This window comes from Bombina bombina, chromosome 7 (genome assembly GCF_027579735.1).
Source record: "Bombina bombina isolate aBomBom1 chromosome 7, aBomBom1.pri, whole genome shotgun sequence".
Classification (NCBI taxonomy): domain Eukaryota; kingdom Metazoa; phylum Chordata; class Amphibia; order Anura; family Bombinatoridae; genus Bombina; species Bombina bombina.
This window is the reverse complement of record NC_069505.1, coordinates 441,407,689-441,551,867: the sequence shown is the minus strand read 5'-3', so window position 1 is coordinate 441,551,867 and position 144,179 is coordinate 441,407,689. Positions and strand designations below refer to the sequence as shown.

At 42.3% G+C, this 144,179-nt stretch overlaps 1 protein-coding gene across 1 annotated transcript; it reads left to right on the top strand.

Annotated features, from left to right (window-relative positions):
* Positions 1 to 63,483: 63,483 nt before the first annotated feature.
* On the top strand, positions 63,484 to 138,608 carry MYH9 (myosin heavy chain 9). The gene is made up of 41 exons (XM_053721373.1): positions 63,484 to 63,565; positions 80,304 to 80,653; positions 84,010 to 84,166; positions 90,066 to 90,093; positions 90,336 to 90,429; positions 95,069 to 95,161; positions 95,865 to 95,928; positions 97,342 to 97,440; positions 97,565 to 97,708; positions 98,157 to 98,252; positions 98,528 to 98,646; positions 98,740 to 98,892; positions 99,171 to 99,344; positions 99,440 to 99,613; positions 100,269 to 100,383; positions 101,260 to 101,453; positions 101,529 to 101,650; positions 101,729 to 101,798; positions 101,909 to 102,069; positions 102,279 to 102,387; positions 102,475 to 102,606; positions 102,907 to 103,113; positions 103,239 to 103,376; positions 103,578 to 103,701; positions 104,017 to 104,188; positions 104,295 to 104,507; positions 106,953 to 107,097; positions 107,271 to 107,477; positions 107,559 to 107,663; positions 125,763 to 125,915; positions 126,163 to 126,411; positions 126,609 to 126,821; positions 127,040 to 127,252; positions 127,412 to 127,573; positions 127,803 to 127,931; positions 128,120 to 128,208; positions 128,278 to 128,401; positions 128,487 to 128,695; positions 129,036 to 129,144; positions 129,238 to 129,410; positions 137,526 to 138,608. The coding sequence occupies exons 2-41, from the start codon at positions 80,324 to 80,326 to the stop codon at positions 137,638 to 137,640; spliced, it is 5,877 nt and encodes a 1,958-aa protein (XP_053577348.1). The 5' UTR covers positions 63,484 to 63,565; positions 80,304 to 80,323; the 3' UTR covers positions 137,641 to 138,608.
* The last annotated feature ends 5,571 nt before the right edge of the window (positions 138,609 to 144,179 follow it).

Below are 144,179 nucleotides of genomic sequence, written 5' to 3'. Positions count from 1 at the left end.
TTGATTGAGTTTCTTCAGATTCCTGAACTTCTCATACACTTGCCTGAGTAAGCACATTCCGCTTACTTGTGATATCCTTCCTTGAAGTATTTCTCTGCTGGAATCCACCTCTCCTGCTCGCTAGCAGGGAAATCCGAGCTCCGTGACCAAAGTCCCTTTCTGCATGCTAATTGCTGAGACCACAGATTCCTAGAGCGGTTACGTCATCAGCTATCGCCCGCCGCATCCTGCAGTGTCTCAGTGGCTCCTGCTTGCATCCTAACAGACGCCGGATTCAAACGAATAAGGTTTGATTTACCTTTTACTTAAGTCTCCGGTACTTCTAACTTAACTCTGCTTCTGAACTGCACATTTACTATGATACCTAAATGAACTGTTAACTTTAACTCTTACTCCTGAATGATACCATCTCCTAAGCGTATTTTCCGTATAGGTCTGTGTGTATACATACTACACATGAGATTAAGCTTATGTTACCTATATTTGCTAAACATATTGCCAGCTGTGATATATTATGATACTACTTCTCATGCATAATCACAATAGGCATATAATAACCTCACAGGGGTAACCTTTTGTACAGGCGCTGGTTCCCCTTGTGAGACATTAACATATTTAGTCTAAGGAAAAGATTCATATGTAAGGATCTTGACAGGAGGGGATCATGCTCTGCTTCAGTATGTCACAGTACATGCTGGCATTCATGGTTCCCTCAATGAACTGTAGCTTCCCAGTGCCAGCAGCATTCATGCAGGCCCAGACCATGACACTCCCCACACCATGCTTGACTGTAGGCAAGACACACTTGTCTTTGTACTCCTCACCTGGTTGCTGCCACACACGCTTGACACCATCTGAACCAAATAAGTTTATATCGGTCTCATCGGACCACAGGACATGGTTCCAGTAATTCATGCCCTTAGTCTGCTTGTCTTCAGCAAACTGTTTGCGGGCTTTCTTGTGCATCATCTTTAGAAGAGACTTCCTTCTGGGACGACAGCCATGCAGACCAATTTGATGCAGTGTGCGGTGTATGGTCTGAGCACTGACAGTCTTACCCCCGACCCCTTCAACCTCCGCAGCAATGCTACCAGCACTCATACGTCTATTTCCCAAAGACAACCTCTGCATATGACACTAAGCAAGTGCACTCAACTTATTTGGTCGACCATGGCGAGGCCTTTTCTGAGTGGAACCTGTCCTGTGAAACCGCTGTATGGTCTTGCCCACCGTGTTGCAGCTCAGTTTCAGGGTCTTGGCAATCTTCTTATAGACTAGGCCATCTTTATGTAGAGCAACAATTCTTTTTTCAGATCCTCAGAGAGTTCTTTGCCATGAGGTGCCATGTTGAACTTCCAGTGACCAGTATGAGAGAGCGTGAGAGCGATAACACATCAAATTTAACACACATGCTCCCCATTCACACCAGAGACCTTGTAACACTAACGAGTCACATGACACCGGGAAGGAGAATGGCTAATTAGGCCCAATTTGGACATTTCCACTTAGGTGTGTACTCACTTTTGTTGCCAACGGTTTAGACATTAATGGCTGTGTGTTGGGTTATTTTGAGGGGACAGCAAATTTACACTGTTATATAGGCTGTACACTGAGTACTTTAAATTGTAGCAAAGTGTCATTTCATTTGTGAGATTGTATGTATATATATATATATATATATATATAAATAATATATATATATATATATATATATATATATATATATATATATATATATATATATATATATATATATATATATATATATATATATATATATATATATATATATATATATATATATATATATATATATATATATAGTTCCAATAAATATTGCACTCTCAGGATTTGCATGAAAAAGTCAGATTTAATGGATGACGTTTTAGGGAGCTAAAGTCCCTTTCATCAGATCAAAAAAACATAATTTATGCTTACCTGATAAATTTATTTCTCTTGTAGTGTATCCAGTCCACGGATCATCCATTACTTATGGGATATTAACTCCTCCCCAACAGGAAGTGCAAGAGGATTCACCCAGCAGAGCTGCTATATAGCTCCTCCCCTAACTGCCATTACCAGTCATTCGACCGAAAACATGCAGAGAAAGGAAAACCATAGGGTGCAGTGGTGACTGTAGTTTAATGGAAAAATTACCTGCCTTAAAGTGACAGGGCGGGCCGTGGACTGGATACACTACAAGAGAAATAAATTTATCAGGTAAGCATAAATTATGTTTTCTCTTGTTAAGTGTATCCAGTCCACGGATCATCCATTACTTATGGGATACCAATACCAAAGCTAAAGTACACGGATGACGGGAGGGACAGGCAGGCTCTTTATACGGAAGGAACCACTGCCTGAAGAACCTTTCTCCCAAAAACAGCCTCCGAAGAAGCAAAAGTGTCAAATTTGTAAAATTTGGAAAAAGTATGAAGAGAAGACCAAGTTGCAGCCTTGCAAATCTGTTCAACAGAAGCCTCATTCTTAAAGGTCCAAGTGGAAGCCACAGCTCTAGTAGAATGTGCTGTAATTCTTTCAGGAGGCTGCTATCCAGCAGTCTCATAGGCTAACCGTATTATGCTACGAAGCCAAAATGAGAGAGAGGTAGCCGAAGCTTTTTGACCTCTCCTCTGACCAGAATAAACGACAAACAGGGAAGACGTTTGTCGAAAATCCTTAGTTGCCTGTAGATAAAATTTCAGGGCACGGACTACATCTAGATTGTGTAGCAGACGTTCCTTTTTCGAAGAAGGATTAGGACACAAAGATGGAACCACAATCTCTTGATTGATATTCCTGTTAGTGACCACCTTAGGTAGGAACCCAGGTTTAGTACGCAGAACTACCTTGTCTGAATGAAAAATCAGATAAGGAGAATCACAATGTAAGGCAGATAACTCAGAGACTCTTCGAGCCGAGGAAATCGCCATTAAAAACAGAACTTTCCAAGATAACAACTTGATATCAATGGAATGAAGGGGTTCAAACGGAACCCCCTGTAAAACATTAAGAACTAAGTTCAAACTCCATGGTGGAGCAACAGTTTTAAACACAGGCTTGATCCTAGCTAAAGCCTGACAAAAAGCTTGAACGTCCGGAACTTCTGACAGACGTTTGTGTAAAAGAATGGACAGAGCTGAAATCTGTCCCTTTAAGGAACTAGCGGATAAACCCTTTTCTAAACCTTCTTGTAGAAAAGACAATATCCTCGGAATCCTAACCTTACTCCATGAGTAACTCTTGGATTCGCACCAATATAAGTATTTGCGCCATATCTTATGGTAAATCTTTCTGGTAACAGGCTTCCTAGCCTGTATTAAGGTATCAATAACTGACTCAGAAAAACCACGTTTTGATAAAATCAAGCGTTCAATTTCCAAGCAGTCAGCTTCAGAGAAATTAGATTTTGATGTTTGAAGGGACCCTGGATCAGAAGGTCCTGTTTCAGAGGTAGCGACCAAGGTGGACAGGATGACATGTCCACTAGATCTGCATACCAAGTCCTGCGTGGCCATGCAGGCGCTATTAGAATCACTGATGCTCTCTCCTGTTTGATTCTGGCAATCAAACGAGGAAGCATCGGGAAGGGTGGAAACACATAAGCCATCCCGAAGGTCCAAGGTGCTGTCAAAGCATCTATCAGAACCGCTCCCGGATCCCTGGATCTGGACCCGTAACGAGGAAGCTTGGCGTTCTGTCGAGACGCCATGAGATCTATCTCTGGTTTGCCCCAACATCGAAGTATTTGGGCAAAGACCTCCGGATGAAGTTCCCACTCCCCCGGATGAAAAGTCTGACGACTTAAGAAATCCGCCTCCCAGTTCTCCACTCCCGGGATGTGGATTGCTGACAGGTGGCAAGAGTGAGACTCTGCCCAGCGAATTATCTTTGATACTTCCATCATTGCTAGGGAGCTTCTTGTCCCTCCCTGATGGTTGATGTAAGCTACAGTCGTGATGTTGTCCGACTGAAACCTGATGAACCCCTGAGTTGTTAACTGGGGCCAAGCCAGAAGGGCATTGAGAACTGCTCTCAATTCCAGAATGTTTATTGGTAGGAGACTCTCCTCCTGATTCCATTGTCCCTGAGCCTTCAGAGAATTCCAGACAGCGCCCCAACCTAGTAGGCTGGCGTCTGTTGTTACAATTGTCCAGTCCGGCCTGCTGAATGGCATCCCCCTGGACAGATGTGGCCGAGAAAGCCACCATAGAAGAGAATTTCTGGTCTCTTGATCCAGATTCAGAGTAGGGGACAAGTCTGAGTAATCCCCATTCCACTGACTTAGCATGCACAAATGCAGCGGTCTGAGATGTAGGCGTGCAAAGGGTACTATGTCCATTGCTGCTACCATTAAGCCGATCACCTCCATGCATTGAGCTACTGACGGGTGTTGAATGGAATGAAGGACACGGCATGCATTTTGAAGCTTTGTTAACCTGTCTTCTGTCAGGTAAATCTTCATTTCTACATAATCTATAAGAGTCCCCAAGAAGGGAACTCTTGTGAGTGGAAAGAGAGAACTCTTCTTTTCGTTCACCTTCCATCCATGCGACCTTAGAAATGCCAGTACTAACTCTGTATGAGACTTGGCAGTTTGAAAGCTTGAAGCTTGTATCAGAATGTCGTCTAGGTACGGAGCTACCGCAATTCCTCGCGGTCTTAGTACCGCCAGAAGAGCACCCAGAACCTTTGTGAAGATTCTCGGAGCCGTAGCCAATCCGAATGGAAGAGCTACAAACTGGTAATGCCTGTCTAGAAAGGCAAACCTTAGATACCGGTAATGATCTTTGTGAATCGGTATGTGAAGGTAAGCATCCTTTAAATCCACTGTGGTCATGTACTGACCCTTTTGGATCATGGGTAAAATTGTCCGAATAGTTTCCATTTTGAACGATGGAACTCTTAGGAATTTGTTTAGGATCTTTAAATCCAAGATTGGCCTGAAAGTTCCCTCTTTTTTGGGAACCACAAACAGATTTGAGTAAAACCCTTGTCCTTGTTCCGACCGCGGAACCGGATGGATCACTCCCATTAATAAAAGATCTTGTACGCAGCGTAGAAACGCCTCTTTCTTTATTTGGTTTGTTGACAACCTTGACAGATGAAATCTCCCTCTTGGGGGAGAGAATTTGAAGTCTAGAAGGTATCCCTGAGATATGATCTCTAACGCCCAGGGATCCTGGACATCTCTTGCCCAAGCCTGGGCGAAGAGAGAAAGTCTGCCCCCCACTAGATCCGTTCCTGGATCGGGGGCCCTCGATTCATGCTGTCTTAGGGGCAGCAGCAGGTTTCCTGGCCTGCTTGCCCTTGTTCCAGGACTGGTTAGGTCTCCAGCCTTGTCTGTAGCGAGCAACAGCTCCTTCCTGTTTTGGTGCAGAGGAAGTTGATGCTGCTCCTGCTTTGAAATTACGAAAGGAACGAAAATTAGACTGTCTAGCCTTAGGTTTGGCTCTGTCTTGAGGCAGGGCATGGCCTTTACCTCCTGTAATGTCAGCGATAATTTCTTTCAACCCGGGCCCGAATAAGGTCTGCCCTTTGAAAGGTATATTAAGCAATTTAGATTTAGAAGTAACGTCAGCTGACCAGGATTTTAGCCACAGTGCTCTGCGTGCCTGAATGGCGAATCCGGAATTCTTAGCCGTAAGTTTAGTTAAATGTACTACGGCATCTGAAATAAATGAGTTAGCTAACTTAAGGGCTTTAAGCTTGTGTGTAATCTCATCTAATGGAGCTGATTCAAGTGTCTCTTCCAGAGACTCAAACCAAAATGCTGCTGCAGCCGTGACAGGCGCAATGCATGCAAGAGGTTGCAATATAAAACCTTGTTGAACAAACATTTTCTTAAGGTAACCCTCTAACTTTTTATCCATTGGATCTGAAAAGGCACAGCTATCCTCCACCGGGATAGTGGTACGCTTAGCTAAAGTAGAAACTGCTCCCTCCACCTTAGGGACCGTTTGCCATAAGTCCCGTGTGGTGGCGTCTATTGTAAACATCTTTCTAAATATCGGAGGGGGTGAGAACGGCACACCGGGTCTATCCCACTCCTTAGTAACAATTTCAGTAAGTCTCTTAGGTATAGGAAAAACGTCAGTACTCGCCGGTACCGCAAAATATTTATCCAACCTACACATTTTCTCTGGTATTGCAACTGTGTTACAATCATTCAGAGCCGCTAACACCTCCCCTAGTAATACACTGAGGTTTTCCAGCTTAAATTTAAAATTTGAAATATCTGAATCCAGTTTGTTTGGATCAGAACCGTCACCAGCAGAATGAAGCTCTCCGTCCTCATGTTCTGCAAATTGTGACGCAGTGTCTGACATGGCCCTAATATTATCAGCGCACTCTGTTCTCACCCCAGAGTGATCACGCTTACCTCTTAGTTCTGGTAATTTAGCCAAAACTTCAGTCATAACAGTAGCCATATCCTGTAATGTGATTTGTGATGGCCGCCCAGATGTACTCGGCGCTACTATATCACGCACCTCCCGAGCGGGAGATGCAGGTACTGACACGTGAGGCGAGTTAGTCGGCATAACTCTCCCCTCGTTGTTTGGTGAAATATGTTCAATTTGTACAGATTGACTTTTATTTAAAGTAGCATCAATACAGTTAGTACATAAATTTCTATTGGGCTCCACTTTGGCTTTAGCACAGATATCTTCCTCTGAATCAGACATGTTTAACACACTAGCAAATAAACTAGCAACTTGGAAATACTTTTCAAGTAATTTACTATAATATGAAAACGTACTGTGCCTATAAGAAGCACAGAAAAAGTTATGACAGTTGAAAATTAATAAACTGAAAAGTTATAGCATCAAATCTTTGTAAAAAAAAACACAATTTTAGCAAAGGATTGCTCCCATTAGCAAAGGATAACTAACCCTGATAGCAGAAAAAAAAAAAAAAAATACAGAAATAAACGTTTTTTTTTATCACAGTCAACTACAATCTCACAGCTCTGCTGTGAGTGATTACCTCCCTCAAAACAAGTTTTGAAGACCCCTGAGTTCTGTAGAGATGAACCGGATCATGCAGGGAAGACAATAAACTTCTGACTGAATTTTTAGATGCGTAGCAAAAGCGCCAAAAAAGGCCCCTCCCCCTCACACATAACAGTGAGAGAGATCAGTAAACTGTCATAAATTAAATAAAACGACTGCCAAGTGGAAAAAAATAGTGCCCAAAACATTTTTTCACCCAGTACCTCAGAAAATTAAACGATTTTACATGCCAGCAAAAAACGTTTAACATTAATAAATTGAGTGTTATTAAAAAGCCTGTTGCTAGTCCCTGCAAATTAGGCTAAAGTTTTATGCATACAGTATAATTCCAGTGAAGTGCCATTCCCCAGAATACTGAAGTGTAAAATATACATACATGACAGCCTGATACCAGTTGCTGCTACTGCATTTAAGGCTGAGTTTACATTATATCGGTATGGCAGAATTTTCTCATCAATTCCATTGTCAGAAAATAATAAGCTGCTACATACCTCTTTGCAGATTAATCTGCCCGCTGTCCCCTGATCTGAAGTTTACCTCTCCTCAGATGGCCGAGAAACAGCAATATGATCTTAACTACTCCGGCTAAAATCATAGAAAGACTCAGGTAGATTCTTCTTCAAATTCTACCAGAGAAGGAATAACACACTCCGGTGCTATTATAAAATAACAAACTTTTGATTGAAGGTATGAAACTAAGTATAATCACCACAGTCCTCTCACACATCCTATCTATTCGTTGGGTGCAAGAGAATGACTGGTAATGGCAGTTAGGGGAGGAGCTATATAGCAGCTCTGCTGGGTGAATCCTCTTGCACTTCCTGTTGGGGAGGAGTTAATATCCCATAAGTAATGGATGATCCGTGGACTGGATACACTTAACAAGAGAAACACCTGTTTTTTGATCTGATGAAAGGGACTTGAGCTCCCTGAAACGTCATCCATTAAAGCTGACTTTTTCATGCAAATCCTGAGTGCAATATTTATTGGAACTATTATTGGCTATATTTGCACCCAGGTAGCTGCACCTGGTGGGAGGATTCGTTCTAGCTGAATTTTATATATATATATATATATATATATATATATATATATATATATACACATACACACAAATACTCACACATATACAATATATGAGCTATAGAGAGAGATATATAGAGCTTGTAAGTGAGTGCTGGACTTTCTCTGTGTGTTGTATTAACTTGTTTTGTAATTTTCCCTATGGTTCTTGCACCCATACCTGTCTGGGGTTAACTGCCTGTGACTCTGGGGACAGCGCAGTTTCCTAAGTGCCAGTGAGCACCCAGGGCTAACCATGTTGCAGGGTAATGGGATGTGTACCCAGTCCGGTGTGAGTGTGGATTACATAAGCCTGTGGACCCTTCACTTATTCCCAGTTTGTTGGATTGAGAGCTTGCATTGTGTGGCTGTTTTAGGGTCCCAGGTTTCTGGAAGGGACCTTGACGTGGTACCTGGGCTTGTCCCATTTGGCCAAATGCGGTAACTAACCCTTCCATTTTTGCATTTAATCTTAGCTGAGAGCTTGTAAGTGAGTGCTGGACTTTCTCTGTGTGTTGTATTAATTTGTTTTGTAATTTTCCCTATGGTTCTTGCACCCAGACCTGTCTGGGGTTAACTGCCTGTGACTCTGGGTACAGCGCAGCTTCCTGTGAGTGCCAGTGAGCACCCAGGAATGAGTATGTTGCAGGGTCATGGGATGTGTACCCAGTCCGGTCTGAGAGTGCAGTCCCCTTCCATGTTTTATATATATATATATATATATATATATATATATATATATATATACACACACACACACACACATATATAGATACACACATATAGAAGCACATTTTTACATTACAACATTTTAACAACCCTCTCACACACACCTCTACATGTGCATAGCTAGAAACAAATAATCTTTGCTTTTTATGGTGTGGGTTTAATCTGTATGTGATGTCTTTGGTTGATAAGAGAGATCATCTTTCCTTTTCTGGGCGTGTCTATTTGTCTGGAAGAGAAAACGTGTAAGACTGGGCAGATCAGTCACTTTCCCTCGACTGGTGACCTTCAGTAATACTCTTTAGCTCTGAATTATGGGAAAGTGTTGTTTGTGTGCACAGGAAATGTGAAAAATCACAAAGAGTTTAAGTATGCCACAGACAGTACAAAACTGCGTGTTTACTTTCATTCTTCTATATGCATTGCATTTATGTATAAACACTATTAATAAAAAACACAGCACTGAAAAGGCAACCAGGAATCAAACAGTATAGGATAAATATAATGCTTAATATATAAGAAGAAGCACAAATGGATATTAGTAGATACCACTATTAGCCTTTAAAAATGTGTGTATAAAAATATATATGTATTAGAAAATGTCCATGAATTAGAATAGGACAAACAGAGTCATAGTCACCAATGTGGTATAAATTCTGAGAGAATGATATCCAAAAGGAACTTGCTAGCAGGGCCGCCACTAGAAATTTTGGGGCCCCTGACTTAACCATTGATCAGGGCCCCCCCCCTCCTCCTTTGACATGTGCAATTTTTGACCAAGTGACTAAAACGTATATGCACCTTATTCTTAGAGGGACATTATACACTCATTTTTTCTTTGCATAAATGTTTTGTAGATGATCTATTTATATAGCCCATAAAGTTTTTTTTTTTAAATAAATGTATAGTTTTGCTTATTTTTAAATAACATTGCTCTGATTTTCAGACTCCTAACCAAGCCCCAAAGTTTTATGTGAATACCGTCAGCTACCTTCTACAGCTTGCTCCTGTTTGTGTAAAGGGTCTTTTCATATGCAAGAGAAGGGGGAGGGGGGAGTGTCTTATTTGCCACTTGCAGTGGGCTTTCTAGCTACCTTTTCAACAGAGCCAAACTGACAGCTTCTAAGTACGTTTTTAAACAGTTTTATACTGGATTTTTATATCAGTATCTGTGCATCTTATTCTTTATAGTAGTGTCTATAACATGCAGTTATATAAAAATGAGTGTATACTGTCCCTTTAAGTGTCTATTTAAACTTGGAAATGTTGTAAAGGTAGTAACATACACAAACACAGACACACTCATACACTGAAACACACAAACACACTCACACATAAGGATTCACATATAGACACTCTAGCAGACACGCAAAGAAACACACTCAGACACAGACACCCAAACAGACACTCAGCACTTGTTTATATTGACCTGACAAGTAATGAGGTAAACTACAGTTTTGTAAAAAAACAGAATTTATGCTTACCTGATAAATTACTTTCTCCAACGGTGTGTCCGGTCCACGGCGTCATCCATAACTTGTGGGGAATATTCTCCTCCCCAACAGGAAATGGCAAAGAGCACAGCAAAAGCTGTCCATATAGTCCCTCCCAGGCTCCGCCCCCCCAGTCATTCAACCGACTGACAGGAGAAAAAAAGGAGAAACTATAGGGTGCCGTGGTGACTGTAGTTAAAGAAAGAAATTTATCAAATCTGATTAAAAAAACCAGGGCGGGCCGTGGACCGGACACACCGTTGGAGAAAGTAATTTATCAGGTAAGCATAAATTCTGTTTTCTCCAACATTGGTGTGTCCGGTCCACGGCGTCATCCATAACTTGTGGGAACCAATACCAAAGCTTTAGGACACGGATGAAGGGAGGGAGCCAATCAGGTTACCTAAACAGAAGGCACCACGGCTTGCAAAACCTTTCTCCCAAAAATAGCCTCCGAAGAAGCAAAAGTATAAAATTTGTAGAATTTGGCAAAAGTGTGCAGAGAAGACCAAGTCGCTGCCTTACATATCTGATCAACAGAAGCCTCGTTGTTGAAGGCCCATGAGGAAGCCACAGCCCTAGTAGAGTGAGCTGTGATTCGTTCAGGATGCTGCTGTCCGGCAGTCTCGTAAGCCAATCGGATGATGCTTTTCAGCCAAAAGGAAAGAGAGGTAGCAGTAGCTTTTTGACCTCTCCTCTTGCCAGAATAAACGACAAACAGTGAAGACGTTTGTCTGAAATCCTTTGTTGCTTCTAAATAGAACTTTAAAGCACGGACTACATCTAAATTGTGTAACAAACGTTCCTTCTTTGAAACTGGATTCGGGCACAAAGAAGGCACAACTATTTCCTGGTTAATATTTTTGTTGGAAACAACTTTTGGAAGGAAACCAGGTTTAGTACGCAAAACAACCTTATCTGAATGGAACACCAGATAGGGTGGATTACACTGCAGAGCAGATAATTCAGAAACTCTTCTAGCAGAAGAAATAGCAACCAAAAACAGAACTTTCCAAGATAACAACTTGATATCTATGGAATGCAAGGGTTCAAACGGAACCCCTTGAAGAACTGAAAGAACTAAATTTAGACTCCAAGGAGGAGTCAAAGGTCTGTAAACAGGCTTGATCCTGACCAAAGCCTGTACAAAAGCTTGAACATCTGGCACAGCTGCCAGTCGTTTGTGTAACAAGACAGATAGAGCAGAAATCTGTCCTTTTAGAGAACTCGCTGACAATCCCTTATCCAAACCTTCTTGTAGAAAGGAAAGGATCCTGGGAATTTTAATCTTACTCCATGAGAATCCCTTGGATTCACACCAACAGATATATCTTTTCCATATTTTATGGTAAATCTTTCTAGTCACAGGTTTTCTGGCTTGTACCAGAGTATCTATCACAGAATCTGAAAACCCACGCTTAGATAAAATCAAGCGTTCAATTTCCAAGCAGTCAGCTGGAGAGAAACTAGGTTTGGATGTTCGAATGGACCTTGTACTAGAAGATCCTGTCTCAAAGGTAGCTTCCATGGTGGAGCCGATGACATATTCACCAGGTCTGCATACCAAGTCCTGCGTGGCCACACAGGAGCTATCAAAATCACTGAGGCCTTCTCCTGTTTGATCCTGGCTACCAGCCTGGGAATGAGAGGGAACGGTGGAAACGAATAAGCTAGGTTGAAGGCCCAAGGCGCCACTAATGCATCCACTAGAGTCGCCTTGGGATCCCTGGATCTGGACCCGTAGCAAGGAACCTTGAAGTTCTGACGAGACGCCATCAGATCCATGTCTGGAATGCCCCATAATTGGGTCAACTGGGCAAACACCTCCGGGTGAAGTTCCCACTCCCCCGGATGGAAAGTCTGACGACTCAGATAATCCGCCTCCCAGTTGTCTACTCCTGGGATGTGGATCGCAGATAGGTGGCAGGAGTGATCCTCCGCCCATTTGATGATTTTGGACACCTCTCTCATCGCCAGGGAACTCCTTGTTCCCCCTTGATGATTGATGTAAGCAACAGTCGTCATGTTGTCTGATTGGAATCTTATGAATCTGGCCTTTGCTAGTTGAGGCCAAGCCTGGAGAGCATTGAATATCGCTCTCAGTTCCAGAATGTTTATCGGGAGAAGAGACTCTTCCCGAGACCATAGACCCTGAGCTTTCAGGGAATCCCAGACCGCGCCCCAGCCTGATAGACTGGCGTCGGTCGTGACGATGACCCACTCTGGTCTGCGGAAGCTCATTCACTGGGACAGGTGATCCTGGGTCAGCCACCAACGGAGTGAGTCTCTGGTCTTCTGATCTACTTGAATCACTGGGGACAAGTCTGTATAGTCCCCATTCCACTGTTTGAGCATGCACAGTTGTAATGGTCTTAGATGAATTCGAGCAAAAGGAACTATGTCCATTGCTGCAACCATCAACCCTACTACTTCCATGCACTGAGCTATGGAAGGCCGTAGAATAGAGTGAAGAACTGGACAAGCGTTTAGAAGCTTTGACTTTCTGACATCTGTCAGGAAAATCTTCATTTCTAAAGAATCTATTATTGTCCCCAAGAAAGGGACTCTTGTCGACGGAGACGGGGAACTTTTTTCTATGTTCACCTTCCACCCGTGAGATCTGAGAAAGGCTAGAACAATGTCTGTGTGAGCCTTTGCTTTGGAAAGAGACGACGCTTGAATTAGGATGTCGTCCAAGTAAGGTGCCACTGCAATGCCCCTTGGTCTTAGGACCGCTAGAAGGGACCCGAGCACCTTTGTGAAAATCCTTGGAGCAGTGGCTAGCCCGAATGGGAGAGCCACGAACTGGTAATGTTTGTCCAGAAAGGCGAACCTTAGGAACTGATGATGATCTTTGTGGATAGGAATATGTAGATACGCATCCTTTAAATCCACGGTAGTCATAAATTGACCCTCCTGGATTGTAGGCAAAATCGTTCGAATAGTTTCCATTTTGAACGATGGCACTCTGAGAAATTTGTTTAGAATTTTTAAATCCAGAATTGGTCTGAAAGTTCCCTCTTTTTTGGGAACTACAAACAGATTTGAGTAAAACCCCAGACCTTGTTCCACAGTTGGAACTGGGTGTATCACTCCCATTTTTAACAGGTTTTCTACACAATGTAAGAATGCCTGTCTCTTTATTTGGTTTGAAGATAAGCGAGATATGTGGAACCTTCCCCTTGGGGGTAGTTCCTTGAATTCTAGAAGATAACCCTGAGAGACTATTTCTAGTGCCCAGGGATCCTGAACATCTCTTGCCCAAGCCTGAGCAAAGAGAGAGAGTCTGCCCCCTACTAGATCCGGTCCCGGATCGGGGGCTACCCCTTCATGCTGTCTTGGTAGCAGCAGCAGGTTTCTTGGCCTGCTTACCCTTGTTCCAGCCTTGCATCGGTTTCCAAGCTGGTTTAGTCTGGGAAGCGTTACCCTCTTGTCTAGAGGTTGCAGAGTTGGAGGACGGTCCGTTCCTGAAATTGTGAAAGGATCGAAAATTGGACTTATTCTTAGCCTTGAAAGGCCTATCTTGTGGGAGGGCATGGCCCTTACCCCCAGTGATGTCTGAAATAATCTCTTTCAATTCTGGCCCAAAGAGGGTCTTACCTTTGAAAGGGATATTAAGCAATTTTGTCTTGGAAGATACCTCAGCCGACCAAGACTTTAGCCAGAGCGCTCTGCGCGCCACAATTGCAAACCCTGAATTTTTCGCCGCTAATCTCGCTAACTGCAAAGCGGCATCTAAAATAAAGGAATTAGCTAACTTAAAGGGCCACTGTAAGTAAATATTTTCTATGCCTGTTACTAACTAACTACCCTAAATACGCTTTTTATCAATAGCATTTCATTAACATATATCTACCGTATATCAGAAATCTTGTCTGCAAATTTAATTGTTTTCCAAACCCACTCCATGGTTATCCTTTGCTCTGTTCCAATCCGTTTACAATACCTAGGTTTCAAAATGGCGCTTTAAACACAAAGTTATTGGTTTAAGTATTTTGAACATGCAGTGCTGAAAATAGTGGGCAGGATAACGTGACATCGGCGAATAAAAGATATAACTTTTAGAACGTTATGAAACTTCATTTTGGAGAAAATATAGGTCAGTAGGTTTTAATTAATGTTTATTAACTTTAATATGTTACTTGTTTAGCTTAAAAATTATAATAGAAAGTAATCCTTTAAGTGCGTGAATTCTGTCCATAACCTCCTCATACGGAGTCTCTCTACTGAGTGATTTTTCTAGTTCTTCGAACCAGAACCACGCTGCTGTAGTGACAGGAATAATACACGAAATAGGTTGAAGGAGGTAACCTTGCTGTACAAAAATCTTTTTAAGCAAACCCTCCAATTTTTTATCCATAGGATCTTTGAAAGCACAATTGTCCTCAATAGGAATGGTCGTGCGTTTGGCTAGTGTAGAAACTGCCCCCTCGACCTTAGGGACTGTTTGCCATAAGTCCTTTCTGGGGTCGACCATAGGAAATAATTTCTTAAATATAGGAGGGACAAAAGGTTCAGAGCGGCAAAGAGAATGACTGGGGGCCGGAGCCTGGGAGGGACTATATGGACAGCTTTTGCTGTGCTCTTTGCCATTTCCTGTTGGGGAGGAGAATATTCCCCACAAGTTATGGATGACGCCGTGGACCGGACACACCAATGTTGGAGAAAAGGAGATTTAGAAAACAAAATATGGAGTTCTGATTATCTTTTTGTAAAGGAAGATGCCAACTAAATGATGACAACAGCATGCAGTGGCTGAAAGGAAGGGCCCTGAACTGCCCAAACAATAATTTAAAGATTAAATGATGGAGTGGTTACTTCCGGAAAAGGTCTCAGTCTCAAAGTCTGTAGAAAGATGTGAATAATCAGTAGTAAGGTCAAAATGTCCTAAAAAGGAACAGACAATGGACACACACACACACAAATTTGTACATACACCCAAGGAAACACCGACAGAGACAGCCTCAGAAAACACACAAAGACATACACACACACACATACACAGAGAGAGAGACACCCACAGAAAACACACAAAGACATACACACACACACACATACACAGAGAGAGAGAGACACCCACAGAAAACACACAAAGACATATACACACATACACAGAGAGAGAGAGACACCCACAGAAAACACACACCCTCACAGAGACATCCACAGAAAACAGACATACACACCCACCCTCACAGAGGCATCCAGAGAAAATGCACAAAGACAAACATACACACACCCTCACAGAGACACTCATAGAAAAAGCTCAAAGACATATGCACACACCCTCACAGACATTCACAAAAAATGCACAAAGACATACACACCCACCCTCACAGAGAGACCCACAGAAAAAAAATACATACACACTCATAGACACACAAACCAAAGCACAAAGACATAAACACAGACACCCACAGAAACACTCACAGGAGGAAATATTTATGCACCTTGTATCCCCTAAATCAACAGTGTGTGACATGCATGATAAAAAAAATTGCAGAAATTAAAAGATCACTTTTTAAAGAATCATATTTGTAAATGTGCAAACAAAAATAATTCTGTGAATTTAAAATTGACTCAGGCACACACTGTACAAACAAAGTGCCAAATCTGTGCATAGTGGTTTAGTGCACACTCAGAAATCCTATCAAATGCTAATACTTTACTCCTTGTAATAACATTTCCCATGCTCAATTAGCACTCTGCTGTAGTACCCACTGGTGGCTGCCAAAATTTGTAAAAAAAAATAAAATTTTTTTTTTTTTTAGTTCTTGCCTCATGGGGCCCCCCTGGCCCATTGGGCCCCTGACAGGAGTCACCCCGGTCACCCCCTGATGGCGGCCCTGCTTGCTAGTAGATATGTCTGATCAATTGCAGTATTTTCCAATAACAATATTATCCAATGGACTTATCCCTGGGTGCTGCTTGAATTAGGAAACAAGTTGCTGCTGTTTCATCAAATGAAATAAACTTTGGGAAAAAACACAAACGCAACTCAGATTCAAGGAAGTAAAACAACATTTATTAAATATTATTATTAATAATTACTTAGATGTCTGAACCAATGTAACTAATAATTCCATTGTCACATTTTCTAGCAAAAAACTACAAAAATAATTTGGCTTCAGATTCTGTAGTAGGTATTTTGGTTATAGAACAAGAGGTACTGTATTAGCCACAGCCATATAAACAGAAGCTCACATAAGTATTTTGTATTTACTGATTTTATACAGGATAATGCAGTGTTAGGAACTAAAGTAAAACCTTCTGGAGTCACAGTTTTGGGATTTGGCAAGCTTAGTATTTATAACTTAGAGGGAAGAAATGATAGAAACCGAGGTGTCTAATATGGGATTTATTAAAGTACAGCAGGAAAAGGATATTTAGAGAAAGAAAAAAAAAAGGAAGAAGAGGTTATGATCTGAAAGTGTAAAAAGTATTTTGCAGATACAAGATATGATTTTCTAACAGAAGCAGTTGTGATAAGGGCGGCATGGGATCTACAGAAAGCATGGAATATAAGAAGGCTACTCTGAGAAATCGTATAAGATATTTATTTATTTTACCCAAGAGGATGAAGCAAAAGAAAGAACAAGGAATTAAATAAATGGCACATCCTCTATACCGGTGAGTTTGGGAATATGTTCTTGGCATGCAGAGTGGAAGAGCAGCATCAAATCTCTGGATGATGTCCAGAGGTTACCAGAAAAGGCACCAACCCTGCATGCTCACACCAAGGGAAGCTGTGTTGTGACCATGATATATATATAGATATATATATATATATATATATATATATATCATAGCTTATGTCTATAGGCGTGATTTCATTTTCCTTTGTAGCAAAAAGTAGGGTCCACAAACAGCCAGGCTACCTCTTGCCATTTGATTTGTAATAAAGACATAGTCTGCCAGCGGCTATTCTCAGAAAATAACCACTACACACGAGAACTATGATTTAGCCCTTCAAAGTAGGTACACTGTAGTCACCACTGATTGCCACACAAACACAACTTGTGGATTTGTAGTATAAAAATGATAAATAATCTCCCTCTAAATGAATAATTACCCAACATGACCATGTAGCTAAAACACTTACAGATTTTTATTGGCTCTTTTAGAGCATAAAACTGAAAGAAACAAACACATAACTTAATTTTGGTGCACTTCTTACTAAATTACAATCTCTACCAACATTTCTGTTTTTACAAACATAATACCTAATTGTCACAAATGAAAAAGGAATTCTATGGACGGATCAAATGTGCCCCCATAGTTCTATACTGACATATTTGTTCTTCCTGTGAATGAGTGTGTCCACACCTCAATGCTAGGTGGCTACACTCAACCAGTATAAGAGGGAGAAAATAGAGTAGACCAGAGATGTCAAAACGGTAGACAGTCTAATAAAAGTGGTCTAATCATTTAAACAAAATGTAAACTTTAGACAAGCAGACTTGCTTGTGCTAGTCAATCTACAAATACACACATTCCTAGCAACATATATATCAGTGAGTAAGGCCAGTAGAGTGCTTGGTTGTATAGGTAGTGGTATCTGCAGTTGGAATAGTAAGCACTGCAGTGAGTAAGGCAAGTAGAGTGATTGGTTGTATAGGTAACGGTATCTGCAGCAGGAATAGTAAGTACTTCAGTGAGTAAGGCCAGTAGAGTGCTTGGTTGTATAGGTAGCGGTATCTGCAGTTGGAATAGTAAGTAATGCAGCAAGTAAGGCCAGTAGAGTCATTGGTTGTATAGGTAACGCTATCTGCAGCAGGAATAGTACATACTGCAGTGAGTAAGGCCAGTAGAGTGCTTGGTTGTATAGGTAGCGGTATCTGCAGCAGGAATAGTAAGTATTGCAGTGAGTAAGGCCAGTAGAGTGCTTGGTTGTATAGGTAGCGGTATCTGCAGCAGGAATAGTAAGTATTGCAGTGAGTAAGGCTAGTATAGTGCTTGGTTGTATAGGTAGCGGTATCTGCAGCAGGAATAGTAAGTATTACAGTGAGTAAGGCCAGTAGAGTGCTTGGTTGTATAGGTAGCGGTATCTGCAGCAGGAATAGTAAGTATTGCAGCGAGTAAGACCAGTAGAGTGCTTGGTTGTAAAGGTAACAGTATCTGCAGCAGGAATAGTAAGTATTGCAGTGAGTAAGGCCAGTAGAGTGCTTCGTTGTATAGGTAGCAGTATCTGCAGCAGGAATAGTGAGTATTGCAGTGAGTAAGGCCAGTAGAGTGCTTGGTTGTATATGTATCAGTATCTGCATTAGGAATAGTAAGTATTGCAGTGAGTAAGGCCAGTAGAGTACTTGGTTGTATAGGTAGAGGTATCTGCAGCAGGAATAGTGAGTATTGCAGTGAGTAAGGCCAGTAGAGTGCTTGGTTGTATATGTATCAGTATCTGCATTAGGAATAGTAAGTATTGCAGTGAGTAAGGCCAGTAGAGTACTTGGTTGTATAGGTAGAGGTATCTGCAGCAGGAATAGTGAGTATTGCAGTGAGTAAGGCCAGTAGAGTGCTTGGTTGTATATGTATCAGTATCTGCATTAGGAATAGTAAGTATTGCAGTGAGTAAGGCCAGTAGAGTACTTGGTTGTATAGGTAGAGGTATCTGCAGCAGGAATAGTGAGTATTGCAGTGAATAAGGCCAGTAGAGTGCTTGGTTGTATAGGTAGCAGTATCTGCAGCAGGAATAGTAAGTATTACAGTGAGTAAGGCCAGTAGAGTTATTGGTTATATAGGTAGAGGTATCTGCAACAGGAATAGTGAGTATTGCAGCGAGTAAGACCAGTAGAGTGCTTGGTTGTATAAGTAGCAGTATCTGCAGCAGGAATAGTGAGTATTGCAGTAAGTAAGCACAGTAGAGTGCTTGGTTGTATAAGTAGCAGTATCTGCAGCAGGAATAGTAAGTATTACAGTGAGTAAGGCAAGTAGAGTGCTTAATTGTATAGGTAGCAGTATCTGCAGCAGGAATATTAAGTATCACAGTGAGTAAGGCCAGTAGAGTGCTTGGTTGTATAAGTAGCAGTATCTGCAGCAGGAATAGTAAGTATTGCAGTGAGTAGGGCCAGTAGAGTGCTGGTTGTATAGGTAGCAGTATTTGCAGCAGGAATAGTAAATATTGCAGCAAGGCCAGTAGAGTGCTTGGTTGTATAGGTCGCAGTATCTGCAGTAGGAATAGTAAGTATTGCAGTGAGTAAGGCCAGTAGAGTGCTTTCTTGTATAGGTAGTGGTATCAGCAGCATGAATAGTAAGTATTGCAGTTAGTAAGGCCAGTAGAGTGCTTGCTTGTATAGGTAGAGGTATCTGCAGCAGAAATAGTAAGTATTGCAGTGAGTAAGGCCAATAGAGTGCTTGGTTGTAGAGGTAGAGGTATCTGCAGCAGGAATAGTAAGTATTGCAGGGAGTAAGGCCAGTAGAATGCTTGGTTGTATAGGTAGTGGTTTCTGCAGCAGGAATAGTAAGTATTGCAGTGAATAAGGCTAGTAGAGTGCTTGGTTGTATAGGTAGAGGTATCTGCAGCAGAAATAGTAAGTATTGCAGTGAGTAAGGTCAGTAGAATGCTTGGTTGTATAGGCAGAGGTATCTGCAGCAAGAAAAGTAAGTATTGCAGTGAGTAAGGCCAGTAGAGGGCTTGGTTGTATAAGTAGCAGTATCTGCAGCAGGAATAGTAAGTATCACAGTGAGTAAGGCCAGTAGAGTGCTTGGTTGTATAAGTAGCAGTATCTGCAGCAGGAATAGTAAATATGGCAGCATGGCCAGTAGAGTGCTTGGTTGTATAGGTTGCGGTATCTGCAGTAGGAATAGTAAGTATTACAGTGAGTAAGGCCAGTACAGTGCTTGCTTGTATAGGTAGAGGTATCTGCAGCAGGAATAGTAAGTATTGCAGTGAGTAAGGCCAGTAGAATGCTTTCTTGTATAGGTAGTGGTATCAGCAGCAGGAATAGTAAGTATTGCAGTGAGTATGGCCAGTAGAATGCTTGGTTGTATAGGTAGAGGTATCTGCAGCAGGAATAGTAAGTATTGCAGTGAGTAAGGCCAGTAGAATGCTTGGTTGTATAGGTAGTGGTATCTGCAGCAGAAATAGTAAGTATTGCAGTGAGTATGGCCAGTAGAATGCTTGGTTGTATAGGTAGTGGTATCTGCAGCAGGAATAGTAAGTATTGCAGTGAGTAAGGCCAGTAGAATGCTTGGTTGTATAGGTAGAGGTATCTGCAGCAGGAATAGTAAGTATTGCAGTGAGTAAGGCCAGTAGAATGCTTGGTTGTATAGGTAGTGGTATCTGCAGCAGAAATAGTAAGTATTGCAGTGAGTATGGCCAGTAGAATGTTTGGTTGTATAGGTAGAGGTATCTGCAGCAGGAATAGTAAGTACTGCAGTGAGTAAGGCCAGTAGAATGCTTGGTTGTATAGGAAGTGGTATCTGCAGCAGGAATAGTAAGTATTGCAGTGAGTAAGGCCAGTAGAGTGCTTAATTGTATAGGTAGCAGTATCTGCAGCAGGAATAGTAAGTATCACAGTGAGTAAGGCCAGTAGAGTGCTTGGTTGTATAAGTAGCAGTATCTGCAGCAGGAATAGTAAGTATTACAGTGAGTAGGGCCAGTAGAGTGCTTGGTTGTATAGGTAGTGGTATCTGCAGCAGGAATAGTAAGCACTGCAGTGAGAAAGGCCAGTAGAGTGCTTGGTTGTATAGGTAGAGGTACCTGCAGCAGGAATAGTAAGTATTGCAGCAAGGCCAGTAGAGTGCTTGGTTGTATAGGTCACGGTATCTGCAGTAGGAATAGTAAGTATTGCAGTAAGGCCAATAGAGTGCTTGCTTGTATAGGTAGCGGTATCTGCAGCAGAAATAGTAAGTATTGCAGTGAGTAAGGCCAGCAGAATGCTTGGTTGTATAGGTAGCGGTATCTGCAGCAGGAATAGTAAGTATTGCAGTGAGTAAGGCCAGTAGAATGCTTGGTTGTATAGGTAGCTGTATCTGCAGCAGGAATAGTAAGTATTGCAGTGAGTAAGGCCAGTAGAGTGCTTGGTTGCATGGGTAGCAGTAACTCACTGCAGCAGGAATAGTAAATATTACAGTGAGTAAGGCCAGTACAGTGCTTGGTTGTATAGTTAGCAGTATTTGCAGCTAGAACAGTAAGTATTGCAGTTAAGCAAGTATAGTGCTTTGTTGTATAGGTAGCGGTATCTGCAGCAGGAATAGTAAGTATTGCAGCGAGTAAGACCAGTAGAGTGCTTGGTTGTATAGGTAGCGGTATCTGCAGCAGGAATAGTAAGTATTGCAGTGAGTAAGGCCAGTAGAGTGCTTGGTTGTATAGGTAGCAGTATCTGCAGCAGGAATAGTAAGCACTGCAGTGAGTAAGTCCAGTAGAGTGCTTGGTTGTATAGGTAGCAGTATCTGCAGCAGGAATAGTAAATATTGCAGTGAGTAAGGCCAGTAGAGTGCTTGGTTGTATAGGTAGCGGTATCTGCAGCAGGAATAGTAAGTATTGAAGTGAGTAAGTCCAGTAGAGTGCTTGGTTGTATAGGTAGCGGTATCTGCAGCAGGAATAGTAAGTATTGCAGTGAGTAAGGCCAGTAGAGTGCTTGGTTGTATAGGTAGCGGTATCTGCAGCAGGAATAGTAAGTATTGCAGTGAGTAAAGCCAGTAGAGTGCTTGGTTGTATAGGTAGCGGTATCTGCAGCAGGAATAGTAAGTATTGCAGTGAGTAAGGCCAGTAGAGTGCTTGGTTGTATAGGTAGCGGTATCTGCAGCAGGAATAGTAAGTATTGCAATGAGTAAGGCTAGTATAGTGCTTGGTTGTATAGGTAGCGGTATCTGCAGCAGGAATAGTAAGTATTGCAGCGAGTAAATACAGTAGAGTGCTTGGTTGTATAGGTAGAGGTATCTGCAGCAGGAATAGTGAGTATTGCAGTAAGTAAGCACAGTAGAGTGCTTGGTTGTATAGGTAGCGGTATCTGCAGCAGGAATAGTAAGTATTACAGTGAGTAAGGCAAGTAGAGTGCTTAATTGTATAGGTAGCAGTATCTGCAGCAGGAATATTATGAATCACAGTGAGAAAGGCCAGTAGAGTGCTTGGTTGTATAGGTAGCGGTATCTGCAAGAGGAACAGTAAGTAATGCAGTAAGACCAGTAGAGTGCTTGGTTGTATAGGTAGCGGTATCTGCAGCAGAAATAGTAAGTATTGCAGTGAGTAGGCACAGTAGAGTGCTGGTTGTATAGGTAGCAGTATTTGCAGCAGGAATAGTAAATATTGCAGCAAGGCCAGTAGAGTGCTTGGTTGTATAGGTTGCGGTATCTGCAGTAGGAATAGTAAGTATTGCAGTGAGTAAGGCCAGTAGAGTGCTTTCTTGTATAGGTAGTGGTATCAGCAGCATGAATAGTAAGTATTGCAGTTAGTAAGGCCAGTAGAGTGCTTGCTTGTATAGGTAGAGGTATCTGCAGCAGAAATAGTAAGTATTGCAGTGAGTAAGGCCAATAGAGTGCTTGGTTGTAGAGGTAGAGGTATCTGCAGCAGGAATAGTAAGTATTGCAGTGAGTAAGGCCAGTAGAATGCTTGGTTGTATAGGTAGCGGTATCTGCAAGAGGAACAGTAAGTAATGCAGTAAGACCAGTAGAGTGCTGGTTGTATAGGTAGCAGTATTTGCAGCAGGAATAGTAAATATTGCAGCAAGGCCAGTAGAGTGCTTGGTTGTATAGGTTGCGGTATCTGCAGTAGGAATAGTAAGTATTGCAGTGAGTAAGGCCAGTAGAGTGCTTTCTTGTATAGGTAGTGGTATCAGCAGCATGAATAGTAAGTATTGCAGTTAGTAAGGCCAGTAGAGTGCTTGCTTGTATAGGTAGAGGTATCTGCAGCAGAAATAGTAAGTATTGCAGTGAGTAAGGCCAATAGAGTGCTTGGTTGTAGAGGTAGAGGTATCTGCAGCAGGAATAGTAAGTATTGCAGTGAGTAAGGCTAGTAGAGTGCTTGGTTGTATAGGTAGCGGTATCTGCAAGAGGAACAGTAAGTAATGCAGTAAGACCAGTAGAGTGCTTGGTTGTATAGGTAGCGGTATCTGCAGCAGAAATAGTAAGTATTGCAGTGAGTAGGCACAGTAGAGTGCTGGTTGTATAGGTAGCAGTATTTGCAGCAGGAATAGTAAATATTGCAGCAAGGCCAGTAGAGTGCTTGGTTGTATAGGTTGCGGTATCTGCAGTAGGAATAGTAAGTATTGCAGTGAGTAAGGCCAGTAGAGTGCTTTCTTGTATAGGTAGTGGTATCAGCAGCATGAATAGTAAGTATTGCAGTTAGTAAGGCCAGTAGAGTGCTTGCTTGTATAGGTAGAGGTATCTGCAGCAGAAATAGTAAGTATTGCAGTGAGTAAGGCCAATAGAGTGCTTGGTTGTAGAGGTAGAGGTATCTGCAGCAGGAATAGTAAGTATTGCAGTGAGTAAGGCCAGTAGAATGCTTGGTTGTATAGGTAGTGGTTTCTGCAGCAGGAATAGTAAGTATTGCAGTGAATAAGGCTAGTAGAGTGCTTGGTTGTATAGGTAGCGTTATAGGTAGAGTGCTTGGTTGTATAGGTAGCGGTATCTGCAGCAGAAATAGTAAGTATTGAAGAGAGTAAGGTCAGTAGAATGCTTGGTTGTATAGGCAGAGGTATCTGCAGCAAGAAAAACATAATTTATGCTTACCTGATAAATTTATTTCTCTTGTAGTGTAGTCAGTCCACGGGTCATCCATTACTTATGGAATATATCTCTTCCTAACAGGAAGCTGCAAGAGGATCACCCAGCAGAGCTGCTACATAGCTCCTCCCCTCACATGTCATATTCAGTCATTCGACCAAAGCAGACGAGAAAGGAGAAACCATAGGGTGCAGTGGTGACTGGAGTTTAATTAAAATTTAGATCTGCCTTAAAGACAGGGCGGGCTGTGGACTGACTACACTACAAGAGAAATAAATTTATCAGGTAAGCATAAATTATGTTTTCTCTTGTTAAGTGTAGTCAGTCCACGGGTCATCCATTACTTATGGAATACCAATACCAAAGCTAAAGTACACGGATGAAGGGAGGGACAAGGCAGGAACATTAAACAGAAGGAACCACTGCCTGAAGTACCTTTCTCCCAAAAATAGCCTCCGAAGAAGCAAAAGTGTCAAATTTGTAAAATTTTGAAAAGGTGTGAAGCGAAGACCAAGTCGCAGCCTTGCAAATCTGTTCAACAGAGGCCTCATTTTTAAAGGCCCAGGTGGAAGCCACAGCTCTAGTAGAATGAGCTGTAATCCTTTCAGGAGGCTGCCGTCCAGCAGTCTCATAGGCTAAACGTATTATGCTACGAAGCCAAAAAGAGAGAGAGGTAGCCGAAGCCTTTTGACCTCTTCTCTGTCCAGAGTAAACGACAAACAGGGAAGAAGTTTGACGAAAATCTTTAGTTGCCTGCAAGTAGAACTTCAGGGCACGGACTACGTCCAAATTATGCAAAAGTCGTTCCTTCTTTGAAGAAGGGTTAGGACACAGTGATGGAACAACAATCTCTTGATTGATATTCCTGTTAGTAACTACCTTAGGTAAGAACCCAGGTTTAGTACGCAGAACTACCTTGTCTGAATGAAAAATCAGATAAGGAGAATCACAATGTAAGGCAGATAACTCAGAGACTCTTCGAGCCGAGGAAATAGCCATCAAAAACAAAACCTTCCAGGATAACAGCTTGATATCAATGGAATGAAGGGGTTCAAATGGAACAACTTGAAGAACATTAAGAACTAAGTTTAAGCTCCACGGCGGAGCAACAGTCTTAAACACAGGCTTAATCCTAGTTAAAGCCTGACAAAAAGCCTGAACGTCTGGAACTTCAGCCAGACGTTTGTGTAGAAGAATAGGCAGAGCAGAAATCTGTCCCTTTAACGAACTAGCAGATAAGCCCTTTTCTAAACCCTCTTGTAGAAAGGACAATATCCTAGGAATCCTAACCTTACTCCATGAGTAACTCTTGGATTCGCACCAATATAAATATTTACGCCATATCTTATGGTAAATTTTTCTGGTAACAGGCTTCCTAGCCTGTATTAAGGTATCAATAACCGACTCCGAGAAGCCACGCTTTGATAGAATCAAGCGTTCAATCTCCATGCAATCAGCCTCAGAGAAATTAGATTTGGATGTTTGAAAGGACCCTGAATTAGAAGGTCCTGTCTCAGAGGCAGAGACCACGGTGGACAGGACGACATGTCCACTAGGTCTGCATACCAGGTCCTGCGTGGCCACGCAGGCGCTATCAGAATCACCGAAGCTCTCTCCTGTTTGATCTTGGCAATCAAACGAGGAAGCATCGGGAATGGTGGAAACACATAAGCCATGTTGAAGACCCAAGGGGCTGTCAGAGCATCTATCAGCACCGCTCCCGGGTCCCTGGACCTGGATCCGTAACAAGGAAGCTTGGCGTTCTGGCGAGACGCCATGAGATCCAGATCTGGTTTGCCCCAACGAAGAATCAGTTGAGCAAAGACCTCCGGATGAAGTTCCCACTCCCCCGGATGAAAAGTCTGGCGACTTAGAAAATCCGCCTCCCAGTTCTCTACGCCTGGGATGTAAATCGCTGACAGGTGGCAAGAGTGAGACTCTGCCCAGCGAATTATCTTTGAGACTTCCAACATCGCTAGGGAACTTCTGGTTCCCCCTTGATGGTTGATGTAAGCCACAGTCGTGATGTTGTCCGACTGAAATCTGATGAACCTCAGAGTTGCTAACTGAGGCCAAGCTAGGAGAGCATTGAATATTGCTCTTAATTCCAGAATATTTATTGGGAGGAGTTTCTCCTCCTAAGTCCATAATCCCTGAGCTTTCAGGTAGTTCCAGACTGCGCCCCAGCCTAGAAGGCTGGCGTCTGTTGTTACAATCGTCCAAACTGGCCTGCGAAAGGTCATCCCCTTGGACAGATGTGGCCGAGAGAGCCACCATAGAAGAGAATCTCTGGTCTCTTGATCCAGACTTAGTAGGGGGGACAAATCTGAGTAATCCCCGTTACACTGACTTAGCATGCACAATTGCAGCGGTCTGAGATGAAGGCGCGCAAATGGTACTATGTCCATTGCCGCTACCATTAAGCCGATTACTTCCATGCACTGAGCTACTGACGGGTGTGGAATGGAATGAAGGACACGGCAAGCATTTAGAAGTTTTGATAACCTGGCCTCTGTCAGGTAAATTTTCATCTCTACAGAATCTATAAGAGTCCCTAGAAAGGGAACTCTTGTAAGTGGTAATAGAGAACTCTTTTCCACGTTCACCTTCCACCCATGCGACCTCAGAAATGCCAGAACTATCTCTGTATGAGACTTGGCAGTTTGAAAACTTGACGCTTGTATCAGAATGTCGTCTAGGTACGGAGTCACCGCTATGCCTCGCGGTCTTAGTACCGCCAGAAGTGAGCCCAGAACCTTTGTAAAGATTCTTGGAGCCGTAGCTAATCCGAAGGGAAGAGCTACAAACTGGTAATGCCTGTCTAGGAAAGCAAATCTTAGGTACCGATAATGATCCTTGTGAATCGGTATGTGAAGGTAGGCATCCTTTAAATCCACTGTGGTCATGTACTGACCCTCTTGGATCATGGGAAGGATGGTTCGAATAGTTTCCATTTTGAATGATGGAACTCTTAGAAATTTGTTTAGGATTTTTAAGTCCAAGATTGGTCTGAAGGTTCCCTCTTTCTTGGGAACCACAAATAGATTTGAATAGAATCCCTGCCCGTGTTCCGTCCGCGGAACTGGGTGGATCACCCCCATTAGTAAAAGGTCTTGTACACAGCGTAGAAACGCCTCTTTCTTTATTTGGTTTGCTGATAACCTTGAAAGATGAAATCTCCCTTGTGGAGGAGAAGTTTTGAAGTCCAGGAGATATCCCTGAGATATGATCTCCAACGCCCAGGGATCCTGGACATCTCTTGCCCAAGCCTGGGCGAAGAGAGAAAGTCTGCCCCCCACTAGATCCGTTTCCGGATAGGGGGCCCTCTCTTCATGCGGTCTTGGGGGCAGCAGCAGGTTTCTTGGCCTGCTTGCCCTTGTTCCAGGACTGGTTAACTTTCCAGCCCTGCCTGTAACGAGCAACAGCTCCTTCCTGTTTTGGAGCGGAGGAAGTTGATGCTGCTCCAGCCTTGAAGTTACGAAAGGCACGAAAATTAGACTGTTTGGCCTTTGATTTGGCCCTGTCCTTAGGTAGAGCATGGCCCTTACCTCCCGTAATGTCAGCTATAATTTCTTTCAAGCCGGGCCCGAATAAGGTCTGCCCTTTGAAAGGAATATTAAGCAATTTAGATTTAGAAGTCACGTCAGCTGACCAGGATTTAAGCCATAGCGCTCTGCGCGCTTGGATGGCGAATCCGGAGTTCTTAGCCGTAAGTTTGGTTAAATGTACGACGGCATCAGAAACAAATGCATTAGCTAGCTTAAGTGCTTTAAGCTTGTTTATAATTTCATCCAATGGAGCTGTGCGAATGGCCTCTTCTAGAGACTCAAACCAGAATGCCGCCGCAGCAGTGACAGGCGCAATGCATGCAAGGGGCTGTAAGATAAAACCTTGTTGAACAATCATTTTCTTAAGGTAACCCTCTAATTTCTTATCCATTGGATCTGAAAAGGCACAACTATCCTCCACCGGGATAGTGGTACGCTTAGCTAAAGTAGAAACTGCTCCCTCCACCTTAGGGACCGTCTGCCATAAGTCTCGTGTGGTGGAGTCTATAGGAAACATTTTCCGAAATATGGGAGGAGGGGAAAAGGGCACACCAGGTCTATCCCACTCCTTGCTAATAATCTCTGTAAGCCTTTTAGGTATAGGAAACACGTCAGTACACACCGGTACCGCATAGTATCTATCCAACCTACATAATTTTTCTGGAATTGCAACCGTGTTACAATCATTCAGAGCCGCTAATACCTCCCCTAGCAATATGCAGAGGTTCTCAAGCTTAAATTTAAAATTAGAAATCTCTGAATCCAGTCTCCCTGGATCAGATCCGTCACCCACAGAATGAAGCTCTCCGTCTTCACGTTCTGCAAACTGTGACGCAGTATCTGACATGGCTCTCACCTCATCCGCGCGCTCTGTCCTTAACCCAGAGCTATCGCGCTTGCCTCTTAATTCTGGCAATTTAGATAATACTTCTGTCATAACAGTAGCCATGTCTTGCAAAGTGATTTGTAAGGGCCTCCCTGATGTACTTGGCGCCACAAAATCACGCACCTCCTGAGCGGGAGGCGAAGGTACTGACACGTGAGGAGAGTTAGTCGGCATAACTTCCCCCTCGTTGTCTGGTGATAATTTCTTTACATGTAAAGATTGACTTTTATTTAAAGTAGCATCAATGCAATTAGTACATAAATTTCTATTGGGCTCCACATTGGCCTTTAAACATAGTGAACAAAGAGATTCATCTGTGTCAGACATGTTTAAACAGACTAGCAATGAGACTAGCAAGCTTGGAAATACTTTTCTAAATAAATTTACAAGCAATATAAAAAACGCTACTGTGCCTTTAAGAAGCACAAAAAGCTGTCACAGTTGAAATAACAATGAACCAAAATAGTTATAGCAACCAATTTTTCACAGTAAATGTATTAAGTTAGCAAAGGATTGCACCCACCAGCAAATGGATGATTAACCCCTTAATACCCAAAAACGGATTAACAATTTAATAATTAACGTTTTTCTCACAGTCAAAACACACTGTCACAGGTCTGCTGTGACTGATTACCTCCCTCAAAATGAATTTTGAAGACCCCTGAGCTCTCTAGAGACGATCTGGATCATGGAGGATGAAGTAGACAGATTGTGACTGAATTTTTACTGCGCAAAAAAGCGCTAAAATAGGCCCCTCCCACTCATATTACAACAGTGGGGAAGCTCAGAAAACTGTTTCTATGCAGAAAACAAAGATGGCCATGTGGTAAAAATCATGCCCCAATAAGTTTTATCACCAAGTACCTCACAAAAAACGATTAACATGCCAGTAAACGTTTTAAACATACATTTGAAAAGTTATGAATTGTTATTAATAAGCCTGCTACCAGTCGCTTTTACTGCAGTTAAGGCTCATACATTATTTCAGTATTAACAGTATTTTCAGAGTCAATTCCATTCCTTAGAAAAATACATTCAGTGTACACACACTCATCAGCCTAATACCAGTCGCTATCACTGCATTTAAGGCTGAACTTACTTTACATTGGTATCAGCAGTATTTTCTCAGTCAATTCCATTCCTCAGAAAAATAATTACTGCACATACCTCATTTGCAGGGGGGCCCTGCATGCTATTCCCCTTCTCTGAAGTTACCTCACTCCTCAGATGAGAACAGCCAGTGGATCTTAGTTACGTCTGCTAAGATCATAGAAAACGCAGGTAGATTCTTCTTCTAATGCTGCCTGAGAATAAACAGCACACTCCGGTGCCATTTAAAATAACAAACTTTTGATTGTAGAAATAAACTAAGTTAAAAAACACCACAGACCTCTCACAGCGACCTATCTAGTTAGGCTGCAAGAGAATGACTGAATATGACATGTGAGGGGAGGAGCTATGTAGCAGCTCTGCTGGGTGATCCTCTTGCAGCTTCCTGTTAGCAAGAGATATATTCCATAAGTAATGGATGACCCGTGGACTGACTACACTTAACAAGAGAAAGTAAGTATTGCAGTGAGTAAGGCCAGTAGAGGGCTTGGTTGTATAGGTAGCAGTATCTGCATCAGGAATAGTGAGTATTGCAGTAAGTAAGCACAGTAGAGTGCTTGGTTGTATAAGTAGCAGTATCTGCAGCAGGAATAGTAAGTATTACAGTGAGTAAGGCCAGTAGAGTGCTTAATTGTATAGGTAGCAGTATCTGCAGCAGGAATAGTAAGTATCACAGTGAGTAAGGCCAGTAGAGTGCTTGGTTGTATAAGTAGCAGTATCTGCAGCAGGAATAGTAAATATGGCAGCATGGCCAGTAGAGTGCTTGGTTGTATAGGTTGCAGTATCTGCAGTAGGAATAGTAAGTATTATAGTGAGTAAGGCCAGTACAGTGCTTGCTTGTATAGGTAGAGGTATCTGCAGCAGGAATATTAGGTATTGCAGTGAGTAAGGCCAGTAGAGTGCTTTCTTGTATAGGTAGTGGTATCAGCAGCATGAATAGTAAGTATTGCAGTGAGTAAGGCAAGTAGAGTGCTTGGTTGTATAGGTAGTGGTATCTGCAGCAGGAATAGTAAGTATTGCAGTGAGTAAGGCCAGTAGAATGATTGGTTGTATAGGTAGAGGTATCTGCAGCAGGAATAGTAAGTATTGCAGTGAGTAAGGCCAGTAGAATGCTTGGTTGTATAGGTAGTGGTATCTGCAGCAGGAATAGTAAGTATTGCAGTGAGTATGGCCAGTAGAATGTTTGGTTGTATAGGTAGAGGTATCTGCAGCAGGAATAATAAGTATTGCAGTGAGTAGGGCCAGTAGAGTGCTTGGTTGTATAGGTAGTGGTATCTGCAGCAGGAATAGTAAGCACTGCAGTGAGAAAGGCCAGTAGAGTGCTTGGTTGTATAGGTAGAGGTACCTGCAGCAGGAATAGTAAGTATTGCAGCAAGGCCAGTAGAGTGCTTGGTTGTATAGGTCACGGTATCTGCAGTAGGAATAGTAAGTATTGCAGTGAGTAAGGCCAGTAGAATGCTTGGTTGTATAGGTAGCTGTATCTGCAGCAGGAATAGTAAGTATTGCAGCGAGTATGGCTAGTAGAGTGCTTGGTTGCATGGGTAGCAGTAACTCACTGCAGCAGGAATAGTAAATATTACAGTGAGTAAGGCCAGTACAGTGCTTGGTTGTATAGTAAGTGGTATCTGCAGCAGGAATAGTAAGTGATGCAGTGAGTAAGGCCAGTAGAGTGCTTGGTTGTATAGTTAGCAGTATTTGCAGCTAGAACAGTAAGTATTGCAGTTAAGCAAGTATAGTGCTTTGTTGTATAGGTAGCGGTATCTGCAGCAGGAATAGTAAGTGTTGCAGTTAGTAAGACCAGTAGAGTGCTTTTGTTGTATAGGTAGCCGTAACTGCAGCAGGAATAGTAAGTATTGCAGCGAGTAAGGCCAGTAGAGTGCTTGGTTGTATAGGTAGCTGTATCTTCAGCTGGAATAGTAAGTATTGCAGCAAGTAAGGCCAGTAGAGTACTTGGTTGTATAGTTAGCAGTATTTCCAGCAGGAATAGTAAGTATTGCAGTGAGTAAGGCCAGTAGAGTGCTTGCTTGTATAGGTAGTGGTATCAGAAGCATGAATAGTAAGTATTGCAGTTAGTAAGGCCAGTAGAGTGCTTGCTTGTATAGGTAGCGGTATCTGCAGCAGGAATTGCAAGGTTGCAGTGAGTAAGGCCTGTAGAGTGCTTGGTTGTATAGGTAGATGTATCTGCAGCAGGAATTGCAAGTATTGCAGTGGGTAAGGTCAGTATAGTGCTTGGTTGTATAGGTAGTGGTATCTCCAGCAGGAATAGTAAGTATTGCAGTGAGTAAGGCCAGAAGAACGCTACCTATACAACCAAGCATTCTACTGGCCTTACTCACTGCAATACTTACTATCCCTGCTTCAGAAACCGCTACCTATACAACCAAGCAGTTTCTGCAGCAGGGATAGTAAGTATTGCAGTGAGTAAGGCCAGTAGAATGCTTGGTTGTATAGGGAGCTGTATCTGCAGCAGGAATAGTGAGTATTGCAGTAAGTAAGTCCAGTAGAGTGCTTGGTTGTATAAGTAGCAGTATCTGCAGGAATATTAAGTATTGCAGTAAGGCCAGTAGAGTGCTTTGTTGTATAGGTAGCGGTAACTGCAGCAGGAATAGTAAGTATTGCAGTGAGTAAGGCCAGTAGAGTGCTTGGTTGTATAGGTAGAGGTATCTGCAGCAGGAATAGTAAGTATTGCAGTGAATAAGGCTAGTAGAATGCTTGGTTGTATAGGAAGCGGTTTCTGCAGCAGGAATAGTAAGTATTGCAGTGAGTAAGGCTAGTAGAGTGCTTGGTTGTATAGGTAGCGGTATCTGCAGCAGGAATAGTGAGTATTGCAGTAAGTAAGGCCAATAGAGTGCTTGGTTGTATAGGTAGAGGTATCTGCAGCAGGAATAGTAAGTATTGCAGTGAGGCCAGTAGAGTGCTTGGTTGTATAGGTAGCGGTATCTGCAGCAGGAATAGGAAGTATTGCAATGAGTAAGGCCAGTAGAGTGCTTGGTTGTATAGGTAGAGATATCTGCAGCAGGAATAGTAAGTATTGCAGTGAGTAAAGCCAGTAGAGTGCTTGTTGTATAGGTAGCAGTATCTGCAGCAAGAATAGTAAGTATTGCAGCGAGTAAGGCCAGTAGAGCGCTTGGTTGTATAGGTAGCAGTAACTCACTGCAGCAGGAATAGTACGTTTTGCAGCAAGTAAGGCCAGTAGAGTGCTTGGTTGTATAGTTAGCAATATTTGCAGCAGGAATAGTAAGTGCTGCAGTGAGAAAGGCCATTAGAATGCTTATTTGTATAGGTAGAGGTATCTGCAGCAGGAATAGTAAGTACTGCAGTGAGTAAGGCCAGTAGAGTGTTTGGTTGTATAGGTAGCATTGTCGGCAGCTGGAATGGTAAGTATTGCGGTAAGGTCAGTAGAGTGCTTAGTTGTATAGGTAGCGGTATCTCCAGCAAGAATAGTAAGTATTGCAGTGAGTAAGGCCAGTAGAATGATTGGTTGTATAGGTAGAGGTATCTGCAGCAGGAATAGTAAGTATTGCAGTGAGTAAGGCCAGTAGAATGCTTGGTTGTATAGGTAGTGGTATCTGCAGCAGGAATAGTAAGTATTGCAGTGAGTATGGCCAGTAGAATGTTTGGTTGTATAGGTAGAGGTATCTGCAGCAGGAATAGTAAGTATTGCAGTGAGTAAGGCCAGTAGAATGCTTGGTTGTATAGGTAGTGGTATCTGCAGCAGGAATAGTAAGTATTGCACTGAGTAAGGCCAGTAGAGTGCTTGGTTGTATAGGTAGAGGTATCTGCAGCAGGAATAGTAAGTATCACAGTGAGTAAGGCCAGTAGAGTGCTTGGTTGTATAAGTAGCAGTATCTGCAGCAGGAATAGTAAGTATTGCAGTGAGTAGGGCCAGTAGAGTGCTTGGTTGTATAGGTAGTGGTATCTGCAGCAGGAATAGTAAGCACTGCAGTGAGAAAGGCCAGTAGAGTGCTTGGTTGTATAGGTAGTGGTATCTGCAGCAGGAATAGTAAGCACTGCAGTGAGAAAGGCCAGTAGAGTGCTTGGTTGTATAGGTCACGGTATCTGCAGTAGGAATAGTAAGTATTGCAGTGAGTAAGGCCAGTAGAATGCTTGGTTGTATAGGTAGCTGTATCTGTAGCAAGAATAGTAAGTATTGCAGCGAGTATGGCTAGTAGAGTGCTTGGTTGCATGGGTAGCAGTAACTCACTGCAGCAGGAATAGTAAATATTACAGTGAGTAAGGCCAGTACAGTGCTTGGTTGTATAGTAAGTGGTATCTGCAGCAGGAATAGTAAGTGATGCAGTGAGTAAGGCCAGTAGAGTGCTTGGTTGTATAGTTAGCAGTATTTGCAGCTAGAACAGTAAGTATTTCAGTTAAGCAAGTATAGTGCTTTTGTTGTATAGGTAGCCGTAACTGCAGCAGGAATAGTAAGTATTGCAGTGAGTAAGGCCAGTATAGTGCTTGGTTGTAGAGGTAGCGGTATTTGCAGCAGGAATAGTAAGTATTGCAGTGAATAAGGCTAGTAGAGTGCTTGGTTGTATAGGTAGTGGTATCTGCAGCAGCTGATTACTTTGGGGCAATTTGTAATTTAGTGTAGGGTAGGGCTTTTTTTTTTATTTTATTTTTTTTGGGGGGGGGGGGGGCTTTTTTATTTTGTTAGGGGGATTAGATTAGGTGTAATTAGTTTTAAAATCTTGTAATTGTTTTATTATTTTCTGTAATTTAGTGGGGTTTTTTGTACTTTAGATAATTTTATTTAATTTTATTGTAATGAATTTAGGGATTTAATTTAATTATAGTGTAGTGTTAGGTGTAATTGTAACTTAGGATATGTTTTATTTTACAGGTATATTTGTATTTAATTTAGCTAGGTAGTTATTAAATAGTTAATAACTATTTAATAACTATTGTACCTAGTTAAAATAAATACAAACTTGCCTGTAAAATAAAAATAAACCCCAAGCTAGCTACAATGTAACTATTAGTTATATTGTAGCTATCTTAGGCCTAGATTTAGAGTTGGGCGGTAGCCGTCAAAACCAGCGTTAGAGGCTCCTAACGCTGGTTTTTACCGCCCGCTGGTATTTGGAGTCAGTCAGGAAAGGGTCTAACGCTCACTTTGCAGCCGCGACTTTTCCATACCGCAGATCCCCCTACGCCATTTGCGTATCCTATCTTTTCAATGGGATCTTCCTAACGCCGGTATTTAGAGTCTTGGCTGAAGTGAGCGTTAGAAATCTAATGACAAAACTCCAGCCGCAGAAAAAAGTCAGTAGTTAAGAGCTTTCTGGGCTAAGGTCGGTTTATAAAGCTCTTAACTACTGTGCTCTAAAGTACACTAACACCCATAAACTACCTATGTACCCCTAAACCGAGGTCCCCCCACATCGCCGCCACTCTATTAAAATTTTTTAACCCCTAATCTGCCGACCGCACACCGCTGCCACCTACGTTATCCCTATGAACCCCTAATCTGCTGCCCCTAACACCGCCGACCCCTATATTATATTTATTAACCCCTAATATGCCGCCCCCAACGTTGCCGCTACCTACCTACACTTATTAACCCCTAATCTGCCGACCGGACCGCACCGCCACTATAATAAATGTATTAACCCCTAATACGCCTCACTCCCGCCTCAATAACCCTATAATAAATAGTATTAACCCCTAATCTGCTCTCCCTAACATCGCCGACACCTAACTTCAAGTATTAACCCCTAATCTTTGACCGGAGCTCACCGATACTCTAATAAATTTTTTAACCCCTAAAGCTAATTCTAACCCTAACCCTAACACCCCCCTAAGTTAATTATAATTTTATTCTAACAAAATAAATTAACTCTTATTAAATAAATTATTCCTATTTAAAGCTAAATACTTACCTGTAAAATAAACCCTAATATAGCTACAATATAAATAATAATTATATTGTAGCTATTTTAGGATTAATATTTATTTTACAGGCAACTTTGTATTTATTTTAACCAGGTACAATAGCTATTAAATAGTTAATAACTATTTAATAGTTACCTAGTTAAAATAATTACAAAATTACCTGTAAAATAAATCCTAACCTAAGTTACAATTAAACCTAACACTACACTATCAATAAATTAATTAAATACAATACCTACAAATAAATACAATTAAATAAACTAAAGTACAAAAAATAAAAAAGAACTAAGTTACAAAAAATAAAAAAATATTTACAAACATTAGAAAAATATTACAACAATTTTAAACTAATTACACCTACTCTAAGCCCCCTAATAAAAAAACAAAGCCCCCCAAAATAAAAAAATGCCCTACCCTATTCTAAAATTAAAATAGAAAAGCTCTTTTACCTTACCAGCCCTGAAAAGGGCCCTTTGCGGGGCATGCCCCAAAGAATTCAGCTCTTTTGCCTGTAAAAAAAAAACCATACAATACCCCCCCCCAACATTACAACCCACCACCCACATACCCCTAATCTAACCCAAACCCCCCTTAAATAAACCTAACACTAAGCCCCTGAAGATCTCCCTACCTTGTCTTCACCACACCGGGTCCCGATCTGTCCAGAAGAGCCTCCGATGTCTTGATCCAAGCCCAAGCGGGGGGCTGAAGAGTGACGTCCATCCTCGGGCTAAAGTCTGGATCCAAGCGGCGGCTGAAGAAATCCATCATCGAGCTGAAGTCTTGATCCAAGCGGGCGCTGAAGAAGTCCATCATCGGGATGAAGTCTTCTATGAAGCAGCATCTTCAATCTTCTTTCTTCCGGAGCCATCATCTTCCAGCCGACGCGGATCCATCCTCTTCTACCGATGCCTACTCGCTGAATGACGGTTCCTTTAAATGACGTCATCCAAGATGGCGTCCGTCGAATTCTGATTAGCTGATAGGATTCTATCAGCCAATCGGAATTAAGGTAGGAAAATTCTGATTGGCTGATGGAATCAGCCAATCAGATTCAAGTTCAATCCGATTGGCTGATTCCATCAGCCAATCAGAATTTTCCTACCTTAATTCCGATTGGCTGATATGATAGAATCCTATCAGCCAATCGGAATTCGACGGACGCCATCTTGGATGACGTCATTTAAAGGAACAGTCATTCTGCGAGTAGGCGTCAGTAGAAGAGGATGGATCCGCGTCGGCTGGAAGATGATGGCTCCGGAAGAAAGAAGATTGAAGATGCTGCTTCATAGAAGACTTCATCCCGATGATGGACTTCTTCAGCGCCCGCTTGGATCAAGACTTCAGCCCGATGATGGATTTCTTCAGCCGCCGCTTGGATCCAGACTTCAGCCCGAGGATGGACGTCACTCTTCAGCCCCCCGCTTGGGCTTGGATCAAGACATCGGAGGCTCTTCTGGACAGATCGGGACCCGGTGTGGTGAAGACAAGGTAGGGAGATCTTCAGGGGCTTAGTGTTAGGTTTATTTAAGGGGGGTTTGGGTTAGATTAGGGGTATGTGGGTGGTGGGTTGTAATGTTGGGGGGGGGGGTATTGTATGTTTTTTTTTTACAGGCAAAAGAGCTGAATTCTTTGGGGCATGCCCCGCAAAGGGCCCTTTTCAGGGCTGGTAAGGTAAAAGAGCTTTTCTATTTTAATTTTAGAATAGGGTAGGGCATTTTTTTATTTTGGGGGGCTTTGTTATTTTATTAGGGGGCTTAGAGTAGGTGTAATTAGTTTAAAATTGTTGTAATATTTTTCTAATGTTGGAAATATTTTTTTATTTTTTGTACTTTAGTTAGTTTATTTAATTGTATTTATTTGTAGGTATTGTATTTAATTAATTTATTGATAGTGTAGTGTTAGGTTTAATTGTAACTTAGGTTAGGATTTATTTTACAGGTAATTTTGTAATTATTTTAACTAGGTAACTATTAAATAGTTATTAACTATTTAATAGCTATTGTACCTGGTTAAAATAAATACAAAGTTGCCTGTAAAATAAATATTAATCCTAAAATAGCTACAATATAATTATAATTTATATTGTAGCTATATTAGGGTTTATTTTACAGGTAAGTATTTAGTTTTAAATAGGAATAATTTATTTAATAAGAGTTAATTTATTTCGTTAGAATAAAATTATATTTAACTTAGGGGGGTGTTAGGGTTAGAATTAGCTTTAGGGGTTAAAAAATGTATTAGAGTAGCAGTGAGCTCCGGTCGGCAGATTAGGGGTTAATACTTGAAGTTAGGTGTTGGCGATGTTAGGGAGAGCAGATTAGGGGTTAATACTATTTATTATAGGGTTATTGAGGCGGGAGTGAGGCGGATTAGGGGTTAATACATTTATTATAGTAGCAGTGAGATGCGGTCGGCAGATTAGGGGTTAATAAGTGTAGGTAGGTAGCGGCGACGTTGGGGGCGGCATATTAGGGGTTAATAAATATAATATAGGGGTCGGCGGTGTTAGGGGCAGCAGATTAGGGGTACATAGGTATAATGTAGGTGGCGGCGGTGTACGGAGCGGCAGATTAGGGGTTAATAATAAAATGCAGGGGTCAGCGATAGCGGGGGCGGCAGATTAGGGGTTAATAAGTGTAAGGTTAGGGGTGTTTAGACTCGGGGTTCATGTTAGGGTGTTAGGTGCAGACTTAGGAAGTGTTTCCCCATAGGAAACAATGTAGCTGCGTTAGGAGCTGAACGCTGCTTTTTTTCAGCTCAAGCAGCCCCATTGTTTCCTATGGGGGAATCGTGCACGAGCACGTTTTTGAAGCTGGCCGCGTCCGTAAGCACCGCTGGAATTTAGAGTTGCAGTGGCGGTAAATATGCTCTACGCTCCCTCTTTGGAGCCTAACGCAGCCCTTCTGTGAACTCTAAATACCAGCGGTATTTGAAAGGTGCGGGAGAAAAAAAACCAGGATAGCTAACGCACCCCTTTGGCCGCAGAACTCTAAATCTAGCTGTTAGGGTTTATTTTATAGGTATTTAGTTTTAAATAGGAATAATTTATTTAATGCTAGGAATTTTTATTTAGATTTATTTAAATTATATTTACGTTAGGGGGTGTTAGGGTTAGACTTAGGTTTAGGGGTTAATAAATTTAATATAGTGGCGGCGATGTAGGGGGGGCAGATTAGGGGTTAATAAATATAATGTAGGTGGCGACGGTTTAGGGGGGGCAGATTAGGGGTTAGTAAATATAATGTAGGTGGCGGTGGGCTCCGGGAGCGGCGGTGTAGGGGTTAAACACTATATTTAGTTGTGGCGGGGTCTGGGAGCGGCAGGATAGGGGTTAATATGTACAATGTAGGTGGCGGTGGGCTCCGAGAACGGCGGTATAGGGGGTAAAACAGTGTAGTATAGTGTGGGTGTTTAGTGACAGGGTACCAATAAAGCTGGGAAAAAGCCGAAGAGCAGCGAGATCGATGACTGCTAGTTAACAACAGTCCGCTGCTTCAACGCACCCTTTTTGACAGCTTTTTTGGTAATTTTGGAGAATGTATTCAGGTCCGCGGCAGCGATGTTAGGCGATCTTAGGCGAGCGTATTGGTGCGGCGAATGCAGGTAAGTTAACAGCTTGATAGATGCCTTAATCTCTGCCATTGTCTATACAAGCTCTCCAACAAGATCTGCTGTCTCTTCCTTTGTCTGTACAACCTCTCTAACAAGTTCTACTGACTCTCCTTTAGCTAAACTAGCTCTCCATGTTCCACTGTCACTTCTATAATTTTATTCTCGTGCAAGTTTACTGACTATCCTTTATCTATACTAGCTCTACAACAATGTATACAAATTTTTCATGAGTTACAGTAAAAAGTTATGCTGTCACTCAATAATAAACCAAAACCTGACTCTCCATTAGTTATGCCAACACCTAATAGTTACATATACTACCTCTCCAGTAACATATACAGACTCTTCAAAAGCTAAATAAAGATACATCACCAGATATGCAAATTTTATGAGCTTTTGTTTTTAACCCCTTCACTCAGACGTGTATATACGTTGTGCGGGACCTTCGCTAATCGTACCGCACAACGTATATATAAGTCTGAGCTTCAGGAAGTTCCAGCAGTCTCGGCTGTTAAGTTACAGCCAAAGCTGGAGTTCCTGAGTTCCAGGCATCTGCCCGCATTTGGAACCGGAGTGTGATTGGTGCCCCGGTTCCATATGAGGGCAGATTCCAGATCCTCTGCTGGTGCTGGCGGGAGGTGTGAGAGGGAATACAGGAGGTGGGTGGGTGGGCGGTCCAGCAGCGGAAATGGGATGGCCCAACAAAAAATAAATAAAGCGTGAGGGAGGGATGGGGACTCAGGGAGCTACACTAGAAAAAAATAAGGTGAGGTGGAGGTCCCTAACTAACGATCGCAGGAGGGGGGGGACCACTACACTACAGAAAATTTAAAAAAATTATATTTCCCCTTTCTATGACACGCATTACTTGAATATTACTTTTCCCCCCTCTGTATATTATAATGAACAATGTACCTTCTGTTTACTACACACAATTCACAATTATACTACCTGTATAATTCTCAGGCAATTTATGTAATATTCATCTCCTATATAGTACACACTTTACCTGTGTATTACATGCCCCCTCATTAGATTTCACAGTTTATCTGAGTATTACTAATCCCCATCTGATAAATGCACGTTACCTGACTATTATACATCTCCTGCCTGTATATAATACACATTACTGAAACAACAAAAGCAACAGGGAGTGCTCAGCCCTATGCTGTGTAGGTACGTGGCTGCTGTAATATAAAGGAAGTCCCTTAAGCGGTATCAAAGTAATACAGTACAGTTCTGTCTATGTGGCTAAACAACCAATGTATAAAGATGAATCCTTTCGGACAACCCCCTTTTCAGGATAACAGTAGAAAGTTCACAAAACACTCATCAGTTAGTGTATCCAATCAAGTGGAAAGTGTATCAGGAGGACGTACAGTCAATCAAATTTAAATTTATCAATTAGTGCATCTCCAAATAGGTATGTACATAAGGAGAGTGTTAGTAACTCACCAGTCAGTTCGAATACACCAGCAGGATTGATGCGCGGAGATGCTGCATATGGGATCGGAGATTACCTGTCCTCCTGTGTGGAAAAGTTCAAAAGAGCTTGCTTCTCTCCGGGTGTAATCCTCTTGTAGGGATGTGTGGGTGATGCCGCGTCTGACTCCTCATCGGGCAATCCCTGCCCATACGTCATCGGAGGAGTCAGACGCGGCATCACCCGCGCACACCAATCAGCGATCCACCAGACGGTAACCCTTGTCTCTATGTCATTACCTAGGAGGAGTCAGACACGGCATCACCCGCGCATCCTTACAAGAGGATTACACTCGGAGAGAAGCTCTTTTGAACTTTTCCACACAGGCGGACAGGTAATTTCCGATCCCATACGTGGCATCTCCGCGCATCAATCCTGCTGGTGTATTCGAACTGTGACTGGTGAGTTACTAACACTCTCCTTATGTACATACCTATTTGGCGATGCACTAATTGATAAATTTAAATTTGATTGACTGTACGTCCTCCTGATACACTTTCCACTTGATTGGATACACTAACTGATGAGTGTTTTGTGAACTTTCTTTGCAGTGGGGTCATCAGGAGGTGTCAACTAATGCCATCATTGATTCCGGGGCACAATCCAACTTCATAGACGTTGATCTAACTAAAACTAATAAAATACCCCTGCAAAAGAAAAATACTCCAGTCTCCATTCGTGTTATTGATGGCTCTGTTGTTACTCTTATTACACACGAAACTGTTCCTATAACAATGATTACGTCTACAGGTCACTCTGAATTGATTAAATTTGATGTTCTCCCGTCTCCTCTTTTCCCTCTGGTTTTGGGGTTGGCTTGGCTACAGAAACATCAACCTACTATTGATTGGAAAAAGTTACAAGTTGTATTTGATTCTCAGTTTTGTAAGGAAAATTGCATACACTATCAAACATCTCTTCATAGTGAAGCTGTACCAACTCTCAACATACCAGATGTTTACAGGGATTATATTGATGTCTTTGATAAGAAGGAAGCGGAGACCCTACCACCTGACCGCATGTATGACTGCCCCATTGAACTACTACCAGGATCCTCAATTCCATTTGGGCACATATACCCACTTTCGCAACCTGAACTTGAACATCTGAAGATTTACTTGGACGAAAACCTAAAGAAAGGTTTCATCAGACCGTCAACTTCACCTGCTGGAGCTGGCATATTCTTTGTAAAAAATAAAGACAATTCCCGTCCAATTATAGACTACCGTCAACTTAACAAAAGGACCATTAAGAATAGGTATCCGCTTCTAATGATTCCTGAGATGGTAGAAAGGCTTAGTGAAGAGAAGATTTATACAAAGCTAGATCTAAGAGATGCTTATAACCTTGTGAGCATTTGCAAAGGAGACGAGTGGTTAACAGCTTTCCGGACACGCTACGGACTCTTAGAGTATCTCGTGATGCCTTTCGGCCTTTGCAATGCCCCAGCCACGTTCCAACGTTTCATAATCAACATCTTCAGGGACTTGTTGGACGTGTGCCTGGTGGTTTATTTAGACGACATCCTCATCTTCTCAAAGGATATGCAGGAACACCTGAAGCATGTAAGTTGTGTTCTGGATAGGCTTCGTACTCATCATTTATTTGCTAAACCAGAGAAATGCCTTTTCCATGTAACAGAACTCTCCTTCTTAGGTTATTAAATCACTCCCAAGGGTCTCAGAATGGAAGACAAAGTTGATGCCATCTTAAATTGGCCAATTCCTACCTCTAAGAAAGAAGTTCAAAGGTTTCTCGGTTTCTCTAATTTTTACCGGAAATTTATTAAGGGTTTTTCACAAATTGTTAAACCTCTTTCATCTCTCACAGGTAATCAATCATCCTTTGTATGGAATGAAGACGCACAATCAGCATTTGATTTACTTAAGAGATCATTTTCTTCTGCACCCATTTTACATTTCCCTAACCCTGACATGCCTTACATTTTAGAGGTTGACGCTTCAAATTACGCTATTGGAGCCATACTCTCTCAACAGGTCTCACTCACAGATCCCATTCATCCAGTGGCTTTCTTTTCAAAATTAATGTCAGCACCTGAAAGGAATTACTCCATAGGAGAAAAAGAACTCCTCGTCATTAGGAAGTCTCTAGAGCACTGGCGACATCTACTAGAGGGTACAACTATTCCCATAACCATTTATACAGATCACCGGAATCTAGAGTACTTACAATCAAGTAAAACTCTCTCTGCTCGACAACTCAGATGGAGCTTATATTTTACTAGATTTAACTTCCATATAACCTACCGTCCAGGTTCGAAGAATGGGAAAGCTGATGCTCTTTCAAGATCTCCAACACCTCCTCCTGATGACATTCCATTACAAACAATACTATCTCCGAAACATTTCCTTGGTGTTACCCATGTATCTCTTGATCATATTTGCTCCTCACAACAACAGGATAACTCCATACCAAAAGACATCCTTCGTTTGGGCAATGATGGGTTGTATTATCACGATGATAGGATCTACATTCCAGCTGACATCAGGGATAGCTTGACTACTACTCATCACGATTCCCCTCTAGCTGGACACCCAGGTATAACTACTGAATTGATTGGCAGAAATTATTGGTGGCCTAATATGGCCACATATGTAAAGGACTTCATTAACTCTTGTCAGGTTTGTGCGATCCTAAAGGCACATAAATTTCGTGCTTATGGTTTCTTGAAACCCCTTCCTATACCTACTCGTCCATGGAATACAGTCGGGATGGATTTTATTGTTGATCTACCTCGATCATCTAATTTTAACACTATATTTGTTGTGGTCGACCTTCTTACAAAGATGGCCCATTTTATTCCCTACAAAAAAACTTCCTACTGCTTCACAGACTGCATATCTCTTCATGAAGGAAGTTGTCAGATTACATGGTATTCCTAACATCATAATCACGGATCGTGGTACCCAGTTTACTTCAAGGTTCTGGAAAGAACTTTGTGCCATTCTTAAGATCGATCATCGATACAGCACTGCTTACCATCCACAGACAAATGGCCAGACGGAGAGGGTCAACCAGTGGTTAGAACAGTATATCCGTTGTTACTGTTCATTCCATCAAGATCATTGGTCAGATAATTTATATACAGCAGAATTCGCTTACAATAACCTACTGAACGCTTCCACCAAAAAGTTCTCCATTCTTCGCTAATTATGGGTTTCATCCAGTTTTCCACTTGTATACTCACTCACCATCCTCCTCGCCTCATGTTTGTGAAAAAGTATCCGAAAGAGTATTAATGGTGTCATCAATACTCTTTCGGATACTTTTTCACAACTACAAGACAATATTAAGGCAGCACAAGATCGTCAAAAACATTATTATGACAACAAAAGAAGGAACTCACCTAATTATAAAGTAGGTGATAAGGTGTGGTTATCAACCAAACACCTGAAACTAAAAATACCTAGTAAAAAGTTCTCTCAATTGTTCATAGGACCTTTTTTGATAACAGATGTTATTAATGAAAATGCTGTTAAATTGGATCTCCCATCATCTTATCGCATTCATTCGACATTTCATGTCTCGCTTCTTAAACCATTTTATCCAACCAGACAACAGGCATCTGTTGTGATTCCAGCACCAATTGATGACAATGAAGACATTTACGAAATCAAGTCCATCTCGGATTCCCATTGGCACAAGGGTACTCTGCAATATTTGGTACGCTGGAAGGGTTTCCTCCCTGAGGATGATTCTTGGGAACCTTCGTCTCATCTTAATGCATCGAGGTTGGTCTCACGTTTTCACCAGTCTCATCCTGATAAACCTGCTCCTATGGCTGCAGTGCAGCCCCTTTGACGGGGGGGATCTGTCATGTGTTTTATCTGTATGTTCCTGTCTCTTTAAGGGTAGTCTATAAATTCCCATCATCCTTATGGCTAATTGCCAATAGTTCTAAGTTTGTGTATCTATAGGTACTCTAACTGAAGTCTCCACATCTTCAAGCTTGGCTCTACAGTTTCCTAACTGTTACTCATTTCAACATTACCTGTTTTTGCCAGATTTCAAGGATTACCTTTGGAGCTTGCAATCCTTACAAAGTTAATTGAGAGGAGACAAACAACAGCCAGTATTTCAAGACTTTCCTTACAAGTTTCCATTAAAGATTTGGGACAAACCTTATATTCAACAACATTTATCTGGAGTGTTATATTGCTGGACTTTCTATTCATAAACTCCACTCCGTTTGCTGCATCAGCGTGTTAGAGAGCATTGTGCGCTCTCCCCTCTACCAAGCCTGTCAGCAATTCCACGAACATCATTGGCTCAGGCTCACCCCCCCCCCCGCTGTGACGTCACAAACGCTCCGCTGCGCTCTCCGTCTCAGAACAACATCGCAGCTCAAGGTACAGTTCACATAACTGGTTTCTGCACAAGTACAGCTGTCTGTTTAAAGGCATATCAAGGAGGGTTATTACTAAAGCATAACTATACATCTACTGAATTAGGTTATCACTCAAAGAAATCAACTGTGTGTACACTCTCTCCTGTAACCAACTAATCAGGAGATATATACTATATATCCATTTCTCTCATTCTTCCTTTATGGTTAATTCTGCAGTTGAGATCCAAAAAAACATACAACTTACTATAGAATAAAGCTCACAGCAACTTCCATATTGCAGCTACCTTACACCCACAACTACTTCGTCTTCGAGGGAACCTACTACCTACAAAAATGCGGTACAGCCATGGGGGCAAAATTTGTCCCAGCATATGCAAATCTGTATATGGGCTGGTTCGAACTCATTAATATATTTACGGATGGCTTTCCCTACGAAGACGGAGTAGTTGTGTATGGTCGCTATATAGATGACCTGTTGGTCATCTGGAACAGGGGTTGCCAACAAAGTACCAATTCTCTTATAGATTGGCTCAACAATAATGACCTGAATTTAAATTTTACTCATGATACAGCCAATGAAACTATCCCTTATTTAGACCTTCAACTTTCAGGAGATGGTAATGGCAACATTGTTTCTTCCATCTACAGAAAATCCTTGGCACGAAATACCATACTTAGAGCAGACTCATGCCATGTTGGCCATATAACCAGGGGCATACCTAAGGGCCAATTTATCAGAGCTCGTAGGAATTGCACAACTCTTACGGCTAGATTTAGAGTTCTGCGGCCAAAGGGGTGCGTTAGCTACACAGGCTTTTTTCCCCCCGCACCTTTTAAATACCGCTGGTATTTAGAGTTCACAGAAGGGCTGCGTTAGGCTCCAAAAAAGGAGTGTATAGCATATTTACCGCAACTGCAACTCTCAATACCAGCGGTGCTTATGGACGCGGCCAGCTTCAAAAACGTGCTTGTGCACGATTCCCCCATAGGAAACAATGGGGCTGTTTGAGCTGAAAAAAACCCTAACACCTGCAAAAAAGCAGCGTTCAGCTCCTAACGCAGCCCCATTGTTTCCTATGGGGAAACACTTCCTACGTCTGCATCTAACACTCTAACATGTACCCCGAGTCTAAACACCCCTAACCTTACACTTATTAACCCCTAATCTGCCGCCGCCGCTATCGCTGGCCCCTGCATTTTATTATTAACCGCTAATCTGCCGCTCCGTACACCGCCGCAACCTACGTTATCCCTGGCTGATCGGAACAGCCAATAGAATGTGAGCTCAATCTGATTGGCTGATCCAATCAGCCAATCGGATTGAACTTGAATCTGATTGGCTGATTCCATCAGCCAATCAGAATTTTCCTACCTTAATTCCGATTGGCTGATAGAATCCTATCAGCCAATCGGAATTCGAGGGACGCCATCTTGGATGACGTCCCTTAAAGGAACCTTCATTCTTCAGTTGGACGTCGGAAGAAAAGGATGGATCCGCGCTGGAGGTCTTCAAGATGGAGACGTTCGTCATCGGATGAAGATAGAAGATGCCGCTTGGATCAAGATGGTTGCCGGTCCGGATCTCCTCTTCTTCCCTGATAGGATGAAGACTTTGGAGCCTCTTCTGGACCTCTTCAGCCGCCGCTTGATAGAAGACTTCAGCCGGATTATGGATCGCCAGCCCCCGCTTGGGCTTGGATGAAGACTTCGGAGGCTTGGATCAAGACTTCGGAGGACGGATCGGTGAACCTGGCATGGTGAAGATAAGGTAGGAAGATCTTCAGGAGCTTAGTGTTAGGTTTATTTAAGGGGGGTTTGGGTTAGATTAGGGGTATGTGGGTGTTGGGTTGTAATGTTGGGGGGGGTATTGTATGTTTTTTTTTACAGGCAAAAGAGCTGAATTATTTGGGGCATGCCCCGCAAATGGCCCTTTTCAGGGCTGGTAAGGTAAAAGAGCTTTGAACTTTTTAAATTTAGAATAGGGTAGGGCATTTTTTTATTTTGGGGGTCTTTGTTATTTTATTAGGGGGCTTAGAGTAGGTGTAATTAGTTTAAAATTGTTGTAATATTTTTCTAATGTTTGGAAATATTTTTTTATTTTTTGTACTTTAGCTAGTTTATTTAATTGTAGTTATTTGTAGGTATTGTATTTAATTAATTTATTGATAGTGTAGTGTTAGGTTTAATTGTAACTTAGGTTAGGATTTATTTTACAGGTAATTTTGTAATTATTTTAACTAGGTAGCTATTAAATAGTAAATAACTATTTAATAGCTATTGTACCTAGTTAAAATAAATACAAAGTTGCCTGTAAAATAAATATTAATCCTAAAATAGCTACAATATAATTATTCGTTATATTGTAGCTATATTAGGGTTTATTTTAAAGGTAAGTATTTAGCTTTAAATAGGAATAATTTATTTAATAAGAGTTAATTTATTTCGTTAGATTTAAATTATATTTAACTTAGGGGGGTGTTGGTGTTAGGGTTAGACTTAGCTTTAGGGGTTAATACATTTATTATAGTAGCGGTGTGGTCCGGTCGGCAGATTAGGGGTTAATTATTGTAGGTAGGTGGAGGCGACGTTGGGGGCGGCATATTAGGGGTTAATAAATATAATATAGGGGTCGGCTGTGTTAGGGGCAGCAGATTAGGGGTACATAGGTATAATGTAGGTTGCGGCGGAGTACGGAGCGGCAGATTAGGGGTTAAAAAAAATATGCAGGTGTCAGCGATAGCGGGGGCGGCAGATTAGGGGTTAATAAATATTATGTAGGTGTCGGCGGTATTAGGGGCAGCAGATTAGGGGTACATAGGGATAACGTAGGTTGCGGCCGTGTGCGGTGGGCAGATTAGGGGTTAAAAAATTTTAATAGAGTGGCGGCGATGTGGGGGGGCCTCGGTTTAGGGATACATAGGTAGTTTATGGGTGTTAGTGTACTTTAGAGCACAGTAGTTAAGAGCTTTATAAACCGGCGTTAGCCCAGAAAGCTCTTAACTACTGACTTTTTTTTGCGGCTGGAGTTTTGTCGTTAGATTTCTAACGCTCACTTCAGCCACGACTCTAAATACCGGCGTTAGAAAGATCCCATTGAAAAAATAGGATACGCAAATGGCGTAGGGGGATCTGCGGTATGGAAAAGTCGCGGCTGCAAAGTGAGCGTTAGACCCTTTCCTGACTGACTCTAAATACCAGCGGTAGCCCAAAACCAGCGTTAGGAGCCTCTAACGCTGGTTTTGACGGCTACCGCCAAACTCTAAATCTAGCCGTTAGTGAGTATACTACACAAGCTAACCTTATAGCCTCAAGACTACAAGAAAGAGGCTATACAAAAGTCATTTAACAGATATTGCTGATCAGGTCAGCAAAATGGATAGGAACAAACTTTTAACAGGCTTCTATAAACGCAAAAATTCAAATAACCAAGAATTGCTTTCAGCTAATATAGTCTTCTCCACTGCATATAGCAAGCAGTATCATAAGATTTGCAATAGAGTTTTGAAATATTTACCTATCTTGCAGAGTGATAACCAACTAAAGCAAATTTCTAAAAAAACTGATTCGATGTGTAGCCAAGAAAGCCCCTACCATAGGAGAAAAGGTGAAAAAACATTTTTTTAATAAACCGAGTAAGCCCTCACATTGGCTCACAATTTCCAATGGTTTTTTCAAATGTGGCCACATCTGCAAATGTTGCAATTACACAAATAAAACAGATCATTTCACCTCATCCCAAACAGGCCTCACTTATTGTATCAAACACCGGATAGACTGCACCAGTGTCTTTGTCATCTACTTAGTCACATGCCTACAATGTTCCTTTCAGTATGTAGGGCTCACCTCTCGGTTCCTAAAGGACCGTATTAGGGAACATCTTCTATCTTTAGAAGAAGACACACCTAGGACACCCGTTGCAAAGCATTTTTGGACTCATGGCATGCATACAAAACATCTGTTTCACTTTGTTGGCATAGATCATATAAGTAAAAATATAAGGGGAGGTGATAGAATGGGCAAATTACTTAGACAAGAAGCCTTTTGGATTTTCACGTTACAAACTAAATATCCTAAGGGCATAAATAAGAGGCATGATTTAGACTTATTCATAGATTAATTCCCTCTTACCCCATTGTTATGTTACATCTTGTTATTTTGTCCTCTTCGGTTGATATTCTACACACCTTTATTATTATTATTATTATTATTATCTTTACCCTCATCTTTTCCTGCCTATGACAAACCTTTCTCCCTGTGTTAGCCTATCAATGAGCAGGAGTACTTACTAACCCAATTAAGGTAGTTATCCAGTTACCACTTAGATTTTTCTCTCTTATCCTTCTCTCATCTCATTTTTTCCCCAACCAAGTTGTGGTTTATACCTATTGATACTTAGGATATATTATATCCAATATAGTAAGGGATAATAATTTTCACATATCCCTCATGTCCCCAACTCTCTTAGGTTCTAGAGTAGTCAAATATATCTGGTTGTTTTATTGTCACTGTATATGTGTTTATTTTTTATCTTTACCCTTTTTTTCGAATTTTGTATTTTACAGTTATTATATACTTTCTTTTTTAGACATTATTTGTACATTTTACATATAGTATTTTCTCCCTTAGTCTCTTTTATACATTTTTGTGTTTCTGGTATATTCCACCACCTAAGCTGGCAGCTGCTTCAACAAATTCTAACATCACTATATTTTTTTCTTGTAATACCAATTCTCATTTTATTTTGTTTGTTGTACAGCACTTCTTGCTCCAGCTTATTGTAGTTTTTATTTGTAAACATGCATCAATTTACATATATGTGTTAATTTCTTGCATGTTATATATTTTTCAACCAATGCTTACCATATAGCACGTCACATTAGACATCACTCACCTACTACACCTTCACGCCCAGAGTGGTTTTTTTTAAACTCTTTTGATTGGATGTTGAAATGCTTATTAACATACCTCTTGAACACACCTGATGATCTCTGATGAAGCGCATTGAGCATGCACGAAACGCGTCAGATCAGCACCACCTAACCTTGTATACAATTTTGTGTTTCACTTTTCAAGCCTGAATAAACCCACTTGGTTGATCGTTCCTGTTGGCCCTCGTTTTTTGTTGTATCTTATAATATACATTAGCTGAGTATTAAAGTGTCAGTAAACCTAAAAAATAATGTTATATAATTCTGCACATAGTGCAGAATTATATAACATTATATTAGCCTTATCGTTATAAAACCTTATTTCCCCTTTGAATTTTTTAAAAATATGACAGGTTTTCAGACCCGCTCTCTGCACTCTTCTGAGCGGGTCTGTTTTTATCACACAGCTCATCGGGCCAGCTGTAAGTGCAGCTCGCTCCTGCTCTGTCTGACAGCAGGAACGAGCTGCACTTGGTGTAATGGCGCGGTCGGGCCGGGCTGTGACTATACAGCTGGCCCGATGCGCTGTGTAATAAAAACAGACCCGCTCAGAAGAGCGCAGAGAGCGGGTCTGAAAACCTGTCATATTTTTAAAAAATTCAGAGGGGAAATAAGGTTTTATAATGATAAGGCTAATATAATGTTATATAATTCTGCACTATGTGCAGAATTATATAACATTATTTTTTAGGTTTACTGTCCCTTTAAGTATTTTCCTCTATATATATTACACCAATTATCACAGTATTACATTAAAAAAAAATCCTCTCTACATTAAAGGGACACTAAAGTCAAAGGTACACTAAAGTCAAAAAGAGAAAGCATGCAATTTATAGTATTTAAGATACGCATTTTTTGATTGGCTGATGGCTGTCACATGATACAGGGGGGAGTTAAATTGGACTTACTTTGAAAATTGCAAGAAAAAAATCAAGTGCTAGTACATTGTCTTTTTATTGTGCATTTGTCAGTTAATCATTTCTACTGTATTTAGTGCTTATTTAAATAGAGCCCCCCACATGATACTTTATGTTATATATCCACCTCAGGATACTTTACACAGTACCTAAGTACTACACACATACTCTGGATAAGTTACAAGCTACCTGAAGTATTATACACCTCTCTGGATAGGTTACACATTACATTTGGGGATTCGTAGCCCCTAGGGAGGACAAGAGGTGGGGTGATTGCCGGAGGGGATTTGGACACCCCTACCCCCTATCTTTATTGGGCTGTAACTCCGGTCCCAGTAACGAATCACGTCGTTTTTTGGACTGTGGCATCTGAGTCCCCGGATTGAGGAGACTGTCCCCGGACAAATTATGTCCCCGGACAGTCTGAGCCCCATGCATGTTAGCAGCACTTGTGGGAAGTTAAGTTGAAATATTTATAAGTACGTAAGATTTTGATTGGTCAAAAACTAAAAATTAGGGGTATCATCTGGTGATTGATTTTACTAGTGGCCTATCGTGAGGCATTATAACTAAAGCACGTATGAGAGATCTTTGGCTTTGAGTAATGCTTCTGTGTTAAAAAAAAACGAAAGGGTACTGTGTTGCTTATAGGGGTATGTTATAGTATACGTTTTACATTTTTCCTTGTGTTTTTTGGAAAAAAAAGGAATTCTAGTTCTCTATCAAAGAATAAGATTATCAAGAAATAACTTATTTTTACGTAGGTGTTTGAGCTGGTCCTATACAGGCCTGGAATCCTCTGCCTCGATTAATGAATCACGCTGCTTGAACTGGTGGTATTATATAGGGAAGCAATGTGAGAAGCCCCCCCCGGCTTTCTAAATTTTGCTAGGCCTTTTTTTTTAGGGGAACAAAGCAGTGATTAAACACATAAGTGACCTGGCCGGTTTGTTTTGCAAGTGATGATTGTAGGGGCAAAATATAATTTACTGTAAAGGGTTAAAAAAAAATGTCCCTGGATTTTATTTTAAAAATCTGGTCACCTTAACCAAGAGCTTTCAAATGACACCCTGGAAGTGCCGCCACTCCCCCAGGATCACCCCGAAACCACCACCCCTGTGTCCTGGGTCTCTGTGGCTGCTATTGCAGGCGCTAGCCTGTTTGGAGGGGCGGGAATGGCAGGAGATTTGGGAGCAAGATAAGACCCTGTGTTTGTGTATAAAAGGAGGGTGTTTTTTTCCAATAAAATCACTTCTTGTTTCACCTGAATGCTAGTCTGTCTAGTTGGGTGGGCTCCTGCTAATATCACTTTCTTCGCTACATAGCGGCAGGTTCCAGGCATCGGGAGGATCCATTGGTAGAGCTACCCAGTCGGGTAGCCGGGATCCGTCACAATACTTTATAAGATACCTGAGTATTACCTCAACCCTTGGGATACTTTACACGTTACCCGAGTATAACTCCCTCCCTCTGGACACATTATACGATACCTGAGTATTACCTCACCCACAAGATACTTTAAACTGTACATGAGTTTTACTTCACCCCTCTGGATACTTTAAACGGTACCCCCCACAGGATACTTTACACATTACCTGAGTATTCCTTTACCTCTGGATAATTTATAAGTTACATGAGTATTATCTCACCCTTAGGAATAATTTATCTGTTAAATCCTTCTTGGGATACTTTACACGGCACCTTCTTTAGGATACTTTACATATTACCTGTATATTAGCCCACCCTCTCTGGAAACTTTACACAGTACTTGAATATTGCTCCCCTCAGGATACTTTACACGATACCCGATTAGTTTGCGCCCTATAAGTACCCAATAGATAGATACATGAATAATACTTCCCCACGCTAAATACTTTACACGTTACCTGAGTATTACTTCCCCTCTGGATACTTTATAAGTTACCTGAGTATTACCTCACCCCTTGGAATACTGTATAAGTTACCTGACTATTACCTCACCCCTCGGGATACTTTATAAGTTACCAAAATATTATCTCACCCCTCTGGATACTTTATAAGTTACCTGAGTATTACCTCACCCCTCGGGATACGTTATAAGTTACCTGAGTATTACCTCACCCCTCGGGATACTTTATAAGTTACCAAAATATTATCTCACCCCTCTGGATACTTTATAAGTTACCTGAGTATTACCTCACCCCTCGGGATACTGTATAAGTTACCTGAGTATTACCTCACCCCTCGGGATATTTTGTAAGTTACCTGAGTATTAGCTCACCCTCGGGATACTTTATATGTTACCCGAGTATTACCTCACCCCTCGGGATACTGTATAAGTTACCTGAGTATTACCTCACCCCTCGGGATACTTTATAAGTACCTAGACCATTAGATGTTTTGTTAGAGAAATTCTTAAAGGCACACTCCAAGATGGAGGGCGAGAATATAAGTTTGAAAAAGTCGATCTTTAACATTGAAAACAGGAAAAGTTACTTTGATAAGGTGTTTTCAAACTCGAATAATATGGATAGTATTACCAAGGATATGAAGAGTCTATTTAATCAACTTGAAAAAGGTTTTGCTTACTGATCTGAGGTTAATGTGGGACCAAGTCACCTTTGAACATTATATTGATGTAGAAGAATACCTAGGGGTTTACGGATTAAAAAGTTCCCCTCATATGATTTAGAGGATGAGGTTTTAGAGCAAGAATGGAAACAGGCTCTAACCACATGTTCTTTAACCCTATTGGGAATTCTGGTTAAAAGCAAACTAAATAAGAGAGATGTTTGGAAAGAGCGGATCTTGAATGTTAAAACTGATTTAAAGACATTTAAAACTGATGAAAATTATCAGGGCACAAAGGCTAACATGAAGCTGAAAATAAAGAAATCAGACAGTGAGCTAGCAACCCAAAAGGGTCAGAAATTTAATCGAGATCTAGATGATTATCTGAATAACAAGGTTTATGACTGGTCCAGATTTATGAAGAAACCTAGACGTTTTAACAAGAGAAAGTATACGGATGGATCTAATCATGATACAAATGATAAAGGAAAATCAGATAAAAAAAATTGTCTCCTAAATCAATTTTGAAAAGTAAAGCCTCAAAACATGTGGGCTTCTCTTTAACAGAAGGCAAAACATCAGATCCTGACTCTGGAAGTGCTTCTTCTGTCTCTCTTCCCATCCATCTTTGTCTTTGCAGGATTCTTCGGATAGTGACCTGGAGGAAGAACCAGTGGTTGTGCAGCCCAAGATTAAGAATATTGCCGTCCCTTTAGGAGGAAAAAAACACGCAGAGCAGGGAGAAGAAAAGCAAAGAAAGTCCAAAAGGGCTCAGAAGAAAGACTAAGTTTAACTGTTATTAATTTGTCAGACTTTGGACTTAATCAGGAGCATCTGAGTGTTTTGTCTAAGGGACTTGGGTTTGCACCTACTAACTAGACATGTGCGATTCGGTTCGGTAATTTGGAAAATTCAGCAAATTCGGAGATTTGGATCGAACCGAATCTCCGAATTAAAATAGTGCCGAATCTACCGAATAAATCCGAATTACTTCGGATTTATTCGGTAGATTCGGATGGCCATGGATTACACTAGTATTGTACAGTATATTAGGTTATATCACTCTGCTATGGGTTACACCTAATGTACAGTACATAATACTAGTCTAATCCCACCTAACACTTACCGAAATTCTGAATTTCCGAACCGAACCGAATCCAGCCGAATTTATTCGAATCCGAATGAATCCGAAACAAATCCGAACCGAATTTATTCGAATCCGAATGAATCCGAAACAAATCCGAACCGAATTGATTCAAATTTTTCAGAATTCGAATCGCTCCGAACCGAAATTTGAAAAAATCAGAATCAATCCAAACCGAATTTTTTCGCCATGCACATGTCTGCTACTAACATCTTTTTTCCTTTTAAGACACTAATTGACATCAATAAGTTGGTTAGGAAGCTGGCATTGAAATGTTTTTTTTTTCATATAAACAATGATGTAATAGATAATTTGTACATGGAAGAATTACATACGGAAAATGTTGAAATTATTTGTCATTTTGATTTAAAAGATAGTTGTTTATTAGAACAGCTTAGAGATCGGGAGGATTCTACTGGTTATATTAATGATGATGAATACCCTAAACCCGCAAGAAAGATATCAAATTTCTACTCCACAAATTTTAGGGGTTCTTGCTTGAATGTCTTTCATAAAAAGGTGGAGCAAGAAATTATAGAATTGGGTGAAATTAGTAAGAGCAAAGGGTTTCAGCACAATCTTACTGTCAAAGAAAGGAAAGCTATCAATGAATTACAAGATAACCACGACATTGTCATCAGGTCCTCGGATAAGGGTGGCAATGTTGTGGTTATGAATAAAGAGCAGTACTTCAAAGAAGCTCTCAGGCAATTGCAGGATGGTACAACTTACAGGAGTTTATCTTGTAATCCTATACATGATTTCAGTACTAAAATGAGGAGATTACTTGATCAGGCAGTTGCCTTGAATATTTTAAAAGAGGAGGAGGTTATTTCCCTAAAACCTGAGAATCCTATTGTGCCTATTTTTCATTTTTTACCCAAGATCCATAAGGATCCTAAGAGACCACCGGGGAGGCCTATCATTTCCGGGATTGGCTCACTTTTTGAGCCACTCTCGGAATGGGTAGATGGCATCTTGCAGCCCCTGGTGAGAAATTTAAACAGTTATCTTAGAGACTCTGGCCACTTGTTATCTATCATGAAGAATATCAAATGGAAAGATGGGTATAAATGGATAGTCATTGATGCAACCTCTCTATATTCAAGTATACCACACTCTTTGGGCATAATGGCTATCAGATTTTTTTGGACAGAGATACCAATTTCTCTGTAGAGTTTAAATTGTTTATCTGCGAGATAGTTGAGTTCCTACTTAAGCATAACTTTTTTTATGTTTGATGGTGCCTATTATTTACAGATCTGTGGCACTGCAATGGGGGCGAAATTTGCCCCCTTGTATGTTGGTTGGTGGGAGCTCAACTATCTCTATGGAAACATGAATCTGTTCTGTAATAACATTATACAGTATAATAGATTTATTGATGATCTGATTTTCATTGTGAAAGAACCATTTGAATTTCAGTTGTTTCTGGAATTTGTTAACAACAACGATCTAGGGCTTAGATTTACTGGAGAATTAGCAGGTAACAAGGTTAATTTTTTGGACTTGGAGTTGACGGGCTCGGATGTGCTGGGTTCTATTGTGACTGACACGTTTAGAAAGCCCACTTCGGGCAACACAATCTTGCATGCTGCTTCATGTCACCCTGCACATCTGATCAAATCAATCCCAAGAAGTCAACTTCTAAGATTAAGGAGAAAGACTCGGAATCCTGTTTTGAAGCTCCGGCAGATAAGCTCATCAAGAGGTTAAAAAACAGAGGGTATGATGAATCTAATATGTTACAAGATTTAGAAGAGATTAAAACAATGGATTTGGAAACAAAAAAAGAAACAGAATTGGAATTCAGCTGGGAATAAACAGCCTATTGTTTTTTTTTCAACTGAATATTCAATCCAATTTAAACAAGTTTGTGATATTTTGAAGAAGAACTTGACTGTTTTAAAGAGTGATGAAACTTTGGCTCCTTTAATTGGTGATATTAGATTTGTTTCAAAGAAACCACCAACTTTGGCAACAAGGCTATCGCCAAGTATGGTGTCTTGTAGGAATAAGATAACTGGTGAAAATTAGTTACACAAAAGGGATACCTTTAGATGTGGTGTCAGTAATTGTGGCACATGTGGCTTTATAATGAAAGGTGATTCCTTTAAAAGCACAACTACCGGCAAAGAATTTAAAATTGACCAATATGGTAATTGTGGCACGGAACACTTGGTATACCTTTTGGAGTGTTTAATTTACCACAAGCAGTATGTGGGACAAACTTCACGTAGCCTGAGCTCAAGATTTGGAGAACATAAGAGAGATATCATGAATTATAATAAAGATTCGAGTGTGGCTAGGCATTTCAATGGTTTTAATTTTTTCAATAAACCTAAGATTGAAGTTAACATCATTACCTCTCCCCTCTGGATACTTTTTAAGTTACCTGAGTATTACCTCACCCCCGGGATACTGTATAAGTTACCTGAGTATTACCTCACCCCAGGGATACTTTATAAGTTACCTGAGTATTACCTCACCCCAGGATACTTTATAAGTTACCTGAGTATTACCTCACCCCAGGGATACTGTATATGTTACCTGAGTATTACCTCACCCCGGGATACTTTATAAGTTACCTGAGTATTACCTGAGTATTACCTCATCCCTGGGATAATTTATAAGTTACCTGAGTATTACAACACCCCTGGGATAATTTATAAGTTACCTGAGTATTACCACACCCCTGGGATACTTTATAAGTTACCTGAGTATTACCACACCCCTGGGATACTGTATAAGTTACCTGAGTATTACCTCACCCCTCAGGATACTGTATAAGTTACCTGAGTATTACCTCACCCCTATGGATACTTTATAAGTTACCTGAGTATTACCTCACCCCTCTGGATACTTTATATGTTACCTGAGTATTACCTCAACCCTCTGGATACTTTATAAGTTACCTGAGTATTAACTCACCCCCGGGATACTTTATAAGTTACCTGAATATTACCACACCCCTGGGATACTTTATAAGTTACCTCAGTATTACCTCACCCCTCGGGATACTTTATAAGTTACCTGAGTATTACCTCACCCCTCGGGATACTTTATAAGTTACCTGAGTATTACCTCACCCCCGGGATACTTTATAAGTTACCTGTGTATTACCTCACCCCGAGATACTTCATAAGTTACCTGAGTATTACCTCACCCCCGGGATACTTTATAAGTTACCTGAGTATTACCTCACCCCTGGGATACTTTATAGTGATGAAACTTTGGCTCCTTTAATTGGTGATATTAGATTTGTTTCAAAGAAACCACCAACTTTGGCAACAAGGCTATCGCCAAGTATGGTGTCTTGTAGGAATAAGATAACTGGTGAAAATTAGTTACACAAAAGGGATACCTTTAGATGTGGTGTCAGTAATTGTGGCACATGTGGCTTTATAATGAAAGGTGATTCCTTTAAAAGCACAACTACCGGCAAAGAATTTAAAATTGACCAATATGGTAATTGTGGCACGGAACACTTGGTATACCTTTTGGAGTGTTTAATTTACCACAAGCAGTATGTGGGACAAACTTCACGTAGCCTGAGCTCAAGATTTGGAGAACATAAGAGAGATATCATGAATTATAATAAAGATTCGAGTGTGGCTAGGCATTTCAATGGTTTTAATTTTTTCAATAAACCTAAGATTGAAGTTAACATCATTACCTCTCCCCTCTGGATACTTTTTAAGTTACCTGAGTATTACCTCACCCCCGGGATACTGTATAAGTTACCTGAGTATTACCTCACCCCAGGGATACTTTATAAGTTACCTGAGTATTACCTCACCCCAGGATACTTTATAAGTTACCTGAGTATTACCTCACCCCAGGGATACTGTATATGTTACCTGAGTATTACCTCACCCCGGGATACTTTATAAGTTACCTGAGTATTACCTCACCCCAGGGATACTTTATAAGTTACCTGAGTATTACCTCACCCATCAGGATACTGTATATGTTACCTGAGTATTACCTCACCCCGGGATACTTTATAAGTTACCTGAGTATTACCTCACCCCTGGGATACTTTATAAGTTACCTGAATATTACCACACCCCTGGGATACTTTATAAGTTACCTCAGTATTACCTCAACCCTCGGGATACTTTATAAGTTACATGAGTATTACCCCCACCCCGGGATACTTTATAAGTTACCCGAGTATTACCTCACCCCTCAGGATACTTTATAAGTTACCTGAGTATTACTTCACCCCTCAGGATACTTTATAAGTTACCTGAGTATTACCTCACCCCAGGATACTTTATAAGTTACCTTAGTATTACCACACCCCTGGGATACTTTATAAGTTACCTGAGTATTACCACACCCCCAGGATACTTTATAAGTTACCTGAGTATTACCTCACCCCTCGAGATACTGTATAAGTTACCTGAGTATTACCTCACCCCTCTGGATACTTTATATGTCACCTGAGTATTACCTCACCCCTCTGGATACTGTATAAGTTACATGAGTATTAACTCACCCCCGGGATACTTTATAAGTTACCTGAATATTACCACACCCCTGGGATACTTTATAAGTTACCTCAGTATTACCTCACCCCTCGGGATACTTTATAAGTTACCTGAGTATTACCTCACCCCCGGGATACTTTATAAGTTACCTGTGTATTACCTCACCCCCGGGATACTTTATAAGTTACCTGAGTATTACCTCACCCCTGGGATACTTTACAAGTTACCTGAGTATTACCACACCCCCGGGATACTTTATAAGTTACCTGAGTATTACCACACCCCGGGAAACTTTATAAGTTACCTGAGTATTACCTCACCCCCGGGATACTTTATAAGTTACCTGAGTATTACCACACCCCCGGGATACTTTATAAGTTACCTGGGTATTACCTCACCCCTCAGGATACTGTATAAGTTACCTGAGTATTACCTAACCCCTCGTGATACTGTATATGTTACCTGAGTATTACCTCACCCCCGGGATACTTTATAAGTTACCTGAGTATTATCACACCCCTAGGATACTTTATAAGTTACCTGAATATTACCACACCCCTGGGATACTTTATAAGTTACCTGAGTATTACCTCACCCCTGGGATAATTTATAAGTTACCTGAGTATTACCACACCCCTGGGATACTTTATAAGTTACCTGAGTATTACCTCACCCCCGGGATACTTTATAAGTTACCTGAGTATTACCTCATCCCTGGGATAATTTATAAGTTACCTGAGTATTACAACACCCCTGGGATAATTTATAAGTTACCTGAGTATTACCACACCCCTGGGATACTTTATAAGTTACCTGAGTATTACCACACCCCTGGGATACTGTATAAGTTACCTGAGTATTACCTCACCCCTCAGGATACTGTATAAGTTACCTGAGTATTACCTCACCCCTATGGATACTTTATAAGTTACCTGAGTATTACCTCACCCCTCTGGATACTTTATATGTTACCTGAGTATTACCTCAACCCTCTGGATACTTTATAAGTTACCTGAGTATTAACTCACCCCCGGGATACTTTATAAGTTACCTGAATATTACCACACCCCTGGGATACTTTATAAGTTACCTCAGTATTACCTCACCCCTCGGGATACTTTATAAGTTACCTGAGTATTACCTCACCCCTCGGGATACTTTATAAGTTACCTGAGTATTACCTCACCCCCGGGATACTTTATAAGTTACCTGTGTATTACCTCACCCCGAGATACTTCATAAGTTACCTGAGTATTACCTCACCCCCGGGATACTTTATAAGTTACCTGAGTATTACCTCACCCCTGGGATACTTTATAAGTTGAAGACAAAGATGTTCCAGCTGGTGCAAATCCAAAAACCTTTTATTTTGCAATGTGGGATACAAACAGAAGCAACGTTTCAGGCCAGTAATCAGCCCTTTCTCAAGCATGAGAAAGGGCTGATTGTAGGGCTGATTGCTGGCCTGAAACGTTGCTTCTGTTTGTATCCCACATTGCAAAATAAAAGGTTTTTGGATTTGCACCAGCTGGAACATCTTTGTCTTCATATATCTACATTGGGCTTGGTAAGCCTGCTCCGTACTGTGCTAAGTGGAAAGTGAGTGCTGTGTTTATGATACATTGTTTCAATACTTTATAAGTTACCTGAGTATTACTACACCCCCAGGATACTTTATAAGTTACCTGAGAGTTACCTCACCCCTGGGATACTTTATAAGTTACCTTAATATTACCTCACCCCTCTGGATACTTTATAAGTTACCTCAGTTACCTGAGTATTACCTCACCCCTCGGGATACTTTATATGTTACCTGAGTATTACCTCACCCCCGGGATACTTTATAAGATACCTGACTATTACCTCACCCCGGGATACTTCATAAGTTACCTGAGTATTACCTCACCCCCCGGGATACTTTATAAGTTACATCAGTATTACCTCACCCCTGGGATACTTTATAAGTTACCTGAGTATTACCACACCCCCGGGATACTTTATAAGTTACCTGAGTATTACCACACCCCGGGATACTTTATAAGTTACCTGAGAATTACCTCACCCCCGGGATATTTTATAAGTTACCTGAGTATTACCTCACCCCTGGGATACTTTATAAGTTACCTGAGTATTACCACACCCCCGGGATACTTTATAAGTTACCTGAGTATTACCTCACCCCTCAGGATACTGTATAAGTTACCTGAGTATTACCTCCCCCCTCTGGATACTGTATAAGTTACCTGAGTATTACCTCACCCCCGGGATACTTTATAAGTTACCTGAGTATTATCACACCCCTGGGATACTTTATAAGTTACCTGAGTATTACCACACCCCTGGGATACTTTATAAGTTACCTCAGTATTACCTCACCCCTGGGATAATTTATAAGTTACCCGAGTATTACCTCACCCCTGGGATAATTTATAAGTTACCTGGATATTACCACACCCCTGGGATACTTTATAAGTTACCTCAGTATTACCTAACCCCCGGGATACTTTACAAATTACCTGAGTATTACCTCACCCCTCGGGATACTTTATAAGTTACCTGAGTATTACCACACATGTGGGATACTTTATAAGTTACCTGAGTATTACCTCTCCCCCGGGATACTTTATAAGTTACCTGAGTATTACCTCAACCCCGGGATACTTTATAAGTTACCTAAATATTACCACACCCCTGGGATACTTTATAAGTTACCTCAGTATTACCTCACCCCCGGGATACTTTATAAGTTACCTGAGTATTATCACACCCCTGGGATACTTTATAAGTTACCTGAGTATTACCACACCCCCAGGATACTTTATAAGAGTTACCTGAATATTGCCACACCCCTGGGATACTTTATAAGTTACCTGAGTATTACCACACCCCCGGGATACTTTATAAGTTACCTGAGTATTACCTCACCCCTCAGGATACTGTATAAGTTACCTGAGTATTACCTCCCCCCTCGGGATACTTTATAAGTTACCTGAGTATTACCTCACCCCCGGGATACTTTATAAGTTACCTGAGTATTATCACACCCCTGGGATACTTTATAAGTTACCTGAGTATTACCACACCCCTGGGATACTTTATAAGTTACCTCAGTATTACCTCACCCCTGGGATAATTTATAAGTTACCTGAGTATTACCTCACCCCTGGGATACTTTATAAGTTACCTCAGTATTACCTAACCCCCGGGATAATTTATAAGTTACCTGAGTATTACCACACCCCTGGGATACTTTATAAGTTACCTCAGTATTACCTCACCCCTGGGATAATTTATAAGTTACCTGGATATTACCACACCCCTGGGATACTTTATAAGTTACCTCAGTATTACCTAACCCCCGGGATACTTTACAAATTACCTGAGTATTACCTCACCCCTCGGGATACTTTATAAGTTACCTGAGTATTACCACACATGTGGGATACTTTATAAGTTACCTGAGTATTACCTCTCCCCCGGGATACTTTATAAGTTACCTAAATATTACCACACCCCTGGGATACTTTATAAGTTACCTCAGTATTACCTCACCCCCGGGATACTTTATAAATTACCTGAGTATTATTTCACCCCTCGGGATACTTTATAAGTTACCTGAGTATTACCTCACCCCCGGGATACTTTATAAGTTACATCAGTAGTACCTCACACCCTGGATACTTTATAAGTTACCTCAGTATTACCTCACCCCTCAGGATACTTTATAAGTTACCTGATTATTACCTCACCCCTCGGGATACTTTATAAGATACCTGAGTATTACCTCACCCCTCGGGATACTTTATAAGTTACCTCACCCCTCTGGATACTTTATAAGTTACCCGATTATTACCTCACCCCTCGGGATACTTTATAAGTTACCTCAGCATTACCTCACCCCTCTGGATACTTTATAAGTTACCTGAGTATTACCTCACCCCCGGGATACTTCATAAGTTACCTGAGTATTACCTCACCCCCCGGGATACTTTATAAGTTAACTTATAAAGTTTCCTGAGGTAATACTCAGGTAATTTTATAAGTTACCTCAGTATTACCTCACCCCTCAGGATACTTTATAAGTTACCTGATTATTACCTCACCCCTCGGGATACTTTATAAGTTACCTGAGTATTTCCTCACCCCTGGGATATTTTATGTTACCTCAGTATTACCTCACCCCTCGGGATACTTTATAAGTTACCTCAGTTACCTGAGTATTACCTCACCCCTCGGGATACTTTATATGTTACCTGAGTATTACCTCACCCCTCGGGATACTTTATATGTTACCTGAGTATTACCTCACCCCCGGGATACTTCATAAGTTACCTGAGTATTACCTCACCCCCGGGATACTTCATAAGTTACCTGAGTATTACCTCACCCGCGGGATACTTTATAAGTTACCTGAGTATTATCGCAAGTGACCCGCCCTCTAACACCATTGGCCAGTTCGGCCACGCGTTCTTCCTACTGTCAGTCAGTGTCGGCGCGCCGCTGCTGATTGGCCTAGATTTGGGGGCGTGGTGTGTTCTTCCCGCCTCTTTACAACCCACCCCCGGGGCGTGGCCGGGACACCTCCCTGACTGAGCGCTCAGTGCCGGTCGCTGTCACTTGTTCCCGGCTGCAGGAGGGTGAGGCCGCAGCTCATAGATTTCTGCTGCTCAGGTACGTCCGGTCCTAGTGAGAATTGCCTGACCGCGCCCTGCAGCCCCTGTGCCACCGCCTGCCCCGCACACACACAGCCCTTGTGCCACACACAGCCCCTGCCCACACAGTCCCTGTTCCACCGGCTGCCGCGCACACACACAGCCCCTGTGCCACTGCCTGCCCCACACAGCCCCTGTGCCACTGCCTGCCCCACACAGCCCCTGTGCCACTGCCTGCCCCACACAGCCCCTGTGCCACTGCCTGCCCCACACAGCCCCTGTGCCACTGCCTGCCCCACACAGCCCCTGTGCCACTGCCTGCCCCACACAGCCCCTGTGCCACTGCCTGCCCCACACAGCCCCTGTGCCACTGCCTGCCTTACACAGCCCCTGTGCCACTGCCTGCCTTACACAGCCCCTGTGCCACTGCCTGCCCCACACAGCCCCTGTGCCACTGCCTGCCCCACACAGCCCCTGTGCCACTGCCTGCCACACACAGCCCCGCACACACCCTGCTCCGCACACGCACAGCCCCTGTGCCACTGCCTGCCACACACACCCTGCCCCGCACACGCACAGCCCCTGTGCCACCGCCTGCCACACACACCCTGCCCCGCACACGCACAGCCCCTGTGCCACCGCCTGCCACACACACCCTGCCCCGCACAGCCCCTGTGCCGCCCCCGCCTGCCACGCACAGCCCCTGTGCCGCCCCCGCCTGCCACGCACAGCCCCTGTGCCGCCCCCGCCTGCCACGCACAGCCCCTGTGCCGCCACCGCCTGCCACACACAGCCCCTGTTCCGCCACCGCCTGCCACACACAGCCCCTGACCCGCTCTAAGTGTGATGGTGTGAGCGATGGGCACTTGCTGCTGGTGTGAGGGGTGGTTATGGTATTGGCATCACTATAACTATGGGGTGTCTAGGGCATGCATAATTTCTCTAATAGTATGACCAGGCCCTATAATGTGGCGTTTGCAGTGTGCAAGATCTGTATTCTGTTGTTTTTTTTGTTGTATATCACTTGCATGGGTTACTGTTACTGAGGGGGGCCTTGTGATTGTGGCATTTTTGGTAAAATTTTGGCTTATGGTCCCTGACTGGTAGTGTGGGCAGTGGTTCCTCCCTAATTAATCTGTGGAGCCTAGTGATTCAATCAACGCCAACTAGTGATGTTTCCAACAGCTGGTTAAAGAGCCAGGCCCTGTGTGTGTACCAGCTATGAGCTAAGTCTATCCCTTGGTGTAGGATAAGGGTTGTAATGGCCAGCAATGAGTGTGCGGAGTTTTGTGTCTCACTTTTTATGCTACCCTAACTTACTATGTTAGTCACTTGTGTGGCCCCTGTGAATCTGTATGTGGCAGCCACCGCACAATGTTGTGATGTGCTTATGAGACACACAAGTTATCTAGGTGTTTGGGTGTAACATGCACAGTTCCTACTGCAGGCTGTCTCTCTCCTGTAACTTTATCCCAGAGGTGTATAGTGCTTATAGGCTCACTTGCTGGTTGTTCTGCACTTCCTCTTTGTACTTAGTGGCAGACCTGTAAAACAATGAGGAAACGGAGTACATATGACTTGGTTGGGTACTGCTGTATTTGTGGTTGCCTGGCCACTGCTGTTTATTTTTGGGTTTTTTTTCTTTCTTCCATAGGGGGGTGGGGGGCGGTGTTCTGGCAGGTCACTGTTTTGGTGGGTAGGTTCTGTCTGGACACTGTTTTGGTTGGTGAGGGGGTGGTTCTGCCTAGCTGATTTCTGCGTGGTTGAAAAAGTTCTGGGTTTGCACTACTGTGTGGGTTTGGGGGGATTTTGGTTGGCACTGCTGTGGGGATTTTGGTTGGCACTGCTGTGGGGATTTTGGTTGGCACTGCTGTGGGGGTTCTGGGTTGGCACTGCTGTGGGGGTTCTGGGTTGGCACTGCTGTGGGGGTTCTGGGTTGGCACTGCTGTGGGGGTTCTGGGTTGGCACTGCTGTGGGGGTTCTGGGTTGGCACTGCTGTGGGGGTTCTGGGTTGGCACTGCTGTGGGGGTTCTGGGTTGGCACTGCTGTGGGGGTTCTGGGTTGGCACTGCTGTGTGGGTTCTGTATTTTGGAGGGTACTTTACATGTGCATGTATAGGGCTTGTGTGGCCTGTTCCCTTTGCACAAATTAATGTTACTGCGCTTGCGGCCCAGCCTTATCTGTTACTTCCTATGAGTAACATTGTCCTATTACACATCTGTCCCAGAGACCACACCCAGTTTACTGAATAAGGAACAGCATCCTTGGTTTGTGCCCATTTAATCAGTTGTTACTGTCATGAAATAAGCTGAGGATAGTGCTGGTAACCGGTTTTGTAGTGGTCTGGCCTGACCCATAATTAGGAAACTGGTTTAAGAGCCATTTTTTGCCTCAGGGCACCAGAGGTCATTTAATTACCAGATTAATTAGCATAAACTGTCCTGCATCCCTTGCTGCTAAGCACTGTACGCACTAGTAACAAGCGCTGTGCGGTAGGTACCAGGCCCTGTCAGTGTATACTGTATTAACAAGCACTGTGCTCACTAGCAGTGCTGTGCGGTAGGTACCGGGCCCTGTCAGTGTATACTGTAGTAACAAGCACTGTGCTCACTAGCAGTGTTGTGCAGTAAGTAACGGGCCCTGTCAGTGTATACTGTAGTAACAAGCACTGTGCTCACTAGAAGTGCTGTGCGGTAGGTACCGGGCCCTGTCAGTGTATACTTTAGTAACAAGCACTGTGCTCACTAGCAGTGCTGTGCGGTAGGTACCGGGCCCTGTCAGTGTATACTGTAGTAACAAGCACTGTGCTCACTAGCAGTGTTGTGCAGTAAGTAACGGGCCCTGTCAGTGTATACTGTAGTAACAAGCACTGTGCTCACTAGAAGTGCTGTGCGGTAGGTACCGGGCCCTGTCAGTGTATACTTTAGTAACAAGCACTGTGCTCACTAGCAGTGCTGTGCGGTAGGTACCGGGCCCTGTCAGTGTATACTGTAGTAACAAGCACTGTGCTCACTAGCTGTGAGGTAGGTACCGGGCCCTGTCAGTGTATACTGTAGTAACAAGCACTGTGCTCACGTGCTGTGCGGTAGGTACCGGGCCCTGTCAGTGTATACTGTAGTAACAAGCACTGTACTCACTAGCAGTGCTGTGCGGTAAGTACCGGGCCCTGTCAGTGTATACTGTAGTAACAAGCACTGTGCTCACTAGCAGTGCTGTGCGGTAGGTACCGGGCCCTTTCAGTGTGTAGTAACAAGCACTTGCTCACTAGCAGTGCTGTGCGGTAGGTACAAGGCCCTGTCAGTGTATACTGTAGTAACAAGCACTGTGCTCACTAGCTGTGAGGTAGGTACCGGGCCCTGTCAGTGTATACTGTAGTAACAAGCACTGTGCTCACTAGCAGTGCTGTGCGGTAGGTACCAGGCCCTGTCAGTGTATACTGTAGTAACAAGCACTGTGCTCACTAGCTGTGAGGTAGGTACCGGGCCCTGTCAGTGTATACTGTAGTAACAAGCACTGTGCCCACTAGCAGTGCTGTGCGGTAGGTACCAGGCCCTGTCAGTGTATACTGTAGTAACAAGCACTGTGCTCACTAGCTGTGAGGTAGGTACCGGGCCCTGTCAGTGTATACTGTAGTAACAAGCACTGTGCTCACTAGCAGTGCTGTGCGGTAGGTACCAGGCCCTGTCAGTGTATACTGTAGTAACAAGCACTGTGCTCACTAGCTGTGAGGTAGGTACCGGGCCCTGTCAGTGTATACTGTAGTAACAAGCACTGTGCCCACTAGCAGTGCTGTGCGGTAGGTACCAGGCCCTGTCAGTGTATACTGTAGTAACAAGCACTGTGCTCACTAGCTGTGAGGTAGGTACCGGGCCCTGTCAGTGTATACTTTAGTAACAAGCACTGTGCTCACTAGCAGTGCTGTGTGGTTGGTACCGGGCCCTTTCAGTGTATAGTAACAAGCACTTGCTCACTAGCAGTGCTGTGCGGTAGGTACCAGGCCCTGTCAGTGTATACTGTAGTAACAAGCACTGTGCTCACTAGCTGTGAGGTAGGTACCGGGCCCTGTCAGTTTATACTGTAGTAACAAGCACTGTGCTCACTAGCTGTGAGGTAGGTACCGGGCCCTGTCAGTGTATACTGTAGTAACAAGCACTGTGCTCACTAGCTGTGCGGTAGGTACTGGGCCCTGTCAGTGTATAGTAACAAGCACTTGCTCACTAGCAGTGCTGTGCGGTAGGTACCAGACCCTGTCAGTGTCTAGTAACAAGCACTGTGCCCACTAGCAGTGCTGTGCGGTAGGTACCAATCCCTGTCAGTGTCTAGTAACAAGCACTAGCAGTGCTGTGCGGTAGGTACCAGGCCCTGTCAGTGTATACTGTAGTAACAAGCACTGTGCTCACGTGCTGTGCGGTAGGTACCGGGCCCTGTCAGTGTATACTGTAGTAACAAGCACTGTGCTCACTAGCTGTGCGGTAGGTACCGGGCCCTGTCAGTGTATAGTAACAAGCACTGTGCTCACTAGCTGTGCGGTAGGTACTGGGCCCTGTCAGTGTATAGTAACAAGCACTGTGCTCACTAGCAGTGCTGTGAGGTAGGTACCGGGCCCTGTCAGTGTATAGTAACAAGCACTGTGCTCACGTGCTGTGCAGTAGGTACCGGGCCCTGTCAGTGTATAGTAACAAGCACTGTGCTCACGTGCTGTGCAGTAGGTACCGGGCCCTGTCAGTGTATAGTAACAAGCACTGTGCTCACGTGCTGTGCGGTAGGTACTGGGCCCTGTCAGTGTATAGTAACAAGCACTGTGCTTACTAGCAGTGCTGTGCGGTAGGTACCGGGCCCTGTCAGTGTATACTGTAGTAACAAGCACTGTGCTCACTAGCAGTGTTGTGCAGTAAGTACCGGGCCCTGTCAGTGTATACTGTAGTAACAAGCACTGTGCTCACTAGAAGTGCTGTGCGGTAGGTACCGGGCCCTTTCAGTGTATACTGTAGTAACAAGCACTGTGCTTACTAGCAGTGCTGTGCGGTAGGTACCAGGCCCTGTCAGTGTATACTGTAGTATTAACTGTTGCGGCTGCTGGGCATCTACTGCACTGGGTTTGGTACCAAACTGAGGAGCCAACAAGTGGAAAATAATTGAATGTTTAAAGGGACACTCAAGTGAAAATTAATCTTTCACGATTCAGAGCGGCGATTTTAAACAGCTTTCCTCTTTCCATTAACAAAATGTGCAGTCTTTTTATATTTATACTTTTTTGAGTCACCAGCTCCTAAGAATGTTCATTTGTGATTGACTGATGGCTGTCACATGATACAGGGGGAGATACATCATCTACTGTATTTACTGCGCCTTTACATTTTTGTGGTAAACGTTTCTGTGATAAGAAGCAGGAAGTGGCCAATATACACAGCTTTATGTAACCTTTACATCTCGGTCTTACGCACAATCAAAATGAATAGGTTACTATTCGTTTAAGAGCCGTGTGTGTTGTAATTCTGCGCCTACTTCACATGCCTTGCAGTGTCGTACAAGCACCACACATGTAACCAGGGAACTAACCGGCAAGGGTCACATTTATTAAAGGGACAGTACTGTAAAATAGTTTTTCCCTTAATGTATGTTTGACTTGTTATACCAGCTGCAGAGTATAAAATGTTGCTTTTCGCCATTTAAACCACAGCCTATTGACATGGGTTTAGCTTGCAAGTAATATCAGATCTCATTATGGTATCACTTTGTGTAAACAGACTTGCTTCTTTTTCTTATATCTGTTTGTAAACCAAAGCTCAGTACTTCAAGAGATCAATGGAAAACCAACATAAGTTAAAGGGTCAGTCTACACCAGAATTGTTTAAAAAGATAGACGACGCCTTTACTACCCATTCCCCAGCTTGGCACAACCAACATTGTTCTATTTATATACTTTATTTTAACCTTTAAACCTCTAAATTGCTCCTGGTTTCTAAGCCACTAAACACAGCCTCTTATCACATGCTTTTGCTTTTCACAACAGGAGACTGCTAGTTCATGTGAGCCATATAGATAAAATTGTGCGAATGCCTGTGGGTTGTGGCAGACACTGCACTAATTGGATAAAATGTAAGTCAATAGATAATGAAGCCATGTGATCAGGGCAATGTCTGCAGAGGCTTAGATACAAGGTAATCAGAGGTAAAAAGTATATTAATATAACAGTGCTGGTTATGCAGAACTGGGGAATGGGTAATTAAGGGATTATCTATCCTTTTTAAACAAATATTTTGGAGTAGACTGTCCCGCTAACTATCCTGCACCCCACTGGGAGTGTAATTTCTTCTGCTGGCTGTGTTTACTTAGGCTTGTCAATAGTCTAAACTCAACTATAAAAACTTTCAGTGTAGGTGGGGATACCACAGGCTAAATCAGCTAGTGCTGAAATAACGATGAACAAGCTACTTGTACACACTTTAATAAACTCCAGCAGGTAAAATTGATCATTGGGAACAATTTATAGGTTTTTGTAGATGTGTCAGCAGCTGCCAAAGGGCGCAGGATCAGGCTGCGCACACAGCTTGCTTCCGAATTTACCTCTTGGTCTAATTTGTTGTAAGATAGCTCCTGTGTGAGCATACTGAGGAATGCTAGTGTTCACGTATCTTGTGCACAATATATAACCTTGTTAAACACTGCTACCATATGGTGCACAAGTCACAAGCATGCTCCTAATCATACCTCAGTATGCTCTCATAGAAAGGAGCCAACTTACAATGAATGAGACCGAGAAAGAGGTGAATCTTGGAAGTAAAGTTTGACAAAACCCTGCTCATTTTTGTCTTTAAATCAATGCTCTGTATAGCTTAAGTAACATTTAATAAATGTTATATTACATAGTATTACAGCCTGCTACTTCATAAGGCCATGCAGCTTGCACCATTATCTGTGTAGAACACGGGTTGTTGTAGGCACTTGCTGTAGTTTATAACCTTACATATGTGCCTGATGTTTCCTAGACTGGTACAAATACACTTGCTGAGTCACTGGTCAGGGGCTTGTGAAAGATGCCCGGTGCGTTCCAGCCTAGTGTGCGGCTGCTCGTTAGCAGAGAGCCTCTGGCTATGTTATAAGCAGGCGACGTGTCCCAACCTGTGAGATTATTTCTGCTCTGTAAACCAGCTGTTCTGCTTTCAGTATCTGTCTGCGTTCCCTCTCTCAGGTGCCTTATAGTGTTGTGACCAGTCGCTTGCTGTGTGCCAGCGCCCATATCGCCATCCCTGGGACGTATATAGAGAACGCCACACAGCCTTATTACTGCTGCTATGTGCATAACAAAACATTAATTGGTTGCCACAAACTATTTATACTGTGTTCTTAGCCCAGCCCTGAGCAAGGCCACCAGATTATGTACCAGGGTCTGCTTTAGTAACTTCCCCTGTACTGATGTTTGAGTTGTTGCTTTAGCACACTGACCAGTGGGGGCATATTCCCCAGCATCTGACATATCTGCTGGTGCTGGCTTTAGTTTGCTGTTTCACCTTTAGTCCAGTGTCAGACAACTCTGGTTCTTTTTGTGTGACCTGACGTTCTGTATGTGCAGAATCATTTGTCTGCTGCTTATCATTAGAGAGGTAGCCTAGCTGGCCCTGAGGGTTAGTTATGGTGGGAGTGTCGTACAAACATGACTTGTGCCTTTTTGTGTTTGTGAAACCTGAGCTGCAAATAGCAGGCCAGGGGACATGTAGCTAGAATTTCCCAGATGTGCGGTTGTCTGCAGACCTGCTCTTGCTTTAATCTGACACAGGAATGTAAAGCATCCAGCAACCAGGCCTTGATCACAGGGCAGGGGGTGAGTCTGGCTCACTGTACATGTGGTGTAGGATTGAATTCTGGGTACATACTCACCTGTGATATCAGCATGTACTCTATACTTAGTGTAACTGGCTACAGGCCGTGTGTAGGTAGCCTGAGACTGGGCGGTGGGTGCTGCTTGGGGCATACATTGGCGAAATTTTGCGGTGGGGTGTGGGTGCTTGGGGAGGGCAGTGTGGGTGCTTGGGTGCCAGCTGGGATAGCTCCCCAATGAGTAGTTTGCATCAGTTCAGGAACAGAACCCCCTGGGCTGTGAGAATAAAGAGGTGCCTAGCTGTGCTGTCTGATCTTGCAGGGTTACAGCCAGTAACATGTAAGCGTGGGGCCCAGCATTTGCTAATATACACTTTGTTTATAGATCTGGAGTATCTGTTGTCTCTCGGCATTCTTGTGTTTCTGACACACAAAGGTCAGATGCAGTGTTCCTGAGTAATTACAGCAGTTTGGTTCTGAGAGAATGAAAAGTGCACAGCTGTAATACAGATCTTGGCACACGTGATTATTATGGGCCTTTACTTGTTAAACTGATTGCACAACCTCTGTTTATACACGCATTACAGGCGCACGCACAGCAAAAGGAACAGAATATTGGTTTAAAACACAATATATATTATATCCCTTCCTCAACGTGTAAACACTTAATGTTCTCTGGAAATGGTTACCTTTACTGTACCGTTAGCGCTCACCCCTAGTTGATTTATAATCTTTCTGCTTTTCCTGTTTTTGTGGCTCACAACTTAAAGGGGTCTTAATATGATTTACCAAGATTGTTGCAGGAAAGATTGGTAGTGTGTTAAAGGGACAGTTTACCCTAAATTTTTCTACACTTTAGTTGGTTTTCATTGACGCACTTTACCTGCCTGAGTGTATTAATATATTTACAAATAGCTAATTTTACTTTATTTTGATATTTGAAATAGCTGTTATCCCTACCTATTCTAAAAGTTTCTATATTTAAAGGGACATTAAACTCTAAGTAAATGCTAGATAGAATGATGCAAATAAGATTAGTCTGAAAATAACCTGTAGCTGTATTAGTTTCATTAGATGTTTAGTGACAAAATAAATGTAAAGTTTTAGGGTCTATAAAACAATGGGAGCTGCCATGTTGTAACTTAGGTTACCTTCTCTGCTTTGACCAATTAGAGACTATTATAAATAGGTCACTAGAGTGTGCAGCCAATGGCTGTGTGGGATATAAACAGTGTGTTCTGCACTTCCACTAATAGGAACTGAAAATATCACAATTTCAGAATGGAATTACAGAAAAAGGGGATAAAATAAACAATGAGTATATTGTAAAGTGTGTTGTGTTTTTTTTTTTTGGTTTTTTTTTAATACAATATTTCTCTTTATATTACCATTTCAGTGTTTGTCATGATAAAGGGACATTGTACACTAAATTTTCGTTTGCATACATGTTTTGTAGATCCATTATATCGCCCATCTGGTGTGTTTATTAAAAAAAAATAAGCAAAACTATACATTTTTTTTAATAAAGAGCATTGTGTTGATTGTCCCGACTCCTAACCAAGCCCCACAGTGCTAGATGTATACGTGCGTTTACAGACTCCTGTAGGCTCCTGTTTTATCTCTTCATTTGCAGGGGAGGTGGGAGTGTTTGCTTTTTGTTTACTCAAATTTTTTTTTTTTTTTAAAGGTTTTATTCTGGATGTTTAGATCAGTATCTGTGCATATTCTTTATCATAGTTATATGAAAATTAGTGTATACTGTCCCTTTATGTATAGGTTACAGAAAACCTGTGTAAACATGACCAGCAGATGAAATTACACACCCAGTAGGAGGTAGAAGAGAGAACAATTGAAAATTAACATTTTATGGTTTCTAAGTATTGGGCTTTGGTTTACAGAGAAAACAAAGCATATGTACAGAAAGTGATAAAGTAAAAAAAATCTTTTCCCTCAAGCTCAACCCATTTTGATGAATTGTGGTTTTAAAGAACAAATACAAAATCAACCTAAAGGATCAATTTTACAGTACTGTCCCTTTAAACTACTATAGATCACTGGTTTTCAAACCTGTCTTCAGACCTCCCTAACTAGCCACATTTTAAGGATATCTGAACTGGAGCACAGCTAAAATAATCAGCTGATTAGTAAACATGGGTTTTACCTGCTCTCATCCAAGGTAATCCTGAAAACCTGTCCTGTTGGGGAGGCTTGAGAACAGGTGTGTGTATAAAATATGTGTCTGTCGATGTGCTTATTGCAGACAAACGTGTGCTAAATTTTCTATACTTAATGTCTTTGTTTCACTTTTTAAACTTCAGTAAAAAGAATATTTATAAAATGCTACATAAGGAGTGAATGTGGCTTCTGGGCATGATTTGATTGTACGCTTGTGCCAAGAGTGTGTAATGACTTCACTGCGTTGTCACTTTAAGAGATTTGTTCTGTGTTCCTCCTGGGAACGAGGTGACCTTGATATCTGCTCAGCACTGACAATATGTACAAACCTGATGTGTCACTAGTGCGGAGCTTTTATCTGGCACTGATGCTGTCTAGAGGGGTATCTGCTTGTTTGTGTACTGAATTACTGTTCCCCTGTGCAGAAGGTACTGATGCTGTCTAGAGGGGTATCTGCTTGTTTACTGGACAGATAGCTCAGCATGCTAAGGCTCTGTAGCAACGAAAGGGTTGCAGGTTTGATCCCCGGCAAGGTCCACTCAGTCTTTCATCCTTCTGAGGTTGATAAAATGAGCAGTGCCTTGAGACCCTTACGGGTGATTAGCTGCGCTTTACAAGTACCCCATACATACTGAGTTACTGTGCCCATGTGCAGAAGGCACTGATGCTGTCTAGAGGGGTATCTGCTTGTGTACTGAGTTACTGTGCCCATGTGCAGAAGGCTCTGCTTGCTGTCTAGAGGGGTATCTGCTTGTGTACTGAGTTACTGTGCCCATGTGCAGAAGGCTCTGCTTGCTGTCTAGAGGGGTATCTGCTTGTGTACTGAGTTACTGTGCCCATGTGCAGAAGGCTCTGCTTGCTGTCTAGAGGGGTATCTGCTTGTGTACTGAGTTACTGTGCCCATGTGCAGAAGGCACTGATGCTGTCTAGAGGGGTATCTGTGTACTGAATTACTGTGCCCTTGTGAAGCAGGCACTGATGCTGTCTAGAGGGGTATCTGCTTGTGTACTGAATTACTGTGCCCATGTGCAGAAGGCACTGATGCTGTCTAGAGGGGTATCTGTGTACTGAATTACTGTGCCCATGTGCAGCAGGCACTGATGCTGTCTAGAGGGGTATCTGTGTACTGAATTACTGTGCCCATGTGCAGCAGGCACTGATGCTGTCTAGAGGGGTATCTCTGTACTGAATTACTGTGCCCATGTGTAGCAGGCACTGATGCTGTCTAGAGGGGTATCTGTGTACTGAATTACTGTGCCCTTGTGCAGCAGGCACTGATGCTGTCTAGAGGGGTATCTGCTTGTGTACTGAATTACTGTGCCCATGTGCAGAAGGCACTGATGCTGTCTAGAGGGGTATCTGTGTACTGAATTACTGTGCCCATGTGCAGAAGGCACTGATGCTGTCTAGAGGGGTATCTGTGTACTGAATTACTGTGCCCTTGTGCAGCAGGCACTGATGCTGTCTAGAGGGGTATCTGTGTACTGAATTACTGTGCCCATGTGCAGCAGGCACTGATGCAGTCTAGAGGGGTATCTGTGTACTGAATTACTGTGCCCTTGTGCAGCAGGCACTGATGCTGTCTAGAGGGGTATCTGCTTGTGTACTGAATTACTGTGCCCATGTGCAGAAGGCACTGATGCTGTCTAGAGGGGTATCTGTGTACTGAATTACTGTGCCCATGTGCAGAAGGCACTGATGCTGGGTAGAGGGGTATCTGCTTGTGTACTGAATTACTGTGCAGAAGGCACTGATGCTGGGTAGAGGGGTATCTGCTTGTGTACTGAATTACTGTGCCCTTGTGCAGAAGGCACTGATGCTGGGTAGAGGGGTATCAGCTTGTGTACTGAATTACTGTGCCCTTGTGAAGCAGGCACTGATGCTGGGTAGAGGGGTATCAGCTTGTGTACTGAATTACTGTGCCCTTGTGAAGCAGGCACTGATGCTGGGTAGAGGGCTATCTGCTTGTGTACTGAATTACTGTGCCCATGTGCAGAAGGCACTGATGCTGGGTAGAGGGGTATCTGCTTGTGTACTAAATTACTGTGCCCTTGTGCAGCAGGCACTGATGCTGGGTAGAGGGCTATCTGCTTGTGTACTGAGTTACTGTGCCCTTGTGCAGAAGGCACTGATGCTGGGTAGAGGGGTATCTGCTTGTGTACAGAGTTACTGTGCCCTTGTGCAGAAGGCACTGATGCTGGGTAGTGCCCGGCTCTGCAGCACAAATAGCTGAGCTGGCAAGAAGGCCTGGTATGTCAGCCTTCTGTAATGTACAGGATTCTCTGCATTCTCTGAGAGTTCAGTAACTGTTCTCTCTTCTGTTGGTTCAGCATCTGATGTCGTCAGGCATGACCCGGTTTGAGTATCACCATAAAAGGCAAATTTAGCAGGGCTGTGTTTTCATGCAGCTGCAGGAAATGCTGTAACAATGTTCAGATGCCGCGGTCTGTGTTTGCCAAGCCATGAAACTTGCTAAATGTTCTACATGACTCCCGTCAACTGCCCCCCCCCCCAGTGTTTGGCTTGTTCCGGGGGGGGGAGGTTGCTAATACTCCGTGTGATACTGGGGTAATGTTACTCATGTACACACAAGTCACACGTATTTGCAAATAGCTGCACTTCTGGAAACATTTGCTGTATTTCCCAGAGCACAGGCTGCCTGCAAGTATTTCTAGTCAACTCTAACTTGACTAACTCACTGGTCGCTTCACTTATGTTCTGCTCTTCTGTTACTCTATAAACTGTGTTTAGGAGTTTCAGGGACATTATGCTGTGATCATTATAATCTAATATATTGTGTGTATTTCCCCCTGTGCTGCACCTCTTGTTTAGGCAAATGAGCTTCTGTTTACTCTTTGTAAAGCTGTTTAATAACAGTGCTGTCTGTAAATGTGCATTGTGCCTGGTGACAGATTCTCAGCGTTCTGCACTGTAGCTGTGAATGTGCATTTGTACCTGGCTTATCTCTGGGTAGATGTGAGGCCTTCACTCAGGTGGCATTATGTGTATGCACATCCGCAGAACAGTTTGCCAGCCAGATGCCATTATGTGTATGTCCGCAGATCAGTTTACCAGCCAGGTGGCATTGTGTGCCCACAGTAGGGCTGCAACTATTTTCACAATCGATTGATCGGACAATTTATTTTTTATGGCTAATCAGATTAAAAAAATAAATCCTATAATTAAAATAAAATCCACTTACTAAGTGTTACAAATATGAACTTCAGACTATAAAACTTGAAATTAACACAACTGTTTGTCCAATCTTAACTGGCAGCAGAACACATTTTTATAACCAAGCAAAAAAAACCTGTTTCTACAGAGGTAGACTAATAACATTGTTATTCACGCTCTAAGAAACTTTGCATTCAAATGCAAATATGACAACATGACCACATGCTCCTGGCTGAGGCTGGTGCTCTTTTTGCAGCTATTTTGCCTGCAGTAGAGAAGAGGTGCTCAGATGGTGTTGAGGTCCCTGAGATGCATAAGTAGGGTTTTGCCAATATCACTGCAAGGGGCCTCTTTACAATGTAAGCACGTACTACATTCTAACATAAAAAATATATCTATATGCAATGGTAAATAACCAGCTATAAGGTTAGGAAAAAAATATCTAGTCCGCACTTAAAATTACAGATATATTCTTTATAGAGTGAATTTATTTATAAAAAAAAAAAAAAAGTAAAAAGCTCTAAGTACTATATATCAATAACAGGACAAAGCCTTACACATTTATATATACAGTACATATAATCGGCAATAGCAAGCAATCCATGGATAATAGTGCAAACAGATAATAGTGCACATCAATCTAGGGCTAGGTGTAAATAACAAGCTCGGCACTATATCATACAAAGCGTAGTCCCAATTCACCTGATGTAATAAACAATACAAATGATGACTCTTGTTATTTCTGGGTTGCACATAAGCCAGTAGCAGTTGTAAACTTATACTGTCGTGAAAAGTAAACGTCTGTAGACGTCCTTTAGTCTAAGGGCATAACCATAAAACACGAAGCAGCTGGTGCTGCGTGCAGACCAACCAATTGCAAACCAACTAATGGATTATGAGATTCGTTAAACTATTTTCATTATCCATTATTTTGATTAGTTGTTGCAGCTCTTGTCTGCAGAACAGTTTGCCAACCAGGTGGTCAGGAAAATCAGCACTGTGGGGTCCATTACATAGGTCCTGGGGAGAAAACTATTTGATCTGTATCTATGGATGTTTTGATCAATAAGCTACAGTGCACCCCACCAGTCACCCCCACTCAACAGAACATTTTATCCCCCCCTCTACACATTTTATCCTGTCTGGGGATGGCAGTTGTGTACCAGTCTCAGGACCCAGATGGAAATGTATTTTATTTACCCAGGGAAATAAAATTATATTTTAGGAATTGTGGATCCGGATCTGCAGCACCCAGAGAGCATAGTGCTATAACCTGACATAAGTTGACTGCTGATGCTCTGTATCCCAGTTAGTAGCACGATTAGGTAGCCATAGGTGCCTGTGGTGCTTCCTGTGTATCCCATTTAGATGAACGCTGAGGTAGCCATAGGTGCCTGTGGTGCTTCCTGTGTATACCAGTTAGTAGCACGCTGAGGTAGCTATAGGTGCCTGTGGTGCTTCCTGTGTATCCCATTTAGATGCACGCTGAGGTAGCCATAGGTGCCTGTTGTGCTTCCTGTGTATACCAGTTAGTAGCACGCTGAGGTAGCTATAGGTGCCGGTGGTGCTTGCTGTGTATACCAGTTAGTAGCACGCTGAGGTAGCTATAGGTGCCTGTTGTGCTTCCTGTGTATACCAGTTAGATGCACGCTGAGGTAGCTGTAGGTGCCTGTGGTGCTTCCTGTGTATCCCATTTAGATGCACGCTGAGGTAGCTGTAGGTGCCTGTGGTGCTTCCTGTGTATACCAGTTAGTAGCACACTGAGGGTAGCTATAGGTGCCTGTTGTGCTTCCTGTGTATACCAGTTAGTAGCACGCTGAGGTAGCTATAGGTGCCTGTTGTGCTTCCTGTGTATACCAGTTAGTAGCACGCTGAGGGTAGCTATAGGTGCCGGTGGGGCTTGCTGTGTATACCAGTTAGTAGCATGCTGAGGTAGCTATAGGTGCCTGTTGTGCTTCCTGTGTATACCAGTTGGTAGCACGCTGAGGTAGCTATAGGTGCCTGTTGTGCTTCCTGTGTATACCAGTTAGTAGCACACTGAGGGTAGCTATAGGTGCCTGTTGTGCTTCCTGTGTATACCAGTTAGTAGCACGCTGAGGGTAGCTATAGGTGCCGGTGGGGCTTGCTGTGTATACCAGTTAGTAGCACGCTGAGGTAGCTATAGGTGCCGGTGGTGCTTGCTGTGTATACCAGTTAGTAGCACGCTGAGGTAGCTATAGGTGCCTGTTGTGCTTCCTGTGTATACCAGTTAGTAGCACACTGAGGTAGCTATAGGTGCCGGTGGGGCTTGCTGTGTATACCAGTTAGTAGCACACTGAGGTAGCCATAGGTGCCGGTGGTGCTTCCTGTGTATACCAGTTAGTAGCACGCTGAGGGTAGCTATAGGTGCCGGTGGGGCTTGCTGTGTATACCAGTTAGTAGCACGCTGAGGGTAGCTATAGGTGCCGGTGGGGCTTGCTGTGTATACCAGTTAGTAGCACGCTGAGGGTAGCTATAGGTGCCTGTTGTGCTTCCTGTGTATACCAGTTAGTAGCACGCTGAGGGTAGCTATAGGTGCCGGTGGGGCTTGCTGTGTATACCAGTTAGTAGCACGCTGAGGGTAGCTATAGGTGCCGGTGGGGCTTGCTGTGTATACCAGTTAGTAGCACTCTGAGGGTAGCTATAGGTGCCTGTGGTGCTTCCTGTGTATACCAGTTAGTAGCACGCTGGGGTTAACCATAGGGGTGTGGTGTTTTTAATACAAATATTTTGTCTATCTTTTTTAAAGGGACATGAAAATCAAAATTTTCTTTCATGATTCAGAAAGGGCATGCAGTTTAAAACAACTTTCCAATTTACTTTTTATTTAATTTCGTACTCTTGGTATTTGTTGAAAAGCATACCTAGGTAGTCTCTAGAGCTGCTGATTGGTGGCTGCACATATATGCCTCATGGTATTGGCTCACCTGTGTGCATTGCTGTTTCTTCAACAAAAGATTCCAATAGAATGAAGAAAACTAGATAATAGAAGTAAATTGGAAAGTTGTTTAAAATGACATGTCCCTTTAAGAAAAAACTGGTACATCTACCCGAGTTTTCCTTGCGCTTTTATTGTGAAATGTTAGCTGTGTCTTTAGGAACAGAACAATGAACGCCATGTGTTGCGTTTCCTCAGGCAGAAAGGTGTGTAGCGTTGCCATCAGCACTCACTGCTGCTGTGGCACAGGGCCAGTGTGTGAGCGGAGCTTGCCCCGGGCGAATGGGAGCTATGGGTAGGCTCAGATGTGCTGCTAGTGATTAAAACTGTGCTAAACCCACGAAGCATACAAGGTTCCCAGGGTGCCCTCCAGAGTGACGTAGTTAATCTCCCGCGTGTGAACCCTGAGCTTGTTCTAAGGGTTGCTGTTGTGCAAGTTAACCTTCCTGGTATTTGTGTGCTTGAAGCAGGGCCCTCTTCCTCCTGTGCTAGGTTTGTTTTTATAGCTTATCACGAATGTTTGTCATTGTGTTTCCCCTATCTCTGTACCCAGTGCTATACAAATAAATTGTATGTGAATGAGGCATGTCTGGGACATACTTTGTATTTTTATAAAGTTTCTCTTGTCTTCCAGGCCGGCTACCCTGCAACACAATGGCACAAAAAGACGTAGACAAGTACCTCTATGTGGATCGTAACCTCAACAACCCCTTGGCTCAAGCAGACTGGGCAGCCAAGAAGCAGGTTTGGGTGCCCTCGGACAAGCATGGATTTGAGGCCGCAAGCATTAAGGAGGAGGTTGGCGATGAAGCTGTTGTTGAGCTGGCGGAGAATGGCAAAAAAGTTAAAGTGAATAAAGATGATATTCAAAAGATGAACCCTCCCAAGTTCTCTAAAGTGGAGGATATGGCAGAGCTGACCTGCCTGAATGAGGCGTCAGTCCTGCACAACCTGAAGGAGAGATACTACTCTGGCCTTATCTATGTAAGTGACTCCTGCAGACTGGGCTGTGATGCTCTACAGATAATAAAAAATTATGGAAAAGATAAAGTATAATCTCTTACTGGGCGCAAGAGTTGGAACAACATGTGCCTTATTGAGGCCAGGATGTTGAGGGTTAAGCAGAATGCGTTACTTGTCATGTCAGTAATAACGGAAATTTACTCAAACTCCCCTGATGTGCTGCAGTGGACGCTGACCATATACCCTGTACAGCTGCCGCACCCCATAGCATCCTTCGTTCTGGCTCATCCTCCCCCAGAATTCACATAACTTCTTGACACACTTCTGGCAGCTGCGTTTGTAACACATTTTTATTTATTTTAAATTCCTTTCTGATTTGTAAATTTCCCCCAAGGGAGTTTAACTATTTAAGTCCCTCACATTGTCCCTGTGTCTGTCCTTCACTGCCTGTGTACATCCTGTTTGTTTTTATAGAGTTAAGTGCCAGCAAGTTAGCTGACCGGTACCTTTAGCCAGACTGACCTTCCAGGCTACACACACTTCTGCTCCTCCTGCAGCTTCTTTGTGTGTAAACAAGTGAGCCCCTGACAGATGCAGCATTGTGGGCTCATCTGAGTTTGAGCTTTGGCAAATTGAGTGACACTGGGGCTAATAAGACAGTGGCATTGCGCTTATAGTAAAATACAAACTAAGGCACAGAATCTTGTTCCCTGCAGCATCACAGGGTTTGCCGTTCTCATGTTACCATGAGTTGTGCCGTATACACAGTGCCCACGTTGGTGTTGCATAAACAGGTTTGCAGTGCAGACTTGATCACTGGGCGTATAATATTTGCCTTATTCTTATTTGAGGCCTATAAGAAGATAATTGTGTACTTAAAGGGACAGTCAACACCAGAATTTTTGTTTAAAAATTATAGACAATCCCTTTATTACCCATGCCCCAGTTTTGCATAACCAACACTTATATTAATATACTTTTTTTTTTATGACACGATGAGTCCACGGATCTTCTTAATTACTAATGGGTGACCCCAACACTACCGGCGAAGTCTAGTCGTGAGAGTCCAGTACAATGCAGATTAAGGTGTATAAAACACACACCAAAGTAGCGCAAAACCGGAAGTAAAACGGGTATATACTTTAAATGATAAATGTAGTATAGATAATAAAAACACCTCGTAAAACAATATACAAAATGTGTTACACAAAGTTCAGTAATAGATGTACAGAGATCCCCTTGTTCTGGGTTCAAATCCGATGCAAAGTCTAATGCAAAACACTCCAGTAGCTCCTCTTATACAGGTGATTCCACAGACCTTGATTGTGAGCAAATTTTCTAAAAGAATGAAGAGAGGAGCGCGGACTCAAATGCAGAGTATAAACAATTTAATATGTATCACACACACGACAAATGGCAACTCACAGGAGACAAATATAAAAACAGCATATATGTAACTTGTACATACTTTTATGAATTTTATCGATAAGGTACTGCCAGCCTGGATTTGGTAACCTTGGAGGAATACGGGAGTTTCAACATCCTACTGGATACAGACATGGAAACACCGGTTTGAGACGATAAGTTTATGGTGTACAAGTTACATATATGCTGTTTTGATATTTGTCTCCTGTGAGTTGCCATTTGTCGTGTGTGATACATATTAAATTGTTTATACTCTGCATTTGAGTCAGCGCTCCTCTCTTCTTCTATCTTTTAGAAAATTTGCTCACAAGTGAGTCCAGTAGGTTACACTAATATTGGGGCATGCTCTTCAGGGACATTTGTCTCGGCTGAGTCCGCTTTTGGGAGACAGGTTTTTCAAGCAGTGGTGCCTTCCGTTTAGGTTCCCTGTTTTTTCCCTCCCATATCATCTGTGTACTCTAGCTTTGGTATTGTATCCCATTAGTAGTTAAGATGATCCGTGGACTCATAGTGTCATAAAGAGAATTTATGCTTGCGTGATAAATTTATTTCTTTTTTGACACGATGAGTCCACGGCCCGCCCTGTTCTTGTAAGACAGGTTGTGGATTATGTAAACGTCAGACACCTCTGCACGAAAAACCTTTCTCCCAAAAGTCCCTGAAGAGCATGTCCCAATATTAGTGTAACCTACTGGACTCTCATGACTAGACTTTGCCGGTAGTGTCGGGGTCACCCATTAGTAATTAAGATGATCCGTGGACTCATCGTGTCAAAGAAATACATTAATCAGGTAAGCATACATTTTCTTTTTTACCTCTGATTACCTTGTATCTAAGCTCCTGCAGACTGCCCCTTATCTCAGTTATATTAATATACTTTTTACCTCTGTGATTACCCTGTATCTAAGCCTCTGCAGACTGCTCCTTATCTGTTATATTAATACACTTTTTACCTCTGATTACCCTGTATCTAAGCCTCTGCAGACTGCCCCTTATCTCAGTTATATTAATATACTTTTTACCTCTGATTACCCTGTATTTAAGCCTCTGCAGACTGCCTTTCAGTTCTTTTGACAGACTTGTATTTTAGCCAATCAGTGCTGACTCCTAGGTAACTTCATGTGTGTGAGTTCAATGTTATCTATATGGCACACATGAACTAACGCCCTTTAGTGGGGAAAAACTGTAAAAATGCATTCACATAAGAGGCAGCCTTCAAGGGCTTAGAAATTAGCATATGAGCCTACAAAGCAAAATTGGCGATTACAAGTAAATTGGAAAGTTGTTTAAAATGACATGCCCTATTTGAATCATGAGTTTATTTTGGTCTTGACTGTCCCTTTAAGTTCCAGAAACTAAAACGTTAGTTATTCACTCAGCTTCAGAACTAGTTAGTGTATCTGCCCCTAGAACTCCCAGGCAGTAAGGGTAGTAAGCACAGTTCTATGGTAGGGGGGGAGATGCCATAACCAGGAAGTACCCACTATTCTCTAACGCAACTTGCCTCTCCCTGCGCTCCTGTCAGGTTTACAGAACTCCCACATGTTAGGCTCCTGGGGTGACCCTAAATACCTATCGGGTAACAGACCTAGTGGCCTCTGCTCCTTGGTCAGAAAGGAGTGAGATGGTTTAGTTATTGATATGGCTTCAGGTGTGCTGCGCAGGGCAGCTGTTTTACTGCCTAGCCTACCTGCAAGGTACTCGGGGCTTTAGTGTAACCCCCAAGTCTGTTGCCAGTCTCTTGACAAGGGTCACCTAAATAGTGAAGTGGCTCTTCTAGGCTGTATTGGAGTTGGCACTTGGTGTCATTCACACTAAGTAGCATCTTATTAGTCATAAATTGCTCACACTAGTTAGAGAGCTGGTGTGTGACGGTCTGTGGGGCGCAGACCCAGTACGTGTGTGTGGGTGCAACTAGCACACAATTGCTCACCCTTGACTTATCTCTGCAGACTTACTCTGGCCTCTTCTGTGTGGTTATCAACCCCTACAAGAACTTGCCAATTTACTCTGAGGAGATTGTGGACATGTACAAAGGCAAGAAGAGACATGAGATGCCGCCTCACATCTACGCCATCACCGACAACGCCTACCGCAGCATGATGCAGGGTAAGTGCTGTATAAACTGTCCCTCGTACCAACCTATTGCTTTGTGTTTAATCACTTTATTAGGGGGGTGCGTCTGGTCGCATGTGCGTGTTTGGTCGTGTGTGCATACAGCAATGAAATCTGATGAACGTAGTTTTGCAGGAAGAAATGAGTAAAAACTGTAAATAGTGACATAGATGATGTAGGCAGCTGATACTGAGCTGTGGCCTTAGTCCCTAATGACATAAGTATATTGTATAGAGGTTATTTACCATGTGTCATCACTGCAATATTCTACCTGGCACATCAGTGAGCGTCAAGGTACATTCTCCTAAATTTAAAGGGATAGAAAGGTCAAGATTGAAATGTGAGTGCATTTCAATTTTAAAGTATTTTTGTATTGTATTTTCTTCCATTAGTGACAAATGCCTCTAGTAAGTTATTAGTTTCAGCAGCATATGTGCATATGCCACTTTGTGACTAAAGCAACAGTATTCAAACACCATGTCTGCTCAAGGCACTCACGGTGGTGTGAAGACAGAATTTGTCACACTTGACTCACTGAGAAGGTGCAGTGTTTGCATGCTGTACACAAGGCACTCAGCATATGTGCGTATGCTGCTGCAAAACCATTTTAACTTTCACTAGAAGCATTTTCCCTAATAGAAACATTTTTGCTATATACTTCCATTTAACATTTAAATACACCCATGTATATTTCAATTGCAGGGATGTATGGGAAAAGCTGAGGGCCACGTTTGGTCACAACCCTGGCTTATAGGCTGTCTCCTGCCTGTGGGTTTGTCTAACAAACTTGTAGGTGGTGTCATCAGCCTGTGAAAACTAAAGCGGAAGTAACGGTGCACAAACGTGCATTTCCTAGTAGTTTTGCCCCCATAGTTTAACTAAAGCAGGTTTAGAATTTGTTTTAAATGAAGGGTCTATTGTTACATTGTGTAAGTTAGATAAAAACATCTTAGTATAAGCGGAAATAACACCCAGCTCCTTTTACTGTTACTGTGTGACGAGAGCTGACTTACTAGTGGGTACATGAGTTACGTTACTGGTGCAGTCACATGACAGTATTTGTCACCATATCACAGCAGCGACCAGTGTGCACAGCCCAGGAATGAGGCGCTCTAATAGTTTGTTCCACGGCTGCGCTTCGTCTGACTCCTGATATACTAAGTGTTTCGTGTAATCGGCTACACCGTCCTTACTGCCTCAAACGTTAGGCTATGTGTCACATACAGACATTTGCCTCACTTGGCATAACCCGTGTACGCAGATCCAGACACATCCCAGCAATCACTTTGTCTGCAGTTTTACCTCCTGAGTTATTTGTGGGCAAACTAATAGGATTAGTCAGGGGCCACTTGTGTGCTAAATAGAGCAGCTCAGAATAAAATGTAATAGTGTGTAAGGATTTACAGCTGTTTGCTGCCAGGCCCTTGTTTAGGCTTTAGCGCATACCCTTGGTCTGACTTGGTGCTGCTGTATCAGGTGCTGTCTGTGCTGCATAAGATTGTAAGTGAAGACGACAAACACACGGAATGTAGTTAGCTCTCCTGGCTCTGAATGTTTCTTGCTCTTTATAGTGAGCTGGCGTCCCTCCTTCCTGTTACTTCACACAACATCCTCCCTGTGTTTATTTCCCAGCTCATTGTGTGTTCCCATCTGACGGGGTAACGGCAGCAATAAGGGAGCACTTACCTGCCAGAGGCGTATGCAAGTCATTTACTCCCTTATCTGCAGCTACTCACCTTATCCTTATCTCTCTAGTGCCCTGAAGCAGAATCCACCCAAACTCCTGTACCTGCTAGAAGCCCAGATAGGCTGCAGGACGGGAGCCAGAATGAGTCAGGCTGACATCACCTTCCTATTGCTGCAATTTGTTCTTTTATGGAGCTCACAGAGCAGGGAGGGAAAGGTGCCCTGCAGCTGGTGCTTACCTTCTGGTTGTTTGTTGCTTGTACATGCCTTGCAGCTGGTGCTTACCTTCCTGGTTGTTTGCTGCTTGTACGTGCCCTGCAGCTGGTGCTTACCCTCTGGTTGTTTGCCGCTTGTACGTGCCCTGCAGCTGGTGCTTACCTTCTGGTTGTTTGCTGTTTGTACTTTCCCTGCAGCTGGTGCGTTTGCGGTTTGTACGTTCCCTGCAGCTGGTGCGTACCTTCTGGTTTGTACGTTTCCTGTAGCACGGTGCGTACCTTCTGGTTTGTACGTTTCCTGCAGCACGGTGCACATGGTTATTAAAGGGATATTAGTTCACATATAAATGAGTGAAGCAGAAGATCTGTACAGCAATAAACTGTTTAAAATCACTGCTTGCGTTTTGGCAAATGTCTACCAGGTCACTTTTTAATAGCATGTGGTGCAGATAAGTAACAAACCCCCTGCACCTTTAATGTTAAAGACCGGTGTCCTAAAGTAATGCGTCTACTATAGGAATTTGTATACCACGTCACTTCCGGTGACGTATAATCAGCTGGTGGAGGCTTGTAGCGCTCACTGCGCTTGCGCTAGAGGCCCAAACTCCTTACAACAGCTGATGAGTAATTATGTGGTACGCGCACGTTACTGGTTACAAAATCACAATGAACAAGCGGTCTGTCATTGGATTTTGTAACCAGAAAGGGTACTAAATACGGTCAACGAACTTTATCTTTTGTCAAACAAGTGAATTAAAAAATTGAATAAGTTGGTTTCTTCAATTTTTTTGTCAGACTGCTTTAAATTGACTTTAAAATAAAAATATAGGTTTTATTTAAATGAGTCATATAATGTAGTTACACAGAGGTGCAATCCTTTTATAAAACAATTAAAGGGACACTGTACCCAAATTTTTTCTTTCGTGATTCAGATAGAGCATGACATTTTAAGCAACTCTCTAATTTACTCCTATTATCAAATTTTCTTCATTCTCTTGGAATCTTTATTTGAAATGCAAGAATGTAAGTTTAGATGCCGGCCCATTTTTGGTGAACAACCTAGGTTGTCGTTGCTGATTGATGGATAAATTCATCCACCAATCAAAACCTGCTGTCCAGAGTCTGAACCAAGAAAATAGCTTAGATACCTCCTTTTTTTAATATAAAGATAGCAAGAGAATGAAGAAAAATTGATTATATGAGTAAATTAGTGTTGCTTAAAATGTCATGTTCTATCTGAATCACGAAAGAAAAAATTTGGGTACAGTGTCCCTTTAAATATACAAACTGTAAAAAAGGGCATAAGTTGGCACCAATACAAATATTACTATTTTGAATAAGTAACTAATATTTTCAAAGGGTTAATGACAATTAGGCCACTGATTTCACTATGAATATATACAGGGTAGATACCTCCCTATACCATGCAATTGATTTTAGCTCAATGGTCATTAACCCTTTGAAAATATCTTACTTATTCAAAAATGAGATTTAGCGCACCTATGCCTGGGTTGGCATCAATTTCTGTGCCCAAAACACCATTGGGCCAGGCTAAAAACAATTGCATGGCATGGAGGGGGATCTACCCTGTATATATTCATAGTGAAATCAGTGGCCCAATGGTTATTAACCCTTTGAAAATATTAGTTACTTATTCATAATAGTAATATTTGTATTGGTGCCAACGTATGCCCTTTTTTACAGTTTGTATATTTAATTGTTTTATAATGGGATTGCACCTCTGTGTAACTACATTATATGAATCATATTATTTAAATAAAACCTATATTTTTATTTTAAAGTCAATTTAAAGCAGTCTGACAAAAAAATTGACTAAGAAACCAACTTATTAAATTTTTTTTTATTCACTTGTTTGACAAAAGAAAGTATGTGAGTTTGTTGACCGTATTTAGTACCCTTTCTGGTTACAAAATCCAATGACAGACCGCTTGTTCATTGTGCTTTTGTAACCAGTAACGTGCGCGTGCCACATAATTCCTCATCAGCTGTTGTAAGGAGTTTGGGCCTCTAGCGCAAGCGCAGTGAGCGCCACCAGCTGACAAACGAAGTGACGAGGTATACACATTCCTACGGGTATACGGATTACTTTAGAACACCGGCCGTATATAAATGTCAGTGTTTTCTGCAGACCCTTGTGACTAGTATTAAAGTGCCATAAAACAGGTTGAGATCTCTGCATATCCTAAAAGGGCTAATTAAGTAAATAGTTTGCATAAAAAAAATGTTTAAAAATTGCTGGCAAGTATTTTAAAATGGGGGGGGGGGGGGAAGCAAAAGCCATGCGGTCTGGAGTAGTCTGATTCCCCCCCCCCCATAAGTGTTTAGCATCAGAAACACAGGCATTGTGACAGCAGCTTATTTGCTTCTAGCATTGCTCCAGAAGATAATGACTGTTAGTCTCGCATTAGATACAGCCAGAGGGGGGGAGTGAGCTGTACAAATCGGAGACTAAAAAGAAAGGGTTAACATGTTATGTTGTGTCTATCCCAACGTGTTATGTCCCTTTAATTAAAGGGATATGAAACACAAATGTTCTTTTGAGATTCAGACCGAGCATAATTTAATTTTCCAATTCACTTCTCAAAGAATACAGTGGGAACAAAGCAAATTTCATAATAGGAGATTCCTAGATAGGTGTCTGGAACTTTACATGCAAGAAACAGTGCTGCCATATAGTGCTCCGGAAATGTTCTCTCTCCTGAGCTTACATCCCTGATTTACACCAAGAGAACAAAGACAATGAGAAAGTTCTTTAAATGTCTGACGGAATCATTAGATACATTTTGTGTTTCCTGTCCCTTAAAGGAACAGTATACACCTGAATTGTTGTTGTAAAAGATAGATAATCCCTTTATTACCCATTCCCCAGTTTTGCATAACCAACAGTTATATTAATATACTTTTTACCTCTGTGATTACCCTGTATCTAAGCCTCTGCAGACTGCCCCTTATCTCTGTTATATTAATATACTTTTTACCTCTGTGATTACCTTGTATCTAAGCCTCTGCAGACTGCTGCTTATCTCAGTTATATTAATATACTTTTTACCTCTGTGATTACCCTGTATCTAAGCCTCTGCAGACTGCCCCTTATCTCAGTTATATTAATATACTTTTTACCTCTGTGATTACCTTGTATCTAAGCCTCTGCAGACTGCCCCTTATCTGTTATATTAATATACTTTTTACCTCTGTGATCACCTTGTATCTAAGCCTCTGCAGACTGCCCCTTATCTGTTATATTAATATACTTTTTACCTCTGTGATTACCTTGTATCTAAGCCTCTGCAGACTGCCCCTTATCTCAGTTATATTAATACACTTTTTACCTCTGTGATTACCTTGTATCTAAGCCTCTGCAGACTGCCCCTTATCTGTTATATTAATATACTTTTTACCTCTGTGATTACCTTGTATCTAAGCCTCTGCAGACTGCCCCTTATCTCAGTTATATTAATACACTTTTTACCTCTGTGATTACCTTGTATCTAAGCCTCTGCAGACTGCCCCTTATCTCAGTTATATTAATATACTTTTTACCTCTGTGATTACCTTGTATCTAACCCTCTGCAGACTGCCCCTTATCTCAGTTATATTAATATACTTTTTACCTCTGTGATTTTCATTTTAGCCAATTAGTGCAGTTTGTCACAAGCCACGGGCGTGATCACAATGTTATCTATGGTTTACATGAACTAGCTTTCCCCTGTTGTGATAAGCAAATAAAAAAGCATGTGATTAGAGGCGGGCTTCAAGGGCTTAGAAATTAGCATATGAGCCTTCCTATGTTTAGCTTTCAACTAAGAATACCAAGAGAACAAAGCACAATTGGTGATAAAAGTAAATTGCAAAGTTGTTTAAAATGACTGCCCTATTTAAAACATGAGGGTTTTTTGGACTTGACTATCTCTTTAATTTTGACTTTAGTTTTTTTATATGGGGAGTTTAATAGTTATTTTTTTCCATTACAGATCGAGAAGATCAATCCATCCTCTGCACGTAAGTAGCTCTGCTTGCTGTGCATGCGCAGTGAGGAACGCATTGGATGTCGGTGCGTGCGCATCGCCCCCTCACGCTTTAGGCATTAGATGTCGGTGTGTGCACATTGCTTTTGGTTTTCTTCTGGTTTGTGCACAGACCTACTTCACCGTAAAGTGCTGGACACAGAGGGTCATTACAAGCTCTGCACGTTATTACACGTGTCCCAATAAAGCATTATTTAACTCAACTTTATTTTCCAGTGGAGAATCTGGTGCCGGCAAAACTGAAAACACAAAGAAAGTCATCCAGTACTTGGCATATGTTGCATCTTCCCACAAGTCCAAAAAGGATCAGGTCAGTATATTGTGTGCCAGTGTCGGTAAACCACCCGCATGTTCACTGTGCTGTTAACGTATGTACGCAGGTTGTGTGAGGGGGCATGTAATATGTAGTGTTAATATGAAACAGTTTAATATACTGTATAGTATCTATTGTTTAAGGTTAAATTTAACTTAACATTTAAAAGCATATGTAATTCCCTTAATCTAACCGTTTTTAAAGTTTCCTTCAGAGGCTCCTAATTTTAAATGAACCCTATCGTCACACAATTTGTGCATACATAATTAAAGCTTGATCCAGAGCACAAGCGCAGTGCCGTTAACCCATTTACGCTTGCACAACTTCATTAACCTACTTCTGACACTTCCAAAAACAGGGTATAAAAGCATGGCTGACGTTTGCTCTATCAGCGCTATAGATATGCGCAAACATGGAGCGCTCGCGACAGAGGTACTGTCAGGAAATTTAAGCAAGCCCTATAGTTGAATGCTATCCGAACAGAGGGCTTGGGGAAAAAACACATTAAATCACCTACTGTGAAGGAGCAGAATTGAATTTATCTGCAAATATATAGTTCAGTACGATCTACACAAGAGGAAGAGGAAATTGAAAGGTTTACTGTCCCTTTTAAAACACAAGCATTATGTCTCAGGCTAGTGCTTAACTGCAGTGTGAAGCTGCTGTGCACTGTAAAGGGAGATGCTCTGAAACTCGCTGTAAGTTTAGCGCGCCCTAAAAGGGACATTACACACAAGCTGCTCTCACATGCACGTTAGGTTAAGTTTGTACATAGCAGAAGGTCACATTAAAGCTGTTTATACAGAAGATGCATGTTTGGTGCACAACTAACACTAGTATCACAGAATTAGTATCACAGAATTAGTATCACAGAATTAGTATCACAGAATTAGTATCACAGAATTAGTATCACAGAATTAGTATCACAGAATTAGTATCACAGAATTAGTATCACAGAATTAGTATCACAGAATTAGTATCACAGAATTAGTATCACAGAATTAGTATCACAGAATTAGTATCACAGAATTAGTATCACAGAATTAGTATCACAGAATTAGTATCACAGAATTAGTATCACAGAATTAGTATCACAGAATTAGTATCACAGAATTAGTATCACAGAATTAGTATCACAGAATTAGTATCACAGAATTAGTATCACAGAATTAGTATCACAGAATTAGTATCACAGAATTAGTATCACAGAATTAGTATCACAGAATTAGTATCACAGAATTAGTATCACAGAATTAGTATCACAGAATTAGTATCACAGAATTAGTATCACAGAATTAGTATCACAGAATTAGTATCACAGAATTAGTATCACAGAATTAGTATCACAGAATTAGTATCACAGAATTAGTATCACAGAATTAGTATCACAGAATTAGTATCACAGAATTAGTATCTGATAGGGCCAGTTCTCTTGGAAGACAAGTGAATGAGCATAAAAATGAAAAGCTTGTTTTATGAAGCACAGAAGTGTTATAGAAGGAACAAAAGTCCTTTTAAGGTTTAGTGCTTAGCCTGTGAACGCTGCAGCTCCAAGTGTGACGACCTCGGGTGCTTTATTTCTTCCCTCTCCTGTGTGTGAGTTGTGTGGGGGATGCTGGGTAACTTGTGCCAGCTCTGACTTGTATCGTGTAAACAAACATGTCAGGGGGGAGTGCAGACTGCTGATGGAAGCCAGCTGCTGTCCTGGGGTTTCTGGGGCCCCTTGTTTTCCTTCCAATGAGACTGTTTGTGTACAGGCAGTGTGCACAAGCTCATCGGATGATGGTATGTGGTGTGTTTTTTTTTTTTTTTAACAGTACTAAATATGTGTCTCACAAACCCCAGCATCAGACTTGTGTGACAGCAGAACATCTGGGGTCTGCCACCCTCTGTGCTGTGATAGTTTTTATGCAACTAATAAACCCCAGCGGTAGGTTAACGACTACCGCAGTGCATGTGCTGTGTATTTATATAATGCATAAACCCCAGCAGTAGGTTACAGCAGAGCATGTGCTGTGTATTTATATAATGCATAAACCCCAGCAGTAGGTTACCGCAGTGCATGTGCTGTGTATTTATATAATGCATAAACCCCAGCAGTAGGTTACAGCAGTGCATGTGCTGTGTATTTATATAATGCATAAACCCCAGCAGTAGGTTACCGCAGTGCATGTGCTGTGTATTTATATAATGCATAAACCCCAGCAGTAGGTTACAGCAGTGCATGTGCTGTGTAATTATATAATGCATAAACCCCAGCAGTAGGTTACCGCAGTGCATGTGCTGTGTATTTATATAATGCATAAACCCCAGCAGTAGGTTACAGCAGTGCATGTGCTGTGTAATTATATAATGCATAAACCCCAGCAGTAGGTTACAGCAGTGCATGTGCTGTGTAATTATATAATGCATAAACCCCAGCAGTAGGTTACAGCAGTGCATGTGCTGTGTAATTATATAATGCATAAACCCCAGCAGTAGGTTACAGCAGTGCATGTGCTGTGTAATTATATAATGCATAAACCCCAGCAGTAGGTTACAGCAGTGCATGTGCTGTGTAATTATATAATGCATAAACCCCAGCAGTAGGTTACCGCAGTGCATGTGCTGTGTATTTATATAATGCATAAACCCCAGCAGTAGGTTACAGCAGTGCATGTGCTGTGTATTTATATAATGCATAAACCCCAGCAGTAGGTTACAGCAGTGCATGTGCTGTGTAATTATATAATGCATAAACCCCAGCAGTAGGTTACAGCAGTGCATGTGCTGTGTAATTATATAATGCATAAACCCCAGCAGTAGGTTACCGCAGTGCATGTGCTGTGTAATTATATAATGCATAAACCCCAGCAGTAGGTTACCGCAGTGCATGTGCTGTGTAATTATATAATGCATAAACCCCAGCAGTAGGTTACAGCAGTGCATGTGCTGTGTAATTATATAATGCATAAACCCCAGCAGTAGGTTACAGCAGTGCATGTGCTGTGTATTTATATAATGCATAAACCCCAGCAGTAGGTTACCGCAGAGCATGTGCTGTGTAATTATATAATGCATAAACCCCAGCAGTAGGTTACAGCAGTGCATGTGCTGTGTATTTATATAATGCATAAACCCCAGCAGTAGGTTACAGCAGTGCATGTGCTGTGTAATTATATAATGCATAAACCCCAGCAGTAGGTTACAGCAGTGCATGTGCTGTGTAATTATATAATGCATAAACCCCAGCAGTAGGTTACAGCAGTGCATGTGCTGTGTAATTATATAATGCATAAACCCCAGCAGTAGGTTACAGCAGTGCATGTGCTGTGTAATTATATAATGCATAAACCCCAGCAGTAGGTTACAGCAGTGCATGTTCTGTGTAATTATATAATGCATAAACCCCAGCAGTAGGTTACAGCAGTGCATGTGCTGTGTAATTATATAATGCATAAACCCCAGCAGTAGGTTACAGCAGTGCATGTGCTGTGTAATTATATAATGCATAAACCCCAGCAGTAGGTTACAGCAGTGCATGTGCTGTGTAATTATATAATGCATAAACCCCAGCAGTAGGTTACAGCAGTGCATGTGCTGTGTAATTATATAATGCATAAACCCCAGCAGTAGGTTACAGCAGTGCATGTGCTGTGTATTTATATAATGCATAAACCCCAGCAGTAGGTTACAGCAGTGCATGTGCTGTGTAATTATATAATGCATAAACCCCAGCAGTAGGTTACAGCAGTCCATGTGCTGTGTATTTATATAATGCATAAACCCCAGCAGTAGGTTACAGCAGTGCATGTGCTGTGTAATTATATAATGCATAAACCCCAGCAGTAGGTTACCGCAGTGCATGTGCTGTGTAATTATATAATGCATAAACCCCAGCAGTAGGTTACAGCAGTCCATGTGCTGTGTATTTATATAATGCATAAACCCCAGCAGTAGGTTACAGCAGTGCATGTGCTGTGTATTTATATAATGCATAAACCCCAGCAGTAGGTTACAGCAGTGCATGTGCTGTGTAATTATATAATGCATAAACCCCAGCAGTAGGTTACCGCAGTGCATGTGCTGTGTAATTATATAATGCATAAACCCCAGCAGTAGGTTACAGCAGTGCATGTGCTGTGTAATTATATAATGCATAAACCCCAGCAGTAGGTTACAGCAGTGCATGTGCTGTGTAATTATATAATGCATAAACCCCAGCAGTAGGTTACAGCAGTGCATGTGCTGTGTATTTATATAATGCATAAACCCCAGCAGTAGGTTACAGCAGTGCATGTGCTGTGTATTTATATAATGCAATGCATAAACCCCAGCAGTAGGTTACAGCAGTGCATGTGCTGTGTATTTATATAATGCATAAACCCCAGCAGTAGGTTACCGCAGAGCATGTGAAGTTGTGAATCAGACCAAGCTGAATGCAGAGTATCAGTAGTGTTCGTGGTCTCTTGTTTGATGCTGCGTATTATACCACGTCTTACTATGAGCACTTTATGAACACTGGTATGAAGCAGTTTAGCCTCATGTCCTTGTGTAACCACCACATACGTGACACAATGTCCCAGATTTATTTAATTTTCTAAGTTATCTCTGTTTGCAACTAATTAAGTGTTCTCTGTGCCGTTGTGTAACACAGGGGGAGCTGGAGCGCCAGTTACTGCAAGCTAACCCTATTCTGGAGGCCTTTGGTAATGCCAAGACTGTGAAGAACGACAACTCGTCCCGATTTGTAAGTAACTCTTTTGTGAAGAAACGGTTTCTCATTAGGTTCTTTTGAGAAGCGCTAACCATGCAGCATCACGGAATAATGAAAGATATAGCTGTACAATATTAAGAGCTGACAGTGTCAGATATGTATATAACATGATTTAAGCTGTGTTCTCAATAGAAAATGTTGCCAGCCGGGTGGCATTATGAAGCAGTGTGGGGCAGTGTAATATTATCCAAAAATCCATAAATGTGTTTAACCCTTTAAGGACACAGCTTTCAGTTTGCTCAATTGTTTTATGACTGAAAAATTATGTCATGTCCTTAAGAGGTTAATGATTTGTGCAATAAAAATTGATTATTTCTAATAGCAAATTTTCGCTAAATATTAGCTGTGTGGTCAGTAAAATCAGCCTGGTGGTGCAACCACTAAAAAGGTCCTGAGAAGAGCACTGTTAAGGTATCTGGCAGTAAATGTTAAATCTGCTGTTCCGTGGGCACTGAGTTCAGAAGGTGCTCAGAAACCACAAGGTATTTTTTTTAAATGTTTTTTTTTTTTTTTTTCCTGGTGTTGGGCATTTCCTAGATCCTGTCACCAAGTGTAACATTATAAATCCTGTATACACAGCTGTCTAGTAACGTATTAATGTGTTTATCGCCCCAACACCTCTGCACAGGTCTCTTCACTTCTGTCAACTTAATCTGTCCTTTTGTTTCTTCTCCAGGGCAAATTTATTCGCATTAATTTTGATGTGAACGGCTACATTGTTGGAGCCAACATTGAAACCTGTATCCTTGTGTACCGACTAGCTTAACACCCAATATATTGGTCCTTTGTATAACAACTAGCGTCTCGCACACTAAATGTACAAGATACACGGGAACGGTATTCAAGGGGGGGGGGGGGGGTCACTGGAGTGTGGGCGCTCAAGTAAAGCAGCTTGTGTAATATATTCACCTATTTTATCTACATATTTGTATTGTGGTTTGTTCCACATATATGCGTACACACTGCTTCACATGAGATTGTGCTCAGTGTTGTACTCAAAACCATGCCCCAAAATGCACATGTCCACTCTGCCACATTGTCTTGTCGCACGTAAATACATCACATGCGCACACAATGTCAGTCTTGTCACAAGTAGACACGCACGTACACTCTGGGCCATGCAGTCTGTCGCACCTAGACACTTCGCATGTGCGTGCATACTCTCAGCACCTCACGAAATTCAGATTGCAGTGGGTCAAGGAGGGCGTTTAATTTAAGGAAATGGGATAGTCGTGCGTATAGTAACTTTTCAAAAAGCTTTGAGGCAAGAGGGAGTATGGAAATAGGGCAGTAGTTGGATGGGGAGGTTGGATCAAGAGGTTTTTTTTGAGGGTGTGACTAATGCATGTTTAAGGGACATATACCGGTACTGAGGGAGAGGTTGAAAATGTAAATATAGGAGTAAGAGGAGAGGGAGGGGAGTAGATGGGAGGGGGGATGTGTTTGAGGGGACAGGTACTGAGGTGAGAGGATAGTATAAGGGTAGAAACTTTTCTGATGGAGTCTCCCCCCCCCCAAGTAGCTGGCAAAATCTTGAGCTGAGAGAGAAATTTGTATTAGGAGGTGGGCTTGGGCGGAGAAGTGTTGAAAGTGTTGAACAGAAGTTTTGGGTTTGAAGAAAGAGTAGAGAAGTAATGTTGCTTAGAGAGATTAAGGGCAGAATAGTAGGAGTGAAAGATGAATTTGTAGAAAGTCGGCTGTAATCCGAGATCTCCTGTGCCGCTCAGCAGTACGTGAACATCTGCGTAGGTACAAGTCAGGAGTGTGCCAGGGCTGAGGATGAGCATGTGATTGCCGCGCTATGGTAGGAGGGGCCAGATTGTCAAGGACCGATGTAAGGGTGTAATTATAGTGGCGGATAGATTGGTCAGGGCAGGAAAAAGGCGAGGAGAGGTTCGAGAAAGCAAGCAAACTGTTGCTGATCTAATGACTTGATGCTTCTGTGAAGTTTGGTGTGAGTAGGAGGGAGAGTTGGAGGGATGTGATGTTGCAAGTGAGGAGATGATGGTTAGAGGAAAAGGGGAGTTTGTGAAGTTTGACATTGTGCATAGATAGCTAAAGATCAGGTCAAGGGAGTGACCATCTAGTGTTAGGTGTGTTTTGTACAGCACATTGTCTCTGAGCACAATAGATTTGCCTTCACTTGATCCAAGATCTCCTAGAAAAGTCTCGTGCCATTCGTCAGGCCAAAGATGAACGGACTTTTCACATTTTTTACTATCTGATGTCTGGAGCAGGGGAGCACCTGAAAGGTAGGTCCCTCCCATCATTATCAGTACAAGTTCTTAATGTGCTGTAACATTAAACCTCATAATACCTCTCTGCTAATCTGAAATGCAGATTGACACGGTTCACTGACTTGCTTCTCAATTTCAGCTGATCTTCTGCTGGAGGCCTATAACAAATACCGCTTTTTGTCCAATGGGCACGTCACCATACCCGGTCAGCAGGACAAAGACCTCTTCCAAGAGACTATGGATGCAATGAAGATTATGTCCATCCCTGATGATGAGCAGCTGGGTATGTGCCTTTCTCACCCTCACGTGCCATGTACCGCTGTGTAGGTCCCTGTGGTTCTCACCCTCATGTACCACTTAGTCCCTTTTTTATTAGCTTCGCTATAATAATGTGTGGGAAATAGATCTGCACCCAGATAAATGAGACTAGGCACCTGACCACTGCTTCTCACACAGTAAATGGTCAGTGCTCTGTATAGGCAACATCTGAGTCACACACAGAAAAGCCTATGAGCAAATACCGGGCTCATGGTCAACAAGTAAACAAATGTTTGTATTACGTTTTTTTTTTCCAACAGGATCCAATTAATTTTTAAATAATTTGGAATGCAACCTCAACCTATAGTTTGTACCTCTCACATAGGTACCAAAGTAGCCCCCAAACAACCTTGAACCTTGTGGGAATCAAGCGGCCCCTCTATTTAGCATCTGACACTTGTCCTGTGTTGCAGGTATGCTGCGTGTGGTTTCAGGAGTCTTACAGTTGGGCAACATTATGTTCAAGAAGGAGCGAAACACAGACCAGGCTTCCATGCCTGATAACACTGGTAAGGTGCTCACTTTAGCTGCCAAGTTTGTGTGAGTAAGTAGCAAGAGTGGGCAACACCGTGATCTCATAAACCTTCACTCACGTATTGTTAATTTGTTGTCTCTAATAAAACTGGCCGTCAGGTTATGGACCTGGAGTTTTAGAGAAGTCTGAAACACCTGTTTATATAATATCCCTAAATAAAGCCTTGTGTGTGTGTTACGATGCAGATGGTCTAACAGACCTCTCTATGGGTAAGTGTTGGTAAATTAACAGCTTGTTGTTTTTATGCAGCTGCACAGAAAGTTAGTCACCTCCTGGGAATAAACGTTAATGATTTCACCCGAGCAATCCTCCTGCCCAGGATAAAGGTTGGGCGAGATTATGTTCAGAAAGCTCAGACTAAGGAGCAGGTAAGTGAATTTCTACCTAACCTGGATCGTGAAAGAACCGTAACTGCTCACTCCTGTTAAACATCTGGTTACCGGATTTATTTGTCTCTTCAGGCAGACTTTGCAATTGAGGCCCTAGCCAAAGCCACATATGAGCGTTTGTTCCGCTGGCTTGTGATGAGAATCAATAAAGCTCTGGATAAGACAAAGCGCCAAGGCGCCTCCTTTATTGGGATCCTGGACATTGCTGGATTTGAGATCTTTGAGGTAACTGCTATATGCTGGCTTTGCCTTAATAAAAGATGTTAGGTCTTGTTCTGGGCTCTCAAAACATGTCTTCTATTTAAATAAATGTATTTAATGTTCTCCCCACATACTCTTTCATACACGTGGCGCATTTTTTTTTATTTAAATATATACACACCCTCATATGTGATATCTAGGTCGGCATCTTACCGTTAAGTATTTACCATAGACGGGGGTGTCTGAAGAATGTGTTAGAGGTAGTAACAGGGAAATTATGTATGCAATACCCTCTTTTGCAGCTAAATTCGTTTGAGCAACTCTGCATCAACTACACGAACGAGAAGCTTCAGCAGCTCTTCAACCACACAATGTTCATCCTGGAGCAAGAGGAGTATCAGCGTGAAGGCATTGAGTGGAACTTCATAGATTTTGGGCTGGACCTTCAGCCTTGTATTGACCTTATTGAAAGACCTGTGAGTTGTTTTCCAAGTGTTACTGCTGTAGCTCTGGCAGCTGTGCACCTGATGCACCAAGCTCAGCGTACCACTATAACCTGTTGTCTTTGCAGGCCGGTCCCCCTGGTATTCTGGCTCTCCTTGATGAAGAATGTTGGTTCCCAAAAGCCACAGACAAGAGTTTTGTGGAGAAAGTGATACAAGAACAAGGAACCCATTCTAAGTTCCAAAGACCCAAACAGCTAAAAGACAAAGCAGATTTCTGCATCATGCATTATGCTGGCAAGGTAAGGTGCCCACACAGCTGCTGCCCTGAAGGCTTGCTTTGGTTTTCTAACTGTCAGTAGACCCAAATGGATAGGGACTTACTAGACTGATCCATCGTAGTACCAGTACTGTGCTTGTTGGGTGTGTGGTGACAAGAGCCAGGGGGTGGAAAAGTTTCTTGTAATAGTGGAACCTAAAATCCTGTAGAATGTGTGAAGGGACAAACGTCACCTGTTTGAGGTATTGACTTACCATATCTACCACAGAATTTCATATTTGGCACCGCACCCCCATCATGCAGTCTGATGCAATAGTTCTTGGCAGGTAGCAACACTGTTTGACAAGTCAGTGGGCACATAACCACTTGTTAATCATACAGTTTGATGGTCTGTATTGTGGCCGAATTTTGTAATATATTTTGTCCTTGGTGGGACCACAGCCCAAGCTGCTGAAGTGGGATTGCATCACCTATGCTTTTAAATGAAATAACACACATATTCAGCACAGTATAAGCCTTCAGTTGTTAGAACTTAAGTTTAATTTGTACAGAGGAACAGCAGCATAAAGAATTACATGTCAGGGTTGTTTGTAAATTTGTCTTAGAGTTTAATCGTGAGTTTGTGCTGCCCTGTAAATGTTCTCTGCTTAATATGGTTCCTTTTAAACTGTGTGCAGGTAGATTACAAGGCTGACGAGTGGCTAATGAAGAATATGGACCCGCTTAATGACAACGTGGCCACACTGCTGAACCAGTCGTCTGATAAATTTGTGTCTGAGCTGTGGAAAGATGGTAAGTCTTTTAGCTGAGTGATTCTGAAGCTCTTTCAGCAGAACATGATTTCCTTTTGCAGAGTAACCGGATGTGACAGGCCCTCTGGCTTGCTTCCTCCCCTCCCTTCCCCCAGTCCCTTACTTCCTCTTCACATCCGTCCTCTCCTCCTTAGATCTGCGGAAATAATGGGCATCCCCTGTAGAAGTGATGGATGGCGTCAGGTATTGTAGTGCATGGTGTGGCTCCTCACATGCCTGAATTTGGTTTTATACACACACTGCTCACACAGCTTCCACACTACAACAATTTGTGTAGATTTTCTGCTGCGTGCAGTGACACGACTCAGTTGGCTCATAGCTGGTTGAGACCAGTGTGAGTCGGCGGCAGTGGCAAAAACCTATTGACTTGTTGGTAAGGTGACAGTGGCGCAAAGCAATGACTTGATTCTGTGTATGTACAGAAGGGTAAGGGGAGGCTGAGTAGTGTGTGCGGCCTATAAACTTGGTAAGTTTCAGGGTCAACTAGTTGCACTATGCATGACTTGTTCCTATGAGCAGGTGCCCACTCCCCATCTTATCGGACCTGTGTGTGTTACAAAAGACTGAGCACTTGAGACAGCGACCAGCAGCACCCTGTGTGCATGGCGGTATCTGATTCCGCAGCCACTTGTGTAATGTTAGGTTTATGTTGTTGAGTGATCTTTTTTCTTTACAGGCGGTCTTCCCTCTTTCCTTTCTATGAGTATTTGTTACTGCCTAACCAGTAGCGACTATTCTGTTTTATGGACATGAGAGGACACTTAAATGGGAAACCTGTACCCTTGTGATCTTGAAGGTCATTTGGGCTCTGCACACTTACTGCTTAATGTTGAGAATCTTCCCTTATCCTCCGCAGTCGACCGAATTGTGGGTTTGGATCAGGTTGCCGGCATGGGTGACACAGCTCTCCATGGTGCATTCAAGACCAGGAAGGGGATGTTCCGTACCGTTGGCCAGCTGTACAAAGAACAACTATCCAAGCTGATGGCCACTCTCAGGAACACCAACCCAAACTTTGTCCGTTGCATTATTCCTAATCACGAGAAAAAGGTATATACTGCTGCAAAGAAGCCGACTTTCAGCATTTGTAGCATTCGATAACCAAGAATAAATTCTCCCTTGCAGGCTGGTAAACTTGACGCCCATCTTGTGCTGGATCAGTTACGCTGCAATGGTGTTCTGGAGGGTATCAGAATCTGCAGGCAGGGGTTCCCCAACAGGGTTGTCTTCCAGGAATTTAGGCAAAGGTAGAATGACTTCACTAGACAAAACATGATTGTCTGACCTGCACAGTGCTCCTTTTATAATGTTTTCTATACTTCCAGATATGAAATTCTGACGCCAAACTCTATCCCTAAAGGCTTTATGGATGGAAAGCAGGCATGCGTGCTCATGGTAAGTTCTAGGATCAGCCACAGGCAATATAAAGCGCTTCCTAAACTTTTTCAGGGTATTTAGGTGATGCATATTGTAAAACGTGCTGCTCTTCTGCTTGAAATTTTCAGATAAAAGCTCTGGAGTTGGACTCCAACTTGTACCGCATTGGGCAGAGCAAAGTCTTCTTCCGAGCAGGTGTCCTGGCTCACTTGGAGGAGGAGCGAGACTTGAAGATTACAGATGTAATAATCAGCTTCCAGGCCTGGTGCAGGGGCTACGTGGCTAGAAAGTAAGTTTTGCCCGGCCGGGAAGACCTTTGTTGACATTGTGAATAGAGACTGTTCTTCACAGCCTTATTGTTCGGCATGAGTATTAAATGTAGATTTTAACCAGGGGCTGTAATCAATCCTCTGCCCCTCAAACTACCCCAGTACTTATGACCTCAGTCTTGCACACTGATATGGTTTAATGTGACTTTTTTTTTTTTTTTTTCTGCAGAGCTTTTGCCAAACGACAGCAGCAGTTGACAGCCATGAAAGTGATCCAGAGGAACTGTGCTGCTTATCTCAAACTTAGGAACTGGCAGTGGTGGCGGCTGTTCACAAAAGTGAGTGAGGGTTCAATGTTAAATCTTTTGCAGCCACTCTACTTCACATAATGTGCGGCTGTAAACATGGTGTTTTGCCCCATTCAGGTTAAGCCGCTTCTTCAAGCAAATAGATTTGATGAAGAGTTGCTTGCAAAAGATGTGGAGCTTCAGAAGGTGAAAGATCTCCAGGTTTCTTCTGAACAGAAAATCTCAGAAATGGAGCATCTGCAGCAACAGGTGAGAGCGTTGCGTCCAACTAATGCCCCTTAATTCCTGGTTTGCTGGACAGGCTGCACCTAACAGCTTCCTTTTGTTAGGCTCTTGTTATAATTGACCTTGGTGCCAATGCTTCTACGTAGTCTGTGTCCAGTCAGGTCAATAATTCTAAAGCGATTAAGCAAGTTTTTGTCTACTGTCCCCACACAGCTATATGCAGAAGAATCTGGTTATGAGTCAATCCCTGTTGATTTTTCCACTAATGTATAAATGTTGTTGCTGCTTGTTCTGTGCAGTTAACTCCTATTTACATTGTTTTAGCTTCATCAAGAGAAGCTGCAGCTGCAGGAACAGTTGCAGGCAGAAACAGAGCTTTGTGCAGAGGCAGAAGAGATGCGCTCTCGCCTAGCCGCCAAAAAGCAGGAGCTGGAGGAAATTCTTCATGACCTGGAGTCTAGGGTAGAGGAGGAAGAGGAGAGATGTCAGATCTTACAAGCTGAGAAGAAGAAAATGCAGCAGAACATCGGGGTATGATCCGTTAGCAATAACTAAGCACCCTTGAAACAGACTAATCAGTAAACTCACAACTGCGGTAAAGCTAAACCCACCATCTTCTTGCCCAGCGCCATGTCTGACTTTACTTTTTGTTCTAGGAACTAGAGGAACAGCTGGAGGAGGAGGAAGCTGCCAGGCAAAAACTTCAACTGGAGAAAGTAACTACTGAGGCCAAGCTGAAGAAAATTGAAGAAGATGTTATTATTCTGGAGGATCAGAATGCCAAGCTCAGTAAGGTGAGATGGGGCCTATGCTGTAATTGTGCAGTAGCTCAGTGGGTAGATTGCTGACCTGTCCTGTAGCAGGTGACGGTTACCCTATAAATCCCATACAGTAATAGCACCTGTATCTGTAATCACAAGACAACTTTCCTGTAGCAGGTGACCATTACCCTGTGATTATAGGGCTTGCTATAACTTCACTATTTCCCTCTACAGGAGAAGAAACTACTTGAAGATCGTGTTTCAGAATTCACCACAAACCTTGCTGAGGAGGAGGAGAAGTCTAAGAGTCTGGCTAAACTTAAGAACAAGCACGAGACCATGATATCAGACCTAGAAGGTTGGTCAGCAGCGCACACATTACTATGATCTAATCAATGCTCTCTATGCCGCCTAATGTGTCCTATCCCTCACTGAAGTACTGGTTATTAGGCATGTGCATAAATCCGTATTCGCCATTCATTTACAATAAGAATACTTAATGTCCACAGGCAATGGGGTTCACCTATTTTTGGTGGTTGATTTATTAGTGCGAGTGCGACACACAAAGATCTCCTTCTCCATATCTGCCTTTGCATCTTGCTTTTGCTGTGTTATAAATCTTATATAAATATATGGGCATAACCTGATCTGAACCACAAAATGTTCTGTGCAGAGCGTTTACGTCGTGAGGAGAAGCAACGTCAGGAGTTGGAGAAGACCCGCAGGAAGCTGGAAGGAGACTCTACAGACTTGCATGATCAGATTGCAGAACTGCAGGCGCAGATAGCAGAACTCAAGATGCAACTTGCCAAAAAGGAGGAGGAACTGCAGGCTGCACTAGCGAGGTAAATGCAGAATGTTACTGGGCTAATATGCAGGCTCTATTGGTATTGTGAGAGTCCATGGTAGTGTGTATTGGGCATGTTGCTTATGTGTGTCATTTGTTCTCAGGGCAGAGGAAGAAGCCACTCAGAAAAACCTAGCACTTAAGAAGATCAGAGAGCTGGAGTCTCAGATTAGTGAGCTACAGGAGGATCTGGAATCAGAGCGTGCAGCCCGAAACAAGGCTGAGAAACAGAAGCGTGATCTTGGCGAGGAGCTTGAGGCACTAAAGACTGAGCTGGAGGATACATTAGACTCCACTGCTGCACAGCAAGAGCTCAGGTACTGGTTGTAAAAGAATGCAAAAAAGACAGAATTTTCAAAAGCTTTCCTGCGCTGCCTAGTGTTGGTTAGCCTTGACTCCTGAAATATCAACCCCAATTGATATTGGATGCGTTTGTACAGAAGAGAGTTTAGGGGTATGAGGCGCATATAAATGCTACAACCTTAAGAATCGTTTAAATGTGTCGCTATATGCATAAAGACTAAAAAATACCTTCTAGTATTAAAATATATAGTTGTCTTTATTGGTGCAATAGTTCATAAACAGTTGTGAGTAAGATCAATTTTTTCATACGGTGTACAAATATTTATAAATACAATCCTGTGATATCTAAGGATCTGTCTTCTAAAATAGTCTATCGAAAATCTATAGGAAATCTGTAAAAAATCTATAAAAGGTCTATAAAAAGTAATTAAAATTATTTAAAATACATAAGGGTCATTGAGGGGTGTAGTAAGAATACATGAAGATCATAGAGTGGTGTAGTAAGATTTCATGAACATGTAGGAGATAGGAGGGATTGTTCTGAGTAAATCCTGTCTTAATATGTTAAGAGCCTGACTATGAGAGGTACATATGTGTTAGGAAAATATTCCACAACTAATCCTAAAAGGTGTAATCAATATAGACTTGCTAGTATACGTGCAATACACCTAGTACATAAAAACCTAGTGTAGTGTAAATAAACATTCAATTCGTAATTGTTACACGTCAGTGGAAGAAATTCCTCCTAGTACATATGAAATGTGGTACAAAATCACTGAAAAGATAGTTAGTTCTTTTTCAGCAGAATACAGTCGGCCGACTGAAACAAACTTTTTTTCTCTTTAAATGGTAATCTTTTTTTAGAATTTTTTTCATCTTTTGCTGTTATAAGTAATAGACAGATGTGGGTGTTGTATACGTTGCCCGGGTTGTTTTTCAAGTTGCCAGAGCTCTACGGTCTAGGAGCAAACAATAAGAAAGTAAGGAGCGGGGGTTATTTTACTTACTTACTCCTAGCCGATTCTGGAGCCTGGATATTGATACAGCTGTTTCTTTTTTGTTCTTCCGCTCAGTTGATGTTGCCGCAGATAGCTTCTTTGTCGCTATCTTGATGTCCTCACTTGTCTGTTAGGTTTTTTTCCTGCTCACAACTTTCAGTGCAACGGCACAAATGTAACAAAATCCAGGTTCTCTGGTTCGCTAACAAATAGCGGTTACTTTGTTGCGAGGGCTTGTTTGTCAAAATGCGGTCCTTTTGTGAAGAAAGTTCAAACACCGGTAATGGTGGTAAAGATGTCCTTGTGAACACAATAGGTAGTGTTCCTTTTTTGGCAGTAGTTCGCTACGCGTTTCGGCCGTAAACCTTGGCCTTTTTCAAGCTATACTACTGCATTACATGTTGGCGGTCTTTTTATACCCTATTTCAGTTTTTTTTTTAAAACGGTCAAACGATTGAATAATGGAATAATAGTCTCATTAGTATTTCAAACATTCATATAATTGAGTAATAGTCTCTTAATTACATTGTCTTTAATGGTGATATATCACCATTAAAGACAATGTAATTAAGAGACTATTACTCCATTATATGAATGTTTGAAATACTAATGAGACTATTATTCCAAAAGGACCGCATTTTGACAAACAAGCCCTCGCAACAAAGTAACCGCTATTTGTTAGCGAACCAGAGAACCTGGATTCTGTTACATTTGTGCCGTTGCACTGAAAGTTGTGAGCAGGAAAAAAACCTAACAGACAAGTGAGGACATCAAGATAGCGACAAAGAAGCTATCTGCGGCAACATCAACTGATTTACTCAGAACAATCCCTCCTATCTCCTACATGTCCATGAAATCTTACTACACCACTCTATGATCTTCATGTATTTTTACTACACCCCTCAATGACCCTTATGTATTTAAAATAACTTTTTAATTACTTTTTATAGACCGTTTATAGATTTTTTTACAGATTTCCTATAGATTTTCGATAGACTATTTTAGAAGACAGATCCTTAGATATCACACAGGATTGTATTTATAAATATTTGTACACCGTATGAAAAAATTGATCTTACTCACAATTGTTTATGAACTATTGCACCAATAAAGACAACTATATATTTTAATGCTAGAAGGTATTTTTTAGTCTTTATGCATATAGCGACACATTTAAACAATTCTTAAGGTTGTAGCATTTATTTGCGCCTCATACTCCTAAACTCTCTACTGGTTGTAAAAGAACAGGCTCTCCGTACAAGAGGGGCTGTAACTGTGCTAAACACTGACAAAAAGCAAATGTCAGTAAGGCAAAGAGATGCCATCAGTGGTTCCTTTATCTTGCTTATGTATAAAAGTTTTATGTTGTAGGGTCACGTATCACAGTCCTATAAATTTAGCCACGCAGTAGACTATAGAAAATAGTCCATAGACTTAAACAATGACTTTGTCACTTGTCAGAACTAAACGTGAGCAGGAAGTGACACATCTGAAGAAGACTCTTGATGAAGAGGCACGAACGCATGAAGCCCAGATCCAGGAGGTGCGCCAGAAGCACTCACTGGCTGTGGAGGAGTTGTCTGAACAGCTGGAGCAAACCAAACGGGTATGAGGCTGCAAATGGCACAACTTGACTAGCATGTGACTACTGGTGGTTTTAGTGATGCAATATATGGTCCCTCTGGCTGAGGAGTAAAAAGATCTGTGTAGCCTTGTGCACTTGGCTTCCGAGTTGTTTATCGTGGTGCTATAATCCTATCATTTTGTTTTTCATCTCAGTTAAAAGGCAACTTGGAGAAGGCAAAGCAGGCCCTGGAGGGTGAGCGTAATGAGTTGGCCAATGAGGTGAAGGCATTGCTGCAGGGTAAGGGTGACTCTGAGCACAAGAGGAAGAAGCTGGAGGGTCAGGTGCAGGAGCTTCAGGTGAAGGTCACAGAGGGAGATCGTGTCCGTGCAGAGCTGGCAGAGAAGGCCAACAGACTTCAGGTAAGACTAATTTAGCAGCGATGTTGAGGACACACCTGTAAGCCCCCACTGCTATTAAGCTGTATTTTGTTTTTTCCTCAGGTGGAGTTGGATAACGTCAGTGGTCTCTTGTCCCAAGTAGACAGCAAATCCATCAAACTTGCCAAAGACTTCTCCACTCTCGAGTCGCAGCTGCAGGACACCCAGGTGCGTAACGAGCAGCGGCAAGAAGCCCTATGACATACAGCACTTAGTCCTGCTGATAAATTCTCAATACTCCCAACGTTAGTGCCAGATGTAAATGTCAAAGGGACGCATTTGCTGAACAGTACACTGCGTAGGAGCCATTGCTAATATTCTTAAAGGGATATTGTACTGTATAATCTTCACTTTAATTTGTTCCCTAATGAGTGTTTCCCAACAGCTCCTTTTATCTTTATTTTGTGATTTGAAATGACCGCTTTTGCTTGTAGAAACCACCACCTACACTGAAAATTTGACAAACCACTAGCACTAACGTTAATATCCCAGTGGGGAGTAGGAGGAAGGTGATTAGTATTGAAATTCTAACTATTAAAGGGACAGTCTACAATAGAATTTTTATTTTTAAAAGATAGATAATCCCTTTATTACCCATTCCCCAGTTTTGCACAACAAACACTTATTAACAATGTATGCTTACCTGATAAATTATTTATTTTAAAAGATATGAAGAGTCCACGGATTTCATCCTTATGGGATATCGCCTCCTGGTTAGCAGGAGGAGGCAAAGAGCACCACAGCAGAGCTGTATATCTATAGCTCCTCCCTTCCCTCCCACCCCAGTCATTCTCTTTCACTGTGTTAGTGATAGGAAGAGGTAAAGAGAGGTGTGAGTTTTTAGATTCTGCAATCAAGAGCTTCTTTTTTTTTTTTTTTTTTTTTTTTTTTTTTTTTTACAGTAGTGCCAAAGTGTGCTACTTTGTTCTGGGGTGTAGCCTAGACCAGATCAGTCTCTTCAGTACAAACAAAGAAGCATTTGGTGGCTTCAAAGCAATAGGAACTGGTGGGACATAATTCTCACTGCGCTATAACACACACACACACACTTGCTTAACATTCCTTTTCAAGGGTAAGACCCTATTCGGGCCAGAGTTGAAAGAAATTTTTTCCAGCTATCACTGGGGAAAGGGACATGCCCTTCCACAGGATAGACTTCTCAAAGCTAAAAATAAGTCTAATTTTCGTTCCTTTCGCAATTTCAGGAATGGACCAGCTTCTACCTCTACAGCCACTAGGCAAGAGGGTAATGCATCCCAACCCAAACCAGCATGGAAACCATTGCAAGGCTGGAACAAGGGTAACCGGATCTAGTAGGGGGCAGACTTTCTCTTTGCTCAGGCCTGGGCAAGAGATGTTCCGGACCCCTGGGCACTAGAAATTGTCTCAGAGGTATCTTCTAGAATTCAAGGATCTTCCTCCAAGGGGAAGGTTCCACATGTCTCGCTTATCTTTAGACCAGATAAAGAGACAGGCATTCTTACATTTAAAAATGGGAGTGATACACCCAGTTCCAACAGCAGAACAAGGACTGGGATTTTACTCAAACCTGTTTGTAGTTCCCAAAAAGGAAGGAACTTTCAGGCCAATTCTGGACTTAAAGATCCTAAACAAATTCCTCAGAGTTCCATCATTCAAAATGGAAACCATTCGGACAATTTTACCAATGATCCAGGAGGGTCCAATATATGACTACCGTGGACTTAAAGGATGCGTACCTGCATATTCCTATCCACAAAGATCACCATCAGTTTCTGAGGTTTGCCTTTCTGGACAAGCATTACCAGTTTGTGGCTCTTCCCTTCGGATTGGCCACTGCTACCAGAATTTTCACAAAGGTGCTAGGGTCCCTTCTAGCGGTGGTAAGGCCAAGGGGCATTGCAGTAACACCTTACCTAGACTACATTTTAATACAGGCGTCGTCCTTTCACAAAGCAAGGGCACATACGGACATTGTTCTAGCCTTTCTAAGGTCTCACGGGTGGAAGGTGAACATAGAAAAAAGTTCTCTGTCCCCGTTTACAAGGGTTCCCTTCCTGGGAACAATAATAGACTTGGTAGAAAAGAAAATCTTTCTGACGGAGGTCAGGAAATTAAAACTTTTGAACACTTGTCGAGTTCTTCAATCCATTCCTCAACCCTCCATAGCTCAGTGCATGGAGGTAATAGGACTAATGGTTGCGGCAATGGACGTGGTTCCCTTTGCTCTAATTCATTTAAGACCATTGCAACTGTGCATGCTCAAACAATGGAATGGGGATTATGCAGATTTGTCTCCCCAGATTCAGGTGAACCAGAAAACCAGAGACTCACTCCTCTGGTGGTTGTCTCAGGATCACCTGTCTCAGGGAATGAGTTTCCGAAGACCGGAGTGGATCATTGTCACGACCGACGCCAGCCTCTTACGCTGGGGCGCGGTCTGGGAGTCCCTGAAGGCTCAGGGTCTATGGTCTCGGGAAGAATCTCTTCTCCCGATAAACATTTTGGAATTGAGAGCGATATTCAATGCGCTCCAGGCATGGCCTCAACTAGCGGAGGCCAAATTCATCTGATTTCAGTCGGACAACATGACGACTGTAGCCTACATCAATCATCAGGGGGGAACAAAGAGTTCCCTGGCGATGAGGGAGGTATCCAAGATCATCAAATGGGCAGAGGATCACTCCTGCCATCTATCAGCAATTCACATCCCAGGAGTGGACAACTGGGAAGCGGATTATCTGAGTCGTCAGACTTTCCATCCGGGGGAGTGGGAACTCCACCCGGAGGTTTTTGCTCAGCTGACCCAGCTATGGGGCATTCCAGATCTGGATCTGATGGCGTCACGTCAGAACTCCAAAGTTCCACGTTACGGGTCCAGGTCCAGGGATCCCAAGGCGACATTGGTAGATGCCTTAGTAGCGCCTTGGTCGTTCAATCTAGCTTATGTCTTTCCACCGTTTCCCCTTCTCCCCCGGCTAGTAGCCAGGATCAAACAGGAGAAGGCTTCTGTAATTCTGATAGCTCCTGCGTTGCCACGCAGGACTTGGTATGCAGACCTGGTGAATATGTCATCGGTTCCACCATGGAAGCTGCCTTTGAGACAGGACCTTCTAATTCAAGGTCCATTCGAACATCCAAACCTAGTTTCTCTGCAACTGACTGCTTGGAGATTGAACGCTTGATTCTATCTAAGCGTGGGTTTTCGGAATCAGTTATAGATACTTTGATCCAGGCTAGAAAGCCTGTCACCAGGAAAATTTACCATAAGATATGGCGGAAATATCTTTGCTGGTGCGAATCCAAGGGTTACTCATGGAGTAAGATTAGGATTCCAAGGATACTATCTTTTCTCCAAGAAGGATTGGAGAAAGGTCTTTCAGCTAGTTCCTTAAAAGGACAGATATCTGCTCTGTCTGTTTTGTTACACAAGCGTCTGGCAGCCATGCCAGATATTCAGGTGTTTGTACAGGCTTTAGTCAGAATCAAGCCTGTCTACAGACCTGTGGCTCCTCCATGGAATCTAAATTTAGTTCTTTCAGTTCTTCAAGGGGTTCCGTTTGAACCTCTACATTCCATAGATATTAAGTTGCTTTTTTGGAAAGTTTCCCTGCAGCCCAGGCGGCAAGGGTTCCCTGCAGCCCAGTATCCGTGACAGAGTTTAGAGTTCCCAAGAAGGGGGGTACCCTTGTCTGCGGAATTAATAGACTCTATATCCATGAGAATTTTTCTGACAGAGGTCAGAAGGTCAAAGATTCTGAATACATGTCGAGCCCTTCAGTCCTCCTCGGCCGTCAGTGGCTCAGGGCATGGAGGTAATCGGATTGATGGTAGCGGCAATGGACATCATAACTTTTGCTCAGTTTCACCTCAGGCCTCTGCAGTTAAGCATGCTCAGACAGTGGAATGGAGATTATACGGATCTGTCTCCTCGTATAACTCGAACAGGAGATGAGGGACTCTCTTCAATGGTGGTTGTCTCTGCTTTCACAGACCTTCATGGGTGATCGTGACAACTGACGGCAACCTTTTAGGATGGGGAGCAGTCTAGGGTTCTTTAAAGGCTCAGGGAGTATGGACTCGGGCAGAGTCTCGACTTCCCATCAACATCCTAGAGCTGAGGGCGATCTTCAATGCTCTTCGGGCCGGGCCTCAGTTGGCTTCGGTTCAATTCATTAGATTCCAGTCGGACAACATAACTACAGTGGCTTACATCAATCATCAGGGAGGAACGAGAAGTTCCTTAGCCATGACCGAAGTAGCCAAGATAATACAGTGGGCGGAGGCCCATTCTTGCCATCTGTCAGCGATCCACATCCCAGGGGTGGTCAACTGGGAGGCGGATTTTCTGAGCAGGCAGACATTTCATCCGGGAGAGTGGGAACTCCATCCGGAAATATTTTCCAATCTGATTCTCAGATGGGGTCGGCCGGAATTGGATCTCATGGCATCTCGTCAGAATGCCAAGCTCCAGGGATCCCCAAGTCGAGCTGATAGATGCCTTGGCAGTTCCTTGGTCCTTCAACCTATCATATCTATTCCTCCCCCCCCGTTTGCTCTTCTTCCCCGGGTTATTGCTCGGATCAAACTGGAGAAGGCATCAGTGATCCTCATCGCTCCTGCGTGGCCTCGCAGGATTTGGTATGCCGATCTGGTGGACATGTCGTCATCTCTGCCACCTTGGACACTTCCGTTGAAGGACATTCTCATTCAGGGACCCTTCCTTCACCTGAATCTCTGAAGCTGACTGCTTGGAGATTGAACGCATAAATTCTTTCCAAGCGAAGTTTCTCGGATTCGGTTATAGATACCTTAATGTTATAGATACCTTAAAGGGACACTACCCAAAATTTTTCTTTCATGATTCAAATTGAGCATGAAATTTTAAGCAACTTTCTAATTTACTCCTAGTATCAAATTTTCTTCATTCTCTTGGTATCTTTATTTGAAATGCAAGAACGTAAGTTTAGATGCCGGCCCATTTTTAGTGAACAACCTGGGTTGTCCTTGCTGATTGGTGGATAAATCCATCCACCAATAAAAAAGTGCTGTCCAGAGTACTGAAACCAAAAAAAGCTTAGATGCCTTTGTTCTCTTGCTATCATTATTTGAAAAAAGAAAAATTGATAATATGAGTAAATTAGAAAGTTGCTTAAAATTGCATGCTCTTTCTGAATTACAAAAGAAAAAATGTGTGTACAGTGTCCCTTTAATTCAGGCACGTAAGCCTGTAACATTTACCATAAGATATGGCGGAAATATCTTTATTGGTGTGAATCCAAGGGCTACTCATGGAGTAGTTGGGATTCTCAGGATTTTGTCTTTTCTCCAAGAAGGATTGGAGAAGGGTTTATCAGCAAGTTCCCTAAAGGGTCATATCTCTGCTTTATCTATTTTGTTACAAACGTCTGGCAAATGTCCTGGATGTTCAATCCTTTTGTCAGGCTTTGATCAGAATCAGGCCTGTGTTTAAACCAATTGCTCCTCCATGGAGTTTGAATTTAGTTCTTAAAGTTCTTCAAGGGGTTCTGTTTGAGCCTATGCATTCCATAGATATTAACCCCTTAATGACCACAGCACTTTTCCATTTTCTGTCCGTTTGGGACCAAGGCTATTTTTACATTTCTGCGGTGTTTGTGTTTAGCTGTAATTTTTCCTCTTACTCATTTACTGTACCCACACATTATATACCGTTTTTCTCGCCATTAAATGGACTTTCTAAAGATTTACTATAAAAAAATTATAAAATATGAGGAAAAAATAGAAAAAAACACTTTTTCTAACTTTGACCCCCAAAATCTGTTACACATCTACAACCACCAAAAAACACACATGCTAAATAGTTTCTAAATTTTGTCCTGAGTTTAGAAATACCCAATGTTTACATGTTCTTTGCTTTTTTTGTAAACTATAGGGCCATAAATAAAAGTAGCACTTTGCTATTTCCAAACCACTTTTTTTCAAAATTAGCGCTAGTTACATTGTAACACTGATATCTTTCAGGAATCTCTGAATATCCATTGACATGTATTTTTTTTTTAGTAGACAAACCAAAGTATTGATCTAGGCCCATTTTGGTATATTTCATGCCATTTCGCCGCCAAATGCGATTTTAAATACAAAAAATCTTCACTTTTTCACTAATTTTTTCACAAACTTTTGGTTTCTCACTGAAATTATTTACAAACAGCTTGTGCAATTATGGCTTAAATAGTTGTAAATTCTTCTCTGGGATCCCCTTTGTTCAGAAATAGCAGACATATATGGCTTTGGCATTGCTTTTTAGCAATTAGAAGGCTGCTAAATGCCACTGCGCAATACACTTGTATTATGCCCAGCAGTGAAGGGGTTAATTAGGGAGCATGTAGGGAGCTTTTAGAGGTAATTTTAGCTTTAGTGTAGTAGACAACCCCAAGTATTGATCTAGGCCAATTTTGGTATATTTCATGCCACCATTTCACCGCCAAATAAAAAAAAAAAAAAAAGTTCCCTATTTCACAAACTTTTTCACAAACTTTAGGTTTCTCACTGAAATTATTTACAAACAGCTTGTGCAATTATGGCACAAATGGTTGTAAATGCTTCTCTGGGACCCCCTTTGTTCATAAATAGCAGACATATATGGCTTTGGCGTTGCTTTTTGGTAATTAGAAGGCCGCCAAATGCCGCTGCGCATCACACATGTATTATGGCTAGCAGTGATGGGGTTAATTAGGTAGTTTGTAGGGAGCTTGCAGGGTTAATTTTAGCTTTAGTGTAGAGCTCAGCCTCCCACCTGAAACATCAGACCCCCTGATCCCTCCCAAACAGCTATCTTCCCTCCCCCACAATTGTCCCCGCCATCTTAAGTACTGGCAAACTCTGCCAGTACTAAAATAAAAGCTACAGGGAGTGCAGAATTATTAGACAAGTTGTATTTTTGAGGATTAATTTTATTATTGAACCATGTTCTCAATGAACCCAAAAAACTCATTAATATCAAAGCTGAATATTTTTGGAAGTAGTTTTTAGTTTGTTTTTAGTTTTAGCTATTTTAGGGGGATATCTGTGTGTGCAGGTGACTATTACTGTGCATAATTATTAGGCAACTTAACAAAAAACAAATATATACCCATTTCAATTATTTATTTTTACCAGTGAAACCAATATAACATCTCAACATTCACAAATATACATTTCTGACATTCAAAAACAAATCCGTGACCAATATAGCCACCTTTCTTTGCAAGGACACTCAAAACCCTGCCATCCATGGATTCTGTCAGTGTTTTGATCTGTTCACCATCAACATTGCGTGCAGCAGCAACCACAGCCTCCCAGACACTGTTCAGAGAGGTGTACTGTTTTCCCTCCTTGTAAATCTCAAATTTGATGATGGACCACAGGTTCTCAATGGGGTTCAGATCAGGTGAACAAGGAGGCCATGTCATTAGATTTTCTTTGCCAGCCACGCTGTGGAGTACTTGGACGCGTGTGATGGAGCATTGTCCTGCATGAAAATCATGTTTCTCCAACATAGGTGTGTCCGGTCCACGGCGTCATCCTTACTTGTGGGATATTCTCCTCCCCAACAGGAAATGGCAAAGAGCCCAGCAAAGCTGGCCATATAGTCCCTCCCAGGCTCCGCCTACCCCAGTCATTCTCTTTGCCGTTGCACAGGCAACATCTCCACGGAGATGGCTAAGAGTTTTTTTTGGTGTTTAAATGTAGTTTTATTCTTCAATCAAGAGTTTGTTATTTTAAAATAGTGCTGGTATGTACTATTTACTCTGAAACAGAAAAGAGATGAAGATTTCTGTTTGTAAGAGGAAAATGATTTTAGCAACAGTTACTAAAATCGATGGCTGTTTCCACACAGGACTGTTGAGATGAATTAACTTCAGTTGAGGGAAACAGTGAGCAGACTTTTGCTGCTTGAGGTATGACACATTTCTAACAAGACTTGGTAATGCTGGAAGCTGTCATTTTCCCTATGGGAACCGGTAAGCCATTTTCTTAGTTTAGTATAAGAATAAAGGGCTTCATTAGGGCTTAAAAAACTGGTAGACATTTTTCTGGGCTAAAACGATTACTTTACTAAGCATATTTGGCAGATTATAACTATTAATAGTTATTATAATCTTGGGGATTGTTTTAAAAAAACGGCAGGCACTGTATTGGACACCTTTTTCACTGGGGGCCTTTTCTAGTCATAGGCAGAGCCTCATTTTCGCGCCACTAATGCGCAGTTGTTTTTGGAAAGCAAAGCATGCAGATGCATGTGTGAGGAGCTAAGAACCACTGAAAAAGCTTATAGAAGGCATCATTTGGTATCGTATTCCCCTCTGGGCTTGGTTGGGTCTCAGCAAAGCAGATACCTGGGACTGTATAGGGGTTAAATGTAAAAACGGCTCCGGTTCCGTTATTTTAAGGGTTAAAGCTTTCAAATTTGGTGTGCAATACTTTTAAGGCTTTAAGATACTGTGGTGAAATTTTGGTGAATTTTGAACAATTCCTTCATACTTTTTCACATATTCAGTAATAAAGTGTGTTCAGTTTAAAATTTAAAGTGACAGTAACGGTTTTATTGTAAAACGTTTTTTGTGCTTTGTTGACAAGTTTAAGCCTGTTTAACATGTCTGAACCATCAGATAACGATGTTCTATATGTATGAAAGCCGAGGTTTCTCCCCATTTAAATATGTGATAATTGTGTCATAGTGTCCAAACAAAGTAGGGACAATAATGCCATAGATAATGATATTGCCCATGATTCCTCAAATGAGGGGAGTAAGCATGGTACTGCATCATCCCCTTCTGTGTCTACACCAGTTTTGCCCACACAAGAGGCCCCTAGTACATCTAGTGCGCCAATACTTATTACCATGCAACAATTAACGGCTGTAATGGATAATTCTATTGCAAACATTTTATCCAAAATGCCTACTTATCAGAGAAAGCGCGATTGCTCTGTTTTAAACACTGAAGAGCAAGAGGACACTGATGATAACTGTTCTGACATGCCCTCACACCAATCTGAAGGGGCCAGGAGGGAGGTTTTGTCTGAGGGAGAAATTTCAGATTCAGGGAAAATTTCTCAACAAGCTGAACCTGATGTTGTAACATTTAAATTAGAACATCTCCTCGCACTACTTAAGGAGGTATTATCTACTCTGGATGATTGTGACAATTTGGTCATTCCAAAGAAATTATGTAAGATGGACAAGTTCCTAGAGGATAAGGAGTGGGAAAGGCCCGGCATACCTTTTGTTCCTCCCCCTATATTTAAGAAATTATTTCCTATAGTCGACCCCAGAAAGGACTTATGGCAGACAGTCCCCAAGGTCGAGGGGGCGGTTTCTACTCTAAACAAACGCACTACTATTCCTATAGAAGATAGTTGTGCTTTCAAGATCCTATGGATAAAAAGTTAGAGGGTTTGCTTAAAAAGATGTTTGTTCAGCAAGGTTACCTTCTACAACCAATTTCATGCATTGTTCCTGTCACTACAGCTGCGTGTTTCTGGTTCGAAGAACTAGAAAAGTCGCTCAATAAAGAATCTTCGTATGAGGAGGTTATGGACAGGGTTCAAGCACTTAAATTGGCTAACTCTTTTATTTTAGATGCCGCTTTGCAATTAGCTAGATTAGCGGCGAATAATTCAGGGTTTGCTATCGTGGCGCGCAGAGCGCTTTGGCTAAAGTCTTGGTCAGCGGATGTGTCCTCCAAGACCAAATTGCTTAACATCCCTTTCAAGGGTAAAACACTGTTTGGCCCTGACTTGAAAGAGATTATTTCAGACATCACTGGGGGAAAGGGCCACGCCCTTCCTCAGGATAGGTCTTTTAAGGCTAAAAATAAGCCAAATTTTCGTCCCTTTCGCAGAAACGGACCAGCCTCAAATTCTACACCCTCTAAGTAAGAGGGTAATACTTCTCAAACCAAGCCAGCCTGGAGACCGATGCAAGGCTGGAACAAGGGTAAGCAGGCCACGAAACCTGCCACTGCTACCAAAACAGCATGAAGTGTTGGCCCCCGATCCGGGACCGGATCTGGTGGGGGGCAGACTTTCTCTCTTTGCTCAGGCTTGGGCAAGAGATATTCAGGATCCTTGGGCGCTAGAAATAGTTTCTCAAGGTTATCTCCTGGAATTCAGGGAACTACCCCCAAGGGGAAGGTTCCACAGGTCTCAATTATCTTCGAACCAAATAAAGACAGGCATTCTTACATTGTGTAGAAGACCTGTCAAGAATGGGAGTGATTCATCCAGTTCCATTAGGAGAACAAGGGATGGGGTTTTACTCCAACCTGTTCATAGTTCCCAAAAAAGAGGGAACATTCAGACCAATTTTAGATCTCAAGATTCTAAACAAGTTTCTAAGGGTTTCATCGTTCAAAATGGAAACCATTCGAACGATCCTTCCTACCATCCAGGAAGGTCAATTCATGACCACGGTGGATTTAAAGGATGCGTACCTACATATTCCTATCCACAAGGAACATCTTCGGTTCCTAAGGTTCGCCTTTCTGGACAAGCATTACCAGTTTGTGGCACTTCCATTCGGATTAGCCACTGCTCCAAGGATTTTCACAAAGGTACTAGGGTCCCTTCTAGCGGTGCTAAGACCAAGGGGCATTGCAGTAGTACCTTACTTGGACGACATCCTGATTCAAGTGTCGTCTCTGTCAAAAGCAAGGGCTCATACGGACATTGTCCTAGCCTTTCTCAGATCTCACAGGTGGAAAGTGAACATAGAAAAAAGTTCTCTGTCCCCGTCAACAAGAGTTCCCTTCTTGGGAACAATAATAGTTTCCTTAGAAATGAAGATTTTTCTGACAGAGGCCAGAAAATCAAACTTCTAAGCTCTTGTCAGGTACTTCATTCTGTTCTTCTTCCTTCCATAGCGCAGTGCATGGAAGTAATAGGTTTGATGGTTGCGGCAATGGACATGGTTCCTTTTGCACGGATTCATCTAAGACCATTACAACTGTGCATGCTCAGACAGTGGAATGGGGATTATACAGACTTGTCTCCGATGATCCAAGTAGATCAAAGGACCAGAGATTCACTCCGTTGGTGGCTGACCCTGGACAACCTGTCACAGGGAATGAGCTTCCGCAGACCAGGGTGGGTCATTGTCACGACCGACGCCAGTCTGGTGGGCTGGGGCGCGGTCTGGGAACCCCTGAAAGCTCAGGGTCTATGGTCTCGGGAAGACTCTCTTCTCCCGATAAACATTCTGGAACTGAGAGCGATATTCAATGCTCTCAAGGCTTGGCCTCGACTAGCAAAGGCCAAATTCATAAGGTGTCAATCAGACAACATGACGACTGTTGCATATATCAACCATCAGGGGGGAACAAGGAGTTCCCTGGTGATGGAGGAGCATCCGGGGGAGTGGGAACTCCATCCGGAAATCTTTGCCCAAATAACTCAATTATGGGGCATTCCAGACATGGATCTGATGGCCTCTCGTCAGAACTTCAAGGTCCCTTGTTACGGGTCCAAATCCAGGGATCCCAAGGCGACTCTAGTGGATACAATAGTAGCACCTTGGATCTTCAACCTAGCTTATGTATTCCCACCGTTTCCTCTCATTCCCAGGCTGGTAGCCAGGATCAATCAGGAGAGGGCTTCGGTGATCTTGATAGTTCCTGCGTGGCCACGCAGGACTTGGAGCCGATGACGTATTCACCAGGTCTGCATACCACCATGGAAGCTACCTTTGAGACAGGACCTTCTTGTTCAGGGTCCATTCGAACATCCGAATCTGGTTTCCCTCCAACTGACTGCTTGGAGATTGAACGCTTGATTCTATCAAAGCGTGGGTTTTCAGATTCTGTAATAGATACTCTTATTCAGGCTAGAAAGCCTGTAACTAGAAAAATTTACCATAAAATATGGAAAAAATATATCTGTTGGTGTGAATCTAAAGGATTCCCATGGAACAAGATAAAAATTCCTAAGATTCTTTCCTTTCTACAAGAAGGTTTGGAGAAAGGATTATCTGCAAGTTCTCTGAAGGGACAGATCTCTGCTTTATCTGTTTTACTTCACAAAAGGCTGGCAGCTGTGCCAGACGTTTAAGCGTTTGTTCAGGCTCTGGTTAGAATCAAGCCTGTTTACAGACCTTTGACTCCTCCCTGGAGTCTTAATCTAGTTCTTTCAGTTCTTCAAGGGGTTCCGTTTGAACCCTTACATTCCGTAGATATTAAGTTATTATCGTGGAAAGTTTTGTTTTTTGGTTGCAATTTCTTCTGCTAGAAGAGTTTCTGAGTTCTCTGCTCTGCAGTGTTCTCCGCCCTATCTGGTCCATGCAGATAAGGTGGTTTTGCGTACTGAGCCTGGTTTTCTTCCGAAGGTTGTTTCCAACAAAAATATTAACCAGGAGATAGTTGTACCTTCTTTGGGTCCGAATCCAGTTTCAGAGAAGGAACGTTTGTTACACAATTTGGACGTAGTCCGTGCTCTAAAATTCTATTTAGAGGTTACTGAAGGTTTCAGACAAACATCTTCTTCGTTTGTTGTTTATTCTGGTAAAAGGAGAGGTAAAAAAGCAACTTCTACCTCTTTCCTTTTGGCTTAAAAGCATTATCAGATTGGCTTTTGAGACTGCCGGACGGCAGCCTCCTGAAAGTATCACAGCTCACTCCACTAGGGCTGTGGCTTCCACATGGGCCTTCAAGAACGAGGCTCCTGTTGACCAGATATGTAAGGCAGCGACTTGGTCTTCACTGCACTCTTTTGCCAAATTTTACAAATTTTATACTTTTGCTTCTTCGGAGGCTATTTTTGGGAGAAAGGTTTTGCAAGCCGTGGTGCCTTCCGTTTAGGTGACCTGATTTGCTCCCTCCCTTCATCCGTGTCCTAAAAGCTTTGGTATTGGTTCCCACAAGTAAGGATGACGCCGTGGACCGGACACACCTATGTTGGAGAAAACAGAATTTATGCTTACCTGATAAATTACTTTCTCCAACGGTGTGTCCGGTCCACGGCCCGCCCTGGTTTTTTAATCAGGTCTGATGAATTATTTTCTCTAACTACAGTCACCACGTTACCATATGGTTTCTCCTATATATATTTCCTCCTGTCCGTCGGTCGAATGACTGGGGTAGGCGGAGCCTGGGAGGGACTATATGGCCAGCTTTGCTGGGCTCTTTGCCATTTCCTGTTGGGGAGGAGAATATCCCACAAGTAAGGATGACGCCGTGGACCGGACACACCGTTGGAGAAAGTAATTTATCAGGTAAGCATAAATTCTGTTTTTTCTTGAAGGATGCAGACTTCTTCCTGTACCACTGCTTGAAGAAGGTGTCTTCCAGAAACTGGCAGGACTGGGAGTTGAGCTTGACTCCATCCTCAACCCGAAAAGGCCCCACAAGCTTATCTTTGATGATACTAGCCCAAGCCAGTACTCAACCTCCACCTTGCTGGCGTCTGAGTCGGACTGGAGCTCTCTGCCCTTTACCAATCCAGCCACGGGCCCATCCATCTGGCCCATCAAGACTCACTCATTTCATCAGTCCATAAAACCTTAGAAAAATCAGTCTTGAGATATTTCTTGGCCCAGTCTTGACGTTTCAGCTTGTGTGTCTTGTTCAGTGGTGGTCGTCTTTCAGCCTTTCTTACCTTGGCCATGTCTCTGAGTATTGCACACCTTGTGCTTTTGGGCACTCCAGTGATGTTGCAGCTCTGAAATATGGCCAAACTGGTGGCAAGTGGCATCTTGGCAGCTGCACGCTTGACTTTTCTCAGTTCATGGGCAGTTATTTTGCGCCTTGGTTTTTCCACACGCTTCTTGCGACCCTGTTGACTATTTTGAATGAAACGCTTGATTGTTCAATGATCGCGTTTCAGAAGCTTTGCAATTTTAAGAGTGCTGCATCCCTCTGCAAGATATCTCACTATTTTTGACTTTTCTGAGCCTGTCAAGTCCTTCTTTTGACCCATTTTGCCAAAGGAAAGGAAGTTGCCTAATAATTATGCACACCTGATATAGGGTGTTGATGTCATTAGACCACACCCCTTCTCATTACAGAGATGCACATCACCTAATATGCTTAATTGGTAGTAGGCTTTCGAGCGTATACAGCTTGGAGTAAGACAACATGCATAAAGAGGATGATGTGGTCAAAATACTCATTTGCCTAATAATTCTGCACTCCCTGTATATTTGGGCTTTTTTTTTTTTTTTAGCATATTTACATATGCTGCTGTGTAGGATCCCCCCTTAGCCCCCAACCTCACTGATCCCCCACCAAACAGCTCTCTAACCCTCCCCCTCTGCCTTAATGGGCGCCATCTTGGGTACTGGCAGCTGTCTGCCAGTACCCAGTTTAGTGTAAAAAAAAAAAGTTTTTTTTTAAATTGCCCTTTTCTGTAGTGTAGCTTCTCTTCCCCCCCCCCAAGACCGACCCCCCACCCCTTCCAGATCCCTTAGATGATTTAAAAAAAAAAAATTAAATGTGTTTTTTTTTTTTTTTTTTTTTTTTACTTTTATTAAAAAAAAATTTCTGCAGTGTAGCGGTTCCCTCCCGCCCCATGCACGCGCGCTCCAGTCTGTCCCGATCCCGCCCCCTCCACTTGGCACATCGATGGCCGCCCACCCGCCTCCCAGGCTGGCTCCCACCAACGATACCGGCCACCGATGTCCGGTGCAGAGAGGGCTACAGAGTGGCTCTCTCTGCATCGGATGGCCAAGGGGGGTTATTGCAGGATGCCTCTATCAAGGCATCACTGCAATAACCGGAAAGCAGCTGGAAGCGAGCAGGATTGCTTTCAGCTGCTTTCCAAACCAAGGACGTACGCCACACGTCCTCGGTCATTAACTATTTTTTTTGAGGACGTATGGCATACGTCCTTGGTCGTTAAGGGGTTAAGTTGTTATCTTGGAAAGTTTTATTTCTTGTTGCCATTTCTTCTGCTCTAAGAGTGTCTGAGCTTTCGGCATTACAATATAATTCGCCTTACCTTATTTTTCTTTCGGATAAAGTGGTGTTACGTACTAAACTTGGTTTTCTTCCTAAGGTTGTTTCAGACAAGAACATTAATCAGGAGATTGTTGTTCCTTCCTTGTATCCTAATCCTTCTTCTCAGAAGGAGCATCTTCTGCACAATTTGGACGTAGTCCGTGCTTTAAAGTTTTATTTACAAGCGACTTAGGACTTTCGTCAATCGTCTTCTGTTTGTCATTTTTATTTTCTGGAAAACGTAAGGGTCAGAAAGCTACGGCTACCTCTTTCTTTTTGGCTGTAGAGTATCTTCCGTTTTGCATATAAGACTGCTGGACAGCAGCCTCCTGAAAGAGTTACGGCTGTGGCTTCCTCATGGGCATTCAAAAATGATGCTTCAGTTGAGCAGATTTGCAAGGCTGCAACTTGTTCCTCTTCACACTTTTTCTAAATTTTACAAATTTGATACCTTGGCTTCGGCTGAGGCTGTTTTTGGGAGAAAGGTTCTTCAAGCAGTGGTGCCTTCCGTTTAGGTCCCCTGTCTTGTCCCTCCCTTATCAGTGTTCTCTAGCTTTGGTATTGTATCCCACAAGTAAGGATGAAATCCGTGGACTCATCCGTGTCTTTAAAAAGAAAAGAGAATTTATGCTTACCTGATAATTTTTTTTCTTTTTAGACACGATGAGTCCACGGCCCACCCTGTTCTATGAGTCAAGTTATTAATTTTTGTACACTTCAGACACCTCTGCACCTCCGCTTTTCCTTTCTCTTCCTAACTTCGGTCGAATGACTGGAGTGGGAGGGAAGGGAGGAGCTATTTAACAGCTCTGCTGTGGTGCTCTTTGCCTCCTCCTGCTGACCAGGAGGTGAATATCCCACAAGTAAGGATGATGATCCGTGGACTCATCGTGTCTAAAAAGAAACCATTTATCAGGTAAGCATAAATTTTCTTTTTCCTATGAAATATAAATGAAAGGACTTACCTGCCAGGGTCTTCTGCTGTGGAGCAGTCACAGCACTCCCGGTCTGTCAGCTTCATCTGACCGCTGGCAGGGACCTGAAGGTAAAAGAAAAGGAACCAACCCTGGTTTCCTATATAGGGGTTAGCATAAATTGTTGGAGGTCGGTAAGGTAGCCCTTTTCCTCCATAACTCTTGCTGTGTCCATGTAATCCTTTTTAGTATTACCCCAATCCTCGCTTACTGGGAAACTACCCATTAAAGGATTAAATTCTTGAATTTCTTTAGAGCACCATCTTTGCACACCTCCATGATGTACAAGGCAAAGAATGACTGGGGGTTTAGGAAATGGGAGGTATACTTAAAGCTTTGCTGGGTTCTTTGCTGCCTCCTGGTGGCCAGAAGTTGAATTCCCACTAGTAATTGGAATGGATTTGTGGTCTCTCCATGCCATTGGAAATAAATACTTTTTACCTCTGATTACCTTGTATCTAAGCATCTTCTGACAGCCTCCTGATCACATGACTATTTAAAATTGAGTTGCATTTAGTACTGTTGTGCTAACTCTCAAATGACTCCTCAGACGTGAACACAATGTTATCTATATGGCCCACATGAACAGTCAATCTCCTGTTGTAAAAAGCAAATACAAAATCATGTGATAAGAGGCTGTCTGTAGTGGCTTAGAAACGGGCAGAAATTTAGAGGTTTAAATGTTAAAGTATATTAATATATCAATATTTGTGCAAAGCTGGGGAATGGGTAGTAAAGGTGTTATCTATCTTTAAATCATAACAATTTTAGTGTAGACTGTCACTTTTAATGCTAAAATCTATATAGTCTAAATATGTTTTGATATAGATAAAATTAGCAGGTATACTTTAAAGGGCCATAATACCCAAATGTTTAAACACTTGAAAGTGATGCAGTATAGCTGTAAAAAGCTGATTAGAAAATATCACTTGAACATCTCTATGTAAAAAAAGAGATATTTTACCTCAAAAGCTCCTCAGTAGCCACCTCCCATTGTAAAGTATTTCTAAGCAGCATTTTAGTGCGTCTGTCCTGGGACATCTGAAGGGATGAGCATCGTGCACTCTCATATTATTTCACCAATCAGGTAAAGGAAGCTTACTATGAAATCTCATGAGAGTTAAGTCAAATCTCATGAGATCACAGTAAGAGTTCATGACCTCAGCACTGCTGATGCTGATTGGCTGCTGTTCATTTCTTCTTTTTTTTTTTTTTTTAATTTTTTTACCTGCAGCTGGGAGCAGGTGAATTATAACTTTTTACACAGAACTTACTCTGCTGAGCTGAGGAAATTGTGAGGTAAAATATCTTCCTTTTTTACATAGAGATGCTCAGGTGATATTTTCCTGTCAGCTTTTTAGTTATACTGCATCAGTTTCAAGTGATTTAGCATATGAGTATTATGCCCCTTTAACTGCAGATTCAGACCATTTTTATGGGCATGTCAGACACTTTGGCTCATTAAATCATCATGTTCAATTTCAAATACAAAAAAACATGAACAATATTCCATACATTTTAATACTCTGCAGTAGGTATAACAAATTAAGGGGAACAAGTTACAGTACGGTGCCCCTTTAAAGTTCTCTGGTATATTCATAATATCTAAGATCAGTATTCATGCGTTCGCGCTGCCTGTTACATGACTGCTGGCGCCTGTATATGGGGGACGTTTACTATTAGATCATGTGTGTGTGCTGCCGCCTGCATATGGGGGGGATGTTTACTATTAGATCATGCATTTGCGCTGCCTGTTACGTGACTGCTGGCACCCGTATATGGGGGATGTTTACTATTAGATCATGCATGTGTGCTGCCGCCTGCCGGGGATAATTACTATTAGATCATGCATGTGCGCTGCCTGTTACATGATGCTGGCGCCCGTATATGGGGATGTTTATTATAAGATCTGTATATGAGGGGCTGGTTTTCTATTAGATAATGCGTCGGTTGCTGCTGTTGACTGCTGCCTGCATATGGGGGATGTTTACTATTAGATCATGCGTGTGCGCTGCCTGTTACATGACTGCTGGCACCCCCGTATATGGGGGATGTTTACTATTAGATCATGCTTGTGCGCTGCCTATTATGACTGCTGCCACCTGCGTATGAGGGATGTTTACTATTAGTGCGTGTGCACTGCCTGTTACATGACTGCTGGGTGATTTGTTTGCTGCCTGCCATCATGTGATGCGGCTTCAAAGTTGTCAGTAAAATGTAATTACCTGAATTTTGCCTTTTGTGTTTTTGTTATGGTAAGTATTTCCAGCTAATAGTAAATCTGTGCAATTTGCCGTATGTCAGGAGATAATCCTGCCTTCTGGGCACTCACCTGGCCACGCTGCTTCTTTATATTTGTCATTCAGGAACTCCTGCAAGAAGAGACACGCCAGAAGCTGAGCCTGAGCACCAAAGTCAAACAGCTGGATGACGAGAAGAATGGTTTCCTGGAGCAGCTGGAGGAAGAGGAAGAAGCAAAGAGGAACTTGGCCAAGCAGATTTCCACACTGCACTCTCAGGTAAGGCCTGGTCCCAGTCTACCATTGCCCAGTTAAGTTAATGTTTCATGCATTGATGTATTTACAACAAGCAGTGTGGGGCTTGGCAGAGGTTTGCCAACATTCAAAGTACTAACACTCAAGCTTATGCAGTAATTGTAAAACAGTCTGTTATCCTGTATTTACCAGGGTGTGCGCACAAAGTGAGGAACCAAATGTTCACTGATACGTAATGACCTGTGGTCAGTAATGCCATGTTACCTTTTAGATGGTGGATATGAAGAAGAGGATGGAGGATAGCGTGGGTGCACTTGAGAATGTTGAGGAACTGAAGAAAAAGCTACAGAAGGACCTTGAGGCCTCCAACCAGCGTTATGAGGAGAAAGCAGCTGCTTATGATAAACTGGAGAAGACCAAAACTCGCCTGCAGCAGGAACTGGATGATATCAGTGTTGACCTTGATCACCAGCGGCAGATTGTCTCCAACCTTGAAAAGAAGCAGAAGAAGTTTGATCAGGTAACAAGACTTTTTATAAATAAATTCCTCTTTACCATGAGCAGCCACACTGGTAAAGTCTTTAGCAGAAGTGCCAAATGGTTAGAAATCACAAGAACCACATTTATTTACTTAGGTCAAACAGTTGACCTTTTGTTGTTTGTAGATTGGACGTGGAGACATTTAAGTAAGACCCTTTTTTTACTTTTTTTATGTAGATGCTTGGAGAAGAGAAAACTATTTCTGCCAAATACGCAGAAGAGCGTGACCGTGCCGAAGCAGATGCTCGTGATAAGGAGACTAAAGCTATTTCTTTGGCACGCTCCCTGGACGAAGCTCTGGAGTTTAAGGCAGAGCTGGAGAGGCTCAATAAGCAGCTGCGAACAGAAATGGAGGATTTGGTCAGCTCTAAGGATGATGTGGGAAAGAGTGTAAGTCAAGCAGATGACTTGATCACTGTGTGCTGGTTTGTAGAGACTTCTGCATTGCTTCTACAGCACTGAGCTTAACTGTATTCTCTAAATAGTGTCAGTAATAAGGGTACCTGGGGCTATGGCCAGTGAGGGGTCAGCTCAGAAATGGCACATTAAAGTTTGCTACTGCATTTGTGGTATTAAAACGGTTTCATTAACTTGATTCCCGTCAACAGGTTCACGAGTTAGAGAAGTCTAAGCGTGCTTTGGAACAGCAAGTTGAGGAAATGAAGACGCAGCTGGAAGAACTGGAAGATGAGCTTCAGGCTACAGAGGATGCCAAGCTGCGCCTGGAAGTTAATCTTCAGGCCATGAAGGCACAGTTTGAGCGTGATCTCCAGGGTCGTGATGAGCAGAGTGAAGACAAGAAGAAGCAGCTGGTCCGGCAGGTGAGGCAGATTAGATTTTAGTCGACCCGATTGCCCAAGTAATACACCACAGCCACTGTATTCTAACGCAAAACATTGTAGCTGATTTGTCCTCTGTAAATTTACTTTTTTTTTTTTTTTTTTTTCTTTTTTTTTTTTACTTTTGTACTTTTTAAATAGGTGAAAGAGATGGAGGCTGAGCTGGAGGATGAGCGTAAGCAGCGTTCATTGGCTGTGGCTGCCCGCAAGAAGCTAGAGATGGATCTGAAGGACCTAGAAGGACAGATTGACTCTGCAAACAAAAACCGAGAGGAAGCTATTAAGCAACTTCGCAAGTTGCAGGTACTGTAGCATATCGCGAATCATTTTCTTTTGAGATTAAAATAGGGGTCTGGTGAACAAAGGGTATCTTGCTGCTAAATAAATCCTGGATTAGTTCTAGTCTGACTCACCTGTGCAGCTTGAGTAGTGCATTGCTAAAATACCATTATGTAGTTTAGGATTGGACCCAGGGATCTTATATATTGTTTCCATGAGCTCACAGCTTGAAACTACTCTTGTGGCTTTGCAGGCTCAGATGAAGGATTACCAGAGGGAACTGGAGGATACCCGAGCATCTAGAGATGACATCCTGAGCCAGGCCAAGGAGAATGAGAAGAAAATGAAGAGCATGGAAGCTGAGATGATCCACATGCAGGAGGTAGGGACGACAGAGCTGATATGCTGTAAAGTTGTCTTTAGGGTTAGCAGACTGTTAATGTGACTTACTAGTATGGAGGGTTTTTGAGAGATCAGGACTGTTCTGCTGGTAAGAAAATAGTTGACATGAGTGCTGCCACCAGATAAAGTTTAAAATATTTGCTATTTATTTTTTCCCCTCTCCACCAGGAACTGGCAGCTGCAGAGCGTGCAAAACGCCAAGCCCAGCAGGAGAGAGATGAGCTGGCAGATGAGATTGCAAACAGCAGTGGTAAAGGGTAGGTGCATATCTTGGTAATTTAATTTGTTTGCATTTTATGTGAATGCTGACATAACTGTCTCCACAGTGCTCTGGCTCTGGAAGAAAAGCGTCGTCTGGATTCACGTATTGCGCAGCTGGAAGAGGAGCTGGAGGAAGAGCAGGGCAATACTGAGCTGGTGAATGACCGACTTAGGAAAGCAACGCTCCAGGTACCAGTCTTCATTACAAACCTCCTGCACTACAGACTTGGGCATTAAATGCTCCTTGTTTATTATTTGAACTTTATGTTGACAGATTGACCAGCTGAACACTGACCTCAATGCAGAGCGCAGCAATGTGCAGAAGAATGAGAATGCACGCCAGCAGATGGATCGCCAGAACAAGGAGCTGAAAACCAAACTGCAGGAACTGGAGGGATCTGTTAAATCAAAGTTCAAGGCCTCAATGGCTGCCCTGGAGGCAAAAATTGCACAGTTGGAGGAGCAGCTAGACACTGAGACAAAGTGAGTCATGGCTGGTATAGACCACTTGTGCCTGAGCTATGCATGAAATAGACCCAGGGACCTGAGCAATAGATTTGGGTGGCAGCTTACAAAAACACTATGGCACCCATCATTGTGAGGTAGAGAATGTAAATAAATGAGGCAAACCTCACTTTAAACTTGTAAGTTTGTGATTAAATTAGTGCATAGCTTTACTTCAGAAGTTAATGTTAATTTAAGCTTGTGGTGTTTCCCTTATTACTGCTGTGAACATCATTGCTGTGTGGTGTCTATTTGTTTTTGACCAGTAACAAGTTAAAGCGTAGTACTTGCGGTAATGTTGTGTGCTCTTGTGTATCAGGGAGCGTCAGAATGCCAGCAAGCAGGTGCGGCGCACAGAGAAGAAACTCAAGGACGTCTTGATGCAGGTTGAAGATGAGCGGCGCAATGCTGAGCAATACAAAGACCAGGTGCGTGCACCCCTAGTCTAGCGATATAGGTTACTTGGTGTTGCCCGAACTTGTGGTTTGCAAGGAAATTACCCTCTGTTCTTGAATTGCCAGGCTGAGAAGAATAATGCTCGAATGAAGCAGCTGAAGCGCCAGGTGGAGGAGGCAGAAGAGGAAGCTCAGAGAGCCAATGCCATGCGTCGCAAGTTGCAGCGTGAACTTGAGGATGCAACAGAGACTGCAGATGCCATGAACCGAGAGGTCAACACTCTAAAAAGCAAGCTTCGGTAAGTGCAGGAGTAACAGACTGCCCTGTTATATGGGGGTGGGACTTGAGAGTGCTGAAAAATCTGCTCTGTATAATGCAGTGGGCAGAATTGCTTCTGGTAGATGTAATGGTTGCACGTTTCTGAATCTACAGAGTGATCTAGGTGGAAGTTGTACTGTACAGTAGGGAAAGTGTCCTAATACAGAGATTTTGCTGCCGAGACATTAAAGGGGCATAACACTGCTGAGCACAACTATCTAGAATGGTTAATACTCACTGTTTCATCCTGTTTAAGCTATTAAAACCAGGAGAACCGATTTGTAAATAAAGGTGCCAGATACTGAAGCTCCGCCCCTTTGTACTGGGGCAGCCATCTTGTATCTCAGGTATTCTCCCAGCCTGTGACAGAAGCTGTGCACTCACAGATCAGTAATATTACTCACTTGTTTGTCACGTTATACAGCTGTAGATACTGAAGCTCCGCCCCTTTGTACTGTGGGTTGCCGTCTTGTGTATCAGGCAATATCACTGATCTGTGAGTGCACAGCTTCTGTCACAGGCTGGGAGAATACCTGAGATACAAGATGTCTGCCCCCAGTACAATGGGGCGGAGCTTCAGTATCTACAGCTATATAATGTGCCAAACAAGTGCGTAATATCACTGATCTGTGAGTGCACAGCTTGCCACAGGCTGGGAGAATACCTATTTCTTTTTAAAGACACAATGAGTCCACGGATAATCTAAATTACTAATGGGATATTCCCCTCCTGTTCAGCAGGAGGCGGCAAAGAGCACCACAGAAGAGCTGTTAAATATCTCCTCCCTTCCCTCCCACTCCAGTCATTCTCTTTACCTCTTCCTATCACTAACGCAGGCAAAGTGAGGTGTGTGTTTAGATTCTTCAATCAAGTGTTTATCATTTTTAAAGTAGTGCCAGAGAGTGCTACTTTGATATGGACTACAGGCTACACCCTAGAACAGCCTCTACAGTAGGGCATTGGTGGCTTTAGAGCAATGGGAACTTGTGGGACATAATTCTCACTGCGCCTCCCATATTTCTGCTGCCCTATATCCTTCAGCCTGAGGTTCTCACTGACTCAGCAGTGCTACCTTTTTTTGGGATCTAAGGAGTCTCAGTATTTTTATCAATAGCACTATGGAGCATAAGGGGTTAATGGAAAAAACCTGCTTATGTTGGGACGGTTTTCAGATTTTCAGGCTGAAAGTTTTCTTTTGGGCAGTAATAAGGTACCGGGGCTGGAGTTAAGTTGCTTAATTTATTTTTATGGAGGGCTCTGGTGGTTTCCCGGTGTTTTTTTTTCCCAGAGGGAAAAACATTAGGTTTTGGGTACGCCCATGACGGGCGGGACTTCCTGTGTTTGCACGCCTCTTCACCGAGCACTGTTTTTCAGAAAGGTTTAGTGCGTCACTCAGCTGGGCTAGTTGTTTGTCGGTGTTTGAGCGGCATGTAGTATACTTTCAATGTGCTCGTAGCACAGATGCAAGGAAGTCCGGTTCAGAGGCTGACTGTGTGAAACTGATCATTACAAGACAGGATCCGGTGTCCATTTGCATGGTAGGAGCACCTCAGCAGGCTGCTGAGGTGCATTTAATGTTTGTTTCTTTCTGGTAATACAATGGACAGAAAAAGGTCACTTTGCAGAAAAATAGCAAAACTCTTTGCATTTAAAGAGACAGTAACGTGTTTGGTTTTTTTTGTTGTAAATTTATTTTGTTAATATTTATCATTTTTTCTGTGGAATCTTTAACAATTTGTGATGAAAGATGGACCAAGAGGGTGTGCTGTATGTTACATGTGCTTTGTCTGGATGCAAATGTGGAACCGCCAATCCCCTTCTGTCCTACATGTATTGAAAGCAGTGTTAATTTCGTTGACTAAAACAAAACTAAAATGGCATTTTAGTCAAAAGACTGACTAAAACTAAATCAAAATTTGCTGACAAACATTTTATGCAAGGTGTTATAATCAATCCATATCTAATAACTGCTCTTTTGTCAAATTTTCGAAACTTAATTTTATTACATTTTAAGATAAATAATGAGTTTGAAAGTTCTAGAGCAGTGCTAATATTGTTGCCAAATTGATTCTTCCTATAGAAATAAGCATAACCAACGAGTATGAGTTTAAGTTATGCTGTGCCTGTGCTAGCTGCAGAAACTTGATACTTGTTTATTATTAACAGAGAGCTGTTAAAGTTTTTATATTGGGTAATATGTGCAATACAGACAATATAGATTACAGGTTTTTTTATATTTTAAAGTTGCACTTCTGTTTGTTTATGAAACTTGGTTTTATTTAATTTTAAGTTTAATTAAGATGTTATATATTACAAGGGATAAATCTGTGTCTGTATTGCATGTTGTAAACCTTAATACCATAAATAATAACTCTGGAGTATATCATTAGTTTGCAAATTATAGAGAAATGCTTAATTAATGCATTACACTTTAACTAAACCCCTTAGATTTTAGTCGACTAAAATCTACTGGCGATTCAGTCGACTAAAACTAAACTAAAACAATTCCGATGACTAAAATACGACTAAAACTAAAATGGCATTTTAGTCAAAAGACTAAAACTAAGACTAAATTGAAATTTGCCGTCAAAATTAACACTGATTGAAAGGACTAAGTTTTAGGGATAACATTTTTACTGAGCCAATCTCCTCTCAGGCAGATGTTGTCCAAGAGTCTTCTGATGAGGGTTAATTTATGCCTCAACTTTCTCCCCAAGCGTCCCAAAAATTAACGCCCGCACAAGCAGTGCCCTGCGCTTCTGCTCTAGCCCCTGCTCGAGTTACTTTAAAGGACATAGCTGCGGTTATGTCTTCCACAATTTCTGATGCATTGTCTGCTTTTCCTATGTTTCAAGGCAAGCGCAAGAGGAAAGACAACCATGGTGGCAGTCTCAGATGTACCCTCCCAGGGAACTGACATGGAGGGTATAGAGGTTCTATCTGAAGGCGGGATTTCAGATTCAGAGTTCTTTACCTTTGACTAATTCAGAGGTTGTCTCTTTACGATTTAAGCTAGAACACCTCTGTCTGTTACTCAGGGAGGTGTTGATTACCTTAGACGACTGATTCCACAGTAGTAGTCGCTCCTGTAAAGGCGAGTAAATTGGACAGATATTTCAAAGTTCCTACTTGATGTGTTTCCAGTTCCTAAGCGAGCTTCGAAGATTGTTTCTAAGGAATGGGAGAGACCGGGTATTCCCTTCTCTCAGTCTCCTATTTTCAGAAAAATGTTTCCTATAGCTGACTATTTCAAGGAAGCTTGGCAATAGGTTCCTAAGGTAGAAGGGGCTATCTCTACTTTGCCAAGCGAACTACTATTCCTATTGAGGATAGTTGTGCCTTTAAAGACCCCATTGACAAGAAGTTGGAGGGTCTACTTAAAAATTATGTTCACCAGGGTCTGCTGTTGCAGCCGGCTGCGTGCATTGCTACTGTCACTAGTGCGGCAGCTTATTAGTTTGATGCTCTGTCGGAGTCTCTTAAGTCTGAGACTTCGTTGGAGGAGATCCAAGATAGGATTAAAGCTTTGAAGTTGGCCAATGCTTTTATTACAGATGCTTCTCTGCAAATTACTAAATTAGCAGCTAAAAGTTCAGGGTTTTCTATCCTAGCCTGCGGAGCTTTATGGTTAAAACCTTGGTCTGCGGACGTGTCATCCAAGTCTAAGCTTCTAGCTATTCCTTACAAATTTCAAGGGAAATTCTTTCTCTTCCTCCTCTAAACAAGAAGGAAACTATTTGCAATCTAAGACTACCCTTGTTCCAAGACTGGTTGGGTCTCCAAGTAAACAGTTCAAGAAGCCTGCTGCTGACTCCAAAACAGCATGAAGGGAACGCCCCCGATCCGGGACCGGATCTGGTAGGGGGCAGACTTTCTTTCTTCATTCATGCTTGGGTGCGAGACGTTCAGGATCCCTGGACTATATAAATAGTGTCCCAGGGATACAAACTGGAGTTAAAAAAATTTCTCCCTGAGGAAGATTTCTTCTTTCAAGATTATCTGCAAACCAGATAAAGAGAGGCGTTCTTACATTGTGTAAGAAACATCTCTTCCCTGGGAGTGATTGTTCCCGTTCCTGTACAGAAACAAGGGCAGGGTTTTTATTCAAATCTGTTTGTAGTTCCCAAGAAGGAGGGAACTTTGAGAAACTTGTTTAGACTCTTGAGGTCTAAGATAGGTCTGAAAGTTCCATCTTTCAAGATGGAAACTATTCGTACCATTTTTCCATTGATCCAGGAGGGTCAATTTATGACGGTGGACATAAAGGATGCATATCTTCATGTTTCTATCCACAGAGATCACAGACTTTCAGTTTGTGGCTCTTCCTTTCAGACTGGCCACGGCACCCAGAATTTTCACAAAGGTTCTGGGGTCTCTGCTGGCGGTTCTACGACAGCGGGACATTGTTTTGGCGCCTTATCTGGACCATATTCTAATCCAGGCACCATCTTGTCAACAAGCAAGGTCCCATACCGACATTGTTCTATCCTTTAGAAAAAGGAAGAAGATTCCACAAAATAAGTGCAATCTCAAAGTCTAGGATACAAAGCACATATAGACACAAGACCAGAAAGTTCAATGCAAAAACAATAAATCTTTATGTATAGGTATAGTAAACCATGAAATGTACAATTCAATACATACAATAAATCAACCATACAAACACATTCATACTCATGATTTATTGTATGTATTGAATTGTACATTTCATGGTTTAATATATATATATATATATATATATATATATATATATATATATATATATATATATATATATATATATATATATATTGTTTTTGCATTGAACTTTCTGGTCTTGTGCCTATGTGCTTTGTATCCTAGACTTTGGGATTGCACTTATTTTGTGGAATCTTCTTCCTTTTTGCTTTTTCTAAATATGTTTTTCTAGGTTGCACTATAGTGTTCATTATCCTTACTTTAGGAGAGCTTTACTAAAAAACCTTTTTTATTGTTCTATCCTTCCTGAGAACTCACGGGTGGAAGGTAAATCTGGAAAAAAGTTCCTTAATTCCAAAGACAAGGGTGACTTTCTTGGGAACTCTAATCGATTCTATGTCTGAGGATTTTTCTGATAAGTCAGAAAATCGAAGATTCTAGATACCTGTCGAGCCATTCAGTCCAATTCTTGTCCGTCAGTGGCTCAGTGCATGGAAGTAATCAAACTGATGGTGGTGGCAGTGGACATCATACAGTTTACTTGGTTTCACCTCAGACCTCTGCAGTTAAACATGCTCAAGCAGTGGAATGGAGATTATGCAGATTTGTCCCCGCGAATAACCCTGGAACAGGAGATGAGGGACTCTCTTCAATGGTGGTTGTCTCTGCATCATCTATCCCAGGGTATCTGCTTTTGCAGACCTTCCTGGGTGATTGTGACAACAGACTCCAGCCTTTTAGGATGGGGGCTGTCTGGGGTTCCCTAAAGGCTCAGGGAGTATGGACTCAGTCTGTTCTTCCTATAAACATCCTGGAACTAAGAGCAATCTTCAATGCTCTTCTGGCCTGGCCTCAGTTGGCCTCGGCCCAGTTTATCACATTTCAGTCGGACAACATAACGACAGTGGCTTACATCAATCATCAGGGAGGAACAAGGAGTTCCTTGGCGATGACCGAGGTAGCCAAGATAATCCAGTGGGCGGAGGCCCATTCTTGCCATCTGTCAGCGATCCACATCCCAGGGGTGGACAACTGGGAGGCGGACTTTCTGAGCCAGACAGACTTTTCATCCGGGGGAGTGGGAAATTCATCCGGAAGTTTTCTCCAATCTGATTCTCAAATGGGGTCAGATCGGAGTTAGATCTCATAGCATCTCGTCAGAAAGCCAAGCTCCCGAGATACGGGTTGAGGTCCAGGGATCCCCAGGTCTATCTATTTCCCCCGTTTGCACAAACAGGAGAAGGCATCAGTAATCCTCATTGCTCCTGCGAGGCCTCGCAGGATTTGGTATGCTGATCTGGTGGACATGTCATCCCTGCCACTTTAGAGACTTCATTGAGGAAGGATCTTCTCATTCAAGGACCCTTCCTTCACCCAAATCTAGTTTCTCTGAAGCTGACTGCTTGGAGATTGAACGCTTAATCCTTTCCAAGCTGGGTTTTTCTGATCCGATCATAGAGACCTTGTTTCAGGCGCGTAAGCCTGTGACTAGAAAAATTTACCATAAGAAGATATGGCGTAAATATCTATTGGTGTGAATCCAAGGGCTACTCATGGAGTAGTTAGGATTCCCAGAATTGTCTTTTTTCTTAAAGAAGGTTTGGAGAATGGTTTATAGACAAGTTCTCTAAAGGGTCAGATCTCTGCCTAATCTATTTTGTTGCACAAGTGTCTGGCAGATGTCCCTAATGTTAAATCTTTTTGTCAGGCCTTGGTTAGGATCAGGCCTGTGTTCAAACCAGTTACTCCTCCATGGAGTTTGAATTTAGTTCTTAATATCTAAGGAATGCATAGGCTCAAACGGCGCCCCTTGAAGAACCTTAAGTTTTATCTTGGAAAGTTTTTTTATTTCTTGTTGCTATTTCTTCAGCTCGAAGAGTTTCTGAACTTTTGGCATTCCAATACAATTCGCCTTACCTTATTTTCCATTCGGATAAGGTAGTTTTTACGTACTAAACTAGGGTTCCTTCCTAATGTTTCAGACAGGGACATTAATCAGGAAATTGTTGTTCCTTCCTTGTGTCCTAATCCTTCTCAGAAGGAATGACTTCTGCACAATTTGGACGTAGTCCGTGCTTTAAAGTTTTACTTACAAGCAACTAAGGACTTTCGTCAGTCTTCTTCTCTGATTGTAATTTTCTCTGGAAAACGTAAGGGTTAGAAAGCTACGGCTACCTCTTTTTGGTTGAAGAGTATCATCCGCTTTGCATATGAGACTGCTGGACAGTAGCCTCCTGAAAGAGTTACGGCTCATTCCACTAGGGCAGTTGCTTCCTCATGGGCATTCAAAAATTAAGCTTCTTAGGAACAGATTTGCAAGGCTGCAACTTGGTCTTCTCTCTACACTTTTTCAAATTTGATACTTTTGCCTCTGCTGAGGCTGCTTTTGGGAGAGAGGTTCTTAAAGTAGTGGTGCCTTCCGTTTAGGTTCCCTGTCTTGTCCCTCCCTTATCTGTGTACTCTAGCTTTGGTATTGTATCCCACAAGTAAGGATGATCTGTGGACTCATCGTGTCTTAAAAAGAAAAGAATTTGTGCTTACCTGAAATTTATTATCCGTGGACTCATGGTGTCTAAAAAGAAACAATCATCCTTACTTCTGGGATTACACCTCCTGGTCAGCAGCAGGAGGCAAAGAGCAGCAGAGCTGTTAAATAGCTCCTCCCTTCCCTCCCACTCCAAACAGCTCTTCTGTGGTGCTGTTTGCCTCCTCCTGCTGACCAGGAGGTGTAATCCCACAAGTAAGGATGATGATGATCCGTGGACTCGTATCTAAAAAGAAACAAATTTATCAGGTAAGCATAAATTTTCTTTTTACAGCTGTATGAGGTTCAGGTTAGGGTGCATGAAACAGAGCAGGAGCTGTGCATTTTGCTGTGGCTGCATTGCTCTATATTAAGTGCTGTATAAAACGTGATGTATCGTGCACATTATACAGCTATATGTGCAATATCACTGATCTGTGAGTGCACAGGCTGTGAGAATACCTCAGCTGCAAGATGGCAACCACCAGTATAAAGAGGCGGAGCTTCAGTATTTGGCGCCTTTAAAAACAGGAACATGGTGAGTAGTTAATCTTATGTAGTTGCACACAGCAGGTCATTCCTTAAAGGGGCATTTATTTGCCTTCTCCATGTGCTTAGTGTAATTGTTTTAGTCCTGTTATGTAACCTGTTTTGCTTTCAGAGTTTGACAGTTAGCTATATGGTATGGCGGCGACTCATATTACTACATGTCCTGTACAATGAACAAGCCTATAAATTACCCAAGTTTCTCTGCATCTCTCCCTCACTAGAAGGGTCTGCATGTGACTCTAGAAAGATGAAGGAGCTTGGGACCCTGTTGTAGCTTCCTATAGTACTGACTGTAAGTTTATACAATGTCACAATCATCTGACCAGTTTGTGTTTTTATCCCCAGGCGTGGCGATGTACCATTTGTCACAAGACGCGTTGGACGGAAGGGTGTTGATGACGCATCTGATGAAGACCTGGATGGCAAACTAGACTCTGGAGATACTAAGTCTGCTGATTAGAACGTCCTCTGCCTTAAACCTCACCCGTTGCCTCCCTGTCCTTCAGTACCCGGATGTACTGCAGCCTGCACAGAACTGATCATGTCCCAAACCTGCCAAGCGGGAGCGATTTTATATAACTGTTATACTGTGCGGGTCTGACGGTCAGGGTATTCCTGTCTTCCTCTTGCAACACCAAAGCCATTACTTGCTCTGATGCAATCTCATACCTAGAATGTAGGCCAGGCTTCGTACCCTGTGGCTCCTGACAGCAAACGGCAATAGGTTTGTGCACTTTGTCTGAATTAATGTGTAAAACCATCGGATGGGTTACCGAGGTGCCTGTATGGTCTCATCTTAATTCAACACTTTCTATGTTGGGGAGAAGTGGCTGCTTGTAGTGGTCTCTTCCTTTCTTTTGTTGCCTTTAATCCTGTGGTGTCGTCGCTGTGGCGGGTGACTCCCTGTGCTGTCCTTATCTGTTCACAACTGCTGCTCCCTCTGGTCTGTCATGTAAGCTCTGGAAGTGGCAGAAAACTTGTGCTGTATTTCAGGGGATTCAGTTCAGGACCAAATCTATTTAATCTGAGAATATGAAAATGTTTAAATTACATTAAAAGTACTTTTTTTTACTTGTATGTGTCCACAGGAACAATAAAAGTGTATTCTAAATATGTAACTGGAGACCTAAATGAATTTCACCTCCTATATAATCAGTTATTATGCACACTTGTACACATTTTGTATCTTTATTTTTAAAGAAAAAAACATCCTTTTCTTGCCACCACTACCCACATTGGGATCTCTGTACGGACATTAGAAGCTCTTGCTGGGCTCATTAGTGACTGGTTGACCAGAAGACACTAGTTTATTTTCTGCATCCACCTCTGTATCTTGTGCTCCGTAAGTGCCTTTATGCTGCAGCCGATAGTGATGGAGCACGTCCACTTGCTCCTGACTTATGTAATAAACTTTGCCAGTGCTGCTTGCTTTGTTGGTGTGGTTATTAAGTCTCTTGCCGGGCTTGATCCTTCTGTGTTGTATGTCATTTCATGTCCTGTAATTGTATACACTGTGTGGTGGCACCAACCTGTGAGTTCTTTCTGCAGATCTGACAAGTAGATCTGGTGCTAATGAGGCTTCATAGAGTCTCCTGACCCATAATGGACCAGATAGAATAGAGCTTTGGTATTAAATTGTTAGCATAATCGTAAGTAAAAGAACAGGTTGAAATCCTTAAAACACTTTATGAAGCAAGAATGTCACCTCCTCTTGCTTGTGCCAGAACATGATGCGTGTGATGACTAAACTGGTTCACTGCACTAAAAGAAAACTCTTCCTCCTCCCTGCTTGGGGAAGACTGTTTCTTTTGATCTCCACTCTTTACGTAACAGGACATAAGGAAGGAGATGTTCTAACTTCATATTGCATGATTGCTGTTATAGAATAGTTGTGTATAACAGAATGTCAGTATATGGACGGTTTATAATACAATATATTAATTATTCTTTAAAAACAAACCCCCAATAAAATGCATATACAAAACAATAAAATTGCATTGAATTATATTTATAGAAAACCAGATATGAATCAAACTATACACGTTTAAACTGTTATAATATGTTATGCAAAGATCATCAAAATTACCTTAGTCACAATTGCATTAAAATACCACAATGAGATACCAAGATATGAGCCACTAACATTCAGACTAATCCAACAGCTATTTCACCCATAAATTATTTTATACAACTCAAATTAAAACATCAGAAGTTATATATTCTTACTGTAAACAGTCAGTTTATATGCCAATTTATCTAGCAAATGAATTACCTGGCATACAAGAGTAACTAGTTAAGACTACACGGGTCTATGAATGCGAGCTAAACTACAAAATGCTCTTTTAAATCTATTAACTGCAGTTTGATTATAGCAATAATGAATGTATTTGCTTTAAAGGGACAGTAAACCTAAAAAATGTTATATAATTCTGCACATAGTGCAGAATTATATAATATTATTTTAGTGCTATAGTTATAAAAGCCTTTTTTCCCCTTGAATATTTTAAAAAATATGCCGCTTTTACAGACCCGCTCTGCTGTGCGGGTCTGTTTTGTTTTTTTTACTCAGCGCATCGGGCCAGCTGTACAGTCACAGCCCGGCCTGACCGCGCCATAACATTAAGTGAAGCTCGCTCCTGCTGTCGGACAGAGCAGGAGCGAGCTGCACTTAGTCTTATGGCACGGTCGGGCCGGGCTGTGACTATACAGCTGGCCTGATGCGCTGAGTAAAAAAAAACAGACCCGCTCAGCAGAGAGCGGGTTTGTAAAAGCAGCATATTTTTAAAATATTTAAGGGGAAAAAGGCTTTTATAACTATAGCACTAAAATAATGTTATATAATTCTGCACTATGTGCAGAATTAAATAACATTATTTCTCTTTTAAGGTGTATCCAGTCCACGGATCATCCATTACTTGTGGATATTCTCATTCCCAACAGGAAGCTGCAAGAGGATCACCCACAGCAGAGCTGTCTATATAGCTCCTCCTCTGCCACTATCAGTCATTCTCTTGCAGCTCTCAACAAGAAAGGAAGTAGCTAGAGAGATGTGGTGTTTTTATTTACTTTAACTTCAATCAAAAGTTTACTTTCAAATGGTACCGGAGTTGTACTATTTTAGCCTCAGGCAGAAAGTAGAGGAAGAGTCTGCCTGTGGTTTTTGATGATCTTAGCAGGTTGTAACTAAGATCCATTGCTGTTCTCACACATAACTGAAGAGAGAGGTAACTTCAGCTGGGGGAATGGCGTGCAGGGTCTCCTGCTATGAGGTATGTGCAGTTTAAATTTTTCTAGAGAAATGAAAATGCTGTTAATACCGGATTTATTTAAGGTAAGCCTGATTACAGTGATTTAATAACGACTAGTATCATGCTTGCTGTAAAAGGTAATATTATTACTTTCTCACATTACTGAAAAATAAAACGTTAGCTGGAAGTGTTTAAACGTTTTTTTATACATATTGGTGATAAAACTTTATTGGGGCCCAGTTTTTCCACATGGCTGGCTAGATTTTGCCTAGGGATAGTTTTGTTAGGCCCTCTCACTGTGAATACAGGTTGGGAGGGGCCTATTTTTGCGCCTAAATGCGCATTAGATTTTGCAGCTTGAGACATCAAGTTTCCCTGAAGGAGTCCCCTGAACACTTAGGACCTTTCTAAAGGGTTTTTGTGCCTTTCAAAGTCGTTATATGGGCAGGTAGGGCCACAGCAGAGCTGTGGCAGTTTGTTGTGACTTGAAAAACGTTTATCGTTTTTTTGATCCGGTTTTGAAACTAAGGGGTTAATCATCCATTTGCAAGTGGGTGCAATGCTCTGTTAGTCTATTATACACACTGTAAAAATTTTGTAAGATTTACTGCTTTTTATCACTGTTTTTCAATTTCTGACAAAATTTGTTTCTCTTAAAGGCACTGTATCGTTTTTATTTTTTGCTTGTTTACATTTATCAAAGTGTTTTCCAAGCTTGCTGGTCTCATTGCTAGTCTGTTTAAACATGTCTGACATAGAGGAAACTCCTTGTTCATTATGTTTAGAAGCCATTGTGGAACCCCCTCTTAGAATGTGTACCAAATGTACTGATTTTACTTTGTTATAAAGATCATATTCTGTCTTTAAAAGATTTATCACCAGAGGAAACTGACAAGGGGGAAGTTATGCCGACTAACTCGCCCCACGTGTCAGAACCTTTGACTCCCGCTCAAGGGGCGCCAAGTACATCTAGCGTGCCCATGGCCTTTACTTTACAAGACATGGCGGCAGTTATGGATCATACCCTTACAGTGGTATTGTCCAAACTACCAGGGTTACAAGGAAAGCGAGACAGCTCTGGGGCTAGAAAAAATACAGGGCACTCGGACGCTTTAGTAGCTATGTCTGATATCCCCTCTCAATATGCAGAAGCTGAGGCAGGAGAGCTTCTTTCTGTGGGTGATTTTTCTGACTCAGGGAAGATGCTTCAACCTGATTCTGATATGTCAACATTTAAATTTAAGCTTGAACACCTCCGCGTGTTGCTCAGGGAGGTTTTAGCTACTCTGGATGACTGACACCATTATAGTGCCAGAGAAATTGTGTAGATTGGATAAATACTATGCAGTGCCTGTTTACTCTGATGTTTTTCCAATACCTAAAAGGTTTTCAGAAATTATAACTAAGGAATGGGATAGACCAGGTGTACCGTTCTCTCCCCCTCCTATTTTTAAGAAAATGTTTCCAATAGATGCCGCTACACGGGACTTATGGCAAACAGTCCCTAAGGTGGAGGGAGCAGTTTCTACCCTAGCTAAGCGTACAATTATCCCCGTCGAGGACTGTTGTGCTTTCCTAGATCCAATGGATAAAAAGTTAGAGGGTTACCTTAAGAAAATGTTTATTCAACAAGGTTTTATTCTCCAGCCTCTTGCATGCATTGCTCCAGTCACTGCTGCTGCTGCCTTCTGGTTTGAGTCTCTGGAAGAGGCCTTACAGGTAGAAACTCCATTGGATGATATACTTGACAAGCTTAAAGCTAGCCAATTCATTTGTTTCTGACGCCGTTGTTCATTTAACTAAACTAACGGCTAAGAACTCAGGTTTTGCTAATCAGGCGCTTAGGGTGCTATGGATTAAATCCTGGTCAGCTGACGTTACTTCAAAGTCTAAGCTTCTCAATATTCCCTTCAAGGGGCAGACCCTATTCGGGCCTGGACTGGAGGAAAAGGTCATGCCCTTCCTCAGGATAGGTCTAACAAATAAAGTTTTGAAAGGCACGAAAATTGTTCTGGCATTCCTGAGGTCTCATGGGTGGAAAGTGAACGAAAAGAAGAGTTCTCTATCCCCTCTCACAAGAGTTTCCTTCCTGGGAACTCTGATGGATTCTGTAGAAATGAGGATTTACCTGACAGGTTGTCAAAACTTCTAAATTCCTGCCGTGTTCTTTATTCTACTTATCGCCCTTCGGTGGCTCAGTGTATGCAAGTAATTGGCTTAATGGTAGCGGCAATGGACATAGTGCCGTTTGCCTGCCTACATCTCAGACCGCTGCAACTCTGCATGCTCAGTCAGTGGAATGGGGATTACACAGATTTGTCCCCTCTACTAAATCTGGATCAAGAGACCAGGGATTCTCTTCTCTGGTGGCTATCTCGAGTCCATCTGTCCAAAGGTATGACCTTCCGCAGGCCAGATTGGACAATAGTAACAGATACCAGCTTTCTGGGCTGGGGGGCAGTTTGGAACTCTCTGAAGGCTCAGGGGTCATGGACTCAGGAGGAGGCACTCCTTCCAATAAACATTCTGGAACTAAGAGCGATATTCAATGCTCTTCAGGCTTGGCCTCAGCTAGCGGCAGTGAGGTTCATCAGATTTCAGTCGGACAACATCACGACTGTAGCTTACATCAACCATCAAGGGGGAACAAGGAGTTCCCTAGCGATGTTGGAGGTTTCAAAGATTATTCGTTGAGCAGAGATTCACTCTTGCCATCTCTCAGCTATCCATATCCCAGGAGTAGAGAACTGGGAGGCGGATTTTCTAAGTCGACAGACTTTTCATCCGGGGGAGTGGGAGCTCCATCCGGAGGTGTTTGCACAGTTGATTCAACGTTGGGGCAAACCAGAACTGGATCTCATGGCGTCTGGCCAGAATGCCAAGCTTCCTTGTTTCAGGTCCAGGGATCCCAAGGCAGCGCTGATAGATGCTCTAGCAGTGCCTTGGTCCTTCAACCTGGCTTATGTGTTTCCATCTTTTCCTCTGCTCCCTCGCCTGATTGCCAAGGTCAAGCAGGAGAGAGCATCTGTGATTTTGATAGCACCTGTGTGGCCATGCAGGATTTGGTATGCAGATCTGGTGGACATGTCATCCTTTCCACCATGGACTCTGCCTCTGAGGCAGGACCTTCTACTTCAGGGTCCTTTCAACCATCCAAATCTAATTTCTCTGCGACTGACTTCTTGGAGATTGAACGATTGATTTTATCAAAGCGTGGTTTCTCAGAGTCGGTCATTGATACCTTAATACAGGCGCGAAAGCCTGTCACCAGGAAAATCTATCATAAGATATGGTGTAAATATCTTCATTGGTGTGAATCCAAGGGTTACTCATGGAGTAAGGTCAGGATTCCTAGGATATTATTTTTTCTCCAAGATGGATTGGAGAAGGGTTTGTCAGCAAGTTCCTTAAAGGGACAGATTTCTGCTCTGTCCTTTTGCACAAATGTCTGGCTGAGGTTCCAGACGTGCAGGCGTTTTCAGGCTTTAGTCAGAATTAAGCCTGTGTTTAAACCTGTTGCTCCGCCTTGGAGTTTAAATTTAGTTCTTAAGGTTCTACAAGGGGTTCCGTTTGAACCTTTGCATTCCATAGATATTAAGCTCTTAGCTACTAAAAACAAAACTTTCCAAGATATCTCCTCGGCTCAAAGAGTTTCAGAGTTATCTGCTATACAATGTGATTTTCCTGATCTCATTTTTCATTCCGATAAGGTAGTGTTACGTACCAAACCTGGTTTTCTACCTAAGGTGGT

Bases quoted from the DNA above. Each gene is read 5' to 3' on its own strand.
- MYH9 (XM_053721373.1), top strand. From the start codon at position 80,324: ATGGCACAAAAAGACGTAGACAAGTACCTCTATGTGGATCGTAACCTC. The intron at 104,189-104,294 runs GTAAATGCAGAA...ATTTGTTCTCAG, and splicing joins CTGCAGGCTGCACTAGCGAG to GGCAGAGGAAGAAGCCACTC. The intron at 127,574-127,802 runs GTACTGTAGCAT...GTGGCTTTGCAG, and splicing joins AGCAACTTCGCAAGTTGCAG to GCTCAGATGAAGGATTACCA.